This window comes from Oncorhynchus tshawytscha, linkage group LG01, assembly GCF_018296145.1.
Source record: "Oncorhynchus tshawytscha isolate Ot180627B linkage group LG01, Otsh_v2.0, whole genome shotgun sequence".
NCBI classification, from domain to species: domain Eukaryota; kingdom Metazoa; phylum Chordata; class Actinopteri; order Salmoniformes; family Salmonidae; genus Oncorhynchus; species Oncorhynchus tshawytscha.
The window spans coordinates 22,555,205-22,699,383 of record NC_056429.1 but is presented as its reverse complement, the minus strand read 5'-3'; the positions used below and the strand labels follow the sequence as shown (position 1 = coordinate 22,699,383).

The 144,179-nt window shown below is 42.2% G+C and overlaps 6 protein-coding genes, 1 long non-coding RNA gene and 1 pseudogene across 11 annotated transcripts; 1 reads left to right on the top strand and 7 right to left on the bottom strand.

Annotated features, from left to right (window-relative positions):
- Positions 1-18,638: 18,638 nt before the first annotated feature.
- On the top strand, positions 18,639-21,677 carry LOC112226419. Of its 2 annotated transcripts, XR_006081282.1 has the most exons (4): positions 18,639-18,810; positions 20,278-20,328; positions 21,000-21,053; positions 21,413-21,677. It is a non-coding gene; the product is annotated as an uncharacterized LOC112226419 (long non-coding RNA). The 2 variants fall into 2 exon arrangements; XR_002949775.2 differs by lacking the exon at positions 18,639-18,810 and having other exon boundaries at positions 20,019-20,328.
- A 49-nt stretch (positions 21,678-21,726) lies between these two features.
- On the bottom strand, positions 21,727-30,571 carry LOC112245970 (annotated as a pseudogene).
- Positions 30,572-44,577: 14,006 nt separating this feature from the next.
- Positions 44,578-50,264, bottom strand: ttc14 (tetratricopeptide repeat domain 14). Of its 2 annotated transcripts, XM_024414094.2 has the most exons (13): positions 50,123-50,264; positions 49,719-49,904; positions 49,458-49,582; positions 49,180-49,379; positions 49,001-49,085; positions 48,758-48,887; positions 48,508-48,663; positions 48,321-48,392; positions 48,064-48,183; positions 47,746-47,868; positions 47,523-47,640; positions 46,883-46,989; positions 44,578-46,695 (listed from the first exon to the last, which is right to left on the bottom strand). In XM_024414094.2, exons 2-13 carry the CDS (start codon positions 49,850-49,852, stop codon positions 45,810-45,812), a joined length of 2,256 nt encoding a protein of 751 aa, XP_024269862.1. In that variant the 5' UTR covers positions 49,853-49,904; positions 50,123-50,264; the 3' UTR covers positions 44,578-45,809. The 2 variants fall into 2 exon arrangements, 1 of the variants encoding a protein (XP_024269862.1); XR_002952836.2 differs by lacking the exon at positions 44,578-46,695 and having other exon boundaries at positions 46,894-46,989; positions 47,220-47,640.
- Positions 50,265-55,169: 4,905 nt separating this feature from the next.
- LOC112260260 lies at positions 55,170-60,217 on the bottom strand. The gene is made up of 11 exons (XM_024435227.2): positions 59,941-60,217; positions 59,555-59,791; positions 59,027-59,371; positions 58,731-58,865; positions 58,579-58,622; positions 58,328-58,415; positions 58,042-58,256; positions 57,651-57,915; positions 57,054-57,199; positions 56,082-56,325; positions 55,170-55,875 (listed from the first exon to the last, which is right to left on the bottom strand). The coding sequence occupies exons 1-10, from the start codon at positions 60,199-60,201 to the stop codon at positions 56,094-56,096; spliced, it is 1,968 nt and encodes a 655-aa protein (XP_024290995.2). The 5' UTR covers positions 60,202-60,217; the 3' UTR covers positions 55,170-55,875; positions 56,082-56,093.
- A 3,573-nt stretch (positions 60,218-63,790) lies between these two features.
- Positions 63,791-67,127, bottom strand: LOC112225189 (leucine-rich repeat-containing protein 24-like). Its single transcript, XM_024389326.2, has 4 exons — positions 66,920-67,127; positions 66,270-66,548; positions 65,888-66,056; positions 63,791-65,707 (listed from the first exon to the last, which is right to left on the bottom strand). Exons 1-4 carry the CDS (start codon positions 67,070-67,072, stop codon positions 64,575-64,577), a joined length of 1,734 nt encoding a protein of 577 aa, XP_024245094.1. The 5' UTR covers positions 67,073-67,127; the 3' UTR covers positions 63,791-64,574.
- A 7,598-nt stretch (positions 67,128-74,725) lies between these two features.
- Positions 74,726-77,673, bottom strand: LOC121842225 (cell wall protein DAN4-like). Its single transcript, XM_042312308.1, has 7 exons — positions 77,427-77,673; positions 76,649-77,122; positions 76,310-76,441; positions 75,989-76,156; positions 75,740-75,871; positions 75,452-75,540; positions 74,726-75,162 (listed from the first exon to the last, which is right to left on the bottom strand). The coding sequence occupies exons 1-7, from the start codon at positions 77,494-77,496 to the stop codon at positions 75,070-75,072; spliced, it is 1,158 nt and encodes a 385-aa protein (XP_042168242.1). The 5' UTR covers positions 77,497-77,673; the 3' UTR covers positions 74,726-75,069.
- Positions 77,674-84,860: 7,187 nt separating this feature from the next.
- Positions 84,861-87,823, bottom strand: LOC112245796 (cell wall protein DAN4). Its single transcript, XM_024413998.2, has 7 exons — positions 87,565-87,823; positions 86,787-87,260; positions 86,448-86,579; positions 86,127-86,294; positions 85,878-86,009; positions 85,589-85,677; positions 84,861-85,297 (listed from the first exon to the last, which is right to left on the bottom strand). The coding sequence occupies exons 1-7, from the start codon at positions 87,632-87,634 to the stop codon at positions 85,205-85,207; spliced, it is 1,158 nt and encodes a 385-aa protein (XP_024269766.2). The 5' UTR covers positions 87,635-87,823; the 3' UTR covers positions 84,861-85,204.
- A 2,185-nt stretch (positions 87,824-90,008) lies between these two features.
- Positions 90,009-93,249, bottom strand: LOC112245590 (E3 ubiquitin-protein ligase RNF14). Of its 3 annotated transcripts, XM_024413820.2 has the most exons (7): positions 92,916-93,248; positions 92,549-92,679; positions 91,928-92,455; positions 91,495-91,792; positions 90,971-91,143; positions 90,812-90,878; positions 90,009-90,558 (listed from the first exon to the last, which is right to left on the bottom strand). In XM_024413820.2, exons 1-7 carry the CDS (start codon positions 93,064-93,066, stop codon positions 90,533-90,535), a joined length of 1,374 nt encoding a protein of 457 aa, XP_024269588.1. In that variant the 5' UTR covers positions 93,067-93,248; the 3' UTR covers positions 90,009-90,532. The 3 variants fall into 3 exon arrangements, 2 of the variants coding, with proteins under 2 accessions (XP_024269588.1, XP_024269516.1); XM_024413748.2 differs by having other exon boundaries at positions 90,009-90,878; XR_006080946.1 differs by lacking the exon at positions 90,009-90,558 and having other exon boundaries at positions 90,839-90,878; positions 91,476-91,792; positions 92,916-93,249.
- Positions 93,250-144,179: the final 50,930 nt, after the last annotated feature.

Genomic DNA, 144,179 nt, shown 5'->3' with positions numbered 1-144,179 from the left:
ATTGCATGTCACCATGTGCCATTAACACCACCGGGCTGAGCAGTCATATTCAAATGCAGTTCAGTCACTCAATGCATGTGATTTATTGCACTGGTTAGTGCAGCATGTGGGTGAATCTCTCTTTGAGTGCCCAGGGGTCAGATGGCTAACCACAGGCCTGGCTCAGCCTCAGAGTAGGCCTAATGACAGGGTCTGGGGGTACCAGGGTGGAAGAGGGGCCCTATTATCTCTGACTGACAAGCCCCAGCTCAATGGGCTCTAATTGGTGGTCAGCGCCGCCCCTCCACTCCTCCTGCTCAGCAGCTCCTCCTCCCACTTTACCAAGCCATTAAGTTCCTCTTGTTGGAGGGCCTGAGGGGAGCTCATATACCCAGGATAATGGAGACAGATTTATTCCTCAACCTTATTCATTACGTATTCCAGTCTAATTACAAAGACTTTTGGAGGTAACTGCTTGTAAAGCATCAAACTGACCACATTCATTTTATATAATTTTTACAGTAAAGATTACATTGCATAAGTTAGTGAGCACTCAAAAAATACTATTATAGTGCTTAGGTATGAAGAACTCAATTTACTCCCTTCACGGGAACACCGACTGATATAGAATATTACAAAATATATGCTAATACAAAAAAAACTGCATCTCTAGATAAAAAAAATGAAATTACCCACACAGTAAGCATACACATAATATACACACAGTATAGGAATATGTGAACTGAACAGAAAACTATTCTAGAAGACAGCTTGAAAATAGGCGTGCATCATGTCATAATACACACAAAATACATAGCCATTTAATCACTGCTATAATCTACACATGGCTGCTCACAGTCACACAAGCCTAAATAGGAAGTCTAGTAACAATCAATGCAATGATGTTTACTGGCTGCCTGACTGACTTCTTTCCCCAAAGGCTGTAAGATTCCCTCGACAGTATTGGGTGGCAGCAGAGAGTTGACTGATTATTTTCAAATTGAATTTGGCCACGTTATTTGTTCTAGTGCAAATTCAGACATTTGAGAAATCATCTCAATTGAATATTACTCGCTTGTATTTTGTCAACTGAGAATATAGAAGTGGAAACTACACATTAGAAACTTTGCAGATAAGTGAAAATAGTTTCTCAAAATGTCACCAACTCTTTTAACATGAAACTACTTGAGAAATGCTGTGTGCATATGCATATGAATAACACATTGTTTCATGATTGAGAAGATACTTGATCCAATTATTCCTTTTGAAAAATCACTTGAGCGAAGTTAAAAGGCATTGCCATACTGTAGGAAACAAAATGGAAAGTTCTAGACAGTATCTGACAAGCACACTAATCTAACGCTGACATTATAATATTCATGTTAATGTTACATTATTTATATACAATTTAATTTGTGACATTTCTTGATATCTTTAAAGTATGGCATGTCATATCTTTGCAGAGTGATTTCCTGCCTTGCCCTTGAGACAGCAGGCTGTGAAGCCCTGGGGGGCTTGCCTTGCCTTCCCAGCCCCACTCAATTCACATTTCCATGAAGCCCATAGATCTTATACAGAAAAAAACTATATTCTGTTCTGAGTTTGAGGTATCAACTCAGTAACATACATTACATTATGGACATGGCTCATTGTCTAATAGCTGTCCTGTGCAGTGAAAAGAGCCCAGCAGCTTTAAAAAGTAATCTGCCTGTCTGTCAATGTAAATAGCTATAACACTAAGCATGCCCATAAAGCTGGATATGAAACAGGGAAAGAGGACAACTCACCTCCGAGAGTTATTCCATTGCTTGGCGACTGGAGGGAAAATACCGGTGAACTCCGTCTTCAGTGAAAGCTCCCCATCGTACCAAGCAGAATAAGAGAACCATGCTGGCAGAAATCCTGGCAGATTCCTCTGTGTCCTCCACTCCCATTTCTTCTGTGGCGGTTTGAGCATGACACAAGGGCCGCTTAGAGAGTGCAGGAAGTAGAAACATTAAAGCCAGGGCCAGTCACACTACCTGGAACTCGTCTTCATTTCACCCAGAAGATAGTAGACTGTGGATACCTGGCTTGGCACTCTATCCCAAACAAACACACACACAGGGTTTTCAGCCATGTAACCCTGAGTCGGGCCCTGCCTTTGAAATGCTTTCTACCCCACAACACAAGACGTTTTTTATTATCTTCACAGTCGCAGCAATGCCTAGCTTTAAAAGCTACTGATTTCTTTTTTCCTTTAGCCTCCCACACAAAGGAAGGGCATTTTGTAAATTACTTGCTCGTTTCAGACCAACAAAAGGTACTTTCATTGAAACCCCCCACCCCGATTTGATTTTGCTCAAATTTGATTACATGGATTGAAAAAGGGAAAGAAAAAGGAGGAAATAAAAAAAACAGATGGCGTCCTCATTCAGTGCCCTGAAAGGCTTTATCTATGTGCCTTTATAACTGTGGCAATCCAAAGCGTTTCAGTTGGCTAAAAAAAGAACTTGACAAAATTATTGGTTTGCCATATCTTACACAACTGACATGAGTAACTCAAAGAAAAGCCTTTTCTCTCCCACTGTCTTTCAGTGAATCGCCTGCCTAGATCAAAATAATAGAAATGAAGTATTTCATTAGAAATTATAGTTGCATATGAAATAGGCTGTCATATTAATAGCAACCTGCCTATGGCCTTCAGTATGTTCTATTCACCTAGACAATAGAAGAGAGGGGGGCATGAATTGAGCCTTTCATTCAAGCCTGATCAATTTTCCATCACCAACACAGGAAAGGATTAAACAAATAATTAAACTCAGGATCTCTCAGCCAATCACCAGTTATTTGAGTAAGTGCTGTGCTTGTTGAATGTCCTTCCTTATAAGTTTTCTGAAAGTCTGTTGTCAATTTGTTTAGTGTAAAATAGCATTGTATCTTGTCAAACACCATTTTTCCCAATAGTTTACTAATGGCTGGTAACAGGCTGGTTGATTAGCTATTTAAACCAGTAAAGGGTGCTTTACTATTCTTGGGGGACTTTTGTAGATGGGTGAAATATATATATTTTCATCCATTTTGCATTCAGGCTGTAACACAACAGAATGTGGAATAAGTCAAATGGTATGAATACTTTCTGAAGGCACTATTTCTATAAGGACACAAGGCAAGACCCAAATGCAGACAGAAGAAGCAGATGGTTGAGCTACGATATTTATTCATCCAAGGGGTAGGCAACAGGTAGGTCGGGGACAGGCGAGAGATCATAAACCGGGTCAGAGTCCAAAACAGTACCAGACGAAGGGCAGTCTCGAGGTCAGGCCAGGGAGGGGTTCAGTATCCAGATCCGAGTCCAAACAGTACAAGGGATAGGCAGGCTTGAAGACAGAACAGGCAGAGTGGTCAGGCAGGTGAGTTCGGAGTCAGGACAGGCAAGGGTCGAAAACAGGAGGACTAGAACCAAAAGAGACTGGGAAGAAATAGGAGCAAGGAAAACCGCTGGTTGACTTGACAAACAAGACGAACTGGCACATAGAGACAGGAAACACAGGGATATATACACTGGGGATAATAAGCGACACCTGGAGGGGGTGGAGACAATCACAAGGACAGGTGAAACAGATCAGGGTGTGACAATTTCTGAAAAATATATATATTTACACATTAAATATCACACTTCTGTCTACTTCAAATGTAAAGCGCTTACTTGTTGCCAATATAGCTACCGTAAAAACTACAAATATATAACAATTTTAACAAGAAATTGCATTGTTTATGGTTTCCGTGCAGGTCTACAAGCACAGCCGGCACATGCCAACATTTTATGGATTAAGGAATACAATTCATTATTTCTTAATGTGGTAGTACCAAATCCTATTAACAGATAAACCAATTAATCCAAAAACCCTGTGTGTTTGTCATTCAGTTTTAAACTAAATTGTAATGTTTTATGGTGTGATGGTAATGAGATCTGATGAAGGTGCTTTGTAAAAACGGAGTAAAATCCATGTATTGATGAATAAAATGGTCACAGCCAATACAAAAAAAAAGTTTTTCAAGAAACTTAATTTCTTGAAAATAAGAAATGCTGAAATTGCCTGTATTTGCAAAATCACCCAATTATGACTTTGTGGCTTGGAAGCTAGTGACGATCAGCCCAGAGTGAGAGCATTGTATTGTGGGTTTTGTAGTCCACTTGAACTGCAACAGAATTTCACAAAGACTTTCATGTTGCTACCAATATTATTATAATGACAAAATGAAACATTGGTTCACAAATAATATTGTTCTTACATGTTAGTGTTATTAAACCCTGTAAATCAGGGAATTAGTAGTTTGGTGGTAAACAAAAAAACTATTTCAATGGTTGAAACACCTACGTGGCATCGATATTAGTCAAGTACATTCTATTCTAGTGTCAAAGTTGACTACTAAGTGTAAATAGTATAATTTCGGCATAAAATCAGTATCTTCCAAAACTGAGATTTGGAAATATTTAGGGAAAATTAGTATGTTCCTAAATCCTTGGATATTCAATGGTGAGTGTTGATTTCAATCATGCCCAGTCATGCCTACTTGCCCGCTAACACGGAATGGTAATGTCTAGCTAGAATTGTCATGCATGGAGAAAGCTCCTCTGAGTGTGCTCTAGCCAATAGTAGCAGCAGAATCAAGATACAGAAATACCCATTAGCACGCAATACCTCAGACTTGTTTACATGAGACAGCAATATGTAGATACCGTCGCCAATGTTATGTTGAAAGAATGAAACTTGGTGTTTATAAAGGGCTTTTATCGTATACAAATATCCTCATATTCGCGAGCTAACATTAGCATGGGCTCCTGAGTGGCGCAGCGGTCTAAGGCACTGCATCTCTGTGCAGGAAGTGACACTACCGTCCCTGGATCAAATCCAGGCTTAATCACATCTGGCTGTGTTTGGGAGTCCCATAGGGCGGTGCACAAATGGCCCAGCATCGTCTGGGTTTGGCTGGGGCAGACCATCATTGTAAATAATAATTTGTTCTTAACTGACTTGCATAGTTAAATAAAAATAAAAGCAACACAACTGTCATCAAAGATTAATGCTGTGTTTAAGACAACTCTGAAATGCTGACATTTCTGACCTGTTGTAATAAGATGAGGTCTGAGTTTCACAATTAGAATGTATCAGAATCAACCAATAGGAAGGTCCATGCAAAAAACATACAAAAATGTTAACTCTGAGGTTCTGAGTTATCTTGAAAGCACCATTATACCAATGATTTTTATAAGTAACCCAAGATAGACCAGAGCCTGTTGTTTCCAATGGCAGCAAATTAATCATAGTGGGCCGAACAAGCAAGGCGGTGGGCAGAGACAAGCCAAGCTCTGTTAGGAGCAAACCGCACTTCCGTGTTGTCTCCGTACTACTGTACTTTTAGTTGTTACTTGGCTACCAGACAAACTCTTTCACCCTTTAGTCTTAATAACTATTCAATCAAACTCTGTATTCAACAAGTTTACCAAGGTCTTAATTTTTCCACACTGTTTAATTAATTTTTTTCACCCCAGAAACTTTATCTGGACATAGATCTGCAGGATGTCCTCCTGCCGAAAAAAGTTAAGTAACATTATGCCTTCTCATTGCAGTCACTGTACTCTTAATATACAGGATCACTATCACCTTATGGTGAGGATAGCCGAGCTGCAAGCAATTGTTAGACAAGGGCTATTTAAGTGTAGGAAAGATTGATACAGCGTCTATGCCACCAGTAAATACTGGTAGTAGGGTTAATCCCCCTGCACAGTCCCTGCAGCTGGACAATTTTCTCATGGCTTCTGGAAAGAAATGCTGTCAGCATGTTCAACTGGTGTCGCTCATTCAGCCGATAGAAACTTTAAACTGGTTTTCCCCGTGTACCAAAGAGTCAGAGCCTGAGTCTTCTCAGGTCTCTCCTCCTCCTGTTATGCAGTCCGAGCCACCGAAGCCTTCCACCATTAGACATTGAAAACCCTAGCCATTTGGGACTCCATTACCCGCAATATTAGACTTCAAAATAATCATTCAACGATCATACACTGTTTACCAGGGGGCAGGGCTACTGACATAAAGGCTAATCGGAAGATGGTGCTGGCTGAGGCCAAAACCTGGTGAGTATAGATGTTACAGGGATATTGTTATCCACGTCTGCACCAACGATGCTAGGATGAAACAGTCAGAGGTCACCAAGCACAACATAACTTCAGCGTTTAACTTAGCTACAGCAGATTCGCACAACACAATTGCTGGTTGAAAAATGTTTCTGCCCCTCCCAAAATATAGAATTTATTGATGCAGTCGCACCTCTAAAAACCAAAAACATTTGTCAAAAGAAATTAGCACCCTGGTATACAGAAAATACCCCACCCCTGAAGCTAGCTTCCAGAAAATTAGAAGGGAAATGGTGCTCCACCAAACTGGAAGTCTTCCAACTATCAATATCGAAGAGACCTCACTGCTGCTCGATCAGCCTACTTTTCCAACTTGATTGAGGAGAATAAAAACAATCAAATGTATTTTTGATACTGACACAAAGCTAACTAAAAAGCAGGATTCCACCAAGAGAGGATGGCATTCACTTCAGCAGTGATGAATTTATGAACTTCTTTGACAAAAAGATGACTTCCGGCGCCGACAGAGATGGCCGCCTCGCTTCGCGATCCTAGGAAACTATGCAGTTTTTGGTTTTTTTACGTGTTATTTCTTACATTAGTACCCCAGGTCATCTTAGGTTTCATTACATACAGTCGAGAAGAACTACTGAATATAAGATCAGCGTCAACTCACCATCAGTACGACCAAGAATATGTTTTTCGCGACGCGGATCCTGTGTTCTGCCTTACAAACAGGACAACAGAGTGGATTCCATGCAGCGACCCAAAAAAACGACTCAGAAAAAGAGGGAAACGAGGCGGTCTTCTGGTCAGACTCCGGAGACGGGCACATCGTGCACCACTCCCTAGCATTCTTCTTGCCAATGTCCAGTCTCTTGACAACAAGGTTGATGAAATCCGAGCAAGGGTAGCATTCCAGAGGGACATCAGAGACTGTAACGTTCTATGCTTCACGGAAACATGGCTCACTGGAGAGACGCTATCCGAGGCGGTGCAGCCAGCGGGTTTCTCCACGCATCGCGCCGACAGAAACAAACATCTTTCTGGTAAGAAGAGGGGGGGGGGGGCGTATGCCTTATGACTAACGTGACATGGTGTGATGAAAGAAACATACAGGAACTCAAATCCTTCTGTTCACCTGATTTAGAATTCCTCACAATCAAATGTAGACCGCATTATCTACCAAGAGAATTCTCTTCGATTATAATCACAGCCGTATATATCCCCCCAAGCAGACACATCGATGGCTCTGAACGAACTTTATTTAACTCTCTGCAAACTGGAAACGATTTATCCGGAGGCTGCATTCATTGTAGCTGGGGATTTTAACAAGGCTAATCTGAAAACAAGACTCCCTAAATTTTATCAGCATATCGATTGCGCAACCAGGGGTGGAAAGACCTTGGATCATTGTTACTCTAACTTCCGCGACGCATATAAGGCCCTGCCCCGCCCCCCTTTCGGAAAAGCTGACCACGACTCCATTTTGTTGATCCCTGCCTACAGACAGAAACTAAAACAAGAAGCTCCCATGCTGAGGTCTGTCCAACGCTGGTCTGACCAAGCTGACTCCACACTCCAAGACTGCTTCCATCACGTGGACTGGGAGATGTTTCGTATTGCGTCAGACAACAACATTGACGAATACGCTGATTTGGTGTGCGAGTTCATTAGAACGTGCGTTGAAGATGTCGTTCCCATAGCAACGATTAAAACATTCCCTAACCAGAAACCGTGGATTGATGGCAGCATTCGTGTGAAACTGAAAGCGCGAACCACTGCTTTTAATCAGGGCAAGGTGTCTGGTGACATGACTGAATGCAAACAGTGCAGCTATTCCCTCCGCAAGGCTATTAAACAAGCTAAGCGTCAGTACAGAGACAAAGTAGAATCTCAATTCAACGGCTCAGACACAAGAGGCATGTGGCAGGGTCTACAGTCAATCACGGAGTACAAGAAGAAATCCAGCCCAGTCACGGACCAGGATGTCTTGCTCCCAGGCAGACTAAATAACTTTTTTGCCCACTTTGAGGACAATACAGTGCCACTGAAACGGCCTGCAATGAAAACATGCGGTCTCTCCTTCACTGCAGCCGAGGTGAGTAAGACATTTAAACGTGTTAACCCTCGCAAGGCTGCAGGCCCAGACGGCATCCCCAGCCGCGCCCTCAGAGCATGCACAGACCAGCTGGCCGGTGTGTTTACGGACATATTCATTCAATCCCTATACCAGTCTGCTGTTCCCACATGCTTCAAGAGGGCCACCATTGTTCCTGTTCCCAAGAAAGCTAAGGTAACTGAACTAAATGACTACCGCCCCGTAGCACTCACATCCGTCATCATGAAGTGCTTTGAGAGACTAGTCAAGGACCATATCACCTCCACCCTACCGACACCCTAGACCCACTCCAATTTGCTTACCGCCCAAATAGGTCCACAGACGATGCAATCTCAACCACACTGCACACTGCCCTAACCCATCTGGACAAGAGGAATACCTATGTGAGAATGCTGTTCATCGACTACAGCTCGGCATTCAACACCATAGTACCCTCCAAGCTCGTCATCAAGCTCGAGACCCTGGGTCTCGACCCCGCCCTGTGCAACTGGGTACTGGACTTCCTGACGGGCCGCCCCCAGGTGGTGAGGGTAGGCAACAACATCTCTTCCCCGCTGATCCTCAACACTGGGGCCCCACAAGGGTGCGTTCTGAGCCCTCTCCTGTACTCCCTGTTCACCCACGACTGCGTGGCCACGCACGCCTCCAACTCAATCATCAAGTTTGCGGACGACACAACAGTGGTAGGCTTGATTACCACGAGACGACGAGACGGCCTACAGGGAGGAGGTGAGGGCCCTAGGAGTGTGGTGTCAGGAAAATAACCTCACACTCAACGTCAACAAAACTAAGGAGATGATTGTGGACTTCAGGAAACAGCAGAGGGAACACCCCCCTATCCACATCGATGGAACAATAGTGGAGAGGGTAGCAAGTTTTAAGTTCCTCGGCATACACATCACAGACAAACTGAATTGGTCCACTCACACAGACAGCATCGTGAAGAAGGCGCAGCAGCGCCTCTTCAACCTCAGGAGGCTGAAGAAATTCGGCTTGTCACCAAAAGCACTCACAAACTTCTACAGATGCACAATCGAGAGCATCCTGGCGGGCTGTATCACCGCCTGGTACGGCAACTGCTCCGCCCTCAACCGTAAGGCTCTCCAGAGGGTAGTGAGGTCTGCACAACGCATCACCGGGGGCAAACTACCTGCCCTCCAGGACACCTACACCACCCGATGTTACAGGAAGGCCATAAAGATCATCAAGGACATCAACCACCCGAGCCACTGCCTGTTCACCCCGCTATCATCCAGAAGGCGAGGTCAGTACAGGTGCATCAAAGCTGGGACCGAGAGACTGAAAAACAGCTTCTATCTCAAGGCCATCAGACTGTTAAACAGCCACCACTAACATTGAGTGGCTGCTGCCAACACACTGACACTGACACTGACTCAACTCCAGCCACTTTAATAATGGGAATTGATGGGAAATGATGTAAATATATCACTAGCCACTTTAAACAATGCTACCTTATATAATGTTTACATACGCTACATTATTCATCTCATATGCATACGTATATACTGTACTCTATATCATAGACTGCATCCTTATGTAATACATGTATCACTAGCCACTTTAACTATGCCACTTTGTTTACATACTCATCTCATATGTATATACTGTACTCGATATCAGCTACTGTATCTTGCCTATGCTGCTCTGTACCATCACTCATTCATATATCCTTATGTACATATTCTTTATCCCCTTACACTGTGTATAAGACAGTAGTTTTGGAATTGTTAGTTAGATTACTTGTTGGTTATTACTGCATTGTCGGAACTAGAAGCACAAGCATTTCGCTACACTCGCATTAACATCTGCTAACCATGTGTATGTGACAAATAAAATTTGATTTGATTTGATTTGAGAAAGCAAATGATGGACTCCTCTTTGAATCTGCATATTTTCTCCAAAACTCAGTTGTCCTCAGTCTGCACAGACCTGCCAGGACCTAGGATCAATGCAGACACAAATTTTTAATCCTGTATCTCTCGACACATTCACGAAAATAGCCATGTCCTCTAAATGTTCAAGCTTCCTACTGGACCCTATTCCAACTAAACTACTGAAAGAGCTACTTCCTGTGCTTGGCCATCCTATGTTGAACATAATACATGCTCCCTATCCTCTGGATGTGTACCAAACTCACTAAAAGTAGCTTAATAAAGCCTCTCCTGAAAAAGCCAAAAACTATCAGCCTATATCGATTCTCCCATTCCTCAAAAGAAAAATTGAAAAGCTGTTGTGCAGCAACACACTGCCTTCCTGAAGACAAATAATGTATACGAAATGCCCCAGTCTGGTTTTAGACCCCATCACAGAACTGTGACTGTTCTCATGAAGGTGGTAAATTGCCCTTTAATGGCGTCAGACCAAAGCCCTGCATCTATCTTCATGCTCCTAGACCTTAGAGCCGCTTTTGACACCATCGATCACCACATACTTTTGGAAAGATGTTATCTGTCGGGAAGATATCAGTTTGTCTCTGTGGATGGTTTGTCCTATGACAAAAAATAATGTTACGTTTTGGTGTTCCTGAATACCTAAGTAAATAAGGTACTTCTGTTTTTCATTTTTTATGAATTTGCAAACATTCTAAACACCTGTTTTTGCTTTGTCATTATGGGGTATTGTATGTAGATTTATGAGGGAAAAAAATCATATTTAATCAATTTTAGAACAAGGCCATGACGTAACAAAATGTGGAAAAAGACAAGGCGTCTGAATACTTTCCGAATGCACTGTATATGGACTCAAAGACTTATAAACCATTAAACCATATATATACAAAAAATATATAGTCTGTTTTAGTATTCACACTGCATTGTTCCTATTATGGCTTTAAAAGTAAATACTGAAAAGGAAAAAAAAGAAGGAAGGAAATGCCTTCCCAAAATGGATTGGAAAAACATTGCATCATAGCTTAACCCACAAATACTGTAGCCTAAGATATGTAAAATGCTGATGCTTGAACAATTCAAGTTCAAGTAGGCACCATATTTTGCTGACAGATTGTCATCATCAACTAGACATTAACATTGCACGTCCTCAGACAGTCATGTATGTTAAAATGTGAAGACATTTTAAAAGGGAGACAAAATTATACTGCTGATTATTGCAAAGATTCCATCCTGTGGATTCTCTGAAAATTCACCAGCCATACTTCTGTTATGAACTAGAAGTAATTATTGTCTCTGAAGATAAAAAAAGAGTGTGGGCAAAATAAACTAGTGATAGAATGACCTTAAATATATTTCTCTCCTTTTCCAATAAGAACATTTCATCTCAGCATTTGATAAAGGGATTACTGGATTGCATTATGCAGCACTAGTCAAATCTGGATGTGGAGGTGCCAATTTGATTGCATAATTCTTGTTTCCTTTTTTGCAAACCTTGCAGTCCTCTGGAAACTAAAACTCAGCATAATACAAGATTTACTTGTGGTCTGGGAAAGCGACGGGTTTCGTCCCTCATGCCATATCCATCCACTGCAGACCTGGTAAAAAGCTGCAGCCAACACCATTACCAGCCAGAGCTGGTCGGTTCAGAACCCATTATCACCATGAAACGCAAACGACAGAGCATAACTTGCCTGTCAGTGGATCTATTATTTGACACTAGTGGTTGTTTGATATTTCACAAGCTGAAATCCTGACCCACAATCATTAGGCCAGTCAGGGTTAATCAACAGACTCATGACTTGCCCAATTTTCTGATAAGGCCTGATTGCAGGTATGGGTTAAGTGGGTCAAGGTTAGGGAGCATATGTTGGGGCCTCTATTTTGTCTGGATGTTACAGACACATGAATGAGTCACTTCAACTACAGAAAAGGTGCCCTGTTTGTTTCTCATGCGACACATAATCAGTCCACATCCTTATCCACTACTTATTTAATACAGTGCCTTGCGAAAGTATTCGGCCCCCTTGAACTTTGCGACCTTTTGCCACATTTCAGGTATCAAACATAAAGATATAAAACTGTATTTTTTGTGAAGAATCAACAACAAGTGGGACACAATCATGAAGTGGAACGACATTTATTGGATATTTCAAACTTTTTTAACAAATCAAAAACTGAAAAATTGGGCGTGCAAAATTATTCAGCCCCCTTAAGTTAATACTTTGTAGCGCCACCTTTTGCTGCGATTACAGCTGTAAGTCGCTTGGGGTATGTCTCTATCAGTTTTGCACATCGAGAGACTGAAATTTTTTCCCATTCCTCCTTGCAACACAGCTCGAGCTCAGTGAGGTTGGATGGAGAGCATTTGTGAACAGCAGTTTTCAGTTCTTTCCACAGATTCTCGATTGGATTCAGGTCTGGACTTTGACTTGGCCATTCTAACACCTGGATATGTTTATTTTTGAACCATTCCATTGTAGATTTTGCTTTATGTTTTGGATCATTGTCTTGTTGGAAAACAAATCTCCGTCCCAGTCTCAGGTCTTTTGCAGACTCCATCAGGTTTTCTTCCAGAATGGTCCTGTATTTGGCTCCATCCATCTTCCCATCAATTTTAACCATCTTCCCTGTCCCTGCTGAAGAAAAGCAGGCCCAAACCATGATGCTGCCACCACCATGTTTGACAGTGGGGATGGTGTGTTCAGGGTGATGAGCTGTGTTGCTTTTACGCCAAACATAACGTTTTGCATTGTTGCCAAAAAGTTCAATTTTGGTTTCATCTGACCAGAGCACCTTCTTCCACATGTTTGGTGTGTCTCCCAGGTGGCTTGTGGCAAACTTTAAACAACACTTTTTATGGATATCTTTAAGAAATGGCTTTCTTCTTGCCACTCTTCCATAAAGGCCAGATTTGTGCAATATACGACTGATTGTTGTCCTATGGACAGAGTCTCCTACCTCAGCTGTAGATCTCTGCGGTTCATCGAGAGTGATCATGGGCCTCTTGGCTGCATCTCTGATCAGTCTTCTCCTTGTATGAGCTGAAAGTTTAGAGGGACGGCCAGGTCTTGGTAGATTTGCAGTGGTCTGATACTCCTTCCATTTCAATATTATCGCTTGCACAGTGCTCCTTGGGATGTTTAAAGCTTGGGAAATCTTTTTGTATCCAAATCCGGCTTTAAACTTCTTCACAACAGTATCTCGGACCTGCCTGGTGTGTTCCTTGTTCTTCATGATAGCTCTCTGCGCTTTTAACGGACCTCTGAGACTATCACAGTGCAGGTGCATTTATACGGAGACTTGATTACACACAGGTGGATTGTATTTATCATCATTAGTCATTTAGGTCAACATTGGATCATTCAGAGATCCTCACTGAACTTCTGGAGAGAGTTTGCTGCACTGAAAGTAAAGGGGCTGAATAATTTTGCACGCCCAATTTTTCAGTTTTTGATTTGTTAAAAAAGTTTGAAATATCCAATAAATGTTGTTCCACTTCATGATTGTGTCCCACTTGTTGTTGATTCTTCACAAAAAAATACAGTTTTATATCTTTATGTTTGAAGCCTGAAATGTGGCAAAAGGTTGCAAAGTTCAAGGGGGCCGAATACTTTCGCAAGGCACTGTATATACACATAGGGGGATCTGAGAGACAACAAAGTTAACCAAATCTGCATTCCTTGGAATCCTTCAGGCACCCACTGAAACCATCTTAAGGAACCATATATACTGAGTGTACAAAACATTAGGAACCTTCCTAATATTGAGTTGCACTCCATTTTACCCTCAGAATAGCCTACATTTTTTGGGGGCATGGACTAAAATGTGTTTAAAGCATACCACAGGGATGCTTTCCATGTTGACTCCAATGCTTCCCACACTTGTGTCAAGTTGGCTGTATGGTCCATCACCCAAAAGACATTCTTGATACACACGGGAAACTGTTGAGCGTGAAAAACCCAGCAGTGTTGCACTTCTTGACACACTCAAACCGGTGCACCTGGCACTTACTACCATGCCACGTTCAAAGGCACTTAAATATATTGTCTTGCCAATTCACCCTTTAAATGGCACACATACACAATCCATCTCTTAATTGAGTCAAGACTTAAAAATCATTCTTTAATTTGTCTCCTCCCCTTCATCTACACTGATTGAAGTGGTGACATCAATAAGGGATCATAGCTTTCACCGTGATTCACCTGGTCAGTCTATGTCATGGAAAGAGCATGTGTTCCTAATGTTTTGTACACTCAGTGTATTACCACTCCCCCATTACCTGGGAGTTTGTTCTCATACACATGCATACATAATAATCAAACAAAGTAAAGGATACTGAAAAGTTTTTTTTTTTTTGCAGCAAGCTAAAATAAAAATGTGTCACCCGACCTCCTCCATATGAATATAATGTAAGATGATCAACATAACTGTTATAAACCTGTAACATAATGAACCTGACAAAAAATCATTGCCAACAAATTGTCAACAGACTATTAACAATGACAAACTTTTAGTAAGCCGTCATCAGCAACTATGCTCTGTTCAAAAACATTTATTTAAAATAATCATTCTACCTTTGACTTATTTATAAACAATTATTTAATATGTGCTTACACATTTTTGCAATTGCAGAATTTGCTATATGTGATTGCCTCTTCAAAAACCCTTGACTTGATGAAGTTGATAGGATCCAAGTCTACTAAGCCATAGTAAAACTCACATTTACAAAATACTGTTTCCTAAACATGGTAGAATATCTGCATGCAGAACAAAATGTGGCAAGTTTGCAGAGATGTTTTTTTAATGAAGAAAACATATTAAGATGTAAAGCAGAGTGCATTTTCAACACTGCTGTTATCAGATCAAAGTTACAGTGGCAACGCTGTCTTTGAATGCTTAGGAGTAAGTGAGCAGATACTTAGAAGAACCCACGTCACATGTCTATTAGAGGTCACTTCTATGTCATCCTGACTATAAATAAACCACCAAACATCGATCTTTATAGATATACATGCATCTTTTATACGACACCACATACTCTATATTTTTATATATAGAGCCTCACATATCAATTAAATGAACCACTATATAAAGTCTACAACTTAAACCAAAAAACACCTATAAATTCAACATTTCAGACTATAATGCCTGTGAAGATGCCCCCTCCCTGCATCACAGACATGGAGAGAATGCGTCCTTAAATGTAAAATAAACGCCCCATGTCTCTGAAGTGCCACAGTCATGCTTAATCATCTGATTTGTAATCATAAACAATCGCACTATTTGTATTGTGCGTCTCTATTTATGCATATCCCTGAAGGCATTGCCTTTAGATACTTCCTATAAAAAAAGAAACAAATCTACAAAAACAAAACAATGAAATACCTTTTAGATGCCCAGAGGAAGGCTGTGGACAGACAGATGATGTGATATATTTCTCCCCTTCATTCTTAGGCAGCTTCCTCTCTCTGCGGCTGAAAGCAAATGCTTTGAGACTCTGTGGCATATTTAATTAGAAGCAAGCTGTTTGCACTATCAGGGTGAGGATCTACCTCTCCAATCTCTTGTGAGTCAATCTTCTCCATCTCTGATTTTCTTTTATATTTATGCTGGAATATTTAATTGTAGACAAAAGGTTACTCTGGCTCCATTCCCCGCACAGGGGGAGAATAATCTGCTTTAAAAGGCTTGACATTTCAGGCTTTTCAAAAAAGCAGAAAAAATTATATCCCTGCTTTTGTTAATCAATGAAGTAGAACTCCCCTGAACAAAAGAATTAAATTGCTTGGTTGGTTTAATAAAACCAACAGAAATAGCTGCTTTCTTTGGCCTTTTTGTGTGTTGGCTCACCACATGCACCCAGCACTGTAATTCCACATGATTTTGGGGCAAAACTCTAATTTCTCCACGCAGTTGGCCTTTTAAATCCTATTGAAACTACCGGCCAGTGTGTCTGCCTGGTGGAGGACAGATTCATCATTAAACTTGACTTTCATTGACTGCTGCAGGTCCACTACAATGTACAATTTCTATACTGCCCTTGCCATTGGAAAACATTGTAATTACGCAAATGACAGGGGCAATAATTAGGACCTTCAACATCACATTGTGCTGCTCCACTGTGCTCCATTCCAATGGAAAGAGGCAGAACATGTTCTATTCTATTTCAAATTGCTCACAGCAGATGTTCGGCTAAAGTTCAGTCCTATATTATAGTATTCCTTGGAGACTGACCAAGTCAGGTAAGATCCATTATGTTCTTTGTATTATGAATAAGTGTCTTTTGTAATTTGAGACTTTTGCCTTATATACTGTAATGTGCCTAATGTGTGACTATTTGGCATTACATTCCTAATGCGGTGCAATACTGCTTGTTTGTACTGGACATGTATGTATCGGACATGCACCATACACTGGTCCATTGGATAAAAAAACGGATACTGAGTTAGGTGAAAAGCTTAGTCAAACACATCAAAGCAGAGTAGAAAGAAACACATTTTCTTAAAATGGTCTGTAAACAAAACAGTTTGTAAATGATAATAACACAGTTTTCAAAGCAATTCATAGTATACTGTCTTTGATAGTAATACATTGGGGAATATATCAAGGATGATTGGTAAACGTTGTGGATTGGTTTACTGTAGCATATAGATGACCTACAATGAATTATGGAAAACACTGTATTTGGGCAATTCTCTTTTATTAATGCGTGAGCATTGTCAGGGCCAAAGATGTTGTACCGGATTGGCAACATATTTTACAGGACACAAAGTTAGATATTAACTAGGCAAGAGGTGGTCATGGCATAAATATATATGGAATTGTGGACCCTGACATTTTGCGACAGTGCTGAGCGATTGAGGTTAGTCGTTACGACATGTGTTTTTAGTTTCCGACAGGCCAGAATAACACAAGTCAAGTATTAAAACATGAGGGTGGTTTGTGACTTTGTTCATCGTAGACAAGTAGCTAGTACAAAAGTTGTTTCAAGTTTTTAATAGAGGCAGATCTTAGCATAAAAACATGGCGAGTTGCTATATCGAGGCTACCGTAAAAGGATAGCTTACCGCATTGAAGTCTTTAGCCAAGAGCAGCAGAAGCATATTCGTTAGCTAAGCTGACTAGCATATCTAACTAGCAACTGTAGCATCACACTAGTGCAAATGTCTAGCTACGACTGTCAGCCATACAGCTGGTGGATAACATTACTCGCCCTAGACCTCACATGCGTCAGTGCTTATTCCGCGTTCAAAACAACTAGGACTAGGAACCAGTGGTGCGTTCAAAATAACTGGAAAAAAAACGAGGCAAATCCTATTCCAAGTTGGTGAATGCATTAGGCGGCAGGTAGCCTGGTGGTTAGAGCGTTGGACCAGTACGTTAACAGAACGATTTCTAATGTAAAAATCTGTCGTTCTGCCCCTCATTGTAAATACAAATTTACAATTTATGAATTTGTTTTTAAAGTACTTGCCTAGTTAAATAAAGGGGGAAATGAAATGTATACATAGTCTGAGCAAGGAAACGTGACCATTGAGGGGATTCAATTAATCTGGCCTGGATAGGTGTTTCGCACCGGGTGGAATTTGGTTGCATTGTGTTTTGCAACCTCGTTAAATTACATCACAAATGGGATGTACACGGAGAATGACTTTGTGTTTTTACAAGCAATAGTGATTTGCTTTTACTAAAAAACGCTTTATCTGCCTTCCTAATGGAAACTAATTTGAATATTCAAATATCTATTTTATGGAAAAGAGAATGTGTATGTTTCTGGACGATGTACCATGCTTCCTTGTCGACAACACGACCGAGAGGCCGCAGATTACGTTTCGATTTGAGAAAGGATGCAACTCCCGGGCCATGGACCGGTTCCTGGCTGAGAATAATCAAATCCCCCCGCTGTTACACAGATTTTTTTATTTTATTTCATCTTTATTTAACCAGGTAGGCTAGTAGACAACAAATTCTCATTTACAACTGCGACCTGGCCAAAATAAAGCAAAGCAGTGCGACACAAACAACAACACAGTTACACATGGAATAAACAAGCGTACAGTCAATAACACAATAGAAAAGGGGGAAAAAAAGTCTATATATAGAGTGTGCAAATGACGTGAGGAGGTAAGGCAATAAATAGGCCATAGTAGCGGAGTAATTACAATTTAGCAAATTAACACTGGAGTGTTGATGAGTGTAACGGATGTGAAACGGCTAGTTAGCGGTGGTGCGCGCTAAATAGCATTTCAATCGGTGACGTCCCTTGCTCTGAGACCTTGAAGTAGTGGTTCCCCTTGCTCTGCAAGGGCCGTGGCTTTTGTGGAGCGATGGGTACGATGCTTCATGGGGGACTGTTGTTGATGTGTGCAGAGGGTCCCTGGTTCGAGCCCGGCGAGGGGACGGTCTAAAGTTATACTGGTGTGCAAAAGAGTAGAAAAGTAAATAAAAACAATATGGGGATGATGTAGGTAGATTGGGTGGGCTATGTACAGCTGCAGCAATCGGTTAGCTGCTCAGATAGCTGATGTTTAAAGTTAGTGAGGGAAATATAAGTCTCCAGCTTCAGCGACTTTTGCAATTCGTTCCAGTCATTGGCAGCAGAGTACTGGAAGTAAAGACGGCCAAAGGAGGTTTTGGCTCTGGGAATGACCAGTGAGATATACCTACTGGAGCACTTGCTACGGGTGGGTGTTGTTATCATGTCCAGTGAGCTGAGATAAGGCAGAGCTTTACCTAGCATAGACTTATAGATGACCTGGAGCCAGTGGGTCTGGCGACGAATATGTAACGAGGGCCAGCCGACTAGAGCATACAGTTTGCAGTGGTGGGTGGTATAAGGGGCTTTGATGACAAAACATATGGCATTGTGATAGACTGAATCCAGTTTTCTGAGTAGAGTATTGGAAGCTATTTTGTAAATGACATCGCCGAGGTTGAGGATCAGTAGGATAGTCAGTTTTACGAGGGTATGTTTGGCGGCGTGAGTGAAGGAGGCTTTGTTGCGAAATAGGAAGCCGATTCTAGATTTCATTTTGGAGATGTTTAATATGAGTCTGGAAGGAGAGTTTACAGTCTAGCCAGACACCTAGGTATTTGTAGTTGTCCACATATTCATACTCAGAACCATCCAGGTGATGCTAGTCGGGCGGTTGAAACGGTTGAAAAGCATGCATTTGGTTTTACTCGCGTTTAAGAGCAGTTGGAGGCCACAGAAGGAGTGTTGTATGGCATTGAAGCGCATTTGGAGGCTAGTTAACACAGTGTCCAAAGAAGGGCCAGATGTATACAGAATGGTGTCGTCTGCGTAGAGGTGGAATCACCCGCAGCAAGAGCGACATCGTTGATATACACAGAGAAAAGAGTCGGCCCGAGAATTGAACCCTATGGTTCCCCCATAGACTGCCAGTCCGGACAACAGGCCCTCCGATTTTACACACTGAACTCTGTCTGAGAAGTAGTTGGTGAACCAGGCGAGGCAGTCATTTTAGAAACCAAGGCTTTTGAGTCTGCCAATAAGAATACAGTGATCGACAGAGTCGAAAGCCTTGGCCAGGTCGATGAAGACGGCTGCACAGTACTGTCTTTTATCGAGAGGTTATATCGTTTAGTACCTTGAGCATGGCTGAGGTGCACCCGTGACCAGCTCGGAAACCGGATTGCACAGTGGAGAAGGTACGGTGGGATTCGAAATGGTCAGTGATCTGTTTATTAACTTGGCTTTCGAAGACTAGAATGGCAGGGCGGATATAGGTCTATAACAGTTTGGGTGTAGTGTCACCCCCTTTGAAGAGGGGGATGACCGCGGCAGCTTTCCAATCTTTAGGGATCTCAGACAATACGAAAGAGGTTGAACAGACTGATAAATAGGGGTTGCAACAATGGCGGTGGATTAGTTTAGAAAGAGAGGGTCCAGATTGTCTAGCCCAGCTGATTTGTATGGGTCCAGGTTTTGCAGCTCTCAGAACATCTGCTATCTGGGTTTGGGTGAAGGGGAGGCGTCTTACACAGAATTTGACCACATATCTGAGATGTGACCACTCCTTTCGCTGACTTTGAGAATTGACAACTTGTAGGCTTTGTATGAAAATGTATGCAATATTTGGAGATCATCTTCCACCAATGAACAGCCATGATCTATTCATGATTTACAGGCCAGCTCCATGGTGGCATGGAGATCACCCTAGCAGCAGACGGATTTGTAGGTAAATTAATCTTGATACTAATAATACAGAATATGCCTCCTATACTGAACAACAAAATAAACACAACATGCAAATATTTCTAAGATTTTACTGAGTTACAGTTCATATAAGGAAATCAAATTAATTAGGCCCAAATCTACAGATTTCACATGACTGGACAGGGGTGCAGCCATGGAGGGCATAGGCCAAGCCCAACCTGGCTGCCAAGTGGGTTGGAGGTATTGCCAAATTCTCTGAATCAGAGGCAGTTTATGGTAGAGAAATGAACATTATATTCCCTGGCAACAGCTCTGGTGGACATTCCTGCAGTCAGCATGCCAATTGCGCACACCCCCAAAACTTGTGGCATTGTGTTGTGTGAGAACTGCACATTTTGAAGTGGCCTTTGTACCCAGCACAATGTTTACCACACCTGTCAGGTTAATGGATTATCTTGACAAAGGAGAAATGCCCCAAAAATGGGCACAAAATTTGAGAAGCTTTTTGTGCATATGGAACAATTCTGCTATTTTTTTAAAAATTCTTATTTCCGCTAATGAAACCAACACTTTAGATGTCGCATTTATATTTTCGTTCGGTTTAAAACTTGAGTTGAGTTGAATGAGTTGAATAAAAGTCGAATAAAAGTTATGGACGATTTTGTGACACTAAAATGGTACTTCTTGATTCAGGTCGCTAGGCCATGAAACCCCAAATGAAGCAAGCTATGCAGTTTTCCCAAATCAGTAAGATTTTATGGGCTTTCACACGTGTTGTTCTGAACAAGGTTTATCAAGTCCGGTCCTGTGGTCCTCTCTGGGTGCACGTTTTGGATTCAAATAACCAACTTATCAAGCTTTGATTATTTGAATCAGCTGTGTCCTTCTAGGGCAAAAACCAAAACGTGCAACCAGTGGAGCCCCAGGACCGAGTTTGGGAAACCTTGCTCTACAAGACACTATGGCATTACACGCATGTGGTACAATTGTAACTGTCTTGTTGCATGCTTTTCTAGAAGTCGGGTATTGTACATTTCACTGGGTGTGTGATACTACAATAAAGTCCATTTGCCTAATGAATCATATTGTTGTTCCCTGTCCCACAGCTAACAAGATCAGAGAAGCCCACAGAAAACTGATGATTCTAAATCACCCCGACAGAGGGTTGAGGAACGAGTAAAACTCTTTCCAAACAATGATGTACTTTTATATAGTCATTCAGCTTGTACAATGTAATTTGGATCACAATTGCATGTTTTTTTTGCATTTTTTTTGCAGGTGGATCACTAAATCAATAGGTCACTTTGTACTTGGTTGGGCCCGGGGGTTTTCTTATTCACCGTGCCCAAATAAATCATATATTAAAAGAGACTAGTTTTGCTCTGTACTTCACTCATTCTCAGGACAAAAAAGGTCAACCTGACAAGACAAATGGTTTTATTTAAGAACTACTGGCATACAAAACATATTGCACATCAAACAACCCGAATGATCATTAAAAAAGACAAACAGTTTACCAAACCAAAATCTGGAAATTGACCTCAGTCCAAATTGTCACCTGCATAAAATACGGTCGTTCCACCAGTTTAGTGTTAACAGCTTATTAAATAGTGTACATTTGTAAATTAAAAACATAAAGCTCCTTCGAGACAAGTTACTGCCACCATCATTCCAGCCTCTGGTGGGTGCATAAAAAAATGGGACAAGAACATTGACAGACCCGTTTCCAGCTTTTTTTTCTCATGGGAAATAAATTCCAATTCAGTGCAAAACAGGTTTTTTCCCTCTCCGACTGCATTTCCTAGTCTGAAGTGATTGTATATTAAAATGTAAAAAAAATACAAATCAGCCAAAGCTCCTCAACAAATATTAGGATAACTAGATTCTTTCACCTTTGTCATCATTGACAAATTTACTACAGCCAGGCAACTATGTTAAATCTACTCAAGGCACAACATCTGATAATGTACTTGAAACATGCTTTTTCATGTCTCGGTTCAGTGCTAAATCTCCCCATCTGTCCCATGGTTAGGGAATTGAAAAGTGCAGTAGTCCATATGTCTATCTTTGGCAAGCTTGTACAATAACTATTGTACGAATGTAGTACAATTAATAGGTCCGTAGATTAGGAGACACTATTCAGGACAGGCTGCTAGTCACTGTTCCCTTGGTAACAGACTTTGGCAGCCCTTTGTGGAAGCTCTGCCTAGTTCGTCATCTCTTCCATTGCCTGTCTTTGCTGATGTGGAGAGGCTGTGCTCTGCAATACACTCAACATGCCCCTGCAGGACACAGACAAGTAGAAATAGTTACAGAAGCTTGACTTAATGTACCAAAGACATACAATGCTAGAAATTTAAACCAGCCTAGTGGCAATTTCACATACTGTAGATTCCATGGACTACGCCCCTGAAGTACATCAAGCCAAGAGAAAGAAATGTACATTCTTATTGCAAGTTTCCGTACACTACCATGGTTCTTTCTCCCCATCACTTGTTTCAGCCAGCTTGTATGTATCAAGCATCTCAAGATTAGGCGTGCCGATTTGCATTTTACATCACATTGAATAAGATTGAAGACCTGATCCTAGATCAGCACTCTTACTCTGAGACGCTTGATACATACGTGCCCTGAAGTCAGATTTGTAGAATTTTTTCAAACTTACCAGTTCATCTATCTGCTTTGTGATTCAGCCCGGGATCTGCAAAACAAAGAATGTTAGAACCACTTGCATTGGTAATGAAATAAACTAGATCATCATAGCTAATGATAGGGAAAGGGGGATGCCTAGTCAGTTGTACAGCAATGCATTCAAATGAAATGTGTCTTCCGCATTTAACCCAACCCCTCTGAATCAGAAAAATAGCTTACATTGTGATAACACTGAAAGAATGTGGTTAAAAATAACTAGAAAACAGTCCAAGGAATGCAAGTGAGAAATACAGGCAAGCAGTATCAAATCCCCAAAAATAAACAGACCTTAATTGATAGTCAACAAGTAGCGGTCATGTTTGTGAATTTGAGTGGGAACATTTAAAAACAATGGGACTTCTTGGTGGCATGCCTTTTCTAGGTGTCTATTCAGCTTCAAATTGAGAAATTAGCTTCCCAGAGTAAATCAATGGTTACTGGTTGAAGCACGGACGTCACTGCTAGCCAGGGCACTCACACTCAGTCATGCTGGTTTTGGTAAACAAACTACAGGCCCGTTCCCCACCTTTCCTTTGGTGGGCGAACACAGTGTCTACTGCTACGTTTATGCAGCTGTGGTTTAGCTTTTGAGTCATCTATGTGGGGGAAGAGTTTGTGCAGAGCCCTCGGAGTGAATTTCATGAGGATTGACTTGGGATTGGTGTCAATGTGTGTAATTCTATCCTTTTTAGTCACTGAATTGTCCACCGTCTTCTGTAACATGAAATAATTGTATTTTCTAATGCTTATGGGAGTATGTTTGTTGTTGAATCCGATTGGCTCCCAGGGCTTGTGATTTTTACTCAGACACTTCTATCCGGAGGGATTGAAGAAGTTTGTGGATGGTACTGATTGAGATGGTAAAAGTCACAACACAAATGTTTAAATGCCGTTGATGACGGTCCTTAAATCAAGTCATCACTGCGAGGACATGGTGATGCAGGACTTACCAAGGCAATTCTCACCGAGGGAAGCTTTGTCCGATTCGCTCATGCCATCAATGGCTGTTGTGTCCTCGTCAGTCCGGCGGGAGAGGTGGCGGTTTGTGTTGAGGTTTTGAGTCGACCGTCTGGCCTGTCTCGGTGTTGTCAAGCACACTGTATGGGTTGCCATCACGATCCTTTAGAGCTGCAAAGTTAACAAATAGTTTAATATCTAGTTTTAGAGGAACAATTAATAGACCTATTCACATGATCATGATAAACATAGGGGATAATGCAAATCATGTTTAATGTCATCAGCATGTGCATGACCCATCAATTGTGTCTGCAGCCGTACCGGTGTTGGAGGCTCCTCTCCCTGCTCCTCGGCCCCTGCCACTGGGTCCTCTCCCCCTCCCTTGACCAGCTCTCCTCCTGCTGTCTCTCTGTGGCTGGGTACCCCTCTCCGGTTTCTCTCCCGCCAGGGACCAGTCAATCAGCTCCTCCTTCCGCTCTAAGTCAGTCTCAGAGTCATTGGATTGCTCAGAGTTTGTGCCTGAAAGTCAAATATATCTTTTTAATAGCAGATGACTGATAATGCTATAGCCCAACAGGAAGTTATGTCCCAATATCAATATTACCTTCCCTAGATTGTGTCTTGCAACTTTCGATTGACTACCCAATTGTCATAGTTGAGTAAAGAAACCAGACGGCACCATCTTGTTTTTTTTGTATTTATGGATAGCCAGGGCACTCATTCACAAATGAAACATTTGTGTTTAGTGAGTCCGCCAGATAAGAGGCAGTAGAGATGACCGGGGAGGTTCTCCTGATAAAGAGTCTGAATTGGACCATTTTCCTGTCCTGCTAAGCATTCAAAATGTAACATGTACTTTTGGGTGTTAAAAGTAAAAAGTACAATATTTTCTTTAGGAATGTAGTGAAGTAGTACCTTAGTAGTACTTTAAAGTATTTTTAGGGTTAAACTCCTGCTGATAGGTGTTGAAAAATGTCTTGGGAGAATCTACAAAATGTCTGTTCGGTATCATTGTGAACATGACGCTCACCATAGCCGGAGGTGTAGTTGGGGCCTCTGCGGCCTCTGCCAGTGTAGGAGTGGCTGGTATTCACAGAGGTAGCAGCCACACTGTTGTCCGTGGTGTAGCTCTTGTCCTTGTCTGCTGGGTGGCCAGATGAATGCCTTTGGCCCATCCCAATCAGCTTCAGCTGCTCATCTATCTGCAGTCTCTCCATACGCAGTAGCTCTACTTCCTGCAGACAGCAACAGGCAAACTCATCCCACACAGAATATAAAAAGGGCTGAGACCATTAGGAGTTTGTTACTATAGATTAATGCTTACGTTCAGGTAGGCGATGTGGTACTCTGTGTTGTCCTTGTCCCCCTCATTCCTTACTCTCACCACCCCAGACTTGTCAATGTTCTCCTGAATGACTTTTCCGTTCTTGCCAATTACCTTGCCTGAAGAAAAAAATAAGAAGCCATAAGGCACTTGTGTGAAGAGGTGCACACCCACAAATGTCTTGCTTTATGGAAGTATCAACTCCTACTTGATACATACCGACCAAGTTCCTTGGGATCTGAACAGAATCGAGAAACTCCAGATAATTCCTTGCCTTTTTAACCGCCTCCTCATTCTTAGAAGAATATAATAGCTTTAAGAAACAAATGTCTTGGTGGTACATACACTGTCTATAGCTCACTCATAACAAAGTCTCATATCAAAAGCATCAGCACACCTTTCCGTAAATTCTGAACGTCCCACTCCCTTCATCCAGCTCAATAGCAGTGATTCCAGGCACTTTCTGGCTTGTTGAATGTTGCTGCCATGGCTTCCAATGGCAAGGCCCATGAGGTCCACCCTGACTGTAAACTCCTCTTGGAAAGCGGATACCAGTTGCTTTGTACTCTAGAGAGAGAAGAGATCATGTGCATGATTGAGATTTGTCTATGAAAATCATGTTTAAACTATTTCTGCAAGGATGCAGTTGTGATAATCATCCTTACCTCCAGTTGTTTAGTGGCCTCCTCATTTCGGGACAGGAGCATGAGCTTAGTGCGAATGCTCCTCAAGTGCATGTCACTGAGTAAAGACACTCGCTTAACTGTGGCTTCATTTATAGACTGCAGGGAAACAAGAACATAAACATAAAAAAATCATCTAGACATTCCTTGTTCTACACAAAACTGCTGGTACTGAAGGAGGAGTGGCAGACGGACTTATATGGACTTACTAGTATGACCAAGTTACTCGTTTCTGGACAGTAGACAATCCGACAAGCTCCCACTGCCTTTTTGAAATCTTTATGCTTTGTTCACTTTCGCACCAAAAGTAAAATAAACTATAATCAAATTCTGAACTCTAATGCATGTAAATAAAAACCAACAAATTACTAGACTATATCCCAAATCAGAAACTACTTTTAAATAAAAAGGTACATACGCTGCTTTCAGATCGTCAGGAACTGGGACTGTGCATTTGAAGAAGGAGCTCTTTGACACCACCTTGTTGACATTCACAGGCCGGAGACGTTCAAAGGTGACTATTTCATTGTACGTGGCGTCACAGGCAGCATACTCGATCACATAGAACTACACAGTAAACACAACACAGGTTACATTTGTGTTGCATGAAACTGACAAACGTAATATGAGGATGAGGAAATCACAGTATAAACATTACAAAAACATCCTTTCGCAAATGACATTCTGGGACCAGTGAAATTGTAACCACAGATAGATAACTCCTCACATCTCCCTTCATCATGCGCACTTTGGCAAGCCACCAGCCACATGGCTCCTGCTTATTGGCCCGGGAGAAGATCTGGTAGAAAGAGGGAGAGAGAATTCTAAATGAGATATTCTGAGGAAAAAGTGTCTGTTAAATCTAAATAGATAGAGAGCCAGTTCTCACCTCCACTTCTTCTCCCTCCCCGATGTCCTTTTTACCGTCGGCTGGAGGTGGCATCCGCACATCACTAAAGTGAACTTGTCTCTCAGGTTGCCAACTTTATTAAAAGACAATATAGCTTTAAAAAAAAAAAATTATACATATAGATTCTAATAGCATGCCATTTACAACATTCCCTTCACACCAAACAGAGATTTGGTTGTAAAAAAGCTAAATTCTCCTTTGAATTTTTTTTTTTATAGACAAGTATCATAAAGTTATGCCCATCAACAAAATTATACCACCATAGATGACTACAAAATACACTACAACCCCAGAAGAACCTATGAAAACTTACTTGTTCTCAAAGACAATAGTGAGTGAATCATCATGGACATCTTTGACAAATCCCTAGAGAAAGGTCAGCCATGGGTTAAGTTCAGAAGTACTCCGCCACTCCACCCAAAAAATAAAAAGTTACTGGCATAGCTAGGGACTATCAACATACAACACTTATATAGTATAGGCCAGGGATTCGGGGCGGCAGGGTAGCCTAGTGGTTAGAGCGTTGGACTAGTAACCGAAAGGTTGCAAATTCAAATCCCCGAGCTGACGAGGTACAAATCTGTCGTTCTGTCCCTGAACAGGCAGTTAACCCACTGTTCCTAGGCCGTCATTGAAAATAAGAATTTGTTCTTAACTGACTTGCCTCGTAAAAATAAAAAAATTCTTAAAACCTTCAGCTCAAGACTCAAAAGTGAAATTGTCCTCCAAAAACCCAAATTAAGAAGATCTATTCTCATAACTCGTGACCCACCTCTCACATGCCCAGGTCCCACTTTTGATCCCAACCCATAGTTTAAGAAACCCTGGTATAGGCAGCTGTGGTATTCTAGCCCAGAGTTTCTAGATCGGAGTGGAACTCGGGTCTAGTCTTATAACATATATCCCTCCTTGCGATATATTTGCCTACCTGCGCCAGTATGGCGACACTTTTCTTTTTCAAATTTATAGGTGATTCACAATATACACTGCATGACCAAAAGTATGTGGACACCTGCTCGTCGAACATCTCATTCCAAAATCATGGGCATTAATATGGAGTTGGTCCCCCATTTGCTGCTATAACAGCCTCCACTCTTCTGGAAAGGCTTTCCACTAGATGTTGGAACATTGCTGTGGGGACTTGCTTCCATTCAGCCACTCAGGGCGATTAGGCCTGGCTTGCAGTCTGCGTTCCAATTCATTCCAAAAGTGTTTGATGCGGTTGAGTTCAGAGCTCTGTGCAGGCCAGTTCTTCCACACCAATCTCGACAAACCATTTCTGTATGGACTTCGTTTTGTGCACGCACGGGGGCATTGTCATGCTGAAACAGGAAAGGGCCTTCCCCAAACTGTTGCCACAAAGTTGTGGCTTAAATAGCTGAATCCAGGAATTTAAAGGGGTGTCCACATAATTGTGTGTATAGTGTACAATCTTGAATGAAAGAAAAACATTTCAGCTAGCTGGCTACCTACCTAACAATACGTTTCCCTATACAGACTTAACTGAGGAGCAAATTAAAACATTAATGAGCTGGTTATAATTGAAAAATTAATTTAACAAACTTTTGAAAGATGCACAATGCAGAAATTTCGCAGCTATTTCCTGGTTGCTAAAATTCTAATAGTTCACCCAATTTCAGTTTGTGACAAAACAAGCACATAGTGTAGAATCATTGTACCATCTAAACCGCTGTGAAATATATTTCCCATAACAAAATTGTATTTTCAGCTGGTGTACAAAACCAGAAGTAAATATACAAATGGAAAGCATAGAAACAGAGCAAACTCAGCAAAAAAAAGAAACATCCTCTCACTGTCAACTGTGTTTATTTTCAGCAAACTTAACGTGTAAATAATTGTATGAACATAAGATTCAACAACTGAGACATAAACTAAAAAAGTTCCACAGACATGTGACTGAAATGGAATAATGTGTCCCTGAACAAAAGGGGGGTAAGCGTCAGTATCTGGTGTGGCCACCAGCTGCATTAAGTACTGCAGTGCATCTCCTCCTCATGCACTGCACAAGATTTGCCAGTTCTTGCTGTGAGATGTTACCCCATTCTTCCACCAAGGCACCTACATTTCTGGGGGGAATGGCCCAAGCCCTCACCCTCCAATCCAACAGGTCCCAGATGTGCTCAATGGTATTGAGATCTGGGCTCTTCGCTGGCCATGGCAGAACACTGACATTCCTGTCTTGCAGGATATCACGCACAGAATGAGCAGTATGGCTGGTGGCATTGTCATGCTGGAGGGTCATGTCAGGATGAGCCTGCAGGAAGGGTACCACATGAGGGAGGAGGATGTATTGCCTGCAATGACAACAAGCTCAGTCCAATGATGCTGTGAAACACCGCCCTAGACCATGACAGACCCTCCACCTTGATCCCGCTCCAGAGTACAGGCCTCGGTGTAACGCTCATTCCTTTGACGATAAACGCAAATCCAACCATCACCCCTGGTGAAACAAAACCGCGACTCATCCTTGAAGAGCACTTTTTGCCAGTCCTGTCTGGTCCAGCGACGGTGGGTTTGTGCCCATAGGCAACGTTGTTGCCGGTGATGTCTGGTGATGACCTGCCTTACAATAGGCCTACAAGCCCTCAGTCCAGCCTCTCTCAGCCTATTGCAGACAGTCTGAGCACTGATGGAGGGATTGTGCGTTCCTGGTGTAACTCGGGCAGTTGTTGCCATCCTGTACCTGTCCCGCAGGTGTGATGTTCGGATGTACCGATCCCGGGCATCTTTCTTTTTGTGTTTTTCAGAGTCAGTAGAAAGGCCTCTTTAGTGTCATAAATTTTCATAACTGTGACCTTAATTGCCTACCATCTGTAAGTTGTTAGCGTCTTAACGACCGTTCCAGGGGTGCATATTCATTAATTGTTTATGGTTCATTGAACAAACACGGGAAACAGTGTTTAAACCCTTTACAATGAAGTTCTGTTAAGTTATTTGGATTTTTACTAATTATCTTTGAAAGACAGGGTCCTTGCTGAGTTTAGAACATATCTACCGCTTCTTAGGCTTGAAATGAGAATGACAGATCTATAACCCACTTCTCTGAATTTCGTGAAGTCGCCCAAAGTTACATATTTCAGCTTAAACTTTTAAATATTTTGATTTATAACGCATATGGTTAGCACATATACCTTTAGATAGTGTAGCAGGTCATGAAGTTAGCCAGATCAATAATCTGGTTCAAGACGAGCAACGCCAAGGTGCAACCGAACCTGATTAGCTTTGCTAACGTTAGCTACCTACCGTTAGCCAGTTGATAATGCTAGCCAGGTAATTACGTTAGCTAACATTGAGAAATATTTTTAATAGCGTTATCTGTTGAATTAGCCAGCTAATAGTGTACTCCGAAGACAAACGGGGTGTGAATAGGTCGCTTGCAAAGAAAAGTGAGACTAGCTGCCAACTATATTTGGTCTTGAAGTTAACGTCGCTAACGTTAGTTTACCGAGATAGCTAGCCAACCGTCATTAGACATGTTGAGAACCCAAGTCTCTAGCTTAGTGTATGTTGCCAGTTTACGTTTATGAACTATAGTAGGGAACTGATGTGTGTGCCATGATTTATAAACATGATCATGGTTAGTTTACATCAATATTATACATGGATTTACCTTATAATAAGCTCCGTTGGAGCCACGGACCTCCACAGCCAGTTCCTCCATGTTGGCCATGCAATTTGCATGCCGGGGTTATTGAAGTGTCTAAACAATTGGGGTAACTACTTGCAAGTACACGCATAGGCCAAGTTGAATGGCACATACTTAATTTTTTATTTTATTTATTTATTTCACCTTTATTTAACCAGGTAGGCTAGTTGAAAACAAGTTCTCATTTGCAACTGCCACCTGGCCAAGATAAAGCATAGCAGTGTGAACAGACAACACAGAGTTACACATGGAGTAAACAATTAACAAGTCAATAACACAGTAGAAAAAATAGTCTATATATACATTGTGTGCAAAAGGCATGAGGAGGTAGGCGAATAATTACAATTTTGCAGATTAACACGAGTGATAAATGATCAGATGGTCAGGTACAGGTAGAGATATTGGTGTGCAAAAAAGCAGAAAAGTAAATAAATATAAACAGTATGGGGATGAGGTAGGTAAAATTGGGTGGGCTATTTACCGATAGACTATGTACAGCTGCAGCGATCGGTTAGCTGCTCAGATAGCAGATGTTTGAAGTTGGTGAGGGAGATAAGTCTCCAACTTCAGCGATTTTTGCAATTCGTTCCAGTCACAGGCAGCAGAGAACTGGAACAAAAAGGCAGCCAAATGAGGTGTTGGCTTTAGGGATGATCAGTGAGATACACCTGCTGGAGCGCGTGCTACGGGTGGGTGTTGCCATCGTGACCAGTGAACTGAGATAAGGCGGAGCTTTACCTAGCATGGACTTGTAGATGACCTGGAGCCAGTGGGTCTGGCGACGAATATGTAGCGAGGGCCAGCCGACTAGAGCATACAGGTCGCAGTGGTGGGTGGTATAAGGTGCTTTAGTAACAAAACGGATGGCACTGTGATAAACTACATCCAGTTTGCTGAGTAGAGTGTTGGAAGCTATTTTGTAGATGACATCGCCGAAGTCGAGGATCGGTAGGATAGTCAGTTTTACCAGGGTAAGTTTGGCGGCGTGAGTGAAGGAGGCTTTGTTGCGGAATAGAAAGCCGACTCTAGATTTGATTTTAGATTGGAGATGTTTGATATGAGTCTGGAAGGAGAGTTTACTTATAGATGTCCACATATTCTAGGTCGGAACCATCCAGGGTGGTGATGCTCGTCGGGCGTGCGGGTGCAGGCAGCGAACGGTTGAAAAGCATGCATTTGGTTTTACTTGCGTTTAAGAGCATTTGGAGGCCACGGAAGGAGTGTTGTATGGCATTGAAGCTCGTTTGGAGGTTAGATAGCACAGTGTCCAAGGACGGGCCGGAAGTATACAGAATGGTGTCGTCTGCGTAGAGGTGGATCAGGGAATCGCCCGCAGCAAGAGCAACATCATTGATATATACAGAGAAAAGAGTCGGCCCGAGAATTGAACCCTGTGGCACCCCCATAGAGACTGCCAGAGGACCGGACAGCATGCCCTCCGATTTGACACACTGAACTCTGTCTGCAAAGTAGTTGGTGAACCAGGCAAGGCAGTCATCAGAAAAACCGAGGCTATTGAGTCTGCCGATAAGAATATGGTGATTGACAGAGTCGAAAGCCTTGGCAAGGTCGATGAAGACGGCTGCACAGTACTGTCTTCTATCGATGGCAGTTATGATATCGTTTAGTACCTTGAGCGTGGCTGAGGTGCACCCGTGACCGGCTCGGAAACCAGATTGCACAGCGGAGAAGGTAGTACTAAAAAAGTATTTAGTCAGCCACCAATTGTGCAAGTTCTCCCACTTAAAAAGACGAGGCCTGTAATTTTCATCATAGGTACACTTCAACTATGACAGACAAAATGAGAAAAAAATCCAGAAAATCACATTGTATGATTTTTAATGAATTTATTTGCAAATTATGGTGGAAAATAAGTATTTGGTCACCTACAAACAAGCAAGATTTCTGGCTCTCACAGACCTGTAACTTCTTCTTTAAGAGGCTCCTCTGTCCTCCACTCATTACCTGTATTAATGGCACCTGTTTGAACTTGTTATCAGTATAAAAGACACCTGTCCACAACCTCAAACAGTCACACTCCAAACTCCACTATGGCCAAGACCAAAGAGCTGTAGACCTGCACCAGGCTGGGAAGACTGAATCTGCAATAGGTAAGCAGCTTGGTTTGAAGAAATCAACTGTGGGAGCAATTATTAGGAAATGGAAGACATACAAGACCACTGCTAATCTCCCTCGATCTGGGTCTCCAAGCAAGATCTCACCCCGTGGGGTCAAAATGATCACAAGAACGGTGAGCAAAATTCCCAGAACCACACGGGGGGACCTAGCGAATGATCTGCAGAGAGCTGGGACCAAAGTAACAAAGCCTACCATCAGTAACACACTACGCCGCCAGGGACTCAAATCCTGCAGTGCCAGACGTGTCCCCCTGCTTAAGCCAGTACATGTCCAGGCCCGTCTGAAGTTTGCTAGAGAGCATTTGGATGATCCAGAAGAAGATTGGGAGAATGTCATATGGTCAGATGAAACCAAAATATAACTTTTTGGTAAAAACTCAACTCGTCGTGTTTGAAGGACAAAGAATGCTGAGTTGCATCCAAAGAACACCATACCTACTGTGAAGCATGGGGGTGGAAACATCATGCTTTGGGGCTGTTTTTCTGCAAAGGGACCAGGACGACTGATCCGTGTAAAGGAAAGAATGAATGGGGCCATGTATCGTGAGATTTTGAGTGAAAACCTCCTTCCATCAGCAAGGGCATTGAAGATGAAACGTGGCAGGGTCTTTCAGCATGACAATGATCCCAAACACACCGCCCGGGCAACGAAGAAGTGGCTTCGTAAGAAGCATTTCAAGGTCCTGGAGTGGCCTAGCCAGTCTCCAGATCTCAACCCCATAGAAAATCTTTGCAGGGATTTGAAAGTCTGTGTTGCCCAGCAACAGCCCCAAAACATCACTGCTCTAGAGGAGATCTGCATGGAGAAATGGGCCAAAATACCAGCAACAGTGTGTGAAAACCTTGTGAAGACTTACAGAAAACATTTGACCTCTGTCATTGCCAACAAAGGGTATATAACAAAGTATTGAGATAAACTTTTGTTATTGACCAAATCCGTATTTTCCACCATAATTTGCAAATAAATTCATAAAAAAATCCTACAATGTGATTTCTGGATTTTTTTTCTCATTTTGTCTGTCATAGTTGAAGTGTACCTATGATGAAAATGACAGGCCTCTCTCATATTTTTAAGTGGGAGAACTTGCACAATTGGTGGCTGACAAAATACTTTTTTGCCCCACTGTATGTTGCATTTTAGAAATTAGGAGGTTCATCATCAGCATTGCTATCAGAGGATCAAGATGATGACCACACTGAAATGGTCTTCTGACAGTTGTACTCAATCTATTGACAGGGACATAAGCAATTAAAAGCTTGTGATTCAAAATGAATGTGTTTTTGTGTCACTCATCATGGTAACCCTATTCAGGTGTAAATGTTGTAATGACGCTGGAACTGAATCAAACACACTGCAGAATGTTGTTCCTGGGCCATAATGAAGGACATTCTAGTACAGTTCAGACAACCTGATAGGATTGTCTTGGAGATGATAACACTATACTCAATCTTCCATGGTAAAAAAAGAAAAACTCAACTCTATTCTCTTTTAAAAACCTTCTGTATGTAAAATATTTTGTGATATAGCTTGGAAAAATAAACAAATGTGACTGTAGTTGACAACAGAGCGAGGGCTGCTTCATGTTTTGGTTTCTTTCCACAATACTAGATAGTGGTATCATGACAACCTAGCCTAAAGATTCAGACCTTAGGGTCACTAATTACATTTTTCCAGTAAGGTCTGAACTGCAGGCTGCCGTGATCAGGATACCGCGGATATCATGCTACGCTAGCTAATGCTAAAGCAACCTATTAGATTCGATAACACCTCCGGTAGCTACTCAACCCATCCCTAGGCGTCACATTTTCACGGAATGTTAACTGGAGGAAACAAGTCAAAACACATTTTAATTTAAGTGTTGTCCCCCAGTGCATAAACAAAGTTATTTTCATAGTGCGTGTTTCCCAGTGTGGAGTTGATGGAATGTGATCGATCCCATGCAATGGTTTAAATCTAATGATTTATATATACACTAGATGACATAAAGGGGCTGCTGTTTTGAAGCCACCGCACCTCCATCTTGGCACTCCACCACCAATGAAAAACAATATTTTGGAAGCTATATAAATGCATTTCTTAAATGTCTAAATTTATTTTTGCAGATTTTTTTCTAATATTACAGACACATTTATGCATACTTTTACATTATATGATGTGAGCTAAACATATATTTGAAAACGATGTCCTTAAATCCTCTATGGGATGGGTCCCCCTCCCAGGACATAGACATGTCTTATACGGGCAGAAAGCTTAAATTCTTGTTAATCTAACTGCACTATCCAATTTACAGTAGCTATTACAGTGAAAGAAATACAGTGCTATTGTTTGAGGATAGAGCACAACAACAAAAAGCAACTGGTTTGATACATTCACCTTCAGAGGTGAATGTATCACCTTCAGAGGGGATCCCCCACACACTGTTTTTCAGTGGCAGGGACTGGCAGACTAGTCAGGATCGAGGGAAAGATGAATGGATCAAAGTACAGAAAGATCATTGATGAAAACCTGCTCAAGAGCGCTCAGGACCTCAGACTGGGGCGAAGGTTCACCTTCCAACAGGACAATGACCCTAATCACACAGCCAAGACAAAGCAGGAGTGGCTTAGGGACAAGTCTTTGAATATCCTTGAGTGGCCCAGCCAGAGTCTGGACTTGAACCTGATCAAACATCTCTGGAGACCTAAAAACTGTCCATCTAACCTGAAAGAGCTTGAGAGGATCTTCAGAAAAGAATGGGAGAAACTCCTCAAATACAGGTGTGCCAAGCTTGTAGCGTCATACCCAAAAAGACTTGAGGATGTAATTGCTGCCAAACGTGCTTCATCAAAGTACTGAGTAAAGGGTCTGAATACTTATGTAAACGTGATATTTCAGTATTTTTTTTTTACATCTGCAAAAATGTCTAAAAACCTGGTTTTGCTTCGTCATTATGGGATAGTGTGTAGATTGATGAGTGAAAAAAAATGTCTAATCCATTTTAGAATAAGGCTGTAACATAATGTAGAAAAAGTCTGAATATTTTCCAAATGCACTGCGTATCATTGTTTCAATCTGATCCCATGCAATGTTTTTTACATCTCTTTTGTGACATCTAGTGGCTGACATCAAAGCTTTTCGAAAACCACTCCTAATTGTAGAGACTTTTTCAGAAAGCAAAAATACATACTATATTTTTGAGAAAATCTGTTCAGGAGAAAATATTAAGTGATTCCACCCAATGAGTACCTTTTGGGTAGTGTAACTTCATCCAAAAATACATTTATTTCACAGATTTTCTACATTCTGTCAAAGAGCATGTTCAACTTAATAAAAACATCTCAAAAATGGTTTTCCATCTCAAAAATGACTATAATAAGTTCCAAATAAAGTAACAGGGTTGACGATTTCATCTTAAATCAGCCATAAATCCCCTTGTGACAGGGGGAATGGAAGTTTGTTGTGTCCAACAGGGAGGGGCAATCGAATGCAAGTTTCACAAAACATTTACATTATTAAAACATTTCTAGCGTGTTGTCTATGGGTAACAGGGTTGACGTGTTTGCTATGCTTTACTCACACAGTTTTCAACAAAAAAAAAGAAAATTGTCAAAAAGTAGAACCAGCTCACCTGCTTTCATTTGACTAGAAGATGTTCAATGTTTCTTTAGAATAATAAAAAAAATAAGGAATAGTTTCACCATATTAAAATGAGAGTTCAGTTCACGTAACAGGATTGACCTTAAAATGAGGGACATGAATTTCATGATTAGATGAATCCCTAATCACATGAAATAAATAATAATCTTTTGAAATAACTAGGGCTTTACAAAACTTGATTTTGTTGTGTGGTTAAGCAGGTTAAAGTCAGAGGGTGCACAGAGGCACTTTAGCAAGTCTTTATTCATATAAAACTTTCCATGTGTTCTAAATAACAGGCTTTTAACATGCAATATTGGTGCACAATTCATATTTAAAGGGGGGCTGAACTTCGTGATTTAGCCTTGGTTTCATTTCTTCTCATTAGGAAATGTGACTGAGAACTAGATTTGGGTGTTTTGATGTGTTGTATTCGAAGGTGGGAAGTGTTTGCAGGCTTGCCAGGTCTAGGAAAGATGTCCCGTCCATTAACCAAACAAAGTCCACCCACAAGGCCTAAAAACTAGACCTACGTTTTTTGCAGCAAGAGAGGAGTTGCTACATTTATCCAATAGGTGTCTCCATAATGATAATCTAAATACACCTGTTCTACATTTCTCCCTTTGTTATATTGTTTCATCAAACCAAATGATTGAATATGAACTATAGAAGTGATTGATAGTGAAATGGTTAAGACATGTTTTTTATTTTTAGAAAACATTGTGAAATGGTTAACACAGCTCGGAGGGAATATCCGTGATCGGTGGACCTTTTTATTTATAAACAATGGTTGTTTGCGTCACCAAGCGGTGCCCATGAAAGAATGAAATCAAATTGTTAGACGCTACCACCCTCTAAATCAAAAGCAAACATGGATAACACATTGTTCTAAAATAATATTTTTTTCTACTGGAGAATAAGAATAAAAAAGTCCCAATCGTTTGCTTTTTGCGTCTTTTATTTAATAAAAAAAAATGAAAACAAGAATTGTGAAGGAGAATGATGTAGCTAGCTAGTGCTAGTTAATTTGTTTGTTGTTCTCACATCACTTGTCATGACTGCCTGCTTCAGCACTCTCTCAACACCAATGACTGTACTCAACACACACACCCAGCAACAGCCTGCCTCACTGCTTGATAGTCAGCAGTAGCAGGTCACAGTGAAATTCATTTTAAAAATTAAGCGAAATGCAATGGCGGCTGCAGTGCAATCTAGAAGTAGCCAAAAACCCCGGGACTAACACATTTTTACCAGCAACATCGCTTTCAAAGTCGCCCAATTTGAAAGAAAATCACTGACATGGCAACCCTGAGCGTTTGTACGTTCACTCTGCCAAAGCAGTACACAGTTACTTACCCTTCTAGATAACTTTTAACAGTCTAAACAGGTCTTGTGTCTGGAAGTAGCTTAGACTAGCTAGCAACCTTATTTCGCCAATTAGCTTCAGCCGGCTGGTGTGCAACCGTGATAGTTGGTAGGACTTTGGATAGCCTATCTGTGGGGCTAGTTAGGGACCGTCAATAAATCATGTTGCACATATTTTAGTCGTCTCAAATGCTTTCAATATTTGTATATTCATTTCTACATTGTATTGTTGGTTTGAGGTTTTTAAGTGATTGAAATTTGGAGCTATTGAATTTTATGTACATTGTGTAATTTACTGGTGGTCACTAACTACCCCCATAGGGAAATCGTATGTCAAACCAAATTGACCATGGGCATTAAGATCGGGTGCTGGCTGCACTCCGAATGGATGATTACTTGGGTGCTGCTGGCTGTGGGAAAGATGTAAATGAACCCAGCCCAAGGAAAACTGTTACAGTACCCTTCATTCCATTACATACAGTACCATCTTTTCCTAATTATCTCTCAAATATCAGTTTTGAACGAGACTGGCTTTATAACCAAAATGATCCTATTTACACTTTGTAGTACATTTTTAAACTAGAATAAACACTTTTAATAACATTACCTCATAGGCCATTTTATACCAGAGAAGTTGTATATTGCCTTCAGTTGCTCTTTAAAATATCAAAAGCCACTCTTTTCATGGAATGAGCCTGATACACAAAGACTTGATTTGATATTTGCTGTTTAAGTAATTTGGGCAGAATTTGTAAACAATAAATTCACACTAAATTAATATTTCTCAAAGATATCCTATTTGTGAAAACAAACTAATTTCCTCTCACTGTTTCCACAAGAAAATGTAGTGAAAAAAACATCACAGTATAAAGACCTGCAATTGTTTTCAACAAAATAGCTATTAAAGACATCAGTTATGCCTGTTGTCATATTTTAGTATTTACAGTATGTTGGTGTACACATGTCCCTGTAAGAAAAAAAATCAAATCAATAAATCAAATGCTTGTAAAAAATATTTCACTGGGCTCAAGAGCAATTACCATATAAGCATTTAGGGCCCAGCTGATAGTCTGTCCTCACTTTCAGATTTAAACCAGTTTACGAATTCCATTATGCTAAGCCCCAACACTAGTGGAAATGATGAATGATTATGAAATACATAATCTCCCGTGGTACCATCATTGCAATATGACAGCCAAATTTCATTCATCCTATCCAATTTTTTCCTTATTTAAGAAAGAAAATTACTGGCCCAGTAATCAGATATACAGCAGGGCTGTCTCCAGAGTTAAGCCAACTTCCATTAGGCTTCAACCTCTCTCACATTTTAGTAAAATACATGCACATAGAGATACACGTGTTCACCATGTCTGACCCTTCACAGTTTTCACATCCCTTATGCTTTGAATCACTCTTATTTGGTCTTAATATTTTGTAAAATATCCTCTTTACAGTAATGGTTGTTTGAAACAGTGCTGTCTTTTAAGTGGTTTACATAGCTGCATGCTACTTTGCTTGAAACCACACTGTAAAATCATAGCTTGCTAAAGGAAAACCATAGCGGGATTCAAATCTATTACTGTTTGTCCTCAATGCATGCCCAATGTTCCTCCAATCTGTGATGCATTATGAGTATAATTGAAAATTAGTAGTACATATTTTTTGGGGAGGGTAATTTATCATGATTCATTGTTCCACACTGACACTTTAGCCCTGTCTCTAACAAGGAGTTGGTAGATCGAGGGTTGAGCCATCAGCCATGGAGAGAAATTCTGCTGTAGTGATGCATTTTTGCTGCTTTGTTGCTAATTGTGGCCTCCTTTCTATTGAATTTCAGTCGAGTAAAAGAGCTTGTTGGCATGATGCTGGAGAACTGCCTGGGCCGCTCTCGCCATTATCAAAGATACTCTTGATCTTTTCAAAAGCAGGAAATAGATTTTACTCCCTGTTCAACAGCAAAAAAGTAATTTGCAATGCATCCATTAGTTCTTCATTAAAGCAAGATTATATTGGACTGCAAATCACATCTGCCTTTTGATGATTAAAGGGTGGCATTTTTGGGGCCAAAACTAATTACTAGTCTAAATGAATGAAAATGAAGAAAAAAAAACAGGCATGTTTTTACATTAGATAGTGTGGCCTGTAATTAGATTCAGGCTAATTCCACTATTTCTGCTCCTGTAATGAGATGAGAATGTCCTCAACTTTGTTCTCTTCTTTTGTAGGCCATGCTAACAGCTCCAAATGTACAATTTTGATAACACTGACTGACAGAGTTTACATAAATCGATTTGTCGTGTTACCTGAAACAAGTCCCAAATCTGTGAGGGACCAAATTCTTCTTCAAGGCGAGGGGCGGAAGAGGTTTGATGGGTGAAATGGGTGAAAAGGGACCCCAAGACAGAATGGTTACAGCTGCTGGGTTTTTGTTGTTATTTGATAAAAACCTGCCGATTAATTATTGAGAGAAGAGATTGTAGTGGCAGCACTGGTTTGTAGTCAGCTGACTTTGGAGCTGGGTTATCAGTTTGTTTTCCACTACTTCCACTCTGTCTCTCCTATTAAAAATGACACTTTTATCAAATAAAGGCTGTACCAAAGACAGTACTGTGGCTGTACTATAATGAAGGTGCTATACCTTTACTGTATGTCTAAGTCAGACCTTCTCTCACTGTGGTCTTACATGTTGCACCTTGGCCTGCTCTTCTAAATGAAGAATATGCACTGGGGGAAAGGATGGTCAGATTAATGTAAGACCCCAGAGCAACCCAGAGACACAAACCGGATGTATTATGTTCACGAGAAGCGCATATCCCCTGCCTGTAATGCACCATAGATAAATGAGGCTTGTAAGCATAACATGCTTATATGTCAGATACGCCTGATTTGTAGTGAGACTGAAAGTTCAATGTATACATCAACTTCACATGTATACATTTGTAAAGTTTCACATCTTGCAATCAGAAATGAGTCAATATTGATCTCAGCTTTAACTTTTACTTATAGTATACTATAAACCTAGTATTGCACATTTAGTAAGTTCTGAACTGATTACTCCTCAGAAAAATGCTCACTCTCCCAAATTTCTACATGCAATGCGTTTTCACAAGACCAGACTTCCTTTCCTTGCAAAAAATATATGCAGTAGCAATAATTTTTAAGCACAGGAATCGTTCTATTTCTGCTGAAGTGAGATTTTTCTACACAGTCTGTAGCCATTCCAGAAATTCAAACCTCATAACATTTCAGCCAAAGCTTATACTAAGCTTGTTAGTATTTCTGATGCAGTGGGTGATATGGCTGCTGCATTACCATAAATCAGCAGAATTAACTATGATCTTCAACAACATGTTTAAAACTGGCCACCAGAAGTTTGCAATATGTTGCACAGAATATTATGATAACATGCCATAATAAATGTTTAGAATCTACTTAGGACCGGGGTTCAAAATACATTCTATATTAATGATTTTCTTCAATTTAACAAAAGAGTTTCACAATCACAAGTGAAACATTGACACAAAATGGTTTGGATCAAAAATCTCCCCATAAATGTTCAATAATATTTTCTTCACATAGTGAATGGTGAAATGAATTCCATTTGCTGGGACAAACATCTCTTTGAACACCAGAATCTATACTGGAGGTGCCCAGACAGATAAAAACATACTTACACAACAATGGTATCTTAAGTACTGTATCAAGGATCAGACAGTCAAACACATTACATGTGAGCATCTTTATGGGTTAGGTACAGTATGCATCATGGTTTACTATCAGAATAATGACTGGTGTGAATAGGAGATCACGTCATAAGATCTTCTGTAACTTTGTAACGTCACCAGTGTAGCGAAAACCCAGAAGTGGTTGGATGGTAGAGTTATGGTTGCATTTTGCTTTATAATGAGTAAAGAGCAACATTCAGTGCAAGCTGAAGCTGGGGTGGCAGGGTAGCCAAGTGGTTAGAGCAGTGGACTTGTAACCGGAAGGTTGCAAGTTCAAACCCCTGAGCTGACAAATCTGTTGTTCTGCCCCTGAACAGGCAAGTTAACCCACTGTCATTGAAAATAAGAATTTGTTCTTAACTGACTTGCCTGGTTAAATAAAGGTTAAAAAAAAAATAATAATAAGAGTTTAAGTAGGAACAACAGTAATGTTACCCTGGTGTTGTGAAGCATCAATTGTGTTTATAGTACATAAATCAAAGCAACTTAGTACATTTATCCAACCACTGAAGTGTGTTCAAATGAAATATATGTAACATGACTTATTGCTTGGGTCGGTTTTTCCTCAGTTTTATCTTTTAATATGGTCCACATCAGGGTAACAGAAATATTCAAGCTATACCATTGGACAAGAATATAAATTGTTTTATGTATATGTGAGAAAGGGGCTTCTTAAGTAGGGGAAGGGGCAGGCCTAATGATTTAACAGAAAGCAACGCATCTCATGAAATCTGTGAGAAATCCTAATGTCACTTATGTCTGCCTTTAATGCAAACCAAATGAATCTCTGCTGTAATAAGAAGCTTCCCAGAATTAGTTTCCGCTTGCAGAAAATTGCAAAAGGCTAGTACTTTATCTATGAATTTCACTCGAGCATAAGCAAAAACCCCTCATACATTATTTGGTTACGTTCCATCAGTAGCAGAAATAACATTGTGCAAATTCTATGCATGTTAATGATAAATAGAAATCCACCTGCTTTCAGATAAAATGAGTTTAATTTTCTGTTGCCCAGTGTCTGGTTGGCCTTTCAGAAATTACTTATGCACACAGCTATTATTAAAATAGGGGGAAAGCAAATTAGAAAGTCTTCCTATCTCCACTGGATTTAGCCAAGGCCAGGCCGTAGCTAACACAGTCAGCATTTCTCTCTGAAATTCTGCTCTCCTGAAAATGCTCCCCTCATCTCTGTATTTCTATGCTGTTGTAGGAACTGTGACCCTGTTTTCACTAAATTAACCTAAATCGTTTTAAGTTCACACACATAAAGGAATTTGCAGACTTCTTCTGTGTGTGTATCAGAATGTATTTGTCGCTGGATTCATATTTCCTTTTGCTGTACAACCTGTCCCCTGCTTTTGCAGGAGACAATAGCAAAACCTCAATGGTTGAAAGATACCAATCTAAAAGGAAACCTGGAATGCTTGTAGCTGTGCTGTGAGGAAAACAACTTGTCAGGGAAATAATACGTGTTGGAATGAGGGCAGGTTCAGAGTGCTTTTACAAGAATTCCATTTAAATATTTTTCTATTAGAAAAAAAAATCAACTCAAGTTAGCCTTCGGTGGTACAAGCAGTACATTTCCTTTGGACACATAGTTAAAGACCTATGCAGTGGTAGGCCTGTTGCAGTGCGGGTTTGATTGAACACCTGCCCGAGGTTGATATGCTGGGGATGAAAAAAGTTTTACATTTCTAATTATCCAAGAACTTAAGGGCACCACTTCCATTTACTTTTCATTTTCAAACCACCATATTGTCATGCTCTAAGAATTCGATGTAATACTTTTTTTCTTAAATGGAAGATTTTTTTCAGACTAATTTAAAACGTCTCATCCCTGCATGCTCAACTGTCTGATTGCCCCATGAAAGAATGACTTCATAGAAATAGCATCCCCTTTTTGAAAAGGAACACTGGTTCTTCCATCTGAGTCAAAGAAAGGGAATGAATGATTCTCAAATGCAAAAATCTGCAGTTTCATCAAACGCAGTCAGGCCTGCCCTTAAGCCAGGGTCGCCAGAGCCTCCAGAGGCTAGTGCCATCACTGAGACTCATCCAAGGCCTTAAGGTCCTTCAGAAAATAAGGCTTAACCTGTTAATTCCCAAGGGAAACAGAGAAAAATGTTTAGTAAATCAAATGACCTGGAAGGAACAAAAACCTTTGCTAGTTGTTGTCAGTTGATGCAAGACCGTTGCTCCTCGGCTGTGCAGATCAGTACACGTTTGGAGAGTGGTGGGGGCAATACATTACCACCATGGACTGTGGCCCTACATTACCAGAGAGCCAGTGAATGTGTTCACGCTGACGTGATGCAATGAAAAGGCCTTTGTGAGTTTGAGGGAGATGAACCAGGCAGAGTTGTTCCCTGCCATGCATGCAAATCTCCAGCATCTAAAGTGCCCCTAGAGACATGCCTTTGCCTTGGAGCACTAGGTGAAATTCCATTTTAATTTGAACATAGCCCGATGATTGGTACAATAGGATTTCTACCCCCTATCTCGTTGTTAAATAGGCAATATTATTATTGTAAGACAACGTAGGGAGGATGTGCTTTTGAAGTGTACATACAAGGTTACTGTTGACTATAACTTATTAGACCTCGAAGGCTGCGTTTACACAGACAGCCCAATTCCAGTCTTCTTTTCTTTCCACTTCTTGGTCTTTTGCCCCTAATTGGGCAAAATATCTGAACTGGGCTGCCTGTGTAAATGTGTAAATACAGCCTATGAAACCCAGTGTTTTCAAAGAAAGGTGAATTAATTCCCTGATTGATTGATATGGAGATATGTACATTTTTGTCATAAATAGAAGACACTTCTCATAAAATAATAATTTTCAATCCATTTTTACTATTAGGGTGAATGTGAAGTTAAGTGTGATGTAATTTAACTGTGGAGGAAAAATGCCCAAATATATAGTTTTTACCATCCTTATAATTGGCCATACAGTACTTTAAAAAACCTGTATGCAGAACTAGTGTTGTAGTGCCCTCCAGTGGAAAGTCTCAAAAATGCATGTTCAGTTGAGTTCGGCACCAGGATATATCACATCTGTATTTCATACAATCATCAGGTAAAAAAATGAAAATAGTCATGTGAGAAAATAGGTGTGGGGAAGTGCAGGACCCTTCATACATGTAATATGTTATTCTGATCAAAGGAGTGCACTCTATTGGAATAAAAGATTAGTCCACCCAGCATAGATAAACCTTTTATTTTTATAAATACACATACCTCAGAGTAAACAGTGGATAACATGATTAGTGTTAAAGGGACCAGTTTATTAAAACATATTAGGGCATTTAAGAGTGACACATTTGACAGACTAAATAGCTGTGCCTGTGAATTAGTGAGTAATCCCTTGTAACAAGATGAACTAAAAACATTTAACTGATGTGCAGTATGATGGAGTAAGACATTTAAATTAAGCTGTAAATAAGCCACTTTGGCTGTTTGCATTAAAGTTGTGCACTTTGCAAGTATGCTGTGTCTAGTTATTAAATCATGCAATTTGACATAAAATAGCTCACCAAGCAGCCATTGGACATAAAATAAATGTCTGAACACTGAAGTGAGACCAGAATTGTAACAGTAAGAGATCCAGACATGGCTAACACAACAGTATTTTGGAGAACTTCCGATACTAAGTTGGACAATTTATGTTTTAACCTTAATTTAAACTAGGCAAGTCAGTTAAGAACAAATTCTTACTTGCAATGACTGCCTTCCCCAGCCAAACCTGGACCAATTGTGCGCCTCTCTATGGGACTCCCAATCACGGCCGGATGTGATATAGCCTGGATTTGAACCAGGGACTGTAGTGAAGTCTCTTGCACTGAGATGCAGTGCCTTAGGGCTCCCGAGTGGCGCAGCGGTCTAACAAAATAACCACGTTGATGCTTCAACCAAACAACAAATCAAGCTTGGACATTTTGGGCAAAGCTCGTGGGCCATTTATTGAAAAAGATTCACACATGGAAATGTGTCATCAGTCATTAAATGACATCTTCCAATCTACTACCAGCAAATAGAAAAGAATGGCACATTTCTATCTCAATAGATCTGATTTGTGAGTTTCCTGATGGTACTTGGTAATACAGAGTTCATTGTACTAAGAGGAAAATACACAATTATTCAATCAAAGGAAATACATTTTTTCCAGCTGCAAGCCAAAAGAAGACATCTTAACTGGTCTTTCATTTGCTTTCTGGCACATAAAAAAACATCCTTTCACAGAAAATGTAATCTCATAATATTAAGGCAGTGTATTGATCACAGAAATAACAATAAACATTTCAGAGGAAAATGTTTGATATCACCAACACTAAATTATGACAGCTTGGTAACTACAACTTTGTCCAACATTAGAATAGCATTAGTTTATCGTTTTTATGACATAAGGTAAAAGCATCTCGGAAAAGCTGAATTCACTTTTTCGGCTTGACACATTTCTCCTTCTCAAACTGGGCTATCTGGCTGAAGAGATCTAGGAGATTAGTTGGCAGCTCTTTTTTCTGACTTCCTCCTGCGGATGATCCCTTACCATTCCGAGTGGCGTCAGTGGAAGACCTGTAATCTCCTCCATCAGACCTTCGAGTGCCCCTCTCCTGCTCTTTCTTATCGCCTCGCTCTGTGCTACCATACTTCCCACTATCTGATCGCCTGTAAGTGGATATGTGGGACTGTGATGGGAGGTCGTTGGTGTACTGGTCAGATTTGCGGGAATGCTCTGAGCCGGCAGATGAGGAGGACATTCTTCTGTGTTTGACTTTCTCCAATGAGCTGGGAACGTCTTGTGGGCCACTTTGATCCTCCTGGCCCTGTCTCTTCCTCTGGCCCCTTGAGCCTTCCCTGTCCTTCACGTCTCCATCACTGGTCTTGTCACCACGGACACCTTTTCCCTTGCTGCCCTCAGCTCGCTGAGGAGAGGCGTCAAAAGGGTCATCTTCAAACCTGCTGTTGTCCGGAGCGTCAGACACTGATGATAAAGAGTGGTACGAGTGGCTCCTGCCCTTGCTGGGGGGCTGACTGCCTTCTTCAGTCCTCTCTGGCCCCTCAAACGGCCTAACCACGCTAGATTTCTGATCCAGGAAGGAGGCTGAGGTGTTGGGCGGGGCAGGGTACCACTCCTCCTCGTCATCAGCCACACTCCTGTTGTCCCTGGATGAAACCTGCTGGTGTTTCTTCCCTCGAGATGACCGTCTGTGTTTGCGCTTCTTTTTCTTTGACTTCCTGCGACCCGAGGAGGATCGGTCGGAAGAAGAGGAGGAAGACGATGAAGAAGAGGAGGATCTCCTTTGTTTCCTTTTCATTCTAGAGGGAGTTATAGCAGACAAACTATGTAGCTACATATGAAATAGGTTATATTTGTGATGAACTTAAATGATGAATGATAATATTTCGCCAAATTAAATTACGTGTACCGATTTTGTTTTTACAAGACAACCGATGAGCTGACAGTTTACCAGGTTACCTTTCTGACGGATTGGTATGGATGTACCTTTTTTCTTCTTTTAAGATCTTACGCAATTTTTCTGCACTTGTCTCCACATTCTTAGCTTTTTCCGCTTCCTTTGCAGCTGCCTCTTCTCTCAGTTTGAGCGATTTCTTTAAAGCAGTCATTTTCACAGTAAAATTTTACCCGTTTTCAAGAGATGAAAAATTATAAAGGGAGGAAACCAGCAATGTGAAAAACATTCCATTAATTAATTTGAATGGATAAGGACAATGGGGAAAATGGCATACACACAGACATGTTTACCATAGCATGATCCAGAAATCACAAGCAGAGAACAAATGTTAATTTTTCCAGGTGGACAAAAAGGGTTTACATTTACCGCATTGAGACCAGGTCCAGCGTACCAACCATTTTCATTCCAGTTGTAAGGTTGTTTGTTCCCCCAATAGACAAGCGACAATCAAGGCAGTCGGGTAGAGTCAAAGGGCAGGATCCCAGATCAGACAAGCACACAACAAAACACTTAATCAGTATTACAAGGTTCCCTGTGTGTTACTCCAAGGACGCTAACGACACAGAACTTTTCACTGGCCCTTTTCCCCCAAAATGTTCATAGTTCACAATGTTCAATGATCAGTCATATGAGGAATAGTTGGCATTGCCATGGCATGTTCGAGCTCACCTGGATAAGCAGCTCTATTTTTTTCAATGCTTCCTTGGCGCCTTGGAAGGAGTCGTCTAAGGCCAGGGCTTTTCTATAGAGACCTTCAGCTGTGACTAGCTTTTCTTCCTCCTCCAGTCTAACAGAATGAAAAAACAGTTTTTTTCAGTGGAAGGGTTGTCACTTGTAAATCACTTCAGTGCACACAAGATAATAAAGGAAGTGGATAAACATTCCCACTTACTGGCCACCTCGCTCGACCAGGGTCTGGCATAGGTATTTCTTTGCATTTCTGTGGGTTGGGCAGCTTTCCAATGCCAGCTCAAAGTCAGTTATTGCCTTCAGCAAACTCCCTTTGTTAGCATACCTGGGAAATCAAATGGCAAGTTTATATTAGCTGTAGGACCACAACTACATTTTATACGACAATTAAACATCACGTTTCAAAAACCTGTGGTCAACTGAGATAACTATCAGAGTGTAGGCTAGGAGTGCTGACTATTACCGGTAGATTGTTAATGATCACACAACAAATTATCAATAAAATAAGATGGCTACTCACAGTGCACCACGTGCCACAAGGGCTTCCACATTGTTAGTGTCGATCTCTAAGGCCTTGTTATATTCATTCATTGCTTCGACATGTCGGCCAGATTTGAAGTGGTCCACACCAACCCTTACACTATAGCGCAGACATATTGACAAAGAAAGAAAGATCAGGACCAGTTCATTCATTCTGTAAACATTCAGCTAGCAGAGACTTAGTGACATGCTGCTGCAAATGTCAAAATGCCCCAAAAATGAAAATGCCAGGCATACCATTTAAGAGCCCAGGATGCAGACTGCTTCTTTCGGATAGTTGTGGCAAAGTCCTCCTCAAGGAAATGTTTGCTGTAAAGGAGAGTCCCAAAATACAGTCAAGTGCTGATAAAAAGGGGCTACAGATATCAATTTATGGAAAGCGTGTCTTCTGAAGAATAGCAAAACAACAAGTTTGTCTTCTCACCTCTGTAGCCCTCTCATGAGTGAGGGAGGCTGTGTGTCACTGACCCCAATCTTCCCCAGGAGATATTCCACATTAGACGGATTGGAGTAGCCAAGAGAACCCTCTAAAACCCTCTCATAGGTTTCAGTGTTGTCGTTTGCAACCCTCACACTGCGACTGGGTAAAACAATGAAAAAAATACAATGAGCAAAGATGTAGCCTAAGTTCTAGCATAACTATTTTTCTGCCAATTAGAATACATCTGTCTTACCTGTATTGAAGTGGCAAATCATCTCTACTAAAAACTCCAAGCTTTAGGTTCATCAGATTTGGGCCGAGGGAGGAGGGCTGAAGTGAAATGGTTATCTTCTCATGGTATCGGTCAATGTCCTTCACTCCAGCTAGAGAACAGCACATGGTAGATAATTCAGTTTGTTGACTTATGTTCACAATGCAGTTGTGATAAGTTGTTTAAATGTACAACAAAGTTAGCTAGTGTGCACTGTGCATTCACCTCTTATCAAATCATTAAGCTGATAGTATGATAGCGGATCATCATGATTGCCATTGGAAGGTACATCTCTAAGGGGACACAGGGCCTGAGGAGAGAAATAAAGCAGAGAAAGAGGCTACCACTTACTCTTATTTCTTCAATAGGGCACACCGACACCAGGCCGAAGCCACAAACCCTACCGTGAGCTCCAGATCCTCTATGTCTCGCTCTAGTCCACCTCCCATGCAGATCAAAGTTACAAAGAAGCCAAAGTCCCTGATGGAGTTGATCCTGCCTATCACAATGTCCCCTCGCTCAATGTCCCTGTACAAGAGATTTCTCCGTTCCTCAAACGACACCTCCATGAACTGCTCCAGAGGGGGCATGATGGCATAGGGCTCTAGGAAAAGGATACAGTTGTTAGTCCACACTCAACACAATATGTTGGTTTACCTCTAAATTTCACAGTAACCGTTACCTTCTCCTTCCTCCTCTAACACATCCTCCAGAAGTGCACTAGACTTCCATGATGGAGCAAACAGGATGTCAGCTTTTCTAGCAATGAACTGCTCCACTAAGGCATTGTCCTCCCCTCCATATTTCCTGTAGATGACAGTATTAACATTATCAGTACACCTGTCTGGAAATTTGCAGTTGACAGTGTTGGAGCTCAATTAGTCTACATTTGGATTCAAATAAATGTGGATTCAATACTGTCTGTGTTGTCCATTTAAATGACCTTTGATAGCTGGCTTTGGACAAGTCAGGTTCAATAGCCTTGAAATCTGGATTTTCACTTTGTTCACATTTGAGATGGGTAAACAGGCTTTGTCCATGGTGAGACAAAGTCTGCCTCAGTAAATCTCTATCCATTTTCAGTTATTGGCATCAAAATTCAGCCTGGTTAGCTAGTATGCACATCATCCTGTAACAGAAGAATAATATGTTAGCATAATAGCTAACTAGTAGCTAGCAAAGAAGAATCAGAAATATATTTTAATTCAGCGCGGCCAACCAGCCCAACTCACGTCACGAGAGCAACATAGCTAGCTGGCTAGCCAGCTGTAAATATATGGCTCTGGCGCTAGCTAGCTAACGTTAGTTGTTGCTGCTGCCCTGTACTGCGGACAAAAAGCAACTTACCGAGCAGTTGCAGATGTGTACAAAACATTTACGCAAATTATTGACATAGCTAGCAGCTAGCTATCTGACAGAAGAATCTGTGGGAGCGTTCTAACTCTCGAGCGTCCGGAACTTCAATCTTATGTGTTACAGTTATTTGGTCCCAAGAGGAACAAAACCCTACTAGGAACCTTTTTGAGTTCATAGGGTTGCCATAGACATATTTTGTAAACACAATTTTGTTGATAGTTCTGGATTTCTCCTGTCCTTCCAGTCAAACAAAACATTCAGGAGACAGTTGTATCGTCTTGCTGAGAGCCTCTTTTATCCATAGCAAAATGTTCTATAAATAGTTTTGGTTGGGTTTTCCTGTATGTAACACAACAGGTATCGAAGAATATCCACAGTGGTTAGCCTAAACTGAGGGTATAGAGCCCCACAGTCGAGGTGTCAGAATACCCATAAAACCCACTTGTAAAATCAGGGAAATGGTTCCAATCGTTTTTTAGAATTTAGAAATGCTTAGAAAAAAGGGCTTACCCTGGCGTGACATTTTATTAACCATGTAAATCTCTATCGGACAAGGTGACTCATCAATATATTGGGCTCTATTCGAAAATACTAATCAGCATCAAAGTTGACATCATGGAAAATTACACATCCATCCCTGCACGCCATCTCTAGCTGACACCTTTGCTAACAGGTATTGTGTCAATTTAAAACTTGCACAAGACAGTTCACAGAATTTTCAATGTAAAGAAATTTAGCCAATTTATGAATTACTACATTTAGCTAACATTAGATAGTTAATCCAGAGATTCTTACCTTTGCCTCGATTCGGCAGGCTCGTCCAGATCATCGTGACATTTGTTGTTCTTTATGATAGCCACATTAGCAGCTAATTAGCTTTTCATTATTTATTATTATTATTATTATTTTTTTTTTGGGGGTAAATACAGGCGAATATATTGATAAAAGTACATTTGTCCTAGAGAAATCTACAGAGTTAATAAAATGTCACGCCAGGGTAAGCCTAGTCAAAACACAGACCTTATTTTAAGTGTTTCTTTTAAGTGCTCCAACATATCCAGTTATAATACACACTGCTCCGTATCAAGGTAGGTAATCATGTTATATAAACTGAACATGCAACAATTTAAAAGATTTTACTGAACTACAGTTCATTTAAGGAAATCAGTCGAAGTAAATTCATTATAAAGCCTTTATCTATGGATTTCATGACTGGCAATACAAATATGCATCTGTTGGTCACAGATACCTTTAAAAAAAGGGTAGGGGCGTGGATCAGATCCTTGCGACATGGGGCTGTGCATTATCGGGCTGAAACATGAGGTGATGGCGGCCGATGAATGGCACGACATTGGGCCTCAGGATCTCATCACGGTATCTCTCTGCATTGAAATTGCCATCAATAAAATGCAATTGTGTTTGTTGTCTATAGCTTATGCCTGCCCATATAATAACTCCACCTCCACCATGGGGCACTCTGTTCACAATGTTGACATCAGCAAATCGCTCGCAAACACGACGCCATACACGTTGCCTGCCATCGGCCTGGTACAGTAGAAACGGATTCATCTGGGAAGAGCACACTTCTCCAATGTGCCTGTGGCCATCAAAGGTGACCATTTGCCCAAAGAAGTTGGTAGCTATGCCGAACTGCATTCGAGTCAAGACACTGGTGAGGACGACGAGCACGCAGATGAGCTTCTCTGGGGCTGTTTTTGTAGAAAGTCTTTGGTTATGCAAACCCACAGTTTCATCAGCTGTCTGAGTGGCTGGTCTCAGACGATCCCATAGGTGAGAAGTCAGATGTGGAGGTCCTGTGCTGGCGTTGTTACACGTGGTCTGGGGTTGTGTGTACATAATGTTGCCATCTCTTATGACCAAAAATAAATTCTGGACATCAGAAAAGTGATTTTTCTCACCGCGGACTGAAAGAAACTTTTTCCTTTAACGAGTCCAATGAGAAGGATATCCTGCTTTCACTGGAACAGGCCCAGATTCACGCCTTTTGCGTCAAGAAAAGACGCCGGAAAAGAGGACGCAGATCGGACATCCTTGTGATAATCCAGAGGCGAACGAGTAAACTCCCACTGCTTTCCATTCTTCTCGCTAATGTGCAGTCATTGGAAAATAAAATTGATGAACTACAATTAAGATTATCCTAACAACGGGACATTAAAAACTGCAACATCTTATGTTTCACCGAGGCGTGGCTGAACGAAGATACGGACAATATAGAGCTAGTGGGATTTTCCATGCACCGGCAGAACAGAGACGCTACCTCTGGTAATACGAGGGGTGGGTGTGTGTGTCTTTTTGTCAATAACAGCTGGTGTGCGATGTCTAATATTAAAGAAGTCTCAAGGAATTGCTTGCCTGAGGTAGAGTACCTTATGATAAGCTGTAGACCACATTATCTACCAAGAGAGTTCTCATCTGTATTATTCGTAGCCGTCTATTTACCACCACAAAACAAAGCTGGCACTAAGACTGCTCTCAACCAACTCTATAAGGCCATAAGCAAAGAAGAAAATGCACACCCAGAAGCAGCTCTCCTAGTGGCCGGGGACATTAATGCAGGCAAACTTAAATCAGTTTTACTAAATTCTTACCAGCATGTCACATTTGCAACCAGGGGGGGAATCCTAGATCACCTTTACTCCACACACAGAGATGAATACAAAGCTCTCCCCTGCCCTCCATTTGGCAAATCTGACCATAATTATTTCCTTCTGATTCCTGCTTACAAGCAAAAACTAAAGCAGGAAGTATCAGTGACTCGCTCAATACGGAAGTGGTCAGATGATGCAGATGCTACACTACAGGACTGTTTTGTTAGCACAGACTGGAATATGTTCCGGGATTCATCCAATGGCATAGAGGAATACACTACCTCAGTCATTGGCTTCATCAATAAGTGCATCGATAACGTCGCCCCTATAGTGACTGTACGTACATATCCCAAACAGAAGCCATGGATTACAGGCAACATCCGCATCGGGCTAAAGGCTAGAGCTGCCGGAGACTAATCCGGATGCTTATAAGAAATCCAGCTATGCCCTCAGACAAACCATCAAACAAGCAAAGCGTCAATACAGGATTAAGAATGAATCCTACTACACCGGCTCTGACGCTCGTCGGTTGTGGCAGGGCTTGAAAACTATTACGGACTACAAAGGGAAACCCAGACGTGAGCTGCCCAATGTACATGGGGAGCTAACATTAATGATATGCATGTCAATTATTAAACATTTTGTATTGTAGATATGTAATGATGTAAAAATATTATATGATGTACTGTTTTATCTTTTATTTTATGTGTGATGTAAGTGCCTTAATGTGTTTGGATCCCAGGAAGAGTAGGCAGCAGCTAATGGGGATCCCTAATAAATACAAATAGAAATGATCATGCTGTTTAATCAGCTTCTTGATATGCCAAATGTGTCAGAAGGATGGATTATCTTGGCAAAGGAGAAATGCTCACTAACAGGGATGTAAACACGTTTGTGCACAGAATTTGAGAGAAATAAGCTTTTTGTGTGTATGGAACATTTCTGGAACCTTTTACTTCAGCTCATGACACATAGGGCCAAAACTTTACATGTTGAGTTAATATTTTTGGTCAGTGTTTAACATACTTGGATGCTTTGGGAATCAAGCCCCCAAATACATAGCATTTTCCCTGATCTGTTTGTGCCATCATACCACTCCTTACAAGCCAAACATGACAAGAAGTGGCATGATGGCACCAACAGACTGGTAACAGGCTTCCAAATACCCCCTACTTGTATCAAAACTTGTGTAAATGTTAGGATTTTGTTCCTCATGGTCTTACTCTCTTCCACAGGCTTCACAAATGTTGCATATGCAACATTCAATATGTCCTCCACTGTTAAACTAGACAATGAAACAGTCATCCAACTTAGGTTAAAGAGGTAAGTTTTGATCGTAATAATTGCTTCCTGTCCATAATGATATGAATAAATACAGGGATAAATAGATTTAAGTTTGTGTCAGTTTCCTCTGATTTCAGTTCTGCCATGTTCGACTGAATGGAAAACAGATCACAGTGAAATAGAGTGCCTTCGGAAAGTTTTCAGATGCCTTGACTTTGTCCACATTTTGTTGCGTTACAACCTTATTCTGAAATGGATTATCTAAAAACAATTCCCACCCACGATACCCCATAATGACAAAGTAGAAACAGGTTTTTAGATTTTTTTGCAAAGGTATTAAAAATAAAAACAAATACTTTCTTTAGATAAGTATTCAGACTCTTTGCAGCTCAGCTGCATCCTGTTTCTATTTATCATCCTTGAGATGTTTCTCGAACTTGATTAGAGCCTACCTGTGGTAAATTCAATTGACGACATGATTTGGAAAGGCAGACACCTGTCTATACAAGGTCCCACAGTTGACAGTGCATTCCAGAACATTTCTACAGCATTGAAGGTCCCCAAGAACACCGTGTTTAATGGAAGAAGTTTGGAACCACCAAGACTCCACCAAGCTGGCCACTCGGCCAAACAGCAATTGGGGAAGAAGGGCTGTATTCGCTGCCAAAGGTGCTTCATCAAAGTACTGAGTAAAGGGTCTGAAAACCTATGTAAATGTAATATTTTATTTGCAAACATTTCTTAACCCGTTTTTGCTTTGTCATCTTTGGGTGTTGTGTGTAGATAGTTTTTTCCTCAATTTAATCTATTTTAGAATAAGGCTGTAACAAAATGGGGAAAAATCAAGGTCTGAATACTTTCTGAAGGAACTGTACATAAAGGTAGTAACACCATGAAGGTATCTTTTGGACAGTAAAATATCTAGGCTTACTACCAACAGTGTGTAAAGATGGCATTTAAGGTATAATTATGATTTAATCCTATAATTGGTGAGTAGCTGCCCTTGAATCAATTAAATATTGCTAATTTGAGTTTCATTCATGTTATCAAAAATATTTTATTAAGTCACATTTTGTAGATTAACATGATGTCTACAATGCATAATTACATCTCAATTTTGTCATAATCAAAATTAGCAATGCGTTGTTATTCTATTTTCAAATGATTACCAAATACTGTTTGTTGATGACTTAATAGGCACTATCTTGGTCTTAATTCATTTTGACAAAAATGACTGAGTTTAGCATATCTAAAATATGAATACATAGAATATTAAGTAAAACAATTTCCAGATTAAAAGGAAATGTGCTAGACCATTTTACATTGACACATTCAGTTGAATGTCCTTCATATTAACTGCATATCAGAAATAATATTCTGCTCTTATCTTGCAATCTCATTCAGTACGTACTGTACCCATTGCTGAGAATCTCATTAGTAATGGAGAAAATGACAATTTGCAGAACAAATAAAACACCTAGACTGGTAAACCATGCATTATTGATTACCTCATCTATCAAACATTACCAAGCTTTGATTCCTCCCACATTGTTTTTTGTTGGATTGATCATTGGCTCAAAGCTGAACTGTCAGCATAAATGTTTCCAAATCCTAAAGATTCTTGCAGTGCTCTTGTCAGCATGTCCTTCAACCCACCAGGACTGGCCAAACCTCGGGGAAGGTAGAGCTCCAAAGTACAAGTAGAGGCATGTGATAAACGGACACTGAACATTCCCTGGTCTTGGTCGTAGAATCTGATGCAGAGATTTCTTAGGAATCCCAAAGGAGGGATCTGATCCGCCCCTGTGATGAAGGCTAGTAGATTCCCAAAGGACAAGGCAGTCTGGTGTTCTGAGAAGCGATGCAAGAACAGATAACATTTTATCGAAAAGCTGAGAATATATTCAACTTAAACTTTAATGTACATACTTGTATTGCTATGCTCAGGAATGAGTGGAAAACGTTTATGGTGATCTAGATCTATGTATGAACCTTGACCGAAAATGAATTAATTCTAGAAATATTCAATACAAAGCAACAGAAAATACCCAGCCTACCGTTGATCATGATCAGACGTCTCTCCCAGGAGTGACTGTGGTCTCCTCAGCTTGTCTCAGGCCTATGGTTGATTCCAGAGGACTCCACGACACCTCAAACAGACTGCTGAACTGTTGCGTGGTGAGAGGGTGTTCTGTCCTGGTCATGACAGGCATGAAGGCTGCAGAGTGGGCCTTGATGATATCCCACAGGCCACCACAGCTGTTCAGACCCTCTGTGAACTGGGAGATCATGCTTGCCACCCTGCAAAAATAAAGCAAGCAGGGATATTAACCAAACGTATAGTTGCATTCCATATGATCGTAAGAGCAGAGGAAAAGCAAGATGACCAAATGTTGAATAGGTGTTCAAAAAATATACAGATGTAGGATCTTAATATGACCTATAATGGTACAGCAGAATGATCCTGCATCAACAGGATTTTAACGTTTAGTCCATAATGTTGCTTGATGGGTGGTTGGGCCATCTGTAACGAGTGCGCTGCGAGTTGGGAAGCAAGTTCAGGGAGTGCATCATTTAATAAACAAAACAATAAACACGAACAACGCAGACAGGAAACTGAAACAATAACGCCTGGTGAAGGAACCAAAGGGAGTGACATACAGTATATAGGGAAGGTAGTCAGGGAAGTGATGGATTCCAGGTGAGTGATGACGAGCAGGTGCACGTAATGATGGTAACAGGTGTGCGCCATAACAAGCAGCCTGGTGACCTAGAGGCCATACACGTGACTGTACCCCCTCCCCAACGCGGGGCTCCAGCCAGAGGACGCCGACCAAAATGACGATCCCGGGGATCAGGAGCGGACCGGTCACCTCTGCTGAGGTACGGGAAACCTGTCAGTCCGGCTGAGACGCGAGAGCATGGTGACCTAAAGCGCTGGAGAGGGCAGTGCAGGATAATTCTCAGCAACAAAATAGTGATCAAATTAAGATCCTTCATCTGTATGACCAATAAAAATTAAATCCTACCTGTGATAAATGCAGTGCCTTAAAACCCAGGTATAGATGTAGGGCATGTCTTTGATTTCGGCACTGTAGATATCAGGAATTCCACAACCTGCAATCCATTCACACAGGTTTGGAGTCAAACTCTGGATGCTAGTGCAATTCTTGACCTATACAAAAGAATCAATCACAAACCCAGAATCAAATCAAATCAAATGTTATTTGTCACATGCGCCGAATACAACAGGTGTAGACCTTATAGTGAAATGCTTACTTACAAGCCCTTAACCAACAATGCAGTTTTATACCCCCCAAAAAGTGTGAGACAAGAATAACAAATAATTAGAGAGCAGCAGTAAATAACAATAGCGGGGCTAAATACAGGGGGTGCCGATACAGAGTCAATGTGGGGTGTCGAGGTAATATGTACATGTAGGTAGAGTGCAAATAGTCTGGGTAGCCATTTAATTAGCTGTTCAGGAGTCTTATGTCTTGGGGGTAGAAGATGTTTAGAAGCCTCTTGGACCTAGACTTGGCGCTCCAGTACCGCTAGGAACAGGGATTGAGTGCACCAAAAGAAAGAAAAGGTTGGTAGTGATTTGATTATGTCTTGTGTTGTACCTGTTGCAGTTTCATCTGTACATCCACATCAGAGATGTCCATCCAGTTGAAGTCTTCCAGGGGAGGGCTTTGGCCACACATGAGCTGGTAGAGGGACTGGTGTAGGCAGCATGGTCCAGGACCATCATGCAGCAGAGACCAGGCCACCATGACTCCTGCAGCGTAGTACCTCCTCTCCTCCAGGGCAGCCTGGTCGTAGGCAAACAACAGATGCCCCGGCCGACCCTCCAGGATACCGCTCTCCTGCAACTCTAACATGATGAGTCTAGAAAAAAGGAATCGATTGCATTAGGGCATGTCAAAGTGAAAAACAAAATAATTTCCTGTTCTGAAGGGGGCAAGCAAATATATTGTATAGTGTAAATGAAAAGGGAGAGCAGTTAGAACTCACCTGAAAAACTCTCTCAAAGGGCCGTCATAGTCATCAACATCCTCTCCTAGGAAGTGGAAGAGAGGAGTTGTCTTGATGGAGAATGACTTCTTCCTCATCACCTTGAGTGCACTTCTGAAGATGTCTCTCCGCCTCACATACATGTGTGTTTGGATATCAGGCATTGAGTTTTGTTCTCTGTATGTTTGGAGGATGGTGTCCAGGTCCGAAATGACCTAAAACATAAAAACTATCTCGTAAAGATACAGAATTCTACATGTTTTACCAAATGTTATACCAAGCTTACCTCCTCATCAGTGGTGACAGGCAGGGGAGACTCTACACTTCTCTCCTCCTCCTCCTCATCCTCATTGTCATCCACCAAGAAAGCATGACTAAATGAAAAACATTTGAGGGCATTAGAGCTTTGGTTAAGTGAACAGTAAAGTGTTTTGTTATGAGTCCGTTTGAGATCATATATACACAATGCCATGTTGAGTCATGAAAATAAATTGCACTGACATTGATAAAGATCTAGTTCGAATGTAATTTACATACCTGTTAATTACTGGTGCGTTGTTTGTTGGCCACTCACATTCTATCTATGGAATAACAACAACAAAGACTTCATAAATGTTCCAATGATTGCACAGCAAATACATTTAATAAAAGATAAATCACATTAATTATTTTAATTATTATCCATTCACCTCAAAGCTCATAAAATCATAGTGACTGAGAATATAAAGGGGGCCATGTCCTGCTATCCGCAAAACCTGTTCCCCACTCCAGGAGAACTGTGATGGGGTGTCTGGAACAAACAGCACACGAGAGCTCTGCAGACACTGAAAAATATGGTTTACATATTAAATCAGAATGCAGGTAGGGACACAGAGACAAAAGTACTTAATGTACAGATGCACCACTGCGTAGTTGCGTCCCGCGATCAGTAGTGGTGCTGTATCAGAGTTAGTATGCCCAGTGTTTCATCCTCCACTGTAATCACCTGAAGGTATGTGAAGGTGAATCTTTGTTCGCGTCCACTGAAGAAGCGGCTCCTGAACAGTGAGGCAAGGCGGCTCTCCATTTCATGATGGAGCCAGGAGTTGTCTATGGTTATCCTAGCGATGAGGCCCATGGCAGCGAGCTCGTCCCTCTCCTGGCCTCTGGGGACACTGTGCCTGTCCTCCTGAGCCAGGTAGTGGCCTTGAGGCAGGCAGATCACATCTTTAACCACCAAACAAGTCTTCCCTGGTGTGATTCTCCTCCATTTCAGTTTGCTTGGTTGGATCGGTTCTGGTGAGACTGGGACAACTGGTTCTGGTGAGACTGGGACAACTGGTTCTGGTGTCTGAATAAAAGGAATGAAATGTATCATATTCTAGATTTATAATTTTAAATTGAGTGTGTGATTCACAAATCATCCAAGATATAAACATTGAAAATAATTGTATATAAAATGTAACATTCCTTGGATTTATTTGCAGGCATCTAAATTAAAGGTCATAAACAAAACAATGATTGGGGTCCTTACCCTGGTCATGACAGAGGGGTCATCTGGAGTGATCTCCACCACATCACTTTCAGTCAAGCCTGAGGGCGGAAACATCTCCATTTCGATCTCAATGCTCTCAAATGTGTTATTTGTAATCCTTGGTATAGATTCTTTCTCAATCTTTACAGGTGTAACAGTCTCCCTCTGCTGTTTAGGTGGTCCTATATCATCTTCCTCCAACGGGAGTGGTACTAGGGGGTGTTCAGGTTGTTGTCTCTATAGGAGAGAGAAAGATGCAGAGTAAGTATAATCTGAAATGTAACTGAACCTAACCATGGTCAGACTCAGTAGTCTATAACACTAAATCATAGAGGATCATAGGTTGATTTGACCTGTTCAACTGCCTCAACGGCTGCGTTACCTACCGTTGTCTCCTGTTGGTATTGCGGAATTACTGCTATTGGCACAGCAAACGTGCCTATAACGGAAAACAGGTCCATCTCTATGTCCTCTGTCAAAATCATGACTGTAGCAGATCCTCTCTCCTTCTGAGTTGCTTGTCCAAAACGTTCACCTACTTTATGCCTCTCCAGCTCTTTGTGGTTGTTCCTGGGAAGGGTGGATGTTTGCATGAAAAGAGACAAAAGACAAGCATTGCACAACCCATAAATTGAATCCATTCTCATTGATCTTGTGAGTGGAATTTCTTAAACCTTTCAAATGACCTTTGTGCTCTGGTCTGATTGATCAATGTTTACATTTCATCCTATTATATAGCTTGTTCAGCTTCAGACATGTCTGAAAGCAAGTAAATGGGTTAATTTTGACTCAACATGTCCAGTTCAAAATTTGCCTAAATCTATTAACATAATGATATTCAATCTACAAAAATCTAATTTAGAGCACCAGTAGGCCTATAAATGCTTACCTATCTAGAAGTATGAGTATATGTTCTATTAAATTCTGTGAGAGGACTCTCCTGAATAATCAGCATGACTATTAATCAGACAATAATTACTCAAATTGAGTAAGGATTTATGATGATCACTCCAGGCAGTCCACACCCCCAAGACAGCCAAAAGGCCCCATTCTAATGCACAATTCAGATATACAAGGTTAGTGTCCCAAGAGATTCCTGTGTATGCCTTGCGAAAGACGCTAGGCATATCGCAATATTGACAAAATCCTGATCAACAGAAGTCGATAGGTATAGTATATCCGAGTGCACGTCTTCTCCTCTCTTCTCGCTGCTTGTGCGCTTTGAGTTGGCTCTATAAATAGAACCGAATCAAACACATGCCCCTTCATGAAATCAAAATATCTCCGTAGCCTATTCGTCTTTTGTTCCACGCACTTCTGGCACACCGGTGCGTTTACCGGACCATGCTGACTTCCAATTATGTCATGAATTGTGGTCTGAAACTGGCTGTTATGTGCCCATTCAATATGGAGCAGATCAATCAAACACGCACTGCAAAATAAACACTTCACTTAGGCCTACTATTGCGTTGAAATCAAAATCAGTTTACATACAACAAATTCATAACTGGTCTAATTTCATGGCAGGCTTTGGGCCTTCATTATTTCCTTACATTGTGGGATTGGTTTAATTGAGAATTGTAGGCTACATGGAGCATTGTATTTTAGACATGTTTGGACAAATGGGCAAGTAGACAAAATGAGTACAATATAGTTCCATCTTAAACATCAGCTGAGACCATTTTCCTAATTGTATTTATTTGGAAAAGGAATAAACCACAATAAATATAAACCACAAATATATATACATTTTTAAATAAATGCATTAAAAACATCTGAAATGAAGAGCTTGAAATTCAGTTTTACAAGGGGAGGACAATCCAGTGTTTTAATACCAGATTGCACGGCTTTTCTCACTCTTCCCACCTCAAACACACCAATGTCCAGTGTTATGATATACTGATGATTTGTCGCCACAGATGGTTTGTTAACGTCTCTATCGTTGTTGAAAGATGGCGTTGGCCAACAGCTCTATCTACTGGTCGCGTCTTGGACAAGAGTTGTTGACAACTGTAGGATTGTAGCTAAGCCTAATCATAACCCTTTTCCTAAACTTAACCTCATTCTGGAAATACAGTTGGCTAAAAGCTATTGAACACTATCTAAAAAAAAATTAAAAATCAACATTGAATCACATTAGGCCTTGTTTTGTCAACTAAAAAACATGTTGAAGTACAAGCGACAAAAAGACTTTCATCATAAAGCTGAGCCCTACAGGAATTTCATGGATTTAAAAAAGTATTCAGTTAAAGTTATATTTAAGGTCAATGATTTCTGATAATGCCCTCAAATGTAATACGTCTCCTCATCTTCAGTTCATGCATGTTGACATTTTGTTGTATATATATTTTGTCACCAATATACAGTGGCTTGCGAAAGTATTCACTCCCCTTGGCATTTTTCCTATTTTGTTGCCTTACAACCTGTAATTAAAATAGATTTTTGGGGGGGTTATATCATTTGATTTACACAACATGCCTACCACTTTGAAGATGATGCAAAATATTATTTATTGTGAAACAAACAAGACATAAGACAAAAAAATATAAAAAAATAACTTGAGCGTGCATAACTATTCACCCCCACAAAGTCAATACTTTTTAGAGACACCTTTTGCAGCAATTACAGCTGCAAGTCTCTTGGGGTATGTCTCTATAAGCTTGGCACATCTAGCCACTGGGATTTTTGTAACTGACAATTAACCTGTGAGTCTATGTCGTTGTTTTGTTTGAATTGTTTACATGTTCGAATTGCGGGGGAAATGGTAAGACAAGCGGAACTACATGGCTAAGAACTGTTATAATGGGGATTATTATCGTAGCAAGGCACTTTTGGAGTGAAGGCAATCCCACGCTGTGTTAGATAGGTTATGTCTTCGGGGTGTAGTTTGTAACAGTTGAAATGTGTATGTTAGGTTAGGATGGTAACATTATAATAATTAAGGATGAAGCGTGAATTCATGTCAGGAATAAGAAGTGTGAAATTTTGGATTTCCTCCCTTCTGTAATAAGCAGCCAATGAGGTATTTTTCCTTTATTCATGTGTTTAACCTGATACTGTTATATCTCTGGCTAAACTGTTTTTATGTATGTAAGCACTTCAGAGTCATATCAAGCTAATAAGTTACTCATAAGATAAGAAAGTTGTAAGAATAATGTAACTGTATTTTCATTTACTTTATAGTTCTCACAGAAGGTGATAGTTCTGACTAAAACTACAGAATAAAACCGCCAGTTAAAATCAAGGAACAGTTGTGCTCGTGGTTACTGGAGGGAGCTACAATTTTTGTCCATTCTTCAAGGCAAAACTGCTCCAGCTGCTTCATGTTGGATTGGTTCTGCTGGTGTACCGCAATATTTAAGTCATATCACAGATTCTCAATTGGATTGAGGTCTGGGCTTTGACTACGCCATTCCAAGACATTTAAATGTTTTCCCTTAAACCACTCAAGTGTTGCTTTAGCAGTATGCTTAGGGTCATTGTCCAGCTGGAAGGTGAACCCCTGTCCCAGTTTCAAATCTCTGGAAGACTGAAATAGGTTTCCCTCAAGAATTTCCCTGTATTTAGCGCCAAACATCATTCAATTCTGACCAGTTTCAAAGTTCCTGCCGATGAAAGACATCCCCACAGCATGATGAATGAGGGATGGTGTTCTCGGGGTGATGAGAGGTGTTGGGTTTGCGCCAGACATAGCATTTTCCTTGATAGCCAAAAAGCTACATTTGACCAGAGTACCTCCCATACGTTTGGGGAGTCTCCCACATGCCTTTTGGCAAACACCAAACGTGTTTGCTTATTTTTTTCTTTAAGCCATGGCTTTTTTCTGGCCACTCTTCTGTAAAGCCCAGCTCTGTGGAGTGTACGGGCTTAAAGTGGTTCTAGCTTTGCAGCTCCTTCAATGTTATCTTTGGTCTCTTTGTTGCCTCTCTGAATAATGCCCTCCTTGCCTGGTCCATGAGTTTTGGTGGGCGGCCCTCTCTTGGCAGGTTTGTTGTCGTGCCATATTCTTTCCAATTTTTTTAAATAATGGATTTAATGGTGCTCCGTGGGATGTTCAAAGATACAGATACTTTTTTATAACCCAACCCTGATGATTACTTCTCCACAACTGGTGCAGGCACCACTTTTCCATAAAACATTTTTTTTTTTTAAACAAGTCCTTTTTTTAATTTCACTTCACCAATTTGGACTATATTGTGTATGTCCATTACATGAAATCCAAATAAAAAATCCATTTAAATTACAGGTTGTAATGCAACAAAATAGGAAAAAACACCAAGGGGGATGAATACTTTTGTAAGGCACTATAATGAAATGAACAGGACCTGAAGGAGAGGGAGCTTGTTTGACTGTATACCGTTGTTTGACTGATGACATCTTTGGAAGGAATATTATGTTGTAGACCATTGTCTTGCATCAGCGCGACGGCCGTCTGCACTGACGTGTGTTGCGTTAGAATGACGCCATCTGACCGAAGACAATGGCTGTAGACTAGAAAATGGAGGATCTGGGTAGGTCAGTAGTCTTTCACAAAGAAGTATTTTATGATAGACTTACGATACACATTACTCATTAAATTCTCAACCTCTCAGCGTTCTGCCAAGGGGGCCTGTTTAGGCCCCTAACACAGTTTAGTTGATGTAAAACAGTAGAATCATAATAAGGTTATTTCCACTACACGTGACTCACTCCACTAATGGTTTCTCCATAATATGGTAACTATAGTTTCAAGTTGGAGTTAATCAACATGACATAAGACACGTTTTTTCAGCTCACAGTAAGGTACAGTACAGTGGGGGTTTTGGTTGACGACGGCACCTCTCCTGGCATGTCTTTATATCTCACTGCTACTCAAGCTTGTCACTCTGGAACCAGAGCAATCAGGATTTATGATTAATCTGAACTCTCATTGTCACATCTGATCTGCAGTCTAGAGGTTTGGTCACCAGAGGGACATCCATCTGAAAAGTGACATTAAGCACTCTGGGCTAGCTCACAGTGAATGTCCTCCTGGGGGCCTTCAGCAGTGGATCTCATATGCAAATTGTGAGTCGAGGAACAACCCTGTGTGATTCAGAAACAAGCCCTCTGACTCGGCTGTCACCGTCTCTGCCTCCACGCCCTCCCCTGCCATCCTTCTCATTGTCCGTATATCGGGCTCCATCTGGGGCTTTGTGGGAGACAGTGCTTCCTGCTGTTGGTACCCCAGGGTGGTGGTATCAGCTGTGGTGGAAGGTGGGATGATGGGTTTAGCGCGGTTAAGAACATACATCTCATGCCCGCGCTCATCGCGGTACTCCTCCAGCTGGGCAAAGGTTGTTGGTCCATCTGAGTAATCATTGACATACAGTACGCTTTCCTCCTTGTCATCTGTGTCTTTCTGCCGCTGGCGGTGCCGGCTGTAGATCATGGCCACCAGGAGAAGGGCAGTGAGGGCCAGTAGGGAGATCCCTATGGCAATGGCAGTCTGTGTAGCAGCTCCCAGCGTGCTGAAGGCCATGCTGCCAAGGGCGTACAGGGGCTCTCTCCTCACGTCTGACGATGTTGGCCGATTGGCGCGCAGACGAGGCCAGGATGGGGCGTAGGAGGCGGGGGACCAACCGGAAGAGGACGAGGAGTTGATTGCTAGCTGAAAGGTCACACGGGCCACCCCTCCAGCGTTCCAGGCCTCGCACTCATACACCCCGGCGTGAGACACCGTCACGTTGCTGAGGAAAAGCATTCCACTGCCCATGTCTGGATCGAAGCGCTCCCTATCCTCCTTCTGGAGTTTCACCCGCCCTGGGTGTGCTGCATCCTCAGCCCCCACGCTCCCTACACTGCCCAGGTCCTGCACCAGCCCCCGCGGGGATAGTTGCACCTTGCCCTGGGACGCCTTCCTCCAGGTGACCTGTGGCCTGGGGTAACCAGAGGCATGGCAGGAGACACGTAGGCTTTCACCCAGGCGCACGGCCAGACGGCGTGGCTCCAGCTGCACCAGAGGGGGGATACACACCAGGCTGTTGAGAGGCACCTCTACCAAGCTGAGGTGGGAAAGGCGGGGCGGCTCGGAACACACCAGGCGTCTCTCGGCCGAGCTCAGCAGGCGCTGGCCCTCCTCATCAATCCAGCTGCGTAGCCAGTGCAGGGCACAGTCACAACGCCATGGATTGTCTACAGTAGGAAATGATCATGTGATGGGTGGGTGTGGCCAAGTCATCAAAAGAGGATAAAAAAGGATGTGACAGGACAATGACACAATTAACACAAAGTTAGGAGGTAATTCTAGCTTAACAATGGCAGTATATTTACTGTATGCTCTTTTATGGTTCCACAGCTTGGCGCTCCCCTTACCTGTGACACGCAGCACCTGCAGGCTGACGAGGGGCCGCAGGGTGGCAGGGCCGATGGTGTGCAGGTTATTCCGGCTGAGGTCAAGGAGGGCAAGAGAGGACAGACCAACTAGAGCCTGGTCTCCCAGCATCTCAATGTTATTTTGCTGCAGGTGAAGCTCTTGAAGACGCTACGGAAGCAGGGATTGTAATCATTATTAGTAATGAATAGTGATATAATGTAGAGTAAGTCATTAACGTTAGTGCGTTTGTTGTGTTGAGGTGGAACTCTAGACAACTATCTGGACAAACATGGTCTGTTTACAAGGGAGGAAGGGAACAGTAAAGAAAAGCATTGATTTAGCAAAACATTAACTTGAGTGACTGATAATATGTGGACTGACCAGTAGGCCTCTGAAGGTATAGTCCTGTAGGCGAGTGATGTCATTTCCTGCCAGGTAGAGGATACGGAGGTGCTCCAAGCCCCTGAACATGTCTCCTGTGATCAGGTGGATGCGGTTCCCATTGAGGGCCAGCTCCAGAAGATTACCCTGGCTCTGGAAGGCCCCAGGCTCCAGTGCTTTGATACTGTTGTTCTGCAGATACAGGCAGTGCAGAAGGCCCAGCTGGGAGAGGTCAGATAGATTGATCTGCCCGATAGCATTGTCCTGGAGGAAGATGGTCTAAATGGAATAGATGAGCAGAAGTACAGAATACAATGATCAGGGAAAGCACAACACCATCTTTATTTAACCAGGCAAGTCAGTTAAGAACACATTCTTATTTACAATGACAGCCTAGGAACAGTGGGTTAACTGCCTTGTTCAGGGACAGAACGGCAGATTTTTACCTTGTCAGGTCGGGGATTTGATCTAGCAACCTTTCAGTTACTGGCCCAACGCACTAGGCTACCTGCCACCCTGTAAACTCTCTAAGAAGATAAGTGTATGGATAATTCAAGACTGCCTATATTGTGTGGGGGGTGGTGGCCTATGTGTGTTTGGGTCTAGGAAACAGATGTATGTGGTAAACATATTGAGTCATCATGGCTAACCTGTGTGGAGGGTGGGACATGTGAGGGGATGTCCCGGAGGCCCATAGAGCCACACTCTACAGTCAAGCTGTAGCAGCGACATCCCACTGGGCAGCCAAGGGATAGGAGGGTGTGGACAGATATGATCAGGAAAGCCAGAAAGGAGAAGGCCATCGCACCAATAGGACAGAGATCCTAGAGAGAGACCAGCAGACTGAGAAGAGAGAGATGGAGGGTTATAGAGGGAAGAGGAAACTGGTTAAATATGTAATGTTGTTTACAATATATGCTGTATTGAACTCAAAATGATCTGCCTGAGCCCATAAATAAAATGCAAGTATCAGTACTAATGTTGCATGCTGCCAGCCTGGCTGTGAGGTTACAATACAGTATCACAAGAGCAGAGGCATCTTTCCCATATTGGGTCCAAGAGCACATGTCCCATAAGATTTGTCCTGTTATAAAAATGTTAAATTAACGACTAACACTTAATTTTTAAAACCACATTTTATCATTACTGTTTATAAAAAGATCTGTCAGTGGTATTTTGCATAGCATAAGTGGTTTCTCCCAAGATGCACGTGCATTAGCCTATCATCAGTGGATGATGAGAGTGTAGAGTTACAAACACACAGCGTTTGATTTGATTTTAGCTACCCATGATGGGCAGGACTCGCATGAGGTACACTATATATATAAAAGTATGTGGACACCCCTTCAAATTATATTTGGCTATTTCAGCCACACCCGTTGCTGACAGATATATAAAATCGAGCACACAGCCACGCAATCTCCATAGACAAACATTGGCAGTAGAATGGCCTTACTGAAGAGCTGACTTTCAACGTGGCACTGTTATAGGATGCCACCTTTTCAACAGGTCAGTTCATCAAACTTCTGCCCTGCTAGAGCTGCCTCGGTCAACTGTAAGTGCTGGTATTGTGAAGTTGGAACATCTAGGAGCAACAACGGCTCCACAGCGAAGTGGTAGGCCACACAGGCTCACAGAACACGACCACCGAGTGCTGAAGCACGTAATAATCGTCTGTCCTCGGTTGCAACACCCACTACTGAGTTCCAAACTGCCTCTGGAAGCAATGTCAGCACAAGAACCGTTTGTCGGGAGCTTCATGAAATGGGTTTCCATGACCGAGCAGCCGCACACAAGCTTAAGGTCACCTTGCGCAATGCCAAGCGTCATCTGGAGTGGTGTAAAGCTCGCCGCCATTGGACACTGGAGCATTGGAAACGTGTTTTCTGGCGTGAGGAATCACGCTTCATCAACTGGCAGTCCAACGGGTGAATCTGGGTTTGGCGGATGCCAGGAGAACGCTCCCTGCCCGAATGCATAGTGCCAACAGTAAAGTTTGGTGGAGGAGGAATAATGGTCTGGGGCTGTTTTTCAGGGATGGGGCTAGGCCCCTTTTTTATTTTTTTTATTTCACCTTTATTTAACCAAGTAAGCTAGTTGAGAACAAGTTCTCTTTTACAACTGCGACCTGGCCAAGATAAAGCAAAGCAGTGTGACAGAAACAACAACACAGAGTTACACATAGAATAAACAAGCGTACAGTCAATAGCACAATATAAAAAAAGAAAGTCTATATCCAGTGTGTGAAAATGGCATGAATTGTTATGGCAATAAATAGGCCATAGTAGCAAAGTAATTACAATTTAGCAGATTAAAACTGGAGTGATAGATGAGCAGATGATGATGAGCAGATGATGGTGTGTAAGTAGTGATACTGGTGTGCAAAAGAGCAGAAAAGTAAATAAAAACAATATGGGGATGAGGTAGGTAGATTGGGTGGGCTATTTACATATGGACTATGTACAGCAGCAGCGATCGGTTAGCTGCTCAGATAGCTGATGTTTAAAGTTAGTGAGGGAAATGTAAGTCTCCAGCTTCAGCGATTTTTGCATTTCTTTCCAGTCACTGGCAGCAGAGAACTGGAAGGAAAGGCGGCCAAAGAGGTGTTGGCTTTGGGGATGACTAGTGAGATATACCTGCTGGAGCACGTGCTACGGGTGAGTGTTGTTATCGTGACCAGTGAGCTGAGATAAGGCGGAGCTTTACCTAGCATAGACTTATAGATGACCTGGAGCCAGTGGGTCTGGCGACTAATATGTAGCGAGGGCCAGCCGACTAGAGCATACAGGTCTCAGTGGTGGGTGCCCTGCTAGAGCAGGCGCTTTGGTAAGAAAACGGATGGCACTGTGCTAGACTGCATCCAATTTTCTGTGTAGAGTATTGGAAGCTATTTTGTAGATGACATCGCCGAAGTCAAGGATCGGTAGGATAGTCAGTTTTACTAGGGTAAGTTTGGCGGCGTGAGTGAAGGAGACTTTGTCATGAAATAGGAAGCTGATTCTAGATTTGATTTTGGATTGGATATGTTTGATATGAGTCTGGAAGGAGAGTTTACAGTCTAACCAGACACCTAGGTATTTGTAGTTGCCCACGTATTCTACGTCAGAAACGTCCAGAGTATTGAGGCTAGTCGGGCGCGTAGGTGCAGGCAGCGAACGGTTGAAAAGCATGCATTTGGTTTTGGTAGCGTTTAAGAGCAGTTGGAGGCCATAGAAGGAGTGTTGTATGGCATTGAAGCTCGTTTGGAGGTTAATTAACACAGTGTCCAAAGAAGGGCCAGATGTGTACAGAATGGTCGTCTGCGTAGAGGTGGATCAGGGAATCACCCGCAGCAAGAGCGACATCGCTGATATATGAAGAGAAAAGAATCGGCCCGAGAATTGAACCTTGTGGTACCCTCATAGAGACTGCCAGAGGTCCGGACAACAGGCCCTCCGATTTTACACACTGAACTCTGTCTGCGAAGTAGTTGGTAAACCAGACATTTGAGAAACCAAGGCTATTGAGTCTGCCGATAAGAATACGGTGATTGACAGAGTAGAACGCCTTGGCCAGGTCGATGAAGACGGCTGCACAGTACTGTCTTTTATCGATGGCGGTTATGATATCATTTAGTACTTTGAGCGTGGCTGAGGTGCACCCGTGACCAGCTCAGAAACCGGATTGCACAGCGGAGAAGGTACGGTGGGATTCGAAATGGTCAGTGATCTGTTTATTAACTTGGCTTTCAAAGACTTTAGTTCCAATGAAGGGAAATCTTAATGCTACAGCATACAATGACATTCTAGACAATTCTGTGCCTCCAACTTTGTGGAAACAGTTTGGGGAAGGCCCTTTCCTGTTTCAGCATGACAATGCCCCCGTGCACAATGCGAGGTCCATACAGAAATGGTTTGTTGACATCGTTGTGGAACTTGACTGGCCTGCACAGAGCCCTGACCTCAACCCCATCGATCACCTTTAAGATGAATTGGAACGCAGACTTCGAGCCAGGCCTAATTGCCCAACATCAGTGTCCAACCTCCCTAATACTCCTGTGGCTGAATGGAATCAAGTCCCGGCAGAAATGTTCCAACATCTAGTGGAAAGCCTTCCCAGAAGATTGGAGGCTGTTACAGCAGCAAAGGGGGGGACCAACTCCATATTAATGCCAATGATTTTGGAATGAGATGTTTGGCCAGCAGGTGTCTGTCCACATACTTTTGGTCATGTAGTGTATGTTTGTAAATGCATTTTAGCAAGTTCTTCAGCCTATTGATTCCTTCTTGATAAATAAATAAAACAAAAATGTTTTGTTCGTTCTCTGTAATACTAGCCACCTTCCAGCAATTTTATGAAGTTGGCTTTAGCTAGCCATATTGGTTCCCAATCTTCCAACCTCATAACTAGCAACCAAGTCATTTCAGGCCATCAATCGTTAGAGTAACGTGTCTATCTTAGTTGGCATGCCTGCTGTCAAGGTTGCTAAACTTCAGAAAAGCAAGTAATTACTAAATGTACTGAATAACAGGGGCACAACCTTAATTATTATCATTATTATTTTTTATCCAGTCAGATAAACACTCCAAACAGCCTACCCGACCGCTTGGAGGCATCCGCATGGTCCTAAAGCACACAGTTGCCTCGTTTTGTATCACATTCCACTAATAAAACTGGAGGGGACAAAAATGCAATTTCAGAATTTCCCCAGTGAAAGTTCCACCCCTGCTGAATAAGACTCACATTCCTTTCAATCTTTTACCAAGATTTTTGAAGAGATGCATATTTACACTGAACAAAAATCTGAATGCAACACGTAAAGTGATGGTCCCATGTTTCATGAGTGGGAAATAAAAAAATCACAGAAATATTCAATACGAACAAAAAGCTTTTTAATCCTAAATGTTGTGCACTAATTTGTTTACATCCCTGTTAGTGAGCATTTCTCCTTTGCCAAGATAATCCATCCACCAGACAGATGTGGCGTATCAAGAAGATGATTAAACAGTATGATTATTACACAGCTGCACCTTGTGATGGGGACAATAAAAGGCCGCTTTAAAACGTGCAGTTTTGTCACACAACACAATGCCACAGATGTCTCAAGTTTTGAGGAAGCATGCAATTGGCATGCTGACTGCAGGAATGTCAACCAGAGGTGTTGCCAGAGAATTGAATGTTAATTTCTCTACCATAAGCCGCCTACAACGTTGCTTTATAGATTTTGGCAGTACCGCCAACGAGCCACACAACCACAGACCACGTGTAACCACGCCAGCACAGGACCTCCACATCCAGCTTCTTCACGTGCAGGATTGTCTGAGGGGATGGTGGTGCTGAGGAGTATTTTCGTGTGTAATAAAGCCTTGCTCCTCAGTGGGTGGAGGGCCTCCCCTGCGCAGTCATTAGAAATCCATTGATTAGGGCCTAATTTATTTCCTAATATGAACTGTAACGGTTTGAAATTGTTGCATGTTGCATTCATATTTGTGTTCAGTGTAGTTTCTTTAAAAAAAAGAACCACCTGTCAGGAGGATACAGACAGCTCAAGAGGTATGCTTAGACAAGTAGAAAAATACTTGTTTTAAATGTAATATGTCACCTTATAATAATATCATGATATTTGTGCATTCATTATGATGCCATGATATGTGCCTGTATTGATGATGTACGTTATGATCCCTGTGTACTGTGTTGTAATTTGGATGTAATATCCGAGGCATGTTAGTGCAGTATATTGAAATGTGTGATTTACTACAGTCATAATGACACCCCTGCAGAATAGAATTAGGCATAACGATTATGGTTCTAGATTGCCGATAAAAAGCTGTTTCAGGTGTTTGATAAATGCTAAATTCTTTGAAAACACCCCCTCCCCTCCAACTGCACGTAGGCCTACTCTACTTCGTGCCCCCTATAAAAGATTTGGTGCATGACGCTCCTGAGGAAGATACTGAAATACTGAGGAGCCTTTATTAGGCAGATTCCACTGTCTTCTCTCCAAACATAGGCTGCTGCAGGCAGCTTTGGAAGTACAAGCGTGCTGCTGCTCCAGTTTCAACTGTTCTGCCTGCGGCTATGGAATCCTGACCTGTTGACCGGACGTGCTACCTGTCCCAGACCTGCTGTTTTCAGCTCTCTAGAGACAGCAGGAGTGGTAGAGATACTCTTAATGATCGGCTATGAAAAGCCAACTGACATTTACCCCTGAGGTGCTGACTTGCTGCACCCTCGACAACTACTGTGATTATTATTATTTGACCATGCAGTTCATTTATGAACATTTGAACATCTTGGCCATGTTCTGTTATAATCTCTACCCGGCACAGCCAGAAGAGGACTGGCCACCCCTCATAGCCTGGTTCCTCTCTAGGTTTTGGCCTTTCTAGGAAGTTTTTCCTAGCCACCGTGCTTCTACACCTGCATTGCTTAATGTTTGGGGTTTTAGGCTGGGTTTCTGTACAGCACTTTGAGATATCAGCTGATGTACGAAGGGCTATATAAATACATTTGATTTGATTTGTTAAGAGATGAGCAGACCATTTCCTTGGAGAAGGTGAGATCAATTCCAGGAAGTGACCTGGCAGTGAGCATACACCTTCCTCTAATAAGCCTGACACCTAGCAAGGGCCTGGAGGTTTTCCTGAAGAGCTGTGATGCAGCTCCAGGGGAATCAGTAAGTGGCATACAGCATGACTCATAACATTTATATGTTTTATAACAGTAGCTTATTCATGACCAGGCCTCTAAGCTCTGATTCTCCTGACAGTTTTGGTTTGTAGCCTATTGTAACTCGAAAAAATAAGTCAGAGAATGAGAATATGCCAAAACGGTATCATAGCAGACATATTTATGAGATGATCTAGGCCTAGATGAATAACTATACAGCCACCATTACTTGGATTCTACAACTAATAACGACAGTAATAATAATATTAGTGATACCATTAGGCCTACTGCTAATAAATAATAATGCACTGTTTTATCATAATTCATTACTGTCATGGTTGCTCTTATTTATATTGTGCAAGCTGATCAGTTAGCCTACAACACACTACCATAATAAATCGATATCTCATACAGCCTACACTGGGATAATAATGCATAAACATTTGGCTACACACTGCACAGTCCACATTATATCAGTAGTTCTTAAAGAAAAAGAGGCATCATCGGCGGCCACATACCAGACAAGGATGGAGAGATGACCTATACAATTACAGTCGCCCAATTTCGAATGGATCAGCCTCGAAAAGTGCGTTATTTCGATTAGAAGCACACCGACACCTTCCTATAGATTTGGCCATATTCTAACAGGATCTGCTCGGCAAAAGACACATCAGACGTTTTGAACAGATTGTCAAAGGCGACTGTCGAGCCTTTATCATTGCACAGCGAGGGCCCCGCATCATAGTAAAATGTCCGATACGTGCAGGCTAAAGTATATGTCCAATCTCGAAATTAAAAGCTTCAAGCAGACAGATTTGTAGTCCAAAAAAGAAAAAACAATTTTGATTAATCAGAATATCTCCCTTTCCTTTAATTCCATTATATGTTATTCTTGCGCCCGCACGGTGTCATCCAATTCAGTACGTTCCTGGTCTCTAGCCCCTCCCTTCATCCTCTCTCAAATGCACGATCGCATAATAGCTCTACAGTTGAATTGTTAAACACTTGCTTTGTTGACTTCTTGACTTTTGTTATATCTGATCTATTCCCCGATGTTCCTACCAAATAAATATCTTAGATACCACTTTCTATCTAATTTGCTCTCCATCACACGCGCGACAGAGCGCAAGAGTCTCCGTCACACACCTTTTCCGTTAATCCTGTCTTTCTTTCATTATGGCAACATTAACGGTCTATGTCTTCGTCACTAAAAGCATTATCCACATTATTGCACTACAATAACAATAGTATTATCTCATCTGTTTTAAGGAGCAGGAAGATTGTAACCATTATTTTTTAGGATAGTAGGTGATGATACATGACTAGATCCTTACATTCCTTCATGAGAGACAAATACAATGAGTGGGTAATGTGATCAATGAAATTAACCAGTTGAATTGCATTAGGTTTGTGTCAATATAGGCCGACTGGGCAAATGTGACAGACACTGTCAGTGGAGACAAACACAACATAAATATCCCTGGATACAAAGGCAAATTAATAATTGAACTGTCTGAGTTATCGAATTGTAACATTAACATTCAGACATTGGTGGTGTCCTAGAGTTTCAGGATATTGAGATGAGAAGCCATTTCTAGGCATATTAAAAATGTCCACTACTGTATAGTGGGAACTGGGGACCCCTGCTGGTAAAACCGAAGAGGCTACCCAGATCAAGAAAGGTGGTTTACTCTATACAGGAGAATGGCAAGGAAAGCATCATGCAATGGAAAACTGTGTTACTATGACCTCTACTGGCAACTTCCTGCTTGTTCAGGGAGGAACAGTATTGTATGATTCCTTTCATGTTGAATGTTTAGTCCAATAAGTCTGACAATTTATTTGAGAAATTACATTAAAGACATATCTCATCCACAGACAGCCGTGCAAAGCATTTCTCTGTACACAAGCATTTCACTACACCCACAAAAACATCTGCTAAATATGTGTATGTGACCAATACAATTCACATATTATTGTTCTCCCACATAGTACCCATCAAACCAGATATACATTAGAAGTATCTATTACAAGTGCTTTACGTTGTAATATAATCAATTATGTTTAGTTTCATCACACAGAGAGAAAGAAAAATGCAATCTAATCTAAAATGCAATCACATATTTTCGATGTGTTTGAGAAGATTTACAAATTAAGTCTTTCCGGTCTTCTTAAGTTTGATGATTCTGAAGGAGCTGATTTCAGTGTATGTTGTCTTGAGATAGGTCTGTAGCTGTAATGCAGCCTGAGAAGGAGGAGGTAGAGAAGGAAGGTGTTGTTGACAGGGAGATAGACAAAGTGAAAAGTGAGAGATCAATGCAACCTAACTACATATTTCTGCAGATTCAAAAATCAAGTCTTTCCGGTCTTCTATGGCTGATTCTGATCTATGTCACCCTGGCAGATAGCCTAACAGTTAAGCGTTGGTCGCTCTGAAAAGAACGTCTGCTAAATGACTCTAATGTATATATGTAAGTAGGGCATTTGTTGTTTCTGAGTGTTGAGATAGGCAAAGAGAAAGCAGAAGCACTTACATTCTGAATAGACACTTCAAGAGACGCATCAGTTGAATTGGGTGGAGCAAGAATGGATATAGTTCCACTACCAATCACCTTCTGAATGTCTAAAAAAATATGACATACTTTGAGTTAATGGCATATAATCTTTCAACCATCCCTCTTCGATGTTGGTGTCCTGTGACACTGAAACTCAGTTCCAGTTTTTGGTGTTTCCCAAAAGAGGTACAGAGCAAAATAGTATCAAACACATCATGTACGCTTGAACTGTTAATTATTTAAAAAAGAGGGATCAAGGGTTCTGACCTTTTGTGCAGGTATCTGCATAGTCAGGACAGCAGTCATTTAGAGTCTGACAAACCTCGTCACAGAAGCACCCTCTGAAGCAGTTCACGTTGGCACCTTTACAGCACAAGGCCGGCTGTGCAGAACAATTTCCTTTAGGATGATTGGAAAAACATAAATTATTGAACAGGAAGTTTAACTGTAAAGCCTTGATAAAATGTATTTTTAAAAATCACATTTTGATGTGGTAGAGGAGAAAACTAAAGGAACCTGGAAATGAGAACACTGGGAATGATGTGGAAGTGGAATTGGTTGCGTTGGTTGCGTTGGTTGCGTTGGTTGCGTTGGTTGCATTGGTTGCGTTGGTTGCATTGGTTGCGTTGGTTGCATTGGTTGCGTTGGAGACTGAGGACACCGTGGCTGATCCAATCTGCACACCTATAAACAAAGACAGTAAATGATGCCACCTCAGACACACGTAGCATGTTTACAATTTGAAGTTTCTACAATTTCAAGATTTTAGAACTATTATTAATAGTGATCAAGGGCCTCCATAAAAACAGAGATGATAAAACAATGGCCCAGCTATACCTGTCACACAAGTTGTCTGGAAGTCTGGGCAGCAATCTTCCAACCTTATACAGGCCACATCACAGAAGCACCCTCTGAAACAGGAATTGTTGAGCCCAAGACAACACAGAGGTGGATTTGAAGAACATCTCCCTAGAATGCAAACATATAAAAACAAGTATGAAAATATATACTTTACCTTGCTACTGAATGTAAATTATGTAATCTGAATGTAAATTCTGTAATCAAAAAAGGAACATTTTAAAATGATGGGACAATAATTCAAGTATATGGTAGCTATATTTACAGCAGGATTTGATTAATAATTTATTTTGTCTGATACATTGCAGAGAAACTTACTTGAGAATGAAGCCACCAGAGGAACTGGGCTAGTTCCATTAATCCCAGGAAATGGTATCGACAAATTGCTAAAGTGATATTGAGTGGTATTCAATGACCCGCCTGTAGTGGCCAGAGTTGTCCATGCACTCTGAGAGCTTGTATTGGTAGATGGAGTTGTTACATTTGATGGCAGAGCTGTTGCATTTGGACGTTGACGCGTCAAACTTGATGCTTTAGTTGTTGCAATAGATGTAGGATTGTCTGTGTTTGACACTTGAGATGAAGCACCAACCAGTGAGGGTGTTACATCTGTTGACGAGGGTGTTATACCAACTGATGAAGCTGTTGTATCTGATGGTGAAGTTGTTGAGGATGAAGTGGCTGTTGAGCTTGACAGTGGATCATTTGACCTCGTTTGTTGGACAGGAGTCCCACTTGACTGTGGGGCTGCTGAGCTCAATGGTGGATCAGTAGTGCTCGATGGTGGAGTTGCTGTTCTCAGAGGAAAACCGCAAGACAAATTGATTGGAGTCATTCATGCAGAAGAGTTAAGAAAGGTTTTGCAAAACAATATATAAATGGACTGGTAAGCCTATTCAATTTATTTGTGTCGTATTTATTATCAGCAGTACTGTTTAGGAATGTTTTATTCTCACGTTGATATGGGATAACCAGTGTACAGTACAAGACTAATAAAATGGCTAAAATGTTAACATGACATTTTGTATTGAAGTCCTTGACTACATTTTCATGTAAGAAAAGGTTAATCTATGGTATGTGTGTGTGCTCCACCTACCTGTAGTAGTCTGTCCATTTACCGTGTGAAGGATAAACAGAAGAGCAATGAGTGCAGTGTAACAACCCATTCTGATAAGTGCCAATTATCCTGTCTGTTTTCTTCTAAACCTTTAAGGTTAATGTCAGTGAAGTCGTTTGGAGCTATCTACTCTCATGTCCTGTTTATCCTGTTTAGGTAGAGCTCCTCCTCCCTGCGTGGTAAGGAAATGGAGGTATGACTGCATTCCTATCATTAATCTTATCTGACCAGATTATTTAAAAAATATATATTTTAGGTGGTAGATCAGCTTAATATTGCAGATAGGTTGTGGCTTCTATCAATGTAATTCTCTGGATCTTTTCCAAACATATACAGTGGGGGAAAAAGTATTTGATCCCTTGCTGATTTTGTACGTTTGCTCAATGACAAAGAAATGATCAGTCTATAATTGTAATGGTAGGTTTATTTGAACAGTGAGAGACAGAACAACAAAAGTCCAGAAAAACAGGTCAGTTCATCAAACTTCTGCCCTGCTAGAGCTGCCTCGGTCAACTGTAAGTGCTGTTATTGTGAAGTTGGAACATCTAGGAGCAACAACGGCTCCACAGCGAAGTGGTAGGCCACACAGGCTCACAGAACACGACCACCGAGTGCTGAAGCACGTAATAATCGTCTGTCCTCGGTTGCAACACCCACTACTGAGTTCCAAACTGCCTCTGGAAGCAATGTCAGCACAAGAACCGTTTGTCGGGAGCTTCATGAAATGGGTTTCCATGACCGAGCAGCCGCACACAAGCTTAAGGTCACCTTGCGCAATGCCAAGCGTCATCTGGAGTGGTGTAAAGCTCGCCGCCATTGGACACTGGAGCATTGGAAACGTGTTTTCTGGCGTGAGGAATCACGCTTCATCAACTGGCAGTCCAACGGGTGAATCTGGGTTTGGCGGATGCCAGGAGAACGCTCCCTGCCCGAATGCATAGTGCCAACAGTAAAGTTTGGTGGAGGAGGAATAATGGTCTGGGGCTGTTTTTCAGGGATGGGGCTAGGCCCCTTTTTATTTATTTTTATTTCACCTTTATTTAACCAAGTAAGCTAGTTGAGAACAAGTTCTCTTTTACAACTGCGACCTGGCCAAGATAAAGCAAAGCAGTGTGACAGAAACAACAACACAGAGTTACACATAGAATAAACAAGCGTACAGTCAATAGCACAATATAAAAAAAAAAAGTCTATATCCAGTGTGTGAAAATGGCATGAATTGTTATGGCAATAAATAGGCCATAGTAGCAAAGTAATTACAATTTAGCAGATTAAAACTGGAGTGATAGATGAGCAGATGATGATGAGCAGATGATGGTGTGTAAGTAGTGATACTGGTGTGCAAAAGAGCAGAAAAGTAAATAAAAACAATATGGGGATGAGGTAGGTAGATTGGGTGGGCTATTTACATATGGACTATGTACAGCAGCAGCGATCGGTTAGCTGCTCAGATAGCTGATGTTTAAAGTTAGTGAGGGAAATGTAAGTCTCCAGCTTCAGCGATTTTTGCAATTCGTTCCGGTCACTGGCAGCAGAGAACTGGAAGGAAAGGCGGCCAAAGGAGGTGTTGGCTTTGGGGATGACTAGTGAGATATACCTGCTGGAGCACGTGCTACGGGTGAGTGTTGTTATCGTGACCAGTGAGCTGAGATAAGGCGGAGCTTTACCTAGCATAGACTTATAGATGACCTGGAGCCAGTGGGTCTGGCGACTAATATGTAGCGAGGGCCAGCCGACTAGAGCATACAGGTCTCAGTGGTGGGTGCCCTGCTAGAGCAGGCGCTTTGGTAAGAAAACGGATGGCACTGTGCTAGACTGCATCCAATTTTCTGTGTAGAGTATTGAAAGCTATTTTGTAGATGACATCGCCGAAGTCAAGGATCGGTAGGATAGTCCGTTTTACTAGGGTAAGTTTGGCGGCGTGAGTGAAGGAGACTTTGTCATGAAATAGGAAGCTGATTCTAGATTTGATTTTGGATTGGATATGTTTGATATGAGTCTGGAAGGAGAGTTTACAGTCTAACCAGACACCTAGGTATTTGTAGTTGCCCACGTATTCTACGTCAGAAACGTCCAGAGTATTGAGGCTAGTCGGGCGCGTAGGTGCAGGCAGCGAACGGTTGAAAAGCATGCATTTGGTTTTGGTAGCGTTTAAGAGCAGTTGGAGGCCATAGAAGGAGTGTTGTATGGCATTGAAGCTCGTTTGGAGGTTAATTAACACAGTGTCCAAAGAAGGGCCAGATGTGTACAGAATGGTCGTCTGCGTAGAGGTGGATCAGGGAATCACCCGCAGCAAGAGCGACATCGCTGATATATGAAGAGAAAAGAATCGGCCCGAGAATTGAACCTTGTGGTACCCTCATAGAGACTGCCAGAGGTCCGGACAACAGGCCCTCCGATTTTACACACTGAACTCTGTCTGCGAAGTAGTTGGTAAACCAGACATTTGAGAAACCAAGGCTATTGAGTCTGCCGATAAGAATACGGTGATTGACAGAGTAGAACGCCTTGGCCAGGTCGATGAAGACGGCTGCACAGTACTGTCTTTTATCGATGGCGGTTATGATATCATTTAGTACTTTGAGCGTGGCTGAGGTGCACCCGTGACCAGCTCAGAAACCGGATTGCACAGCGGAGAAGGTACGGTGGGATTCGAAATGGTCAGTGATCTGTTTATTAACTTGGCTTTCAAAGACTTTAGTTCCAATGAAGGGAAATCTTAATGCTACAGCATACAATGACATTCTAGACAATTCTGTGCCTCCAACTTTGTGGAAACAGTTTGGGAAGGCCCTTTCCTGTTTCAGCATGACAATGCCCCCGTGCACAATGCGTGGTCCATACAGAAATGGTTTGTTGACATCGTTGTGGAACTTGACTGGCCTGCACAGAGCCCTGACCTCAACCCCATCGAACACCTTTAAGATGAATTGGAACGCAGACTTCGAGCCAGGCCTAATTGCCCAACATCAGTGTCCAACCTCCCTAATACTCCTGTGGCTGAATGGAATCAAGTCCCGGCAGAAATGTTCCAACATCTAGTGGAAAGCCTTCCCAGAAGATTGGAGGCTGTTACAGCAGCAAAGGGGGGACCAACTCCATATTAATGCCAATGATTTTGGAATGAGATGTTTGGCCAGCAGGTGTCTGTCCACATACTTTTGGTCATGTAGTGTATGTTTGTAAATGCATTTTAGCAAGTTCTTCAGCCTATTGATTCCTTCTTGATAAATAAATAAAACAAAAATGTTTTGTTCGTTCTCTGTAATACTAGCCACCTTCCAGCAATTTTATGAAGTTGGCTTTAGCTAGCCATATTGGTTCCCAATCTTCCAACCTCATAACTAGCAACCAAGTCATTTCAGGCCATCAATCGTTAGAGTAACGTGTCTATCTTAGTTGGCATGCCTGCTGTCAAGGTTGCTAAACTTCAGAAAAGCAAGTAATTACTAAATGTACTGAATAACAGGGGCACAACCTTAATTATTATCATTATTATTTTTTATCCAGTCAGATAAACACTCCAAACAGCCTACCCGACCGCTTGGAGGCATCCGCATGGTCCTAAAGCACACAGTTGCCTCGTTTTGTATCACATTCCACTAATAAAACTGGAGGGGACAAAAATGCAATTTCAGAATTTCCCCAGTGAAAGTTCCACCCCTGCTGAATAAGACTCACATTCCTTTCAATCTTTTACCAAGATTTTTGAAGAGATGCATATTTACACTGAACAAAAATCTGAATGCAACACGTAAAGTGATGGTCCCATGTTTCATGAGTGAGAAATAAAAAAATCACAGAAATATTCAATACGAACAAAAAGCTTTTTAATCCTAAATGTTGTGCACTAATTTGTTTACATCCCTGTTAGTGAGCATTTCTCCTTTGCCAAGATAATCCATCCACCAGACAGATGTGGCGTATCAAGAAGATGATTAAACAGTATGATTATTACACAGCTGCACCTTGTGATGGGGACAATAAAAGGCCGCTTTAAAACGTGCAGTTTTGTCACACAACACAATGCCACAGATGTCTCAAGTTTTGAGGAAGCATGCAATTGGCATGCTGACTGCAGGAATGTCAACCAGAGGTGTTGCCAGAGAATTTGAATGTTAATTTCTCTACCATAAGCTGCCTACAACGTTGCTTTATAGATTTTGGCAGTACCGCCAACGAGCCACACAACCACAGACCACATGTAACCACGCCAGCACAGGACCTCCACATCCAGCTTCTTCACGTGCAGGATTGTCTGAGGGGATGGTGGTGCTGAGTATTTTCGTGTGTAATAAAGCCTTGCTCCTCAGTGGGTGGAGGGCCTCCCCTGCGCAGTCATTAGAAATCCATTGATTAGGGCCTAATTTATTTCCTAATATGAACTGTAACGGTTTGAAATTGTTGCATGTTGCATTCATATTTGTGTTCAGTGTAGTTTCTTTAAAAAAAAGAACCACCTGTCAGGAGGATACAGACAGCTCAAGAGGTATGCTTAGACAAGTAGAAAAATACTTGTTTTAAATGTAATATGTCACCTTATAATAATATCATGATATTTGTGCATTCATTATGATGCCATGATATGTGCCTGTATTGATGATGTACGTTATGATCCCTGTGTACTGTGTTGTAATTTGGATGTAATATCCGAGGCATGTTAGTGCAGTATATTGAAATGTGTGATTTACTACAGTCATAATGACACCCCCTGCAGAATAGAATTAGGCATAACGATTATGGTTCTAGATTGCCGATAAAAAGCTGTTTCAGGTGTTTGATAAATGCTAAATTCTTCGAAAACACCCCCTCCCCTCCAACTGCACGTAGGCCTACTCTACTTCGTGCCCCCTATAAAAGATTTGGTGCATGACGCTCCTGAGGAAGATACTGAAATACTGAGGAGCCTTTATTAGGCAGATTCCACTGTCTTCTCTCCAAACATAGGCTGCTGCAGGCAGCTTTGGAAGTACAAGCGTGCTGCTGCTCCAGTTTCAACTGTTCTGCCTGCGGCTATGGAATCCTGACCTGTTCACCGGACGTGCTACCTGTCCCAGACCTGCTGTTTTCAGCTCTCTAGAGACAGCAGGAGTGGTAGAGATACTCTTAATGATCGGCTATGAAAAGCCAACTGACATTTACCCCTGAGGTGCTGACTTGCTGCACCCTCGACAACTACTGTGATTATTATTATTTGACCATGCAGGTCATTTATGAACATTTGAACATCTTGGCCATGTTCTGTTATAATCTCTACCCGGCACAGCCAGAAGAGGACTGGCCACCCTCATAGCCTGGTTCCTCTCTAGGTTTTGGCCTTTCTAGGAAGTTTTTCCTAGCCACCGTGCTTCTACACCTGCATTGCTTAATGTTTGGGGTTTTAGGCTGGGTTTCTGTACAGCACTTTGAGATATCAGCTGATGTACGAAGGGCTATATAAATACATTTGATTTGATTTGTTAAGAGATGAGCAGACCATTTCCTTGGAGAAGGTGAGATCAATTCCAGGAAGTGACCTGGCAGTGAGCATACACCTTCCTCTAATAAGCCTGACACCTAGCAAGGGCCTGGAGGTTTTCCTGAAGAGCTGTGATGCAGCTCCAGGGGAATCAGTAAGTGGCATACAGCATGACTCATAACATTTATATGTTTTATAACAGTAGCTTATTCATGACCAGGCCTCTAAGCTCTGATTCTCCTGACAGTTTTGGTTTGTAGCCTATTGTAACTCGAAAAAATAAGTCAGAGAATGAGAATATGACAAAACGGTATCATAGCAGACATATTTATGAGATGATCTAGGCCTAGATGAATAACTATACAGCCACCATTACTTGGATTCTACAACTAATAACGACAGTAATAATAATATTAGTGATACCATTAGGCCTACTGCTAATAAATAATAATGCACTGTTTTATCATAATTCATTACTGTCATGGTTGCTCTTATTTATATTGTGCAAGCTGATCAGTTAGCCTACAACACACTACCATAATAAATCGATATCTCATACAGCCTACACTGGGATAATAATGCATAAACATTTGGCTACACACTGCACAGTCCACATTATATCAGTAGTTCTTAAAGAAAAAGAGGCATCATCGGCGGCCACATACCAGACAAGGATGGAGAGATGACCTATACAATTACAGTCGCCCAATTTCGAATGGATCAGCCTCGAAAAGTGCGTTATTTCGATTAGAAGCACACCGACACCTTCCTATAGATTTGGCCATATTCTAACAGGATCTGCTCGGCAAAAGACACATCAGACGTTTTGAACAGATTGTCAAAGGCGACTGTCGAGCCTTTATCATTGCACAGCGAGGGCCCCGCATCATAGTAAAATGTCCGATACGTGCAGGCTAAAGTATATGTCCAATCTCGAAATTAAAAGCTTCAAGCAGACAGATTTGTAGTCCAAAAAAGAAAAAACAATTTTGATTAATCAGAATATCTCCCTTTCCTTTAATTCCATTATATGTTATTCTTGCGCCCGCACGGTGTCATCCAATTCAGTACGTTCCTGGTCTCTAGCCCCTCCCTTCATCCTCTCTCAAATGCACGATCGCATAATAGCTCTACAGTTGAATTGTTAAACACTTGCTTTGTTGACTTCTTGACTTTTGTTATATCTGATCTATTCCCCGATGTTCCTACCAAATAAATATCTTAGATACCACTTTCTATCTAATTTGCTCTCCATCACACGCGCGACAGAGCGCAAGAGTCTCCGTCACACACCTTTTCCGTTAATCCTGTCTTTCTTTCATTATGGCAACATTAACGGTCTATGTCTTCGTCACTAAAAGCATTATCCACATTATTGCACTACAATAACAATAGTATTATCTCATCTGTTTTAAGGAGCAGGAAGATTGTAACCATTATTTTTTAGGATAGTAGGTGATGATACATGACTAGATCCTTACATTCCTTCATGAGAGACAAATACAATGAGTGGGTAATGTGATCAATGAAATTAACCAGTTGAATTGCATTAGGTTTGTGTCAATATAGGCCGACTGGGCAAATGTGACAGACATTGTCAGTGGAGACAAACACAACATAAATATCCCTGGATACAAAGGCAAATTAATAATTGAACTGTCTGAGTTATCGAATTGTAACATTAACATTCAGACATTGGTGGTGTCCTAGAGTTTCAGGATATTGAGATGAGAAGCCATTTCTAGGCATATTAAAAATGTCCACTACTGTATAGTGGGAACTGGGGACCCCTGCTGGTAAAACCGAAGAGGCTACCCAGATCAAGAAAGGTGGTTTACTCTATACAGGAGAATGGCAAGGAAAGCATCATGCAATGGAAAACTGTGTTACTATGACCTCTACTGGCAACTTCCTGCTTGTTCAGGGAGGAACAGTATTGTATGATTCCTTTCATGTTGAATGTTTAGTCCAATAAGTCTGACAATTTATTTGAGAAATTACATTAAAGACATATCTCATCCACAGACAGCCGTGCAAAGCATTTCTCTGTACACAAGCATTTCACTACACCCACAAAAACATCTGCTAAATATGTGTATGTGACCAATACAATTCACATATTATTGTTCTCCCACATAGTACCCATCAAACCAGATATACATTAGAAGTATCTATTACAAGTGCTTTACGTTGTAATATAATCAATTATGTTTAGTTTCATCACATAGAGAGAAAGAAAAATGCAATCTAATCTAAAATGCAATCACATATTTTCGATGTGTTTGAGAAGATTTACAAATTAAGTCTTTCCGGTCTTCTTAAGTTTGATGATTCTGAAGGAGCTGATTTCAGTGTATGTTGTCTTGAGATAGGTCTGTAGCTGTAATGCAGCCTGAGAAGGAGGAGGTAGAGAAGGAAGGTGTTGTTGACAGGGAGATAGACAAAGTGAAAAGTGAGAGATCAATGCAACCTAACTACATATTTCTGCAGATTCAAAAATCAAGTCTTTCCGGTCTTCTATGGCTGATTCTGATCTATGTCACCCTGGCAGATAGCCTAACAGTTAAGCGCGTTGGTCGCTCTGAAAAGAACGTCTGCTAAATGACTCTAATGTATATATGTAAGTAGGGCATTTGTTGTTTCTGAGTGTTGAGATAGGCAAAGAGAAAGCAGAAGCACTTACATTCTGAATAGACACTTCAAGAGACGCATCAGTTGAATTGGGTGGAGCAAGAATGGATATAGTTCCACTACCAATCACCTTCTGAATGTCTAAAAAAATATGACATACTTTGAGTTAATGGCATATAATCTTTCAACCATCCCTCTTCGATGTTGGTGTCCTGTGACACTGAAACTCAGTTCCAGTTTTTTGGTGTTTCCCAAAAGAGGTACAGAGCAAAATAGTATCAAACACATCATGTACGCTTGAACTGTTAATTATTTAAAAAAGAGGGATCAAGGGTTCTGACCTTTTGTGCAGGTATCTGCATAGTCAGGACAGCAGTCATTTAGAGTCTGACAAACCTCGTCACAGAAGCACCCTCTGAAGCAGTTCACGTTGGCACCTTTACAGCACAAGGCCGGCTGTGCAGAACAATTTCCTTTAGGATGATTGGAAAAACATAAATTATTGAACAGGAAGTTTAACTGTAAAGCCTTGATAAAATGTATTTTTAAAAATCACATTTTGATGTGGTAGAGGAGAAAACTAAAGGAACCTGGAAATGAGAACACTGGGAATGATGTGGAAGTGGAATTGGTTGCGTTGGTTGCGTTGGTTGCGTTGGTTGCGTTGGTTGCATTGGTTGCGTTGGTTGCATTGGTTGCGTTGGTTGCATTGGTTGCGTTGGAGACTGAGGACACCGTGGCTGATCCAATCTGCACACCTATAAACAAAGACAGTAAATGATGCCACCTCAGACACACGTAGCATGTTTACAATTTGAAGTTTCTACAATTTCAAGATTTTAGAACTATTATTAATAGTGATCAAGGGCCTCCATAAAAACAGAGATGATAAAACAATGGCCCAGCTATACCTGTCACACAAGTTGTCTGGAAGTCTGGGCAGCAATCTTCCAACCTTATACAGGCCACATCACAGAAGCACCCTCTGAAACAGGAATTGTTGAGCCCAAGACAACACAGAGGTGGATTTGAAGAACATCTCCCTAGAATGCAAACATATAAAAACAAGTATGAAAATATATACTTTACCTTGCTACTGAATGTAAATTATGTAATCTGAATGTAAATTCTGTAATCAAAAAAGGAACATTTTAAAATGATGGGACAATAATTCAAGTATATGGTAGCTATATTTACAGCAGGATTTGATTAATAATTTATTTTGTCTGATACATTGCAGAGAAACTTACTTGAGAATGAAGCCACCAGAGGAACTGGGCTAGTTCCATTAATCCCAGGAAATGGTATCGACAAATTGCTAAAGTGATATTGAGTGGTATTCAATGACCCGCCTGTAGTGGCCAGAGTTGTCCATGCACTCTGAGAGCTTGTATTGGTAGATGGAGTTGTTACATTTGATGGCAGAGCTGTTGCATTTGGACGTTGACGCGTCAAACTTGATGCTTTAGTTGTTGCAATAGATGTAGGATTGTCTGTGTTTGACACTTGAGATGAAGCACCAACCAGTGAGGGTGTTACATCTGTTGACGAGGGTGTTATACCAACTGATGAAGCTGTTGTATCTGATGGTGAAGTTGTTGAGGATGAAGTGGCTGTTGAGCTTGACAGTGGATCATTTGACCTCGTTTGTTGGACAGGAGTCCCACTTGACTGTGGGGCTGCTGAGCTCAATGGTGGATCAGTATTGCTCGATGGTGGAGTTGCTGTTCTCAGAGGAAAACCGCAAGACAAATTGATTGGAGTCATTCATGCAGAAGAGTTAAGAAAGGTTTTGCAAAACAATATATAAATGGACTGGTAAGCCTATTCAATTTATTTGTGTCGTATTTATTATCAGCAGTACTGTTTAGGAATGTTTTATTCTCACGTTGATATGGGATAACCAGTGTACAGTACAAGACTAATAAAATGGCTAAAATGTTAACATGACATTTTGTATTGAAGTCCTTGACTACATTTTCATGTAAGAAAAGGTTAATCTATGGTATGTGTGTGTGCTCCACCTACCTGTAGTAGTCTGTCCATTTACCGTGTGAAGGATAAACAGAAGAGCAATGAGTGCAGTGTAACAACCCATTCTGATAAGTGCCAATTATCCTGTCTGTTTTCTTCTAAACCTTTAAGGTTAATGTCAGTGAAGTCGTTTGGAGCTATCTACTCTCATGTCCTGTTTATCCTGTTTAGGTAGAGCTCCTCCTCCCTGCGTGGTAAGGAAATGGAGGTATGACTGCATTCCTATCATTAATCTTATCTGACCAGATTATTTAAAAAATATATATTTTAGGTGGTAGATCAGCTTAATATTGCAGATAGGTTGTGGCTTCTATCAATGTAATTCTCTGGATCTTTTCCAAACATATACAGTGGGGGAAAAAAGTATTTGATCCCTTGCTGATTTTGTACGTTTGCTCACTGACAAAGAAATGATCAGTCTATAATTGTAATGGTAGGTTTATTTGAACAGTGAGAGACAGAACAACAAAAAGTCCAGAAAAACGCATGTCAAAAATGTTATAAATTGATTTGCATTTTAATGAGGGAAATAAGTATTTGACCCTCTCTCAATCAGAAAGATTTCTGGCTCCCAGGTGTCTTTTATACAGGTAATGAGCTGAGATTAGGAGCACACTCTTAAAGGAAGTGCTCCTAATCTGTTTGTTACCTGTATAAAAGACACCTGTCCACAGAAGCAATCAATCAATCAGATTCCAAACTCTCCACCATGGCCAAGACCAAAGAGCTCTCTAAGGATGTCAGGGACAAGATTGTAGACCTACACAAGTCTGGAATGGGCTACAAGACCATCGCCAAGCAGCTTGGTGAGAAGGTGACAACAGTTGGTACGATTATTCGCAAATGGAAGAAACACAAAAGAACTGTCAACCTCCCTCGGCCTGGGGCTCCATGCAAGATCTCACCTCGTGGAGTTGCAATGATCATGAGAATGGTGAGGAATCAGCCCAGAACTACACGGGAGGATCTTGTCAATGATCTCAAGGCAGCTGGGACCATAGTCACCAAGAAAACAATTGGTAAACCACTACGCCGTGAAGGACTGCAATCCTGAGCATCCGCAAGGTCCCCCTGCTCAAGAAAGCACATATACATCCCCGTCTGACGTTTGCCAATGAACATCTGAATGATTCAGAGGACAACTGGGTGAAAGTGTTGTGGTCAGATGAGACCAAAATGGAGCTCTTTGGCCTCAACTCGCCGTGTTTGGAGGAGGAATGCTGCCTATGACCCCAAGAACACCATCCCCACCGTCAAACATGGAGGTGGAAACATTATGCTTTGGGGGTCATAGGGGACAGGACAACTTCACCGCATCAAAGGGACGATGGACAGGGCCATGTACCGTCAAATCTTGGGTGAGAACCTCCTTCCCTCAGCAGGGCATGGAAAATGGGTCGTGGATGGGTATTCCAGCATGACAATGACCCCAAACACACGACCAAGGCAACAAAGGAATGGCTCAAGAAGAAGCACATTAAGGTCCTGGAGTGGCCTAGCCAGTCTCCAGACCTTAATCCCATAGAAAATCTGTGGAGGGAGCTGAAGGTTCGAGTTGCCAACGTCAGCCTCGAAACCTTAATGACTTGGAGAATATCTGCAAAGAGGAGTGGGACAAAATCCCTCCTGAGATGTGTGCAAACCTGGTGGCCAACTACAAGAAACATCTGGCCTCTGTGATTGCCACCAGAGGGTTTTGCCACCAGGTACTAAGTCAAGTTTTACAGAGGGGTCAAATACTTATTTCCCTCATTCAAATGCAAATCAATTTCTAACATTTTTGACATGCGTTTTTCTGGATTTTTTTGTTGTTATTCTGTCTCTCACTGTTCAAATAAACCTACCATTAAAATTATGGACTGATCATTTCTTTGTCAGTGGGCAAACGTACAAAATCAGCAGGGGATCAAATACTTTTTTTCCCCTCACTGTATATATATTTTTAATAAATAGATATTATTTTAAATATATATGTGTATATATATACATACTTGTATATATTTTCCTTTATTATTTTCCCCTAACCCTTCCACTCCTCCCCTAATTGTAGTAAACTAATGGACAACAACACTTAGGCTTCTATTTCCAGCTTATACATACTATATACATTTTACGGACACAGTATATTTTACATTAGTTATCTTTCTGTTTGTTTTTAGTCCCATCCTTCAGCTATCCTCAACCCCTCCCATCTATCGCTGAACAACATCCAGTTTGGATTTCTATTTGCCATATATTTTTGTGCTGTGCTGTTTCACAAAAGTTCTGAACCTTTCTATTCTCATAGTTTCTACAGATTGTAAATAAAATAAACATTTTTGCTAAGAGTATTATTATATTATTGATTGACTATGACTTTTCAAATCACCCAGCAGTGCTATTTGCAGAGTTAGCTCCAGGTAAATGTTGCAATTCTTCAGCCATTCCTGAATCTGCGAGAATCCAGAGGTCATAAAAATGTATTATTACAGGGAAATTGTTGTAAACATGAAAAATTACATACAGACACTGCAAGAATCCATCAATATTAGGTTTTAGACTTTTGAAAATATTTATTGTTGTGATGCTTGTCACAGAGGAAATTCTTATTTTTAAAGCTATTCATGTACACCATGGCTCGCCAACCATGTTCCTGGAGTGCTACCCTCCTGTAGGTTTTCGCTCCAACCTCAGATGTAACTAACCTGATTCAGTTTATCAACCAGCTAATTATTAGAATCAGGTGTGCTAGATTAGGGTTGGAGCGAAAACCTACTGGACGGTAGCTCTTCAGGAACAGGGTTGGAGAGCCCTGATGTACACTATATTGAAGCATAGAATGAAGCTTCATTATTGACCTAATATTTGGCCAAAGACTGAGGTAAATCTTAAAGAAAGATTTAAATGTGTTAAAGAACTGTAAGAAGCACTTTTCAAGGGTCTGAAAAAGCCTGCATTTCTGCGAGGTTATATTTTATTGCGCTCATCCATAACCTTGCTTGAGTTGCACTTAGGTGCACCAGGAAACAAATGGGTCAAGGTATTTGAGCAGCAGGTTTTGTTACATGCCTAAGATTTTAGAAAGCTCATGTAGTAATCTGATAGCATTGACTATAAATATGATTTGATCTGAACTTGAGCTGTAAAATAACATGCACAGGGTTATCAGTAGCACAACATTACTGTCAGTCAAATGTGGCATTATAGCAGGCAGTGTTAGGGTTTTCATAGTGCTTGTAGGGGTTATTTTTGTCCAGGATACTAAGGCACACCCAGCAGAAGTACTGACCACAGGTGAAACAGGCCATCTTGTTACAGCCACCGGTCTTCTGTAATGAGAGGATAGACACTGGTCACGAAGATGACGTCAAGCCATGCCATGTCAAAGGTACAATAGGCTGGTTATAGAGCTCAGGCTTACCTGTATGTTGGCACGGCAGGATGGACATTTTTTGCTGTTCTGGCCTTTCCAGCCTTCACTCAGGCTCTCCTCCACCACTGTGTTGAGAATGTGTTTCCCATAGCGTTTCTCCAGGAACATTCTCCTCTCCTCACTGCCTGAGGCATAATCTTCCCATAGGCCCTGGAGCCCAGCTACAGGCAGAAACAGACAAACACAGAAAATGGCACACAAGCTGGGATAAGAGTTTGATTGAGCCAAAGCAACCTGGAATGACTGCATTGACTCAACAGTGGATAGAGCTAAACATTGGATACTTAAAATGCCATGACAGTGCTTAGAGGCACAGCATCTCAAATACATTAATTGTGTTTATTATTTCTTTAAGAATTATTGAAACATTCTATTCTAAGTTACCTTCCACAATCATACACTTTAATTTGAGGTTTTCACACAGCACCAAGGCTCCGAAAGTGTGACTGATCAACAGGCTTGCATGTGGTTCATTTGGTTGCATATAACTTACACTGAATGGTTTCTCTTACCCTCTGTCTGAGGTACACCTGCATAGGATGACTCAGCAGCTGAGTCAGAGCCTGAGGTCAGGAGTGTGTTTGCCCTCAGTTTACAGTGGGAGGTGCCATGGTAGGTCTTGCGACAGATAGTGCAGAAGGCATAGCGGCAGGAGGGGCAGAGGGCAGCGGTTGTGTCCGGTTCCAGCACCACTGGGGCAACACAGGCCTTGCGGGCGCAGTAAATCACGTCAGCCATGCGGTCCAGAGTGGACTGGAGCAGGAGGCGGTCGTAACGGGTGAATAACTCCTCCCCAACCAACCGCTTCACCTTAAACAACAGTTAATTCTCTGGGTTTAGTTTCCACATAGTTTCACACAGGTTAACTTCAGATATTCCCTGAGGAAACTGTATTTCAACTTCGATCTCTAGAATAAACATCTATTCACTTCAGTTTTTCATTACCTGTGAGGGTGTAGCTGTGGAGCTGCACTCAGGCTCTGGACAGGTAAGGCCACGGACGTTCCCGTCTCTGATCTGGACCGTGAAGTACTCCGACATGCATTCGTTGCAATAAATATGGCCACACTTTCTGTACTGACTACAGCCTAACTTGCTCATGAAGCAGATCCCACAGTCATATGCCTGTCCCTCGAACACTCTCAGCCTCTGTCTCTCATCATAGTCCAGCAGATGCACCAGGAGGTCTGTGTCTGTGGCTAACATTGACAGGGCCCTTGGGTCCAGGGACACTGCAGCCTCATCAGAGGTTTCAACTACACTGCCTTCTGCTTCCCCCTGAGAGTCTCCAGCCTCGCTGCCCTCAGTAGATGGAGTGGCTTGGCCCTGGTCATTGACAGGGATCTCCAGCGGTGGCCGGATATTCAGGAAGTCAAGCAGGTCTTCTCTGAGGAACTGGACCCAGTAGAAGAGGACCACACTGCCCACAGTGTCCTCCCATATCTCATCCAAATGCTTACACACTGCTGAGAGCTGAGACATTAATCAATGATTACTACACATACAAATTATGTCTAAAACTCAATACACTTCACAGTATTGAATACATTTTTGATCTAAACATACCTGACTATGGGAGAGCCACTTACAGCTCAGTATAAACTCGGGTGATGAGGTGGAGGGGTAATCCAAAGGTAGGTCGAAGGTCAGCACCAGAGGAGGGAGGAAAGATATGACATAATCTCTGTGCTTGTCACCTTGGTATCACAATAAAGACAAAAGAAGCCTGGATACCATTCATCTGCTTTACTAGAATAACCTGAGTATAGAATATATATTTTGTCAATGTGTATTGTAGCATAACCGAAATAAAGGCTACAATAAAACTGGTAGTGAGATCAAAATAATTCAATACTCATATAACGGTTTCTAAATTGTGAGCTGAGGTGATTTGCATAAATGATAAAATAATGACTATTATTTGAATCCAAACCTGCTTTGACAATCACACTGAAGTCCCGAGGAAGGTCCAAAGAGACCCGGATTTCCCCACCCAATCCTGACACAGCCCGTCTGAACTCCTGACTGTAGATACTCGCGAGCGCCAGCAGTTCATCCTCCTGTTCTTCCAATTCCGCGTTCATAATACTCCAGCGTCACTTCACTAAATCTACTAAACGTATTATTATAGCTACGTTTATGAGAATAATAGGCCTACACTAGATACGATACTTTTTTCGATTTGGTTTAGCTCCTTTACTATTGTAAATTTACTTCCGCGTTCTATTGCCTCCGAAGCTCTAATGTTGTTGTGAACCCGCCTATAGGAAATCTCTGGACTTCGAATCGTAGAGCTAGCTTCCTGTTGGTTCGGATACTTTGATTCGGATACTTTTAAATCAAACCAAATCACATTTTATTTGTCACACACGCCGAATACAACAGGTACCATACAGTGAAATGCTTACTTACAAGCCCTTAACCAACAATGCAGTTTTAAGAAAATCCCTAAAAAAAGTAGAGATAAGAATAACAAATAATTAAAGAGCAGCAGTAAATAACAATAGCGTGACTATATACAGGCGGTAACTGTACAGAGTCAATGTGTCAAAGTGCGGTGGGCACCGGTGTTGAGGTAATTATGTACATGTAGGTGGAGTTATTAAAATGGCTATGCATAGATAATAACAGAGAATAGCAGTAGCGTTCGGGGGGGGTAGCCATTTGATTAGATGTTCAGGAGTCTTATGGCTTGGGGGTAGAAGCTGTTTAGAAGCCTCTTGAACCTAGACTTGGCGCTCTGGTACCACCAGCCGTGCGGAGTCTATGACTAGGGTGGCTGGAGTCTGACATTTTTTAGAGCCTTCCTCTGACACCGCCTGGTATAGAGGTCCTGGATGGAAGGACGCTTGGCCCCGGTGATGTACTGGGCCGTACGCACTACCCTCTGAGCCGAGCAGTTGCCATAGCAGGCAGTGATGCAACCCGTCAGGATGCTCTCGATGGTGCAGCTGTAAAACCTTTTGAGGATTTGAGGACCCATGCCAAATCTTTTCAGTCTCCTGAGGGGGAATAGGTTTTGCCGTGCCCTCTTCACGACTGTCTTGGTGTGCTTGGACCATGTTAGTTTATTGGTGATGTGGACGCCAAGGAACTTGAAGCTGTCAACCGGCTCCGCTGCAGCCCCGTCGATGAGAATGGGGGCGTGCTTGGTCCTCCTTTTCATGTAGTCCACAATCATCTCTTTTGTCTCGATCACATTGAGGGAGAGGTTGTTGTCCTTGCACCACACAGTCAGGTATATGACCTCCTCCCTATAGGCTGTCTCATCGTTGTCGGTGATCAGGCCTACCACTGTTGTGTCATCAGCAAACTTAATGAAGGTGTTGGAATCGTCCCTGGCTGTGCAGTCATGAGTGAACAGGAAGTACAGGAATGGACTGAGCATGCACCACTGAGGGTCCCCTGTGTTGAGGATCAGCGTGGCAGATGTGTTGTTGACTACCCTAACCACCTGGGGGTGGCCCGTCAGGAAGTCCAGGATCCAGTTGCAGAGGGAGGTGTTTAGTTCCAGGGTCCTTAGCTTAGTGATGAGCTTCGAAGGGACTATGGTGTTGAACGCTGAGCTGTATCAATGAATAGCTTTCTCACATACGTAGGTGTCCCTTTTGTCCAGGTCGAAAAGGGCAGTGTGGAGTGCAATAGAGATTGCATCATCAGTGGATCTGTTGGTGTGGTATGCAAATTGGAGTAGGTCTAGGGTTTCTGGGATAATGGTGTTGATGTGAACCATGACCAGGCTTTCAAAGCATTTCATGGCTAAAGACATGAGTGATATGGGTCGTTAGTCATTTAGGAAGGTTACCTTCGTGTTCTTGGGCACAGGGACTATGGTGGTCTGCTTAAAACATGTTGCTATTACAGACTCAGACAGGGAGCAGTTGAAAATGTCAGTTGGTCAGCGCATGCTCGGAATACACGTCCTGGTAACCCGTCTGGCCCAGCGGTCTTGTGAATGTTGACCTGTTTAAAGGTCTTACTCACATCGGCCGCGGAGAGCGTGATCACACAGTTGTCCGGAACAGCTGATGCTCTCATGCTTGTTTCAGTGTTACTTGCCTCGAAGCGAGCATAGAAGTTATTTAGCTCGTCTGTTACGCTCGTTTCACCGGGAAGCTCTCAGCTGTGCTTCCATTTGTAGTCTGTAATAGTTTGCAAGCCCTGCTACATCCATCAAGTGTCGCAGCCGGTGTAGTATGATTCGATCTTAGTCCTGTATTGATGCTTTGCCTGTTTGATTGTTTGTCGGAGGGCATAGCGGAATTTCTAATAAGCTTCCTGGTTATAATTGAAAGCAGCAGCTCTACGCTTTAGCTCAGTGCAAATGTTGCCTGTAATCCATGGATTCTGGTTGGGGTATGTACGTACAGTCACTGTGAGGACAATGTCCTCGATGCACTTATTGATAAAGCCAGTGACTGATGTTTGTGTACTCCTCAATGCCATCAGAAGAATCCCAGAACATATTCCAGTCTGTGCTAGAAAAACAGTCCTGTAGTTTAGCATCTGCTTCATCTGAACACCTTTTTATAGACCGAGTCACTGGTGCTTCCTGCTTTAATTTTTGCTTGTAAGCAGGAATCAGGAGGATAGAATGATGGTCAGATTTGCCAAATGGAGGGCGAGGGAGAGCTTTGTGCGTGTCTCTGTGTGTGGAGTAAAGGTGGTCTAGAAATGTTTTACCTCTGGTTGCACATTTAACATGCTGATAGAAATGAGGTAAAACTGATTTAAGTTTCCCTGCATTAAAGTCCCTGTCCACTAGAGCGCCACCTCTGGATGAGCGTTTTCCTGTTTGCTTAATGCGGAATACATCTCATTGAGTGCGGTTTTAGTGCCAGCCTCTGTCTGTGGTGGTGTATAGACAGCTACGAAAAATACAGATGAAAACTCTAGGTAGATAGTGTGGTCTACAGCTTACATGACATACTCTACTTTAGGCGAGCAAAACCCTGAGACTTCCCTAGATATCGTGCACCAGCTATTGTTTATAAATATGCATAGGCCCCCGCCCCGTGTCTCAGAAATATCCAACTTGTTAACGTAGGCGGAAGAGTTGGATCCAAGTGGGAAACTCATGCTACGTTCTTGTCATGTTGGAAACTCGGGCCTCCGAGTTAAAATGAATGTAATCTATTTGCGTAGAGCTTCTGGATCCAACTCTTCTGCCTTGGTTAACAAGTCCGATACACAGAGTTTCTGACATAACGTGAATGCGGCATCACAGCTCATCTTTCTACAAGGTGTGTTCTGACATTCTGTTGTTGTGTGGTTATCATTGTATGTCAGTTTCTGATGGTTTCACAGGGTCTAGCATGCAAGTCCCCCTGCTGTCTGCCAATCAACGAAATGCCTGGAATGTTTCAGTGCAGGTGTCCTTGTAGTTGATGGACCAGTGGGGGGCTGTGCAGGTGGCTGGGCATTACATGTTATATTGCCATGCTTTCATTGTTCTGTCTCATTCACGTCCTAACAGAGAGTTGGATACCTGTTGTTTAATCAAATCAAATGTATTTGTCACATGTGCCGAATGCAACAGGTGCAACCTTACTGTGATATGCTTACTTACAAGCCCTTAACCAACAGTGCAGTTTTAAGAAAATTGTAATGATTGTCTTCGGGTGAAAGAGAGGAGGACCAAGATGCAAGCGTAATGATAATCCATATTTAATGGGAATACTTAAACACTGAACAAAAACAACACACCGACAAAAGGAATGATGACGAAACGGTCCCGTAATGTGAACACTAAACACTGGAACACTGGAACAGGAACAATCACCCACAAAATACCCAAAGAATATGGCTGCCTAAATATGGTTCCCAATCAGAGACAACGATAGACAGCTGCCTCTAATTGAGAACCAATCTAGGCAACCATAGACTTACAAAATCACCACGAATAGAAACACCCCCAAGACAAGTCAAAAACACATGCATCACCCATGTCACACCCTGACCTAACCAAAATAACAAAGAAAACAAAGAATACTAAGGTCAGGGTGTGACAGTACCCCCCAAAGGTGCGGACTTCCAGCCGCACACCTAACACTATATGGGAGGGTCTGGGTGGGCATAAATCCGAGGTGGCGGTTCTGGCTCGGGACGTGGACCCCGCTCCACTTCACCCTTACTTAATGCTCTGGAGCGGGAACCCTCACCGCCGACCACGGACTAGAGAACGCCACTGGACTGATGGTTGAGTCTGGAGTGAGTGGCGCCTCTGGATTGGAGGGAGACTCTGGCGGATCCGGACTGGAGGGAGACTCTGGCGGATCCGGACTGGAGGGAGACTCTGGCGGATCCGGACTGGAGGGAAACTCTGGCAGATCCGGACTGGAGGGAATCTCTGGCAGATCCTGGCTGACTGATGGCTCTGGCAGCTCCTGGTGGATCTGGCGGCTCCTGGCTGACTGGCGGCTCCTGGCTGACTGGCGGCTCCTGGCTGACTGGCGGCTCTGGCGGCTCCTGACAGACGGGCGGCTCTGGCGGCTCAGGACAGACGGGCGACTCTGGCGGCTCAGGACAGACGGGCGACTCAGGACAGACTGGCGGCTCAGGACAGACGGGCGACTCTGGCGGCTCAGGACAGACGGGCGACTCTGGCGGCTCAGGACAGACGGGCGACTCTGGCGGCTCAGGAGACGGTCCCGAAACGAAGACGAAACAGTCCTGTAACGTGAACACTAAACACTGGAACACTTGGAACAGGAACAATCACCCACAAAATACCCAAAGAATATGGCTGCCTAAATATGGTTCCCAATCAGAGACAACGATAGACAGCTGCCTCTGATTGAGAACCAATCTAGGCAACCATAGACTTACAAAAACACCTAGAATAGAAAACACCCCCATAAACATACAAAACCCCTAGACAAGACTAAAACACATACATCACCCATGTCACACCCTGACCTAACCAAAATAACAAAGAAAACAAAGAATACTAAGGTAAGGGTGTAACAAAAATAGAGCTAAGACATGTACATTTAAAAAGTAACACAATAAAACAACAATAATGAGGCTATATACAGAGGGTACCGAGTTAATGTGCTGGGGTACAGGTTAGTCGAGGTAATTTGTACATGTAGGTAGGGATAAAGTGACTATGCATAGATAATAAACAGCTAGTAGCAGTAGTGTAAAAACAAAGGGGGGTGGGGAGGGATGTCAAAGCAAATAGTCTGGGTGGAATACGGATGTATTTAGCATAGGCTACAGCCAAAGTAGCCTGTGTGAGTTGTGGTTAATAAACCGTTCAATTCAAGAACTCGATCCTCTGTTGTGGACATCATTTTATTTATGATCTATCGAGGTCATTACAGTACAATGCTGAACTAAAGTTGTATGTCATGATACTGTCTTAACATTGTGGCATTGTAGATGCCTTTTTGTCCAGTGGCAGTTTCGTTTTTGCTGCATGACATCTAACATTAATGTTGTTGTTACTGATATGCGTATGCACTGGTATTGTTGTGGGAAATGCATATTAGACATAATGTCATTGTATATCCATGGATGGAATATAGATTTGTGTGGTCGTGTAGCCTGGAATGAATTGTCAAATGTTTTGAAGAAGATGGGGGCCAGAAAATTCAGGGTAGTCCCAAAGTTTGGGTTAAATGCATTCTGTAAACAGTCTTGGCCGTACAGTGATTTTCACTAACACACGAGGACACATTTGGAAACATAGAAAAGTGCCATACCTGTTGTCACGCCCTGGTCAAAGTATTTTGTGTTTATCTTTATGTATTTGATCAGGCCAGGGTGTGGCATGGGGTTTTTGTAATTGTGGTGTGTTTGTCTTGGGGTTTTGGTGGTGGTATTGGGATTGTAGCTTAGTGGGTTATCTAGCAAAGTCTATGGCTGTCTGGAGTGGTTCTCAATCAGAGGCAGGTGCTTATCGTTGTCTCTGATTGGGAACCATATTTAGGCAGCCATATTCTTTGAGTTTGTCGTGGGTGATTGTCCTTAGTGTCCTATGTGTACTCTCGGTTAGTTTGCACTAGATAGGCTGTTTCGGTTACGTTTATTGTTTTGTGTAGTGTTCGTGTTTCATTGTTTGATTAAACATGAATCTCAATCGACACGCTGCAGTTTGGTCCGACTCTCCTTCATCACCACTAGAAAACCGTTACAGAATCACCCACCACCAACGGACCAAGCAGCGTGTCAACAGGCAGGAGCAGCAGGAGAGGCAACAGGTGCAGCAGGAGAGGAGGCAACAGGAGCAGCCCAAAGAGGAGTACAGTATGGACTATACTTCTTGGGAGGAGATAGACAGGTGGGCGGTCGACCCAGGGAGAGTGCCGGAGCCCGCCTGGGATTCGATGGAGCAGTGCGCGGAAGGTTATCGGAGAATGAGGTTGGCGAAGCAAGCACGGCGGCGCGGACGGAAGCCCGAGAGTCAGCCCCAAAAATTTCTTGGGGGGGGGCTCACAGGGAGTATGGCTATGCCAGGTAGGAGACCTGTGCAAACTTCCTGTGGTTACCGGGGGCTAGAGAGACCGGGCAGGCACCGTGTTATGCAGTGGTGCGCACGGTGTCCCCAGTGCGGGTGCATAGCCCGGTGCGGTATATTCCAGCTCCTCGTATCGGTCGGGCTAGAGTGGGCATCGAGCCAGGTAAGGTTGGGCAGGCTCGGTGCTCAAGAGCTCCAGTGCGCCTGCACGGTCCGGTCTATCCAGAGCCACCTCCACACACCAGCCCTCCGGTAGCAGCTCCCCGCACCAGGCTTCCTGTGCGTGTCCTCGGTCCAGTACCACCAGTACCAGCACCACGCACCAGGCCTACAGTGCGCCTCGCCTCTCCAGCGCTGTCGGAGCCTTTCTCCTCTCCTGCGCTGCCGGAGTCTCCCGCCTGTTCAGCGCAGCCAGAGCCTTCCTCCTCTACAGCGCTGCCGGAGTCTCCTGCCTGTTCAGCGCAGCCAGAGCTGCCAGTCTGCATGAAGCAGCCAGAGCTGTCAGTCTGCATGAAGCAGCCAGTCTACATGGAGCAGCCAGAGCTGTCAGTCTGCATGGAGCAGCCAGAGCTGTCAGTCTACATGAAGCAGCCCGAGCTGCCAGTCTGCATGAAGCAGCCAGTCTACATGGAGCAGCCAGAGCCGTCAGTCTGCATGAAGCAGCCAGAGCTGTCAGTCTGCATGGAGCTGTCAGTCTGCATGGAGCTGCCAGTCTGCATGGAGCTGCCAGTCTGCAAGGAGCTGCCAGTCTGCAAGGAGCTGCCAGTCTGCACGGAGCTGTCAGTCTATAAGGAGCTGTCAGTCTGCAAGGAGCTGCCAGTCTGCAAGGAGCTGCCAGTCAGCACGGAGCCGCCAGAGCGGTCAGTCTGTAAGAAGCCGCCAGAGCTGTCAGCCTATATGGAGCAGCTAGTGCCGCCAGTCTGCCCAGCGCCGCCAGTGCCCCCAGTCTGCCCAGCGTCGCCAGTCTGCCCAGCATCGCCAGTCTGCCCAGCAGCCAGTCTGCCCAGTCTGCCCAGCGCCGTCAGTCTGCCCAGCGCCGTCAGTCGGCCCAGCACCGCCAGTCTGCCCAGCGTCGCCAGTCTGCCCAGCGTCGCCAGTCTGCCCAGCATCGCCAGCCTGCCCAGCACCGCCAGTCTGCCCAGCGTCGCCAGTCTGCCCAGCGTCGCCAGTCTGCCTAGCGTCGCCAGTCTGCCTAGCGTCGCCAGTCTGCCTAGCGTCGCCAGTCTGCCTAGCGTCGCCAGTCTGCCCAGCGCCGCCAGATCTGCCAGTCAGCCAGACTCTTCCAGATCTGCCAGTCAACCAGACTCTTCCAGATCTGCCAGTCAACCAGACTCTTCCAGATCTGCCAGTCAACCAGACTCTTCCAGATCTGCCAGTCAACCAGACTCTTCCAGATCTGCCAGTCAACCAGACTCTTCCAGATCTGCCAGTCAACCAGACTCTTCCAGATCTGCCAGTCAGCCAGGATCTGCCAGTCAGCCAGGATCTGCTGAAACCACCAGCCAGCCAGGATCTGGTAGATCTATCTACCTGCCTGAGCTTCCTCTCACTCCTGAGCTTCCTCTCACTCCTGAGCTTTCTCTCACTCCTGAGCTTTCTCTCACTCCTGAGCTTTCTCTCACTCCTGAGCTTTCTCTCACTCCTGAGCTCACTCCTGAGCTTTCTCTCACTCCTGAGCTTTCTCTCACTCCCGAGCTTCCCCTCAGTCCCGAACTGCCTCAGTCCCGAGCTGTCCTTCAGTCCCGATCTGCTCCTCAGTCCAGTGGGGTTCTGGGTGAGGACTACTAGGCCATGGTCGGCGGCAAGGGTGGACTATCCAGGGACGAAAGGAGAGGGGACTAAGACATTAACTGAGTGGGGTCCACGTCCCGCGCCGGAGCCGCCACCATGGACAGACGCCCACCCGGACCCTCCCTATTGTTTTGAGGTGCGTTCGGGAGTCCGCACCTTAGGGGGGGGGTTCTGTCACGCCCTGGTCAAAGTATTTTGTGTTTATCTTTATGTATTTGGTCAGGCCAGGGTGTGGCATGGGGTTTTTGTAATTGTGGTGTGTTTGTCTTGGGGTTTGGTGGTGGTATTGGGATTGTAGCTTAGTGGGTTATCTAGCAAAGTCTATGGCTGTCTGGAGTGGTTCTCAATCAGAGGCAGGTGCTTATCGTTGTCTCTGATTGGGAACCATATTTAGGCAGCTATATTCTTTGAGTTTGTCGTGGGTGATTGTCCTTAATGTCCTATGTGTACTCTCGGTTAGTTTGCACTAGATAGGCTGTTTCGGTTACGTTTATTGTTTTGTGTAGTGTTCGTGTTTCATTGTTTGATTAAACATGAATCTCAATCGACACGCTGCAGTTTGGTCCGACTCTCCTTCATCACCACTAGAAAACCGTTACACCTGTACTAGATTTGAATTGATTTAAACCATATAGTATATTTTCTTGTTGATTGGATTCTCAAATTACTTATAGACTTTTCCATTAGAATTTCACTGTATGTGATTAGAATAGTTTTTGTAATATTCATAACAGATTAACTGCTTTCACAAATCAATCCCAGAAACATTTGGAAAGGTACAGTATGCTACTACTTTACTAACTCGATACCATAACCCTTTACATCTCACTTTGCTTTCTGTTTATTCCTATATCTGAAAAGGTCAGTTTAGAAAAACTTAAATTCTGGAAAAGTTGCTATAACCTGTAGTAGTACTGGTTAGGTGAAATATTTGAAGCATTAGCACTATTAAAAGGTACTGCAAGTGATATATGAGAATAGCACATTCCTCCTGAATTCCCCTTGCCTAAAAATAATCCTCATTCTCCCTCCCCACAGAGAGAGTTGTGTATCTGCATTGTAGCCCGTGTTACTTCCTGCAATGGCAGAGAGAGATCACTCTCAGAGGAGAGAGTGTCTGTTTGAGGATAACACCCGAGCAGAGAGGAAGGCTGGTGTCCCCGGGGTTAGGCAACACAAAGCCTGGCTGATTAATGACAGCAGATGGACTGATGGCTCTGCTTTGACGTACACATTCTCCACAGGAAATGTATTCAGTCCCCTGCAACTCCTCCTCCTTCTGGACTACAGCAGGCAGCACACTGACACTGGTCACCTGGAATGGTACCAGAGAGGGGTGCCTCTACAGAGGTATTACCACCTATCCCCACTAGATGACTGTGGTGTTCCTTCACAGGAAACTATACAACTGGCCATCAACTACAAGGTATTATAGTCCAGCATCACTACTCTGGACTGTTCTGACTTAGAATATGTGGACAACTACAAATACCTAGGTGTCTGGTTAGACTGTAAACTCTCCTTCCAGACTCACATTAAGCATCTCCAATCCAAAATTAAATCTAGAATCGGCTTCCTATTTTGCAACAAAGCATCCTTCACTAATGCTGCCAAACATACACTCGTAAAAATGACTATCCTACCGATCCTTGACTTCGGCGATGTCATTTACAAATAGCCTCCAACACTCTACTCAGCAAATTTGATGCAATATATCACAGTGCCATCCATTTTGTCACCAAAGCCCCATATACTACCCACCACTGTGACCTGTATGCTCTTGTTGGCTGGCCCTCGCTTCATATTCATCGCCAAACCCACTGGCTCCAGGTCATCTATAAATCTTTGCTAGGTAAAGCCCCGCCTTATCTCAGCTCACTGGTCACCATAGCAGCGTAGCACACGCTCCAGCAGGTATATTTCACTGGTCACCCCCAAAGCCAATTCCCAATCTGTAAATAGCACATCCAACTACCTCATCCCCATACTGTATTTATTTATTTTGCTCCTTTGCACCCCAGTATCTCTACTTGCACATTCATCTTCTGCACATTTATCTGCACGTTTAATTGCTATATTGTAATTATTTTGCGACTATGGTCTATTTATTGCCTTACCTCCCTTATCCTACCTCATTTGCACACACTGTATATAGACTTTTTCTATTGTATTATTGACTGTATGTTTGTTTATTCTATGTGTAACTCCATGTTGTTGTTTGTGTCGCACTGCTTTACTTTATCTTGGCCAGGTCACTGTTGTAAATGAGAACTTGTTCTCAACTAGTTTACCTGGTTAAATAAAGGTGAAAAAAAAAAAAAAATCTTAAATTTAAGCCTAGAAGATGGTGTGTTCCCTCAGGCCTGGAGGGAGGCAATGGTCATTCTGCTGCCCAAGAATATCGAAACACACCTTAATAGCTGACCAATCAGCCTGTTACCGGTGCTTAAAAAACTTTTGGGAAAAAATGTTGTTTGACCAAATACAATGTTATTTTACAGAAAACAAATTAACAAAATACTTTCAGCATGCTTATAGGAAAGGGCACTCAACATACTCTGCACGGACACAAATGACTGATGATTGGTTGAAAAAAGTTGATAATAAGAAGATTGTGAGGGCTGTTTTGTTAGATTTCAGTGCAGCTTTTGATATCATTGATAATAACCTATTGCTGAAAAAACATAGGTGTTATGGATTTACATCCTCTGCCTTATCATGGATTGAGTTACCTATCAAATAAATGGAAGCCTCTCTAATGCAAATTCTGTTGAGTGTGGTGTACCGCAGGGTAGCCGGCTACAGCCATTATTGTTTTCTGTTTTTACTAATGACCTTCCACTGACCTTGAATAAAGACTGTGTTTCAATGTACACTGACAACTCAAATGTATATACACATCAGCTACGACAGTAAAATAAATAACTGACACCCAGAGCACTAGTCAGTTTTAGAATGGGTAACTAGCAATAGGCTGGTGCTAAATATCATACTAAAATAATCATTTTTGGGACAAATCTCTCACTCAACCCTAAACCTCATCTAGATCTATTGCTGAATAATGTACCGATTGAGAAAGTTGAGGAGACTAAACTGCTGGGTGTAACCCTAGATAGCAATCTTTCATGGTCAAAACATATAGATTCAATGGTTGCTAAAACGGGAACAGGTCTGTTCATGATAACGCGCTTCTCTGCTTTCTTGACATCTGAATCAACCAGACAAGTCCTACAGGCCCTAGTTTTGTTGCACCTGGACTACTGCCCATGTGCGGCAAAGAAGGACATAGCTAAATTGCAGTTGGTCCAGAACAGAGCAGTACGTGTTGCACTTAGATGTTCACATAGGGCGAATGTCAGTGGTATGCATATCAATCTCTCCCTGCTCAAAGTTGTGTGTGAGTTGTTGATGGGTAATGCTACGGAACTGTCTGTTCAAGCAGTTGGCACACAGTTCGGACACTCATCGGTACCACACAAGACTTGCAGCCAGAGGTCTCTTCACAGTCCCCAGATCCAGACAAGAGGCTGGAAAACACACAGTATTAAATAAAGCCATGATGACTACATGGAACTCTGCCACCCCAGGTAACTCAAGCTAGCAATAAAAACAGATTAAAAAACAGATAAAAGAACACCTTATGGTACGAAGGGGGCTGTGAAGAGAGACAGACATTTTGATATATTTTGTAATGTATTACATAGTGTTATGTACATTATATTATGTATTTTATTTTTGTATTGTATGTTTCCTGTTTGTACCCCATGAAGAGTAGCCGCTGCCTTGGGGATCCTTCTGAAACCCACACGACTGTGGGAGCGTTTTATCGATCCTGATCAGATGCAGACTTCTACGGGTAAAGAGCTGTATTGCTTATCTCATGTTTAGCAAACAATCAGTATGTCTGTTCCTTGCCAAGTCAAAAGAGAGATTGCAGTGAGTTGGAAACCATTAACTCAACCTGGTTATGCCAAAATGCATTGCATCTGTAATGAACAGACAGCTGAAAAATAAAATCATAAAAGATAAAACTTTTTTTTAAAAGATAATACTGACTGTGGTGTGTGTCGCAGCAGCCAATTGATGTGTTTGCAGCAGGGTCTGGTCGGGAGCGATAAGGATGTCAGAATGCTCTGCAGGCTTGCTCAGTAGAGGAAGAGACAAAAGTTTAAAGACCTCTTTTGATGTGATTTAAAAGTAATCTGCTTTGCTCTAAAGATTGCTCTTTAGTGATGTTGACGATACAGTAAAAACAGTTTTGGAGTCACTACTCTCGCCTTCTACTACAAAGTGCTTCTTGTTAAATGCTGCATCTAGAACTAGGGGTTAGCTTGAGAACTTCATATAACGCCTCCTCATCCCTTCATCCTATATCCTCCTTTCTCTTCACAGGGAGCCTGGGAATTAGTTCAGGGCTAATTGTTATCCAATTTAATTCCTTCTCCCATCACTGGACAGCTCCGCTGATATTGATTGTGCGGTGTGCTGCAACCATAACAGAGAACAGGGGATGGAGAAAAATAAAGAAAGACGGAAGGAGAGGGATATAAGGGGGAGAGAGATTTGCATCTACAGTGGAACTGTTTTTACCCGGGTGACTCTGCTCCCAGGAGTCATAGAGGATTCCCTTTGATTTGCACAGTGGAGGAAATGGCATTTCCAATATCTGTCTCCACACTCTCTTACTTTATTCTATTTTCCTCTCTCTTCCTCTCTTATTATTCTCTCTTCTCTCAGTACACAGGAGTATAGGAGTATTGCACATGCCATCTTTGAATCCATTAGGAGTCTCCTGTACAACATTATAAAATACAGTACAGTGGTTGTTCATATCAATATTCTATTCTTATTCTTGTCTTAGACTATATGGTCAAAGGTATGTGGACACCCCTTCAAATGAGTGGATTTGGCTATTTCAGCTGACAGGTGTATAAAATCAAGTACACAGCCATGCAATCTCCATAGACAAACATTGGCAGTAGAATAGCCTGTACTGAAGAGCTCAGGGACTTTCAACGTGGCACGGTCATAGGATGCCACCTTTTTAACAAGTCAGTTCATCAAATTTTTGCATTGTTAGAGCTGTCCGATCAACAACGGCTCATCCACGAAGTGATAGGACACACAAGCTCACAGAACGGGACTGCCGAGTACTGAAGCTTGTAGTGCGTGAAAATCGTCTGTCCTCGGTTCCAACACTCACTACCGAGTTCCAAACTGTCTCTGGAAGCAACGTCAGCAAGTCAGCACAATAACTGTTCATCGGGAGATTCATGAAATGGGTTTCTATGGCCGAGCAGCCACACACAAGCCTAAGGCCACCTTGCGCAATGCCAAGCATCAGCTGGAGGGGTGTAAAGCTCGCCGCCATTGGACTTTGGAGCAGTTGAAACGCTTCACCATCTGGCAGTCCGATGGACGAATCTGGATTTGGCGGATGCCAGGAGAAAGCTACCTGCCCCAATGCATGGTGCCAACTGTTAAGTTTGGTGGAGGAGAAATAGTGGTCTGCGTCTGTTTTTCATGGTTCGGGCTAGGCCCCTTAGTTCCAGTGAAGGTGAATCTTAATGCTACAGAATTTTCCAACAGTTTGGGTAAGACTCCTGTTTAAGCATGACAATTCCCGCGTGCATAATGCAAGATCCATACAGAAATGGTTTGTCGAGATCGGTGTGAAAGAACTTGACTGGTCTTTCTGCACAGAGCCCTGACCTCAACCTCATTGAACACCTTTAAGATTAATTGGAATGCCGACTGCGAGCCAGGCCTAATTGCCCAACATCAGTGCCGACCTCACTAATTATCTTGTGGCTGAATGGAAGCAAGTCCCTGCAGCAATGTTCCAACATCTAGTGGAAAGCCTTCCCAGAAGAGTGGAGGCTGTTATAGCAGCAAAGGTGGACCAACTCCATATTAATGCCCATGATTTTGGAATGAGCAGGTGTCTACATACTTTTCCAAGTAACTGTAGGGTGGCTGAAATCTTGTTTTCAGTAAGTAAATGAATACTGATAGCTCCATATTGAGTGAACTTGATGAATTAAGCAGTGGTCAATTAGAGTAAATTAGCAGGTCAACTTGATTAATTAGTCTACCCCCTTAGGTTTTTAAAAAGAAATGGCCTTCTGTGACCAATATTTCTGTTTGGGATAAAATGGTGCATAGGTTATACTGAGGGTAACATATTATGATATTAGCCATCTCTCACATCTCCAGAGCATCTACAAAATGTGTGATCCCCAATGCATAGGATGAGTGAGTTATAGCCCAGCCCAGAAAGACAGAGGGGAAGGGGTGTACTAGTGTGGCAGAGTGTTGACAACAGTCTCAGACATTCCATGACCTTGCCCAGAGAGACAACCTCAAAGCAACTTAACTTTTTTACCCCAAAGGCTATTTTTAAAAGCCTCTTTGAAGTTGACACTTAAAAGCTCTAATATAGCTCCTGGAGGAAGAGTCTAGTGTGGAAGGGGACTTAAAAACTGTCTGTGTGTTTGTGTGTGTGCATGCTTGCGTGCGTGCACAGGTGGGTATGCAGTGGTTAAGAATCACTGTGGTTATGTTTGTGCCCGTATACATTTCGAATATCTGAATGTCATTGACACTTTACCGTTCCTGCATGCAGAAATACTGTATGAGACTTTGACAGACAATAATGTGTAAGCCTCCTCTTGCTTCCTGTTCATGATGCACCAACACAGTTGGCACTAATCAATAATGTACCAAGTTAACATTATAACAAAGTGGTATGATAATTCTGCTAAAGATTTGACCTCCACCCACTTCCAAGCCTCTCACCTGCCATATAAGTATTTATTACCCAGGAGTGGTACAATGGCACCCATGGCGGGCATAATTGATTGTATAAGAGAGAGGTCAATCCAAGCATTACAATGCAAGGAAAGCTGAGATGCCACTGCCCAAAATGCATGCATTATTCAGGCAATGAAGCAATGAGTAACAATGCTACTGTTTTTAATGTTGAGACATTTTCCCTTTATATTATACTCAGATTTACAGTGGGGGGTTACTGAACATAATTTACTGAACATTTCTTTGGGTAGTTTCCTCTTATCATGGAATAATAACCCATATCTCATACTCACTATTTACTTTCCCATATGTTGCATACAGAATTTGTAATGAGGGGTGTTGGACGGTTTGAATGCAGGTGCGATACAAAATCACAGCAACTACCATGGGTATAATTTAATTGGTGAATTCCTAACTGAGATAAACCTTGCTCTTTTCCTGGCTCAACGGAAAGGTGTCTCCCAAACCTGGCTTCAAATACTGTACAATTTCAAATATCTCAATTACTTTCACACAGTAAAAGTAAGTATTCTGTATGTATTCTGTATTCAGTATGTACTGGCAAGTTCTCTAAAACGATGTTGGAGGCGGCTTATGGTAGAGGAATGAACGTTAAATTTTCTGGCAACAGCTCTGGTGGACATTCCTGTAGTCAGCATGCCAATTGCACGCTCACTCACTACTTGAGACATCTGTGACATTGTGTTGTGTGACAAATTCTGCACATTATAGAGTGGCCTTTTATTGTTCCCAGCACAAGGTGCACCTGTAATAATCATTCTGTTTAATCAGCTTCTTGATATGCCACACGTTGGCAAAGGAGAAATGCTCACTAACAGGGATGTAAACAAATTTGTGCACAACTCTTGAGAGAAATAAGCATTTTGTGCGTATGGAACATTTCTGGGATCTTTTATTCCAGCTCATGAAACATGGACCAACACTTTACATGTTGTGTTAATATTTTTTCTCAGTATAGTATTTTAAATAAGTATTTGAAAATACTCTAATACAACTTGGTAGACTATTTGGTTTTTACAAATAACCATTCAAATACTCAAATAAAAGTACTTGCCAGGGAAAAGATCATCAATCTCTCCTAGAACAACACACTCCTAGTGGTGTGTACTGTGTAAACACCACAGTGCTACAACCACAGGTCAGCCAGACCCTGCAGCAGCTTATGCATAATGCAGACAAACTCTCACACCAAGTGTGTCTGGGTAAATGACATGGTAATCACCCTGCATGGCTTTAAGATGCTCCAGTCCACTACAGTGTCCTGCACACCGCTGTGGGGAGAGAGTCATCCATCTCCTGGACACTTCCCTCCCTGTAAATTGATAGCATGATGAATGACATCTTTACATTTATAATTTCATTTCTGTAACTGGTGTCTGAGTAAACGTACAGACACGTGAGGACTCATACAGTGAGGACTCATACAGGGTCAGTATGATCAAAACCATGGGCTTTGGCTCATACTGTGTGTACAGTATAAGCAATTTTGACCTACTTATGTGGTTGTTGTTGTCTGTCTTTGTATATTCCATTAAATGTGTGCACTAGAGAGCCAGCCTGAGGGCATATGTTGTGCCTACGCTGGCTTATAGGCACACAGATGACCAGGAAGTAGACATGCACAGGTATGGAGACCATACAGTTCTTGTTATCTATGATATGCACCTAAGGTAAGTACATCTACATGTATGTAATTCTCGCTATGTTTTTATCTTTGCTGCTTATAAATGAGCAAAAAGACCCAAAGATGTATGTTTGGAAAGTGGATCATTTTGCACTACAAAATAAATAATTTAGGCCTATCTCTCAAGGAGATTTGACTACTTCATGGACATATAGGATGGAATCGTTTTCCTGCCACGGAATAAATATACCATGCCAAAAATGCATGAATGGTGGCGGCCGATTAGAGGACGGGTATGTGCACTTCAGTGGGCCGCTGTAAAGTTTGAAGATACTTTTGAACCATAGCGTGTTGAATGAACAATTGTGAAGGAAATGTTTTCATTGGAAAGCACCATATTTATTTTGTCCTTTATTTCATGTTGAATTTTTATGGACAATGTAGGCCTGTATCATGTTAGTTTCACTGTTGTAAATAAGCTTCCATTGTGAGAAATTTCAAAACGAATACTATTTACTGAGACACCAACAGGGGAGTTGTACTGCTTCGCTAAGCTGGTGGGGGTTGGGGGCACCAGTATGGTTGGACATTTTATATATCTAAAACAAGCCCAGTGGTTTATGAATTAAACATAAGTAGAGGGTCCAACATGAAATTGTATGTAATTATGAGAGTTCTTGGCTTCACAACAATTATAGAATACATTTTTTTAACATGGGATTAAGGCAGAGGCATGGAGGTTTGCTGAGACCCAAAGGCAACTATAGCTGTGAGCAGCAACGAACGAGGTTCACAGGATGAAAGAAAGGACACGAGATCAATTCAATAACAAAGCAAGCATTCTATCATGTAGAAACAATCTTTATTTATGTGCAATCAGTGAAAGCATTACCATTGTTGGATTCGGGGTTAAATTTTGTTCTATTCAGAAGTATAGGAACATTAGTTACAGAAAAGACATGAGGGGTGCCATAATGAAGCTTGGGAGGGGCTGAGTGCAGGGAACACAATCGCATGTGACAGTACTGATAAGGGGAGAAACCGTTGAAGGCTCATATTACTTAGTTCCCTGCTTAGCAAGAATGATGCAATGTTTAGCGATAAGGAGGAGACTCCAACCAAAGTGGGGTATGAATAAAACCACGGGGGAAGCCATGTCTGAGTCTGAATTACAGCTGTATCGACCCTTTGGGAAGAATTCAACTTGGTTAAGCTTTTCAAGTGTGTCCGTTGAGTTATTTACTCTGAAAATTATAACCTAACACCATGTTGATTTAAATCTGTTGGTTCACTCCACATTGGCGTTCCAGGATACTTCAATACATTCTCACAGTTGTAATACACTCACTGTGCAAGCGGCAGGACTTCCAGTGTTTAATTTGACCAAATAAAATATCCATCATTTAAATCTAACATGCATTTGCATTAGACTCAGTCCACTTGACCAATAGTTATTTCTCAAGTATCCTATGGTTCTACTGATGCCAATGACATCTATAGTGTCACCAGCTGGTTTGATGCAGCCATATAAGGTGGCAGTGACTTTAAAAACTCAGCAAAATAAGAAATGTCCTCTCACTGTCAACTATGTTTATTTTCAGCAAACTTAACATGTGTAAATATTTGTGTGAACATAACAAGATTCAACAACTGAGACATAAACTGAACAAGTTCTACAGACATGCGACTAACAGAAATTGAATAATGTGTCCCCTGAACAAAGGGGGGGTCAAAATCAGAAGTAACAGTCAGTATCTGGTGTGGCCACCAGCTGCATTAAGTACTGCAGTGCATCTCCTCCTCATGGACTGCACCAGATTTGCCAGTTCTTGCTGTGAGATGTTACCCCACTCTTCCACCAAGGCACCTGCAAGTTCCCGGACATTTCTGGGGGGGAATGGCCCTAGCCCTCACCCTCCGATCCAAAAGGTCCCAGACATGCTCAATGGGATTGAGATACGGGCTCTTCGCTGGCCATTGCAGAACACTGACATTTCTGTCTTGCAGGAAATCAAACACAGAATGAGCAGTATGGCTGGCGGCATTGTCATGCTTGGAGGGTCATGTCAGGATGAGCCTGCAGGAAGGGTACCACATGAGGGAGGAGGATGTCTTCCCTGTAACGCACAGCGTTGAGATAAATGCGAATCCGACCATCACCCCTGGTGAGACAAAACCGTGACTCGTCAGTGAAGAGCACTGTCTGCCAGTCCTGTCTGGCCCAGCAACGGTGGGGTTGTGCCCATAGGCGACGTTGTTGCCGGTGATGTCTGGTGAGAACCTGCCTTATAACAGGCCTACAAGCCCTCAGTCCAGCCTCTCTCAGCCTATTGCGGACAGTCTGAGCACTGATGGAGGGATTGTGCGTTCCTGGTGTAATTCAGGCAGTTGTTGCTTCCAACCTGTACCTGTCCCGCAGGTGTGATGTTTGGATGTACCGATCCTGTGCAGGTGTTGTTACACGTGGTCTGCCACTGCGAGAACGATCAGCTGTCTGTCTTGTCTCCCTGTAGTGCTGTCTTAGGTGTCTCACTATACCGACCTTGCCCTGGCCACATCTGCAGGCCTCATGCCTCTTTGCAGCATGTCTAAGGCACGTTCACGCAGATTAGCAGGGACCCTGGGCATCTTTCTTTTGGTGTTTTTCAGAGTCAGTAGAAAGGCCTCTTTAATGTCCTAAGTTTTCATAACTGTGACCTTAATTGTTTTCTGTCTGTAAGCTGTTAGTGTCTTAATGACCGTTCCACAGGTGCCTATTCATATTTTTTTTATGGTTCATTGAACAAGCATGGGAAACAGTGTTGTAACCTTTTACAATGAAGTTCTGTGAAGTTATTTGGCGTTTTATGAATTATCTTTGATAGTCAGGGTCCTGAAAAAGGGACATTTATTTTTTTGCTGAGTTTATTCGTACAGCTTCTAAGGACATATACATACAGATGTAGGATCTTAATTTGTTCACTCTCTTGTTGCTGAGTATTTTCCTGCAAAGCAGGAAATGCAAACTTGTAGTGTATTTCAGTTTTCTAAAGTTTGTCATTTCCACTTGATTAGCTCTAACGAAAAATGTATGAATCCCTACAAAAAGGGCCTTGAATTATATTCCACATAATACTTAACATTTTCTGATGCTGCAGGATAATTTTTTCCCCTGCTATTGCAAACTGGCCCATGGTGGAATCATCTGATCTCCTGAAGCCCCTATGAGCTCAAGTCTAGAAGCAGTCTAGCTGTCACATCCTGACCTTAGAGATCCTTTTTATGTCTCTATTTTGGTTTGGTCAGGGTGTGAGTTGGGGTGGGCATTCTATGTTTTGTGTTCTATGTTTTCTATTTCTGTGTGTTTGGCCGGGTGTGGTTCTCAATCAGAGGCAGCTGTCTATCGTTGTCTCTGATTGAGAACCATACTTAGGTAGCCTTTTCCCACCTGTGTTTTGTGGGTAGTTTTCTGTTTTTGTGTCTGCACCAGACAGAACTGGTTCGTCCGTTCGCGTTGTTGTTTTTGTTATTCATTGTTCAGTTCTAATAGTAAATCATGAACACTTACCACACTGCGCTTTGGTCCACTTCTTCATGCAACGATGACTGTGACACTAGCTAATGTGTATTTTGTATTTATAAACCAAATTTGTATTTTGATAGCAAGCTGAGCTGTTTTACAAGAAAATGGCTGAGATGACTCAAACACTGTAGCTAGCTAGCAAGCCCTCTGTGACAATATTATTGGGGCGTGGGAATGTTAGATTTCTTTTTTTTTTCAAGTTAACTGTCATTGAAGTTGGTGCTTACTACTGGTTTCAGATCCAAGGCTAGACAAACTGTCCGCCAAGTTTTGGTAAGGGCTCAGAGTGACGTCATGTACCTACGAAGCCTACACCAATCACCTGACGGATATGAATGACTTTACCTCTGGGTATCCCATGAAAGGAAATTTCGCAACCAAATTTGCAATAATCCAGCATTTCCAAAAACAATATTTTTAGCACATTTTAGCATAAGTGACCAGTTTCAGGAAGCTAGCTGTGTGTCACACATTACTACAAAGGAGAGGCATTTGAACATATATATTTTTTAAATTGTTTAAATCAAAATGTTTTTTTGGGGGTAGAAATGCCTTCTGTAACATGAACTTTCATGTGCCTTAATAAGAAATGTGTATGCCATCTGTAAAAACAAATAAAATAGTTAAATTACGAGCCTAGTTGGTTTAGCCACGGAAAAAGACAATCTTCATGGTAGCCATGATTGGCTGAGATAATGCATGGGCTGGAAATGCCTTCGATCTATATCATGAGCTGCTCAGTATCTGTAGGTAATCCTTGCTACCGCAGATTTTTAAAAGATATAACTGTAGCCATGGAGAACTGCAAAAGTGTTGCTACTTGTTACTTTTATTTCTTACTTTGTGGTATTTTCCTTAACTGCATTGTTGGTTAAGGGCTTGTAAGTAAGCATTTCACTGTAAGATACCTGTTGTATTCGACGCAAGTGACAAATAAAGTTTGATTTGCTCTCAACAAAATTGCTGCCCTGAATTTAGCAGGCACTATCAACAAAGGTCAGTGGGAAAAAGTTGTGATGGACTACTTTCTGCACTGGGTCAGTGAGAACCAGAGTGACATGACACAACAAGCCAAACAAGTGTTCATCCATGTATACAGGTAAGAGTCTAGCTACATTTTCAGATATAAGTTTCTAATTTTGTCATTTTCATTGCAAGTTAAAGCGTATTGTTAGCTAACTAGTGAACGTTGGTTTGCTGGCTCACTAGCGAACGTTGGATTTGCTGGCTCGCTAGCTAATGTTACGTGTCTGATCTGTGTAGTAATATTATTTGTATCTCAGGAAGCCCATTTGCATTGCTAGTTATAGCCTAATGTTAGCTAGCTAGCTAACATTGAACCTAGTTGGTTAGCTTCAGCTACCTGCAGATTCAAACTAGAGCATTTCATGCATGGTGTCTAGCTATGACACTCCGTTTGTACTGTACTGTAGCTATGTGTTTGTATTATGGTTTATTGTTTAGCTGTCTAGCTAGCTACATGTCTAAACAAAAGACTCCACTTTGCCAGATGATTGCATGACCCATCAAGTTAGCCAGGTGTGTCTGGGGGTGATTACGGCCATCTACTGTATTTCATGAACATGTGTACACTACCTTTCAAAAGTTTGGGGTCACTTAGAAATGTCCTTGTTTTAGAAAGAAAAACATTTTTTTTGTCCATTAAAATAACATCAAATTGATCAGAAATACAGTGTAGACATTGAAAGAACAACATTGACATATACGCTGACTCGGTGAGTGAGTTTATAAATAAGTGCAATGGAAATGTCATACCCACTTGGACTATTAAAACCTACCCTAACCAGAAACCGTGGATGGATGGCGGCATTCGCGCTAAACTGAAAGTGCTATCCACCGCATTTATCCATGGAAAGAGGCCTGGGAATATTGCTGAATATTAACAGTGTAGTTATTCCCTCTGCAAGGCAATCAAACAAGCAAAATGCTGGTACAAGGACGAGGTGGAATCGCAATTCAATGGCTCAGACACGAGAAGTATGTGGCAGGGTCCACAGGAAATTACGGACTACAAAAACAAAAACGTCCACGTCACAGATACTGACTTCACACTTCCAGACAAACTAAACACCTTTTTTGGCCGCTTTGAGGCTCGTTAACAATGACACAACAGTAGTGGGCTAGATCACCAACAACGATGAGACAGGGAGGAGGTGAGGGCACTCGGAGTGTGGTGTCAGGAAAACAACCTCTCACTCAACGTCAACAAAACAAAGGAGATGATTGTGCACTTCAGAAAACAGGACCCCAATTTCCACATCAAAGGGACAGCCGTGGAGAAGGTGGAAAGTTAAGTTCCTGGGCGTACACATCACAAACAAACTGAAATGGTCCACTTACACAGACAGTGTTGTGAAGAAGGCGCAACAGCACCTCTTCCACCTCAGGAGGCTGAAGAAATTTGGCCTGTCACCCAAAACCCGGACAAACTTTTACAGATGCACAATCGAGAGCATCCTGTTGGGCTGTATCACAGCCTGGTACGGCAACTGCACCGCCCTCAACCGCAAGGCTCTCCAGAGGGTGGTGCGGTCTGCACAATGCATCACCGGGGGAAAACTAAATCAAATCAAATCAAATCAAATTTATTTATATAGCCCTTCGTACATCAGCTGATATCTCAAAGTGCTGTACAGAAACCCAGCCTAAAACCCCAAACAGCAAGTAATACAGATGTAGAAGCACGGTGGCTAGGAAAAACTCCCTAGAAAGGCCAAAACCTAGGAAGAAACCTAGAGAGGAACCAGGCTATGTGGGGTGGCCAGTCCTCTTCTGGCTGTGTCGGGTGGAGATTATAACAGAACATGGCCAAGATGTTCAAATGTTCATAAATGACCAGCATGGTCGTATAATAATAAGGCAGAACAGTTGAAACTGGAGCAGCAGCACGGTCAGATGGACTGGGGACAGCAAGGAGTCATCATGTCAGGTAGTCCTGGGGCATGCTCCTAGGGCTCAGGTCCTCCGAGAGAGAGAGAAAAAAAGAGAGAATTAGAGAGAGCATATGTGGGGTGGCCAGTCCTCTTCTGGCTGTGCCAGGTGGAGATTATAACAGAACATGGCCAAGATGTTCAAATGTTCATAAATGATCAGCATGTTCGAATAATAAGAAGGCAGAACAGTTGAAACTGGAGCAGCAGCACGGCCAGGTGGACTGGGGACAGCAAGGAGTCATCATGTCAGGTAATCCTGGGGCATGGTCCTAGGGCTCAGGTCCTCCGAGAGAGAGAAGGAGAGAATTGGAGAACGCACACTTAGATTCACACAGGACACCGAATAGGACAGGAGAAGTACTCCAGATATAACAAACTGACCCTAGCCCCCGACACATAAACTACTGCAGCATAAATACTGGAGGCTGAGACAGGAGGGGTCAGGAGACACTGTGGACCCATCCGAGGACACCCCGGACAGGGCCAAACAGGAAGGATATAACCCCACCCACTTTGCCAAAGCACAGCCCCCACACCACTAGCGGGATATCTTCAACCACCAACTTACCATCCTGAGACAGGGCCGAGTATAGCCCACAAAGATCTCCGCCATGGCACAACCCAAGGGGGGGCGCCAACCCAGACAGGATGACCATATCAGTGAATCAACCCACTCAGGTGACGCACCCCTTCTAGGGACGGCATGAGAGAGCCCCAGTAAGCCAGTGACTCAGCCTCTGTAATAGGGTTAGAGGCAGAGAATCCCAGTGGAAAGAGGGGAACCGGCCAGGCAGAGACAGCAAGGGCGGTTCGTTGCTCCAGAGCCTTTCCGTTCACCTTCCCACTCCTTGGCCAGACTACACTCAATCATATGACCCACTGAAGAGATGAGTCTTCAGTAAAGACTTGAAGGTTGAGACCGAGTTTGCATCTCTGACATGGGTAGGCAGACCGTTCCATAAAAATGGAGCTCTATAGGAGAATGCCCTGCCTCCAGCTGTTTGCTTAGAAATTCTAGGGACAATTAGGAGGCCTGCGTCTTGTGACCGTAGCGTACGTGTAGGTATGTACGGCAGGACCAAATCAGAGAGATAGGTAGGAGCAAGCCCATGTATTGCTTTGTAGGTTAGCAGTAAAACCTTGAAATCAGCCCTTGCTTTGACAGGAAGCCAGTGTAGAGAGGCTAGCACTGGAGTAATATGATCAATTTTTTTGGTTCTAGTCAGGATTCTAGCAGCCGTATTTAGCACTAACTGAAGTTTATTTAGTGCTTTATCCGGGTAGTCGGAAAGTAGAGCATTGCAGTAGTCTAACCTAGAAGTGACAAAAGCATGGATTAATTTTTCTGCATCATTTTTGGACAGAAAGTTTCTGATTTTTGCAATGTTACGTAGATGGAAAAAAGCTGTCCTTGAAATGGTCTTGATATGTTCTTCAAAAGAGAGATCAGGGTCCAGAGTAATGCCGAGGTCCTTCACAGTTTTATTTGAGACGACTGTACAACCATTTAAGATTAATTGTCAGATTCAACAGAAGATCTCTTTGTTTCTTGGGACCTAGAACAAGCATCTCTGTTTTGTCCGAGTTTAAAAGTAGAAAGTTTGCAGCCATCCACTTCCTTATGTCTGAAACACATGCTTCTAGCAAGGGCAATTTTGGGGCTTCACCATGTTTCATGGAAATGTACAGCTGTGTGTCATCTCCGCATAGCAGTGAAAGTTAACATTATGTTTTCGAATAACATCCCCAACTACCTGCCCTCGATGACACCTACAGCACCCAATGTCACAGGAAGTCCAAAAAGATCATCAAGGACAACAGCCACCCGAGCCACTGCCTGTTCACACCGCTGTCATCCAGAAGGTTAGGTCAGTACAGGTGCATCAAAGCAGGGACCGAGAGATTGAGAAACAGCTTCTGTTTCAAGGCAATCAGACTGATAAACAGCAACCACTAACTCAGAGAGGTTGCTGCCTACATTGAGACCCAATCACTAGACACTTTAATAAATGGATCAATAGTCACTTTAAACAATGCCACTTTAAATAATTCCACTTTAATAATGTTTACATATCTTACATTACTCATATCACATGTACTGTATATACTGTATTTTATACCATCTGCTGCACCTTGCCCATGCCACTCGTCCATCGCTCATCCATATACTTATATGTACATATTCTCATTCACCCCTTTAGATTTGTGTGTATTAGGTAGTTGTTGGAGAATTGTTAGATTACTTGTTAGATATAACTGCACTGTTGGAACTAGAAGCACAAGCATTTAGCTACACTCGCATTAACATCTGCTAACCATGTGTATGTGACAAACACTATTTGATTAAATGTTGTAAATGACTATTGTAGCTGGAAACGGCAGATTTTTTATTGAATATCTACATAGGCGTACAGAGGCTCATTATCAGCAACCATGACTCCTGTGTTCCAATGGCACGTTGTGTTAGCTAATCCAAGTTTATCATTTTAAAAAGCTAATTGATCACTAGATAACCCTTTTGCAATTATGTTTGCACAGCTGAAAACTGTTGTCCTGATTACAGAAGCAATAAACCTGTCCTTCTTTAGACTAGTTGAGTATCTGGAGCATCAGAATTTGTGGTTTCGATTACAGGCTCAAAACGGCCAGAAACAAATTGCTTTCTTCTGAAACTCGTCAGTCTATTCTTGTGCCAAGAAACTGAAGATCTCGTACAACGCTGTGTACTACTCCCTTCACAGAACAGAGCAAACTCCTTCTAACCAGAATAGAAGGAGGAGTGGGAGGCCCCGGTGCAGAACAGAGTAAGAGGACAAGTATATTAGAGTTTCTTGTTTGAGAAACAGATGCCTCACAAGTTCTCAACTGGCAGTTTTATTAAATAGTACCCACAAACACAAGTCTCAACGTTGTCGTGTCGTGTCTTTGGCTATGTGATATGACATGCTATTCTATAAAATAATTTCTCTGTAATTAATATTACCTGATTAAGCTAATCATGTAAATGTAATTAACTAGAAAGTCGGGGCACCACAAAATAATGTTTATAGAGCTGTTATCTTCCGAATAACCTCTTAAAGACCTGGTAATCTTTTACCTCAAAGCAGTCAATATTTAATCGTCAGCTTATTTAGTCTCATCTGAAAGTTGTAAATTCTTGGTTATCTTCACGAACCCTGGCTAACAAGTTGAATCAGCAATACAAAATTTGGTTTAATTATTTATTTACTAAATACCTACATAATCACACAGAATTACATCTACACAGAATGGATCATACTTTGATTACAAATTATGTCATAAAGGAAAACGGTTACACAAAGAAGGGGGGTTGGGTTTTGAATGAAAGAGCGGGAAGAGTAACAAACGGAGAAGCTATGCTATGGTAAATACAGAATCTTATGCATTCTAAATAACCACCCATTTGGAAAAAGGAAAATGCAATAAATATTTACTCGGAGCTGTGCTTCAATAGGTTGGTCATAGATGGAAGGCCGGGTTGCCCAGCAGGGATCTCTTGTACTTTGAAGAATGTCTCTGGTGGTAAACTGGATACATTGTAGTATCGTTGTGTGTGTAAGACTGGATACGTCGTCCATCTTTTCCTAGCCCATGTTTACAGCGCCTGCTGCTAACTCAACGTCAAGGAGGTATCACTTCTGGAGTGAAGAGTTCAAAGTTCATACCAAGTTGCCATACTTTTAAGCTTGTGCTATATTCTGGCTGGTATAGTCGAAATTCATCCTTTTGGCAGTATCGATCGTCACCTTCACATTGAACACAATGCTAATTTCGTTAGGTTATTATCAGGGCCTCTGAGTGAGCAGAGTGGTGTTCTTATGACAAACCGTTCTCTCATTAAGAAGCTAAAATGACAATTAATCTTTTCACAAATAGTTTCATATTTAAACATTTAAATTGCACAACAATTCCATGTGAATCTGATAACTAGAATGTGTATATTTTCCAAGATACATTTTGTCGTCCTATCATCAGTAATCATGTCTCAGACGCCAACTGATCTGACATCATATTCATTAAGTACGAACACATATTTTCAATTTGTTAGATTACCGAAATATGGTTCAGTTTCCCACCTTTTGATGTTCCCAGAATCTCTATGTTAACAAAGGGCTTTTCATGAGTCAAGTCTATAGAGTAGAGAGAGAGAAACCGGGGGGGGGGTATTTATGGGGGTCATAAACCCCCAGGGGTTTATGGCCAACGTCATGACAACGTCAACAGTGAAGAGGCGACACCGGGATGCTGGCCTTCTAGGCAGAGTTCCTCTGTCCAGTGTCTGTGTTCTTTTGCCAATCTTAATCTTTTATTTTTATTGGCCTGTCTAAGATATGGCTTTTTCTTTGCAACTGTACAGTCGTGGCCCAAAGTTTTGAGAATGACAGAAATATTAATTTTCACAAAGTCTGCTGCCTCAATTTGTATGATGACAACTTGCATATACTCCAGAATGTTATGAAGAGTGATCAGATGAATTGCAATTAATTGCAAAGTCCCTCTTTGCCATGCAAATGACCTGAATCCCCCAAAAAAACATTTCAGCCCTGCCACAAAAGGACCAGCTGACATCATGTCAGTGATTCTCTTGTTAACACCGGTGTGAGTGTTAATGAGGACAAGGCTGGAGATCACTCTGTCATGCTGATTGAGTTCGAATAACAGACTGGAAGCTTCAAAAGGAGGTTGGTGCTTGGAAACATTGTTCTTCCTCTGTCAACCATGGTTACCTGCAAGGAAACACGTGCCGTCATCATTGCTTTGCACAAAAGGGCTTTACAGGCCAGGATATTGCTGCCAGTAAGATTGCACCTAAATCAACCATTTATCGGATCATCAAGAACTTCAAGTAGAGTGGTTCAATTGTTGTGAAGAAGGCTTCAGGGCTCCAAAGAAAGTCCAGCAAGCGCCAGGACTGTCTCCTAAAGTTGATTCAGCTGCGGGATCGGGGCACCACCAGTACAGAGCTCGCTCAGGAATGGCAGCAAGCAGGTGTGAGTGCATCTGCACGGACAGTGAGGCAAAGACTTTTGGAGGATGGCCTGGTGTCAAGAAGGGCAGACAAAGAAGCCACTTCTCTCCAGGAAAAATATCAGGGACAGACTGATATTCTGCAAAAGGTACAGGGATTGGACTGGTGAGGACTGGGGTAAAGTAATTTTCTCTGATGTATCCCCTTTCCGATTGTTTGGGGCATCCGGAGAAAAGCTTGTCCGGAGAAGACAAGGTGAGCGCTACCATCAGTCCTGTGTCATGCAAATAGTAAAGCATCCTGAGACCATTCATGTGTGGGGTTGCTTCTCAGCCAAGGGAGTGGGCGACTGTGTGATCACGCTCTCTGTAGCCGATGTGAGCAAGACCTTTTAAACAGGTTAACATTCACAAAGCCTTCGAGGCCAGACGGATTACGAGGACGTGTTCTCAAACCATGCACGCAACAACTGGCAAGTGTCTTCACTGATATTTTCAAACTCTCCCTGGCCGAGTCTGTAATACCTACACGTTTCAAACATACCATCATAGTCCCTGTGCCCAAGAAAGCAAAGTTAACCTGCCTAAATGATTACCGCCCCATAGCACTCATGTCTGTAGCCATGAAATTCTTTGAAAAGCTGATCATTGCTCAAATCAACACCATCATGCCAGAAACCCTAGACCCACTCCAATTCGCATACCGCTCCAACAGATCCACAGATGACACAATCTCATTCACACTCCACACTGCCCTTTCCCACCTGGACAAAAGGAACACCTATGTGAGAATGCTGTTCATTGACTACTGGCCCTGCGGCCTTGTGAATGTTGACCAGTTTAAAGGTCTTTCTCACATCGACTACAGAGATTGAGACTGCTTGTAACGGAGCAACCTATAGGCCAATTGGTGCTCTTCTTTTTGACCAAGTTACTCATAGCCTCTACGTCCTGGGATGACAAAAACAGTTCTAATTCATGACAAAATCATGTAGTATATGCCCGACATTATAGTCTGTCTACTTTCCGTTACCACTTTGTGAGCAGAGCTCGCACCGTACATTTACATAGGGAGTGATGTGTCACATTTTCTGGCCTATCCAGAACATTTTTTGATTTCCTCTGCTTCGGAGCAACGAGGCCCAGCCTCATCTCGCTGTGATATTCATAGCTGGATTTAGAGCTCTCAGCATGAACAAAAAATGAAATAATATTGTAGAATTGCTCCCGAGTGGCACAGCAGTCTAAGGCACTGCATCTTAGTGCAAGAGGCGTCACTACAGTCACTGGTTCGAATCCAGGCTTAAACACATCCGGCCGTGATTGGGAGTCCCATAGGCCAGCACACAATTGGCCCAGTGTTGTCCGGGGTAGGCCGTCATTGTAAATAATAATTTGTTCTTAAAACCTCTACAGGATCGGTGGGTCCCTTGCGGGATGGTTGAGCTAACATAGGCTAATGTGATTAGCATGAGGTTGTAAGTAACAAGAAAATTTCCCTGGAAATAGACATATTTGATATTGGTAAAAAGCTTAAATTCTTGTTAATCTAACTGCTCTGTCCAATTTACAGTTGCTATTACAGTGAAATAATAACATGCTATTGTTTGAGGAGAGTGCACAGTTATGAACTTGAAAATGTATTAATAAACCAATTTGGCATATTTGGGCAGTCTAGATACAGAATTTGGAACCGAAATACAATGGTTCATTGGATCAGTCTAAAACGTTGTACATGCACTGCTGCCATCTAGTGGCCAAAATCTAAATTGTGCCTGGGCTGGTATAATACATTATGGCCTTTCTCTTGCATTTCAAAGATGATGGGACAAAAAAAGACACAAAAAGACACACTTTTTTTCTTTTTATTGTCTTTTACCCGATCGATCTAATGTGTTACATTCTCCTATATTACTTAAAATATTTCCACAAACTACAAAGTGTTTCCTTTCAAATGGTATCAAGAATATGCATATCCTTCTTTAGGGTCCATAGCTACAGGCAGTTAGATTTGGGTATGTCATTTTAGGTTTGGGTATGTCATTTAAAAAAAAGGGGCAGATCCTTAAGAGGTTTTAACTGATTTGCCTAGTTAAATAAAAAAATGTAATCCCAACCACTTTCTCTTGGTCACAGAGATACGACATCGCTTTGTGTGTAAAGCTGAAATTGTAACGAGCCTGCAGACATTCGAATGGTGTCTCTGCTTGACCCAGAGGAAGCTTTGCAAAAGATGCTCTGTCGTCAGTTATGTGAAACATGGCAAAATTTGTACTGTCACTAAATATGATCATATTTATTTTACAGTTATAAGAAAGGTAAAATCTCATAAGTCATTTATAATTTGATTGTTACTATATTTAGAAAGCATTTCAGTCATTTCAAGCCCTATTCCCCCACTTTTGTTGAATAGGAATATATTCATTTTTATATTTTCATAATATTTGTACTATGTACTTGATCTTGTGTCCTCAAAAGTGAGTACACCTCAGCATGTTATAACTATTTCTTTACCAGAAAAGTGAGTTCCAGACCTTTCTAGAACTATGCAGCATTATTAGTTATTGTTTATGGCCATCTCATGAAAAATTATTACTTTTAGATATATCTCATTTCGGCAGAAATCTACATTTTGCCATAACGTTCAATTACAGTATGAAAGGTAATGCAAGGCACATATACTAATTTAAGTATTTTTACATGTCCATTTGGGGTTTGTTTCCTGAGCTACAGCTTAGCAATGTTGAGCCAAAAAATGGAACAAAATGCTTCTCTGGCACACGCACTGGGACAGTGATGTAAGGGGTGCGTAACTGGTGGCAGGGAAGTCAGACGCAGGAGGGCAGAACTAGGTAATAGCCGGAGCAGTTTAATTGCAAAACCAACGGCATAAAGAAATAACCAACATGGGTACAAAACCCGATGCGCACCAGTAAACATGTGCACAAGCACTTACAACATAGAATTCCACACAAAGACATGGAGGGAACAGAGGGTTATACACAACAATAAATGAGGGAAATGAAAAGCAGGAGTGTAGGAAAACAAGACAAAACAAATGGAAAATGAAAAGTGGATCAACGATGGCTAGAAGACCGGTGACGCCGAACGCCGCCCGAACAAGGAGAGGAACCGACTTCGGTGGAAGTCGTGACGGTACTTCCCCCTCCCTGACGCACGGCTCCAGCAGCGTGCCGACACCGGCCTCGGTAACGACCCAGAGGGCGAGGTGCAAGGTGATCCGGACGGAGATGGTGGAACTCCCGCAGCATTGAAGGGTCCTCCACCGGAACCCAGCATCTCTCCTCCGGACCGTAGACCTCCCAGTCCATGAGGTAGTGAAGGCCCCTCCCGACGCCTCGAATCGAGTATGGATCGAACGGAGTACGCCGGGGCTCCCTCGATGTCCAGAGAGGGCGGAGGAACCTCCCGCACCTCAGACTCCTGGAGCGGGCCAGCCACCACCTGCCTGAGGAGAGACACATGGAGCGAGGGGTTAATACGGTAATCGGGGGGAAGCTGTAAACTGTAACTCACCTCAATTAGTCTCCTCTGAACTTTAAATGGCCCCATAAACCGGGGACCAGCTTCCGGCAGGGCAGGCGGAGGGGCAGGTTTTGGGTCGAGAGCCAGACCCGGTCCTGAGGTGACTGTCTGCGCTGGCTTTCTGGTGCAGCACGGCGCGCTGAAGTTGAACATGAGCGGCGTCCCATGTCTCCTCCGCGCGCCGGAACCAGTCGTCCACTGCAGGAGCCTCGGTCTGACTCTGATGCCAAGGAGCCAGAACAGGCTGATACCCCAGTACACACTGGAAGGGGGAGAGGTTAGTGGAGAACTGGCGGAGTATGTTCTGGGCCATCTCTGCCCAGGTCACAAACGCCACCACTCCCCCGGCCGGTCCTGGCAATAAGACTTCAGAAACCTTCCCACATCCTGGTTAACTCTCTCCACCTGCCCGTTACTCTCGTGGTGAAAACCCGAGGTAATGCTGATCGAGACCCCCAGACGTTCCATGAATGCCCTCCAGACCCTCAAAGTGAATTGGGGACCCCGATCAGACACTATGTCCTCAGGTACCCCGTAGTGCCAGAAGACATGTGTAAACAAGGTCTCTGCAGTCTGTAGGGCCGTAGGGAGACCGGGCAGAGGGAGGAGACTGCAGGACATAGAAAAACGGTCCACAACGACCAGGATAGTGGTGTTACCCTATGAGGGAGGAAGATTAATAAGGAAATCCACCGACAGTTGCGACCACGGCCGTTGTGGAACGGGTAAGGGATGTTGCTTACCTCTGGGCAGGTGCAGGGGAAGGGCACAGCCACGGGAACAATGGGAACCCCTAAAAAATGGGCGAATGATCTGTCTATAAAAGTCCCAGCCGTGCCTGAATCGACGAGCGCCTTATGCTGGGAATGCAGGGAAAATTCAGGAAAAGTGACTTACAAAAACATGTGTGCAACAGAGGGCTCTGGGTGAGAATGGTGCCGGATCATCTGGGGTGACACCAGAGTTCCCCGCCTGCTGCCTCGATCCCCAGATGAACCAACCCGCCACCGACCGGCAGTGTGACATCTGGGCCACAGATGGTGCACGAGACGGAACCTCCTCCGGTCTCCCTGCGCACAGCACCTCCCAGCTCCATGGGCATCGGAGAGGTGGTGCTGGGGGATGGAAGCCACAGACCTCGTTCTAGACGTCTGCGGGTAGCCAGTAGGTTATCCAACCGAATGGACAGGTCCACCAGCTGGTCGAAGGTGAGGGTGGTGTCCCTGCAGGCCAACTCCCGATGGACGTCCTTGCACAAACTGCAGCGATAGTGGTCGATCAGGGCCCTGTTGCTCCATCCCGCGCTGGCGGCGAGGGTTCTAATGTCCATGGCGAACTCCTGGACGCTCCTAGTCCCCTGCGTCAGATGGTAGAGACGTTCACCCGCCGCTCTACCCTCGGGCGGGTGGTCGACAACTGCCCGGAAACGGCGGGTGAAGTCCTCGAAATGGTCCAGCGGCGCTTCTCCTTCTCCCCACACGGCGTTGGCCCACTCCAGGGCTTTCCCTGAGAGGCACGAGACGAGGGCGGACACCCTCTCACAGTCCGAAGGAGCCGGGTGGACAGTTGCTAGGAAGAGATCTAGCTGCAATAGGCAACCCTGGCAGCGTGCGGCCGTTCCGTTGTACTCCCGGGGAAGGGCAAGACGAATCCCACTGTAAGGGGTGCTTAACTGGTAGCAGGGTAGTGAGACGCAGGAGAGCAGAACTAGGTCATCGCCGGAGCAGTTTAATTGCAAAACCAACGGCATAAAGAAATAACCAACATGGGTACAAAACCTGACCAGTAAACATGTGCACAAGCACTTACAACAAACAATTCCACACAAAGACATGGGGGGGAACAAAAGGAACACAACAATAAATGAGGGAAATTTTACTACACAAAACCAGGTGTGTAGGAAAACAAGACAACAAATGGAAAATGAAAAGTGGATTGACGATGGCTAGAAGACCGGTGACGCCGAATGCCGCACGAAAATGGAGAGGAACTGACTTCGGTGGAATTTGTGAAAAGTGACAAATGTTGAAATGCTGTTAAACTTCTTATGGTATAGGGGACGGTTGCGTCCCACTTGGAAAAAAAACAGGGAAAATGCAGCACGGCAAATTAATAAAATGGTATAAAAATCTAACTTCTAACTAAATCACACATGTAAGATACTCAATTAAAGCTACACTCGTTGTGAATCCAGCCAACATGTCAGATTTTATAAAGCTTTTCGGCGAAAGCATAAGAAGCTATTATCTGATGATAGCACAATGTCAACAAAGAGAGTAGCATATTTCAACCCTGCAGGCGCTACACAAAACACTGAAATAAAATATAAAACATACATTACCTTTGACGAGGTTCTTTTGTTGGCACTCCAATATGTCCCATAAACAACACAATTGGTCCTTTTGTTCGATTAATTCCATCCATATATATCCAAATGTCCATTTATTTGACGCGTTTTATCCATAAGAAACAGCTGCCAAAAACACAACGTCACTACAAAACATTTCAAACGTTGCCTATAAACTTTGCCAAAATATTTCAAACTACTTTTGTAATACAACTTTAGGTATTTTTAAACGTTAATAATCGATCAAATTGTAGACGGGGCTATCTGTGTTCAATACAGGAAGTAAACAAACCATGCTCCTTTTTACGTCTTGCGCAACTCTCAATAGTGTAACGTTGTTCCAGGATGTGCTTCTTCTTCATTGCACAAATTAATAACCTCAACCTAATTCCAAAGACTGGTGACATCCAGTGGAAGCGGTAGGAACTGAAAGCAGGTTACTATGAAATATCCCTTGGCAAAGACAACTCAGGGAACAGTAAGATGCCAAAAAAAACAGTTAGTCCTCAGGGTTTTGCCTGCTACATAAGTTCTGTTATACTCACAGACATGATTCAAACAGTTTTAGAAATGTCAGTGTTTTCTATCCAAATCTATGAATAATATACATATCTTATTTTCTTGGCATGAGTAAATTCTGCCCCCTAGCCCCAAGAGGTTAAAACTATCTGATCTCCAAAGTCCACGTCTATAGTCTCAATCAACCACACACAACACAGAGTTACAGCGGTGCAGTACAGCACCGGTTACATCAGCACATTAACGAACTTGACAAAAAACCATGACTTTCTTGGTATTTCATTACTTTAATAGAATTCTTCCTAAAAGTTCAAACCGGGTTACATTTCATTTGCATTTTGGTAATGTACTAATAATATGCATATCTTATATTCCTGGCATGAGTTGCAGGAAGTTGAAATTGGGCACGCTATTTATCCAAAAGTGAAAATGCTGCCCCCTATACCTTAAGAGGTAACAAAATTAAAAATAATGTGACCTAGTGATTAATGGGCTTTCTTTTCACTAAGGTTTATCCATATTTTTTACAAGTTAAAAAATATATATATATATTGGCAACTATCCATCAAAATGGATGTAAGACTCAGAAAAGGAGTACATGCCACAAAGGGGTGAGTCAACATATCTGCATACTTTCCTCCAACTTGGATGGCCGTCTCTACGTCTTCCAAACTGTGACTTCTACTGTGTTGCTCCATGAACCAATCTGAACCCCCCCCTCTTCTATCATTCCAATAAAATTATAGCTTCAGAGAGGAGATTCTATCATAGGAGTAAAATGTGTGGGTGGAAAGACAGTATTGAAGAGCCTTTGACTGCTGCATTGACGTACCTGACTGTAACACTGATCAAAAGCATCCTTCAGTTTTTCCACCTTCTATAGGCAGTTTGGAGGAGAGAGAACAAAGGGATCCTCGGCTTCCTCCTGACAGGATCAACGGACCTCGAGGGCTAATCTTTCATACTTGAGACTTCAGAACTTTTTCAGTCCCACATATCTGCCTACATCTTGCCCCTTAGACCACATCAACATCTGGAAGTTGAGGTGAGTTTTTTAACCTTGTAAATAATGTTTCTCTGATATTCTTCCTGCCTATCATCCATTGGAAACTGATGACCTAGTCACTTTTATCAGATACAGGATATACACAGAGCCGTATCAGTGGAATATAACCTTGCCTTTCCTCCTCTGACCATCTCAAAGGGTGGCCCATTTTTTAAATTTAACTAGGCAAGTCAGTTAAGAACAAATTCTTATTTTCAATGATGGCCAAGGAACAGTGGGTTAACTGCCTTGTTCAGGGGCAGAACAACAGATTTTTACTTTGTCAGCTCGGGGGATTTGATCTTGCAACCATACGGTTACTAGTCCAATTCTCAAACCTCTAGGCTACCTGCCGGCCCCATAAGGTCAGTGTTTTGACTGTGCACACAAAAAGCCATGGTAGCGAGTGCAACAAAAGCTCTTTCCAAGTTGTAAAGAATAAATGAATGAAGAGCGAAGTTCCCATCAGCCTGAAATGGGTATATGTGATTGAGAACCATGGAGTTAATGATGAAAGCAGGCTTCAAAGTGATGTTAGAATCCATTATACCCTGACTTCCTTTTATTCAACTGTCATTTCCACTTGAACCTGTGAGTATGAAATGGGGAAATTGAGATGAAAAAAGGAATATTGACTTGACAGCACTTATGCATTGCCTGCATTGTATAAAATATGGAGATTTGGAACCCTGTCTTTTCGAAATAAGTGCAGAAAGGCTCCTTCACTACTATGGGCATACACATGCGCGCGCACACACATGCATTGCATCTACATAGACTTTGCTACCATTTTCACTTTCACCTGTAGGATCTGCCTTTCCATCTTGTATTTCATGTTACCTCTGTGTCCAGGCGATGACATTGGAATGCATGGGTTTAGCTTACATTAATTCAAGAGATGGTCCCTTGTGGCTCAGTTGGTAGAGCATGATGCTTGCAATGCCAAGGTTGTGGGTGTAATTCTCATGGGGGACCAGTATGGAGAAAATGTATGCACGCACTACTGTAAGTCACTTGGGATAGGAGTGTCTGCTAAATTATGTAAATGTTAATTTCCCCAGGTTGCATAAAGTTCTAGGAAAGCAGCATCGGTCTTAGTATTGCAGCTTCTACTTGATTTGTTTGCATAACACTTGTTTATCAGTGACCAATTGCCCATTCTGCTGTTGTCTCCCTGTTACTTTGGGATTATGATGAACCTTTACTGATGAACTTGTTCCGGTAAACTCAACTTCAACAATTGAAATTATTCACCATGCTCAGTGCATTGAAGAGTTACACTTCCAAGTGGAACATTTCTTCATTTTATGTACATCTGCCTTAAATGATGTTGATGTTTCCTGCAACATGGCACGGTATTCTATATCCCTGCTGGGGCTTTCTGCATAACTAATCAACAGCATTAGCATCTGGATGCACAGTTTGGCAGCTTTGATGTAGCAGGTGTGTCATTCATTACACCTTGGGCGGATGTCCCCACATACAAACCTAAGTTTGTATGTGGGGCTAGAACAAAAAACACAACAATACAATTGGTTTTCAAGGGCATGGTTTTCACAACTTAGCATAATCATAATCAATTTCATTACAGCAGAGAGTTGTGTTAATTAAAACTTCTAATGGCTGCAGGGGCACTATTGAGTAGCTTGGATGAAAGGTGCCCAGAGTAAACGGCCTACTCCTCAGTCTCATTTGTGAATATATGCATATTATTATTAGTATTGGATAGAAAACACTCTGAAGTTTCTGAAACTGTTTGAATGATGTCTGTGAGTATAACAGAACTCATATGGCAGGCATAAACCTGAGAAGGAATCCAAACAGGAAGTAAGAAATCTGAGGTTGGTAAAACCATTCCCTTTTGAAATCCCTGTTAGATATGAATGAAGATTCACTTCCTAGGGCCTCCACTAGATGTCAACCGTCTATAGAAATTTGAATAAGGCTTCTACTGTGATGTGGGGCTGAATAAGAACAGAATGCATCAGACTACTGGCAGAGAGCCAGTTCCAGGTCACGCGCAAAGCACATGATATCTTCCTGCGTTCCGTTCCTCCTCTAGCCACAAAGGAATTCTGAGGTTGGAACTTTATTGAAGATATATGTTAAAAACATCCTAATTATTGATTCTGTAGTTAGTTTTTGTCCGAAGAAACGGTCGACCATCTCCAGCGTTTGGATAGGTGTACCAAACGCACTAACAAAAGTAACTAATTGGACATAAATAACGGACATTATCAAACAAATAAAGCATTTATTGTGGACCTGGGATTCCTGGAAGACTTTCTGATGAAGATCATCAAAAGTAAGGGAATATTTAGCATGTAATTTATGGTTTATGTTGACTACAACATGGCGGCTAATTTGACTATTGTTCTGAGCGCCGTCTCAGAATATTGCATGGTTTTCTTTTTCCGTAAAGTTTTTTTGAAGTCTGACACAGCGGTTGCATTAAGGAAAAGTATATTTATAATTCCTTGTGTATAACTTGTATTATCATCTACATTTATGATGAGTATTTCTGTTGAATCGATGTGGCTATGCAAAATCACTGGATGTTTTTGGAACTAGTGAATGTAACGCGCCAATGTAAACTCAGATTTTTAAAAATATAAATATGAACTTTATCAAACAAAACATACATGTATTGTGTAACATGAAGTCCTATGAGTGTCATCTGATGAAGATCATCAAAGGTTAGTGATTAATTTTATCTCTATTTGTGCTTTTTTCTCTCTCTCTTTGGCTGGAAAAATGGCTGTGTTTTTCTGTGAGTTGTTGGTGACCTAACATAATCGTTTGTGGTGCTTTCGCCGTAAACCCTATTTGAAATCGGACACTCTGGTGGGATTAACAACAAGACTACCTTTAAAATGATATAAGATACATGTATGTTTGAGGAATTTTAATTATGATATTTCTGATGTTTTGAATTTGGCGCCCTGCACTTTCACTGGCTGTTGCCATATCGATCCCGTTAACGGGATTGCAGCCATAAGAAGTTTTTAAACAAATCAAATAAAAAGTGTTAAACAAATCAAAATGTATTTTATATTTGAGATTCTTCAAAGTAGCCACCCTTTGCCTTGATGACAGCTTTGCACACACTTGGAATTCTCTCAACCAGCTTCATGAGGTAGTCTACTGGAATGCATTTCAATTAACAGGTGTGCCTTGTTAAAAGTTAATTTATATCATTTCTTTCCTTCTTAAGGTGTTGGAGCCAATCACTTGTGTTGTGACAAGGTATGGGTGGTATACAGAAGATAGCCCTATTTGGTATTTTCAAGAACATTGAACATTTCTTCAAGTATAGTCGCAAAACACATCAAGAGCTATGATGAAACTGGCTCTCATGAGGACTGCCACAAGAAAGGAAGAGTTACCTCTGCTGCAGAGGATAAGTTAATTATAGTTAATTTTACCTCAGATTGCAGCTCAAATAAATGCTTCATATGGTTCAAGTAACAGACACATCTCAACATCAACTGTTCAGAGGAGACTGCGTGAATCAGGCCTTCATGGTCGAATTGCTTCAAAGAAACCATTACTAAAGGACACCAATAAGAAGATGAGACTTGCTTGGGCCAAGAAACACGAGCAATGAACGTTAGACTGGTGGAAATCTGTCCTTTGGTCTGATGAGTCCAAATTTGAGATTTTTGATTCCAACCACAGTGTCTTTGTGAGACGCAAATTAGGTGAACGGATGATCTCCGCATGTGTGGTTCCCACAGTGAAGCATGGAGGAGGAGGTGTGATGGTGTGGGGCTGCTTTGCTGGTGACACTGTCTGTGATTATTTAGAATTCAATGCACACTTAACCAGCATGGCTACCACAGCATTCTGCAGTGATATTCCATCCCATCTGGGTTTGCATTTAGTGGGACTATCATTTGTTTTTCAAAAGGGCAGTGACTGAAAACACGTAAAAAAACAACAACAAAAAAAAACACACCTCCAGGCTGTGTAAGGGCTATTTGACCAAGAAGGAGAGTGATGGTGCTAAATCAGATGACCTGGCCTCCACAATCACCCATCCTCAACCCAATTGAGATGGTTTGGGATGAGTTGGATCGCAGAGTGAAAGAAAAGCAGCCAACAAGTGCTCAGCATATGTGGGAACTTCTTCAAGACTGTTGGAAAAGCATTCCTCATGAATCTGGTTGAGTAAATTACAAGAGTGTGCAAAGCTGTCATCAAGGCAAAGGGTGGCTGCTTTGAAGAATCTAAAATCTAAAATATATTTAGATTTTTTAAAACACTTTTTTGGTTACTACATAATTCCATATGTGTTATTTCATAGTTTTAATGTCTTTACTATTATTCTACAATGTAGAAAATAGTTTAAATAAAGAAAAACCCTTGAATGAGTAGTTGTGTCCAAACTTTTGACCGGTACTGTATCAATGAAAGAGGTGAAGTATTTTATCCTGGCTATAATTCATGTTGACAAGTCAAATATAGTTTCTCAGATTCAATTTGAGTTCTGGCTATAGGGGAAATTGTATTTAAAAAAAAAAATCTGTGTTGAGTAGCACCTCAATTGGAGCTTGGGCCACGAACACCATATAATTTAAACACCTTTTTTACATCTGAATACACAACTGCTGCAAAAAAGGATGTTAAACCAAAGGACATTGCATTGCTGTTGGTTTGAGGGTAAGGTTAGGCTACATCTGAGCACAACAAAATAATTTATTTCCCCTCTGTAACTGACACGAAGAAGTCCTCGAGCGGCGGTCAGAAGTGATTGTCCTCTAAACCAGAGATCATTACTGCAGAGAGGCTATTTGACTGAGACCAAATATCCATGACCGCAATAATATATGGAGCATTTATTTTATAAACAATTTATGAGAAAAAGCTTTCAGAAGAAAGAAACTATTACCTCCACATAGAATATTGTGACCGAGATTAGAGAGTAAATGTTCTTAAGAATAAATGAAGGGTTTAGTCATGAAAGAACAGGCAGCTCTTTTCGTGTCAATACGGTATTCACTAGCTATAAATCACTGCTTAAACATGTGACTTTTTGATGTAGCACAAGTCCATTTCCAATAGTTAACCATGGAGAAAAATAAAAAGATGTCATAAAACACAGCCAGTTTTGTCTTTTCATCCTCTTTCATCTAAAAAGCAGGTGATGAAAAACACTTAAATTAAGAGAAGTAAGAGATAAAGAATAATAAGGAGAAACCGGTTTATGCAGGGTGTTCTGTTCATGATGTTTTAAAAAGAAAAGCTGAGTGTATTAAGCAGATCAAAACAGCTGGTGGCCTGCCACAGGGCAAGGACAAAATGCCTCTGCCAGTGTGGCGTTATATTACTGTATATAAAAACACATCCGCCGTAGCAAAGTAAAATTATTATTACTACTCTCACACTTGGAATGGGAACTTCGAGGATAAATATTGTAATGTGTGGAGTAAGCACTACATTATACAGGTAATGTATTTTGGCTCCCTGGTATTCTAGGTCAAATCAAATCAAATCAAATTGTATTAGTCACATGCGCCGAATACAACAGGTGTAGACCTTACAGTGAAATGCTTACTTACAAGCCCCTTTCCAGCAATGCAGTTTAAAAAGAATATGGATAAGAATAAGAGAGAAAAGTAACAAGTAATTAAAGAGCAGCAGTAAAATAACAATAGCGAGACTGTATATAGGGGGGTACTGATACAGAGTCAATGTGTGGGGGGCACCGGTTAGTTGAGGTAGTATGTATATGTAGGTAGAGTTATTAAAGTGACTATGCATGATCACATCAGAGAGTAACAGTGGTGTAAAGAGGGGGGGGGGGTGCAATGCAAATAGTATGGGTAGCCACTTGACTAGATGCTCAGGAGTCTTATGGCTTGGGGGTACAAGTTGTTTAGAAGCCACTTGGACCTAGACTTGGCGCTCCAGTACTGCATGCCGTGCAGTAGCAGAGAGGACATTCTATGACTAGGGTGGCTGGAGTCTTTGACATTTTTAGGGCCTTCCTCTGACACTGCCTGGTATAGAGGTCCTGGATGGCATGAAGATTGGCCCCAGTGATGTACTGGGCCGTACACACTACCTTGCGGTTGGAGGCCGAGCAGTTGCCATACCCAGCAGTGATGCAACCAGTCAGGATGCTCTCGATGGTGCAGCTGTAGAACCTTTTGAGGATCTGAGGACCCATGCCAAATCTTTTCAGTCTCCAGAGGGGGAATAGGTTTTGTCGTGCCCTCTTCATGACTGTCTTGGTGTGCTTGGACCATGTTAGTGTGTTGGTGATGTGGGCACCAAGGAACTTGAAGCTCTCAACCTGCTCCACTGCAGCCCCTTTGATGAGAATGGGTGTGTGCTCGCTCCTCTTTTTCCTGTAGTACACGATCATCTCCTTTATCTTGATCACGTTGAGGGAGAGGTTGTTGTCCTGGCACCACACAGGTCTCTGACCTCCTCCATATCGGCTGTCCTGTCGTTGTCGGTGATCAGGCCTACCACTGTTGTGTCATCGACAAACTTAATGAAGGATTTGTGCCTGGCCTTGCAGTCATGAGTGAACAGGGAGTACAGGAGTGGACTGAGCATGCACCCCTGAGGGGCCCTTGTGTTGAGGATCAGCGTGGCGGATGTGTTGTTACCTACCCTTACCACCTGGGGCTGCCCATCAGGAAGTCCAGGATCCAGTTGCAGAGGGAGGTGTTTAGTCCCAGGGTCCTTACTTTATTGATGAGCTTTGAGGGCTCTATGGTGTTGAATGCTGAGCTACAGTCAATGAATAGCATTCTCATATAGGGGTTCCTTTTTTCCAGGTGGGAAAGGGCAGTGTGGAGTGCAATAGAGATTGCATCATCTGTGGATCTGTTGGGCCGGTATGAAAATTGGAGTGGGTCCATGGTTTCTGGGATGATGGTGTTGATGTGAGCTATGACCAGTCTTTCAAAGCATTTCATGGCTACAGATGTGAGTGCTACGGGTCAGTAGTCATTTAGGCAGGTTCCCTTAGTGTTCTTTGGCAGAGCCACTATGATGGTCTGCTTAAAACATGTTGGTATTACAGACTCGGACAGGGAGAGGTTGAAAATGTCAGTGAAGACACTTGCCAGTTGGTCAGCGCATGCTCGCAGTACACATCCTGGTAATCCGTCTGGCCCTCCAGCCTTGTGAATGTTGACCTGTTTAAAGGTCTTACTCACATCGTCTGCGGAGAGCGTGATCATACAGTCTTCTGGAACAGCTGGTGCTCTTATACATGTTTCAGTCTTATTTGCCTTGAAGCAGACATTGAAGTAGTTTAGCTGGTCTGGTAAGCTCGTGTCACTGGGTAGCTCTCGGCTGTGCTTCACTTTGTGGTCTGTAATGGTTTGCAAGCCCTGCCACATCGACGAGCGTCAGAGACTGTGTATTACGATTCGACCTTAGTCCTGTATTGACGCTTTGCCAGTTTGATGGTTCGTCTGAGGACAGAGTGGGATTTCTTGTAAGCTTCTCGGTTAGAGTCCTGCTCCTTCGAAGCGGCAGCTCTAGCCTTTGGCTTAGTGCAGATGCTGCCTGTAATCCATGGCTTCTGGTTGGGGTATGTACGTACGGTCACTGTGGGGCTGACGTCATCGATGCACTTATTGATGAAGCCAATGACTGATGTAGTGTACTCCTCAATGCCATCGGAGGAATCCCGGAACATATTCCAGTCTGTGCTAGCAAAACAGCCCTGTAGCTTAGCATCTGCTTCTTCTTACCACTTTTTTATTGATCTAGTCACTGGTGCTTCCTGCTTTAATGTTTGCTTGTAAGCAGGGATCAAGAGGATAGAAATATGGTCAGATTTGCCAAATGGAGGGAGAGGGAGAGCTTTGTATGCATCGCTGTGTGTGGAATATAGGTGGCCCAGAGTTCTTTTTCCTCTGGTTGCACATTTAACATTTAAAAAAATATATATATATTTTACCAGGCAAGTCAGTTAAGAACAAATTCTTATTTTCAATGACGGCCTAGGAACAGTGGGTTAACTGCCTGTTCAGGGGCAGAACGACAGATTTGTACCTTGTCAGCTCGGGGATTTGAATTTGCAACCCTCCGGTTACTAGCCCAACGCTCTAACCACTAGGTTACCCTGCCGGCCCATGCTGATAGAAATCTGGTAAAATGGATTTAAGTTTCCCTGCATTAAAGTCTAGAAGCGCCGCCTCTGGATGAGCGTTTTCTTGTTTTCTTATGGCGGAATACAGCTCATTCAATGCTGTCTTAGCGCCAGCCTCTGACTGTGGTGGTATGTAAACAGCTATGAAGAATACAGATGAAAACTCTCTCGGTAGGTAGTGTGGTCTACAGCTTATCATGAGATACTCTACCTCAGGCGAGTAATAACTCAAGACTTCCTTAGATATCATGCACCAGCTGTTATTTACAGAAATACATAGTCCGCCGCCCCTGGTCTTACCAGACACCGCTATTCTATCCTGCCGGTACATCGTATAACCAGACAGATGTATGTTGATATTGTCGTCTCAGCCACAACTCCGTGAAACATAAAATGTTACAGTTTTTAATATCCCGTTGGTCGTTTAATCTTCCGCGTATCTTGTCGATTTTATTCTCCAAGGATTGCATGTTTGCTAGCAGAATGGCGGGACGTGGGGGTTTATTTGATCGCCTACGAATTCTCAGAAGGCAACCCGCCCTTCGCCCCCTCTTTCTCCGCCTCCTCTTCACACAGATCACAGGGATTGGAGCCTATTCCCGAGGAAGCAGTATATCCTTTGCATCAGTCTCGTCTGAGTTGTGAAAGGAAAAAAAGGATTCTGCTAATCCGCGGTGAGTAATCGCAGTCCTGATGTCTAGAAGGTCATAAGAGACGGTAGCGGCAACATTATGTACAAAATAAGTTTTAAAAAAAAGTTACACCAATGCAAATAAACAAACAAAAAACACAATCGACTGAGGTAAAACGTCTGTCTTCTTCTCCGGCACCATCTTAGTTTAGTTAGAATGTCTTGACTGCTTCTTTGACCCCAAAGTGGCCTCATCCCTTCAAATCCTGTTCCTCATCCTTGTTGATGTGAAATGACTGGATTGGTGACAGAAAATGGCAAAAGATTAAGGACAAGCTAGTAGGACATAATATAGCTAGTTACATGGTCAAGTGATTGGGTGCTGGATATTTTGTGTACTGAGACCACAAGAGGGCACTGTGTGACTTGAATCTCTCCCTCCCACCATACTACAATCTTCGCCTGGGTGATGAAAATCAAATGGATCAGTGGATACACTATCAGAAGGGAACCCATTTCTTCTATTTCTGTGAATCTATCCTCTTACCTCCACACATTCGTCTTTGTCCTACCTTAAATAACTGTAAATATAACAAAATATGCAGAGAGAAAGAGAGAGCGAGATAACAATCCCCACAGTAAAATGACGATCACCATGATCAGATCAATGCTTTCCCAAGTAACCTAAGAACATAATTGTAATTTGGAGGCACTTAAAGTGGGACTGACAGCATTGTATCTACTTTGTAGAAATGAAACAAACAGACAATAATAAAAATGTCAAATTCCAGGTTGATGCTACAAAACTAACTTTACAAGAGGTTTTAAAAATAGATTATATTTGACTCAACACTCCATGATGTAAACTAAAGCATTGTTGGCCGAATAGACGTTCATAATTTAACATTTTTGTAAAAAAAATAATATTTAACCAGGTAGGCTAGTTGAGAACAAGTTCTCATTTGCAACTGCAACCTGGCCAAGATAAAGCATAGCAGTGTGAACAGACAACAACACAGAGCTACACATGGAGTAAACAATTAACAAGTCAATAACACAGTAGAAAAAAAAGTCTATATACATTGTGTGCAAAAGGCATGAGGAGGTAGGTGAATAATTACAATTTTGCAGATTAACACTGGAGTGATAAATGATCAGATGGTCATGTACAGGTAGAGATATTGGTGTGCAAAAGAGCAGAAAAGTAAATAAATAAAAACAGTATGGGGATGAGGTAGGTAAAATTGGGTGGGCTATTTACCGATAGACTATGTACAGCTGCAGCGATCAGTTAGCTGCTCAGATAGCAGATGTTTGAAATTGGTGAGGGAGATAAGTCTCCAACTTCAGCGATTTTTGCAATTCGTTCCAGTCACAGGCAGCAGAGAACTTGAACGAAAGGCGGCCAAATGAGGTGTTTGCTTTAGGGATGATCAGTGAGATACACCTGCTGGAGCGCGTGCTATGGGTGGGTGTTGCCATCGTGACCAGTGAACTGAGATAAGGCGGACCTTTACCTAGCATGTACTTGTAGATGACCTGGAGCCAATGGGTCTGGCGACGAATATGTAGCGAGAGGGCCAGCCGACTAGAGCATACAGGTCGCAGTGGTGGGTGGTATAAGGTGCTTTAGTAACAAAACGGATGGCACTGTGATAAACTGCATCCAGTTTGCTGAGTATGATTTATATAATTCCCCAACACATTTCTTGGGAGTCCCAAAAATATTGCTATCAGGTTGTAAATCACGGCTGGCCTGGTACATAGTTTGCTGCCTCCATTCGGGATGCATTGTTTCAGTTTCAGTATTTTGGACAAAAATGTAAAGTATTCAGACCCCTTCACTTTTTCCACATTTTGTTACATTACAGCCTTATTCTAAAATGGATAAAATTATATATTTTTTCTCATCGACCTACACACAATACACCATAATGTCAAAGCAAAAACAGGTTTTTAGACATTTTGCAAATGTATAATTCTTTTTTTTTTAAATACCTTATTTACACAAGTATTCAGACCCTTTGCTATAAGACCTAAAATTGAGCTCAGGTGCATCCTCTTTCCATTGATCATCCTTGAGGTATTTCTACAACTTGATTGGAGTCCACCTGTGGTTAATACCATTGATTGGACATGATTTGGAAAGGCACACACCTGTCTATATAAAGGTCAAACAGTTGACAGTAATGTCATAGCAAAAACCAAGCTTTTAGGTTGAAGGAATTGTCTGTTTAGCAGGATTGTGTCAAGGCACAGATCTGCGGAATGGTACCAGAACACTGAAGGTCCCCAAGAACACAGTGGCGTCTATCATTCTTAAATGGAAGAAGTTTGGAACCTCCAAGACACTTCCTAGAGCTGGCGGCCCGGCCAAACGGAGCAATCAGGGGAGAAAAGCCTTGATCAGGGAGGTGACCAAGAACCCGATGGTCACTCTGACAGAGCCCCAGAGTTCCATTGTGGAGATGGGAGAACCTTCCAGAAGGACAACCATCTCTGCAGCACTCCACCAATCAGGCCTTTATGGTAGAGTGGACAGACGGAAGACACTCCTCAGTAAAAGGCACAGGACAGCCCACTTGGAGTTTGCCAAATGGCACTTAAAGGACTCTCAGACCACGAGAAACAAGATTCCCTGGTCTGATGAAACCAAGATTGAACTCTTTGGCCTGAATGCCAAGCGTCACGTCTGGAGGAATCCTGGCGCCATCCCTATGGTGAAGAATGGTGGTGGCAGCATCATGCTGTGGGGATGTTTTTCAGCGGCAGGGACTGGGAGATTAGTTGGGATCGAGGAAAAGATGAACAGAGCAAAGTACAGAGAAATCCTTGGTGAAAACCTGCTCCAGACCTCAGACTAGGGCGAAGGTTCACCTTCCAACAGGACAACGATCCTTAGCACACAGCCAAGATAATGCAGGAGTTGCTTGGGGACAAGTGTCTGAATGTCCTTGACTGTCCCAGCAAGAGCCCGGACTTGAACACAATCGAACATCTCTGGAGAGATCTGAAAATAGCTGCACAGCGGTGCTCCCCATCCAACCTGACAGAGCTTAAGAGGACCTGTAGAGAAGAATGGGAGAAACTACCCAAATATAGGTGTACCAAACTTGTAGCGTCATACCCAAGAAAATTGAGGCTGTAATTGCTGCCAAATTTGCAAACATTTCTTATAACCTGTTTTTGCTTTGTCATTGTGGGGTATTGTGTGTAGATTGATGAGAAAAAAATGTAATCCATTTTAGATAAAGCCGTAACGTAACAAAATGTGGAAAATGTAAAGGTGTCTGATTATTTTTCGAATGCACTGTAACTGAGGCTGGGAATGTCAATACAATCAAACTACCAAGGGCAAGGATCACAAGTCAGTCAGAATGTGGCTAATAGGCTAGTGTATTTATGTAGCAAGCTAAAAACATAGAGCCTAATGTTAGCTAGCTAGCTAGCTGCTAGGAGGATGTCATGTCACTGGAGGAGTGGCTGACTTTTTCCTCTCATATTGTTTTTCGGTGGCTATACATGCAGGTGTAATTTGATTAGCTAGCAAGAACCTGAACAACTGTTATCCAGTTAGCATATCTCTTGCATTCGCTATCTACACTGATTTCAAAGCACTCTTGTCTGAGAGTGCCAGAGCGCAGAATAAATAATTGATTTATGAACTTAACACCTGCTAAATATGACCAATGTCAGTAAAAGTAGGCAAAAAAGTAATAGCTAGTCACGAGCGCTCTAGATAACATGTAAACAGCCTAGCTAACCAGCTCTGCTAGGGCGAGTAAAATGCTCAGAGTGAGGTGTTCTCTCATTTGTGTCTGGAGGTACTTGGTTGAAGGCAAGCTGCAGAAGGCTAAGTAGGCTACAATACCCCATTGTTTATCAGTGCAATTTTGACGGCCAACTAGCTGAAACAGTTTGAGAGGGTTTATCTAATGTTCCTTCATTAGATTTTAGCTCATCCTGCTCTGGCTAGCATTCGTTGTTGATCTTACTGTTGTCAATGTGCATAACTGAGGGAGAGAGAGCCTACCTTCCTACCTTTTCATGGTTGTTTGATCAATAGTTTGATCAATAGTTCCAAAATGTTAGAGGACTCCTGTGGTATTGACATATTTGCAGAAATCCATTCAGGTGTATTTTGTGGCTTTTGGCGAATGCATTCTAATGATCTAAAGTTGCACTGTTGCAACTTCATGTAAACACACAGTCCAGTTCAAAGTGAATGATGGCAGGCCTGTGTGGCAAATGGCTTGTTTGCATAAGGGCCTACTGTAGCTATGATTGGCTATGGTGCACCGGTCTGCGTAGACTCCAGTCCTGGATGAGACAGATGTCCAAATGCACGGCTGCTTTCCCACTCTGTATTGCTATAGAATTTTCACAAATGCCTAATTCCCAAAATGTGAAAATGACCGTATGTAAGTGCTCTCTTGGCAGATTTATTTTTTTGAAATGACATATTCTTTCTGGGGGTGTATATGAACAGATTTGAATAAGATTTCATGTTGCTAAAATGTTGTCAGTTCCACTTTAACTCTGTGTATAAATCATATTCTTATTACTCCAGAGCACTATCCTTTGATCGTGTCTTAGTTCATGCTCTACTTCCATGTCCCCACTTTCAGCTTGCGTTGTACTCTAACTTCTGATGCATGTGGGAAGATTACGGAGAGCTTTTCCACCTATTGTACTGCATAATGGATAATTCACACACACAAGTGCGTTGCTCGCTATTTTAACACCCTTGTTCTGGCTCTCTCTCCGTTATAGCTTTACTTTGATCCTCCAACATCAGTACTTTTATTTTGTTTGTGTATTTTTTTAATTATTATTTACTATGTGGTTTTCATGCAGCTGGGCTATCCGCCAGGACTCATACCTTTCTTTTCTCCCCGTCTTACTCTGCCATCCCAGAGGCATAATGTACATTATTCTGGCATAGGCAGTATGCAAGTACTTCAATGGGTTTCAGGGGACTTTGTGGAGGTTGTTCAGAGTAATGCTTTGGAGTGCTTTTTCATAGCACCCATTGTGCATTTTTCACCACACCACACCTAATAAGATAATGTTCAGGTTAATTTATAATTGTATCATCAAAAGTTAGCCCTTTTGTAAATGCTGCAATACAGACACTAGAGCAGATATATACAAAAAAGAAAGGTGTGTGTTTGTGTGTGTACATGTGTTTATGTGTTTGTATCACTGATAAGACTGATGCTCTGCTCTGATGACGGTCTTTGAATTCTAAAGCTGCTAACATTAATTAGAATGCTTACCATCTCCATAATTACCCTGCTCTTGCTAAACAAGCAGCTGAAAGGAATAGCAGTTGCTCAGGATAGTGGATAATTGAAAAAAAACGTACATTTTTCACAATTTCTCATCCTATTTTTCTGCATCCGTTTTATCTATATGACCTTTGCTAGAGAGCCAAGGACAAGGTTACTCAGAGATACAGAGATGGTCTCAGAGGAAATGATAGGAGTCTTTAAAGGGCACATAGATTCACCCCTATAGTACAGCAGTTGAGCATTCATGTTTTCCACAAAGGTCAAGAAATCCCCAGCCTTTAGAGATTGAGTCATAACCCACTGGGCACAAACTGGTTGGATCAACGTCGTTTCAATGTCATTTCAATATAATGTGACATTGAATCTGTTTCAAACACATTTGTATTTGAAAAAGTAATAAACCACTACTGTTTTCATATCATTTCACCAGCGTTGCAAACATTAAAATGAGGGTAAAACTTAAATAAAATGCCTTAACCTGACTAACAGGTTAACATCAATCTAATTTCAACATAATCATCAACACTATGTATATGTTCAAATTGCTTTGAAAAATCAATTTAGAATGGTAAAAAATCTCGCATAGAATCTACGTGGAAAATGCAACACAATTCATGTTGTGTTGTAAATATGTTGAACATACAACATCAGATCAACGTAGCATATTTTAGATGTTGATATTTTTGCACATTCTCTCTGTTAAATCAATGTCTGTTTTTCATCCTATATTCAATATATTGGGTGATTGAAATTATGTTGAATTTCATAGTTGTTTAGACATAGGTGTTTAGTTGTTTATTTTGACCTTGTTTCAATGTTGATAGTAAAATGATATGTTTATAAAAACATCAACCTAAACATCAACCGAAAAAAATGGATACTTGTCTGAACAGTACCCCTCATACCAGTAAGAGTCAATATACTTCAGTGAGAACCTGTCACCCAGATGCTGATCTCTAAGCACACCGTTACCATTAGTCCTATAAATAAACTTTTACCTTTGGATATGGTCTTTTATAAATATGATATTCATAATATATATGGATAAGACAATAACCAAATGTAAATATGATGTTTTGTGATTTACATTGCATGAAGTGTTGCCACTAGTGAAAAAGGTGTCTTGTCGACGTGTTCATGACGTCGTCTGACAGCTGCACCCGATTGACTTGATTGCCTTATTAGTATGAGTAGCCTATAATATTTAACACAGAACACAACCAATTTCAAGCTAATCAAGCCGTGTGGAGAAGAAGATAATCGCTGACTAGGTAAGACACAATCATTTTGTCACCTATAATTGCAAATGGGACTTGGTTTGGTTGTTTGGACTACTGCAATTTAGCTATGGCTTATCATAAACACTGGAGCAAATTCCATGCGCATGTTTTAGCTCAGGCAGAGTCTAGAAATAATGTAACATCTGATATTTCTACTGAAACTAGTGTTGATAGTAATTTGAGGTACACCTTCTCCCA

Excerpts from the sequence above, each read along its gene's own strand:
- ttc14 (XM_024414094.2), bottom strand. The coding sequence starts at position 49,852 with ATGGATAGAGATTTACTGAGGCAGACTTTGTCTCACCATGGACAAAGC. Across the intron at positions 49,583-49,718 it reads TCCAAAGCCAGCTATCAAAG|GAAATATGGAGGGGAGGACA; the intron begins GTCATTTAAATG and ends TGTCATCTACAG. Across the intron at positions 48,184-48,320 it reads GCATCCTGGGCTCTTAAATG|TGTAAGGGTTGGTGTGGACC; the intron begins GTATGCCTGGCA and ends TCTGCGCTATAG.
- LOC112260260 (XM_024435227.2), bottom strand. The coding sequence starts at position 60,201 with ATGAGAATGGATTCAATTTATGGGTTGTGCAATGCTTGTCTTTTGTCT. Across the intron at positions 58,623-58,730 it reads ATGATTTTATGAGCTTTGAG|ATAGAATGTGAGTGGCCAAC; the intron begins GTGAATGGATAA and ends GTTATTCCATAG. Across the intron at positions 58,257-58,327 it reads CTGTCACCACTGATGAGGAG|GTCATTTCGGACCTGGACAC; the intron begins GTAAGCTTGGTA and ends TTTATGTTTTAG.
- LOC112225189 (XM_024389326.2), bottom strand. The coding sequence starts at position 67,072 with ATGGCCTTCTCCTTTCTGGCTTTCCTGATCATATCTGTCCACACCCTC. Across the intron at positions 66,549-66,919 it reads ATGTCCCACCCTCCACACAG|ACCATCTTCCTCCAGGACAA; the intron begins GTTAGCCATGAT and ends TATTCCATTTAG. Across the intron at positions 65,708-65,887 it reads GCAGGTGCTGCGTGTCACAG|ACAATCCATGGCGTTGTGAC; the intron begins GTAAGGGGAGCG and ends TTCCTACTGTAG.
- LOC121842225 (XM_042312308.1), bottom strand. The coding sequence starts at position 77,496 with ATGGGTTGTTACACTGCACTCATTGCTCTTCTGTTTATCCTTCACACG. Across the intron at positions 76,157-76,309 it reads CCAGACAACTTGTGTGACAG|GTGTGCAGATTGGATCAGCC; the intron begins GTATAGCTGGGC and ends CTTTGTTTATAG. Across the intron at positions 75,541-75,739 it reads TGCAGATACCTGCACAAAAG|ACATTCAGAAGGTGATTGGT; the intron begins GTCAGAACCCTT and ends ATATTTTTTTAG.
- LOC112245796 (XM_024413998.2), bottom strand. The coding sequence starts at position 87,634 with ATGGGTTGTTACACTGCACTCATTGCTCTTCTGTTTATCCTTCACACG. Across the intron at positions 86,295-86,447 it reads CCAGACAACTTGTGTGACAG|GTGTGCAGATTGGATCAGCC; the intron begins GTATAGCTGGGC and ends CTTTGTTTATAG. Across the intron at positions 85,678-85,877 it reads TGCAGATACCTGCACAAAAG|ACATTCAGAAGGTGATTGGT; the intron begins GTCAGAACCCTT and ends ATATTTTTTTAG.
- LOC112245590 (XM_024413748.2), bottom strand. The coding sequence starts at position 93,066 with ATGAACGCGGAATTGGAAGAACAGGAGGATGAACTGCTGGCGCTCGCG. Across the intron at positions 92,680-92,915 it reads CAGTGTGATTGTCAAAGCAG|GTGACAAGCACAGAGATTAT; the intron begins GTTTGGATTCAA and ends TGTGATACCAAG. Across the intron at positions 92,456-92,548 it reads AGTGGCTCTCCCATAGTCAG|CTCTCAGCAGTGTGTAAGCA; the intron begins GTATGTTTAGAT and ends TTAATGTCTCAG.